At 45.2% G+C, this 142,221-nt stretch overlaps 7 protein-coding genes, 5 long non-coding RNA genes and 1 pseudogene across 19 annotated transcripts; 4 read left to right on the top strand and 9 right to left on the bottom strand.

The window, feature by feature from the left end:
- Positions 1–13,194: 13,194 nt before the first annotated feature.
- On the top strand, positions 13,195–16,219 carry LOC100841841 (rhodanese-like domain-containing protein 7). Its single transcript, XM_003569357.4, has 5 exons — positions 13,195–13,596; positions 14,171–14,422; positions 14,525–14,623; positions 14,739–15,029; positions 15,414–16,219. Exons 1-5 carry the CDS (start codon positions 13,195–13,197, stop codon positions 15,810–15,812), a joined length of 1,443 nt encoding a protein of 480 aa, XP_003569405.2. The 3' UTR covers positions 15,813–16,219.
- A 787-nt stretch (positions 16,220–17,006) lies between these two features.
- LOC112271119 lies at positions 17,007–17,996 on the bottom strand. Its single transcript, XR_002964009.1, has 2 exons — positions 17,809–17,996; positions 17,007–17,592 (listed from the first exon to the last, which is right to left on the bottom strand). It is a non-coding gene; the product is annotated as an uncharacterized LOC112271119 (long non-coding RNA).
- A 4,041-nt stretch (positions 17,997–22,037) lies between these two features.
- On the top strand, positions 22,038–26,603 carry LOC100841226. 2 transcript variants are annotated; one of them, XM_003569355.4, is made up of 5 exons: positions 22,043–22,298; positions 23,214–23,320; positions 24,918–25,760; positions 25,864–26,019; positions 26,129–26,603. In XM_003569355.4, exons 1-5 carry the CDS (start codon positions 22,226–22,228, stop codon positions 26,504–26,506), a joined length of 1,557 nt encoding a protein of 518 aa, XP_003569403.1. In that variant the 5' UTR covers positions 22,043–22,225; the 3' UTR covers positions 26,507–26,603. The 2 variants fall into 2 exon arrangements, with proteins under 2 accessions (XP_024315897.1, XP_003569403.1); XM_024460129.1 differs by lacking the exon at positions 25,864–26,019 and having other exon boundaries at positions 22,038–22,298; positions 24,918–25,030; positions 26,129–26,601.
- Positions 26,604–29,697: 3,094 nt separating this feature from the next.
- LOC112271118 lies at positions 29,698–38,807 on the bottom strand. Its single transcript, XR_002964008.1, has 2 exons — positions 38,297–38,807; positions 29,698–32,613 (listed from the first exon to the last, which is right to left on the bottom strand). It is a non-coding gene; the product is annotated as an uncharacterized LOC112271118 (long non-coding RNA).
- A 7,320-nt stretch (positions 38,808–46,127) lies between these two features.
- LOC104582819 lies at positions 46,128–48,430 on the bottom strand. 2 transcript variants are annotated; one of them, XR_002963924.1, is made up of 3 exons: positions 48,074–48,430; positions 47,512–47,616; positions 46,128–47,393 (listed from the first exon to the last, which is right to left on the bottom strand). It is a non-coding gene; the product is annotated as an uncharacterized LOC104582819 (long non-coding RNA). The 2 variants fall into 2 exon arrangements; XR_001405811.2 differs by having other exon boundaries at positions 47,512–48,428.
- A 5,155-nt stretch (positions 48,431–53,585) lies between these two features.
- On the bottom strand, positions 53,586–55,990 carry LOC104582818. The gene is made up of 2 exons (XR_730846.3): positions 54,382–55,990; positions 53,586–54,259 (listed from the first exon to the last, which is right to left on the bottom strand). It is a non-coding gene; the product is annotated as an uncharacterized LOC104582818 (long non-coding RNA).
- Positions 55,991–61,868: 5,878 nt separating this feature from the next.
- LOC104582817 lies at positions 61,869–67,821 on the bottom strand. 4 transcript variants are annotated; one of them, XR_001406514.2, is made up of 6 exons: positions 67,548–67,820; positions 66,906–67,366; positions 66,109–66,250; positions 62,796–64,065; positions 62,651–62,710; positions 61,869–62,456 (listed from the first exon to the last, which is right to left on the bottom strand). It is a non-coding gene; the product is annotated as an uncharacterized LOC104582817 (long non-coding RNA). The 4 variants fall into 4 exon arrangements; XR_002963528.1 differs by having other exon boundaries at positions 62,651–64,065; positions 67,548–67,821; XR_002963529.1 differs by lacking the exons at positions 61,869–62,456; positions 62,651–62,710; positions 62,796–64,065 and adding an exon at positions 65,815–65,989 and having other exon boundaries at positions 67,548–67,810.
- A 9,304-nt stretch (positions 67,822–77,125) lies between these two features.
- LOC100827267 (cytochrome P450 72A15) lies at positions 77,126–80,613 on the bottom strand. Of its 2 annotated transcripts, XM_014898335.2 has the most exons (5): positions 79,965–80,613; positions 79,602–79,846; positions 79,117–79,501; positions 78,654–78,988; positions 77,126–77,546 (listed from the first exon to the last, which is right to left on the bottom strand). In XM_014898335.2, exons 1-5 carry the CDS (start codon positions 80,496–80,498, stop codon positions 77,540–77,542), a joined length of 1,506 nt encoding a protein of 501 aa, XP_014753821.1. In that variant the 5' UTR covers positions 80,499–80,613; the 3' UTR covers positions 77,126–77,539. The 2 variants fall into 2 exon arrangements, with proteins under 2 accessions (XP_014753821.1, XP_003566910.1); XM_003566862.4 differs by lacking the exon at positions 77,126–77,546 and having other exon boundaries at positions 78,316–78,988.
- Positions 80,614–86,155: 5,542 nt separating this feature from the next.
- Positions 86,156–95,197, bottom strand: LOC100840923 (cytochrome P450 72A13). The gene is made up of 5 exons (XM_003569354.4): positions 94,776–95,197; positions 87,752–87,972; positions 87,428–87,675; positions 86,868–87,237; positions 86,156–86,763 (listed from the first exon to the last, which is right to left on the bottom strand). The coding sequence occupies exons 1-5, from the start codon at positions 95,095–95,097 to the stop codon at positions 86,335–86,337; spliced, it is 1,590 nt and encodes a 529-aa protein (XP_003569402.1). The 5' UTR covers positions 95,098–95,197; the 3' UTR covers positions 86,156–86,334.
- Positions 95,198–96,941: 1,744 nt separating this feature from the next.
- LOC100840622 (cytochrome P450 72A13) lies at positions 96,942–101,036 on the bottom strand. Its single transcript, XM_003569353.3, has 5 exons — positions 100,635–101,036; positions 100,010–100,230; positions 99,677–99,924; positions 97,875–98,244; positions 96,942–97,764 (listed from the first exon to the last, which is right to left on the bottom strand). Exons 1-5 carry the CDS (start codon positions 100,951–100,953, stop codon positions 97,336–97,338), a joined length of 1,587 nt encoding a protein of 528 aa, XP_003569401.1. The 5' UTR covers positions 100,954–101,036; the 3' UTR covers positions 96,942–97,335.
- A 5,382-nt stretch (positions 101,037–106,418) lies between these two features.
- Positions 106,419–120,466, bottom strand: LOC100826963 (annotated as a pseudogene).
- Positions 119,660–124,288, top strand: LOC100840313 (cytochrome P450 72A15). Of its 2 annotated transcripts, XM_014899266.2 has the most exons (5): positions 119,660–119,842; positions 121,508–121,971; positions 122,056–122,300; positions 123,275–123,659; positions 123,741–124,288. In XM_014899266.2, the coding sequence occupies exons 1-5, from the start codon at positions 119,761–119,763 to the stop codon at positions 124,164–124,166; spliced, it is 1,602 nt and encodes a 533-aa protein (XP_014754752.1). In that variant the 5' UTR covers positions 119,660–119,760; the 3' UTR covers positions 124,167–124,288. The 2 variants fall into 2 exon arrangements, with proteins under 2 accessions (XP_014754752.1, XP_010232048.1); XM_010233746.3 differs by lacking the exon at positions 119,660–119,842 and having other exon boundaries at positions 121,097–121,971.
- Positions 124,289–136,946: 12,658 nt separating this feature from the next.
- LOC100839700 (cytochrome P450 72A15) lies at positions 136,947–139,524 on the top strand. Its single transcript, XM_003569350.4, has 4 exons — positions 136,947–137,566; positions 137,654–137,898; positions 138,441–138,825; positions 138,902–139,524. The coding sequence occupies exons 1-4, from the start codon at positions 137,033–137,035 to the stop codon at positions 139,331–139,333; spliced, it is 1,596 nt and encodes a 531-aa protein (XP_003569398.1). The 5' UTR covers positions 136,947–137,032; the 3' UTR covers positions 139,334–139,524.
- The last annotated feature ends 2,697 nt before the right edge of the window (positions 139,525–142,221 follow it).

Below are 142,221 nucleotides of genomic sequence, written 5' to 3'. Positions count from 1 at the left end.
CAAAGCATGTCGGTGGCTCAAGAAGAATACTTGTCGGGAGATGATGAAGAAGGACAAGATGACGAGGTAGTGGGAGTGGCCCTTGTTGCCATTTCCACCACCTCCTCACCTTCAATCTCCCTATTCGACTCCCCCAATGAAAACAAGAGCTTCACCCACAAGTGCCTCATGGCCAAAGGTAACATCGTAACTCAATAAAATAATCATGCAACCAAGTGTATCTTTGATGAATTGTGTGGAAGAACAAGATGTGGCCAAGGTTGAGGTAAATGGCTTTGATAAGTTCATGGCTAGCATAAAGAAAGAGACCAAGCGGGATTTTGAATCCCTCTTGGGACAATTAGGTGAAGCCAATGTTCTTTCTGAGGAGAAAGAAGAGATCATCATTGAGAAGGAAGGTTTTGAACGTGAAGCCGCGAATGAGATCGCGGAGCTCTCTCAAGCTTTGGAAGAAGAGCAAGCAAATAGGAAAGCTATTGAGGAATCTCTTACTTTAGAACTTTCTAAGGTTAAAAGTTCTTATAAACATGCTATGTCGCTTGCGGATAAATATTTGGCTAATATTGGAAATATTGAGGATGGCCATGCTAGACTCCTAGGTGACTTTGAGCAACTTGAAAAGGATCACAAATCCTTGAAGAGTGAGCTTAAGACACTCAAAGAGTCTCGTGATCATCTTCAATGTTCTCTTGTGGAATAAATGGGTTCTAATAGTCCTCCTAGTGTTAATGTTGTTTCAACTAACCCTTGTTGTGAGCATGTATCTCTTGTGTGAGGACCGAAGGACCGCCTACGACGGTTCCGAGTGCTTGGGCTCCTTCGGGGACGGCCGGGAGCGGGGGTGCGGCCACGACCTCCATCGTGGCGCCCATGCTCGCGGCGTCGTCCGGATTGGGTAGAATATCTTCTTCCTCGGGAGCCCCCGAGGTGCTTGCTTTCTTTGTTTGTAACCGTATAGATTTTGCGGCAAGTTGGACACCTGATGAAGTAGGCTTCGTCGGTGCCATCAAATCTTTAATTGCGGCGAGGGTTCCCCATGGTTGCACCACTGTTGTTGTTCTAGAAAACAACAGAAGTACGGGGTGCCAATGCTCGATGGCACGAGTGCGAGAATAGTATGTAGGGGGTGTACGCCGGCCTTATAGCGAAGGTCGCCGTACACTTTGGACCAGTTGACACGTCAATATTTTTTGAATAGGTTCGGTCGACCCTGCGGGTACGACTTAGTCCTATGTTAGGAGAGGCTTCGAGGGGGTCGTTAGCCAAGCGCTTGGGCCGAACTCGTCTTCCCAAGTTGCCTATAGCGAGAGATCTCTAGGAGCCGCCTCGGACTTGGGCCGAACTCGTCTTCCCAAGTAGCGAGGTTAGGATACCCTCGAGATTCTAACCCGATCCCTCTACTTCAAGTCGAGGTCGTACTAGACGGCACAGAACCTCGAAACTAGGCTTCCCAAGTCGCGTCCCCGAGGTCAAGTCGAGACTAGGCTCGACCCAAGCGCTCGAGATCGGGCTCCTTGAGTTGCTCTAGCCCTCTCCCCTTTGATCTTATTCCAATGGAGAGTGAATGATACATGCCCTCATGGGGGGTATTTATAGCCTAGGGGTCCATGACTGTAACATCCCAAATTTTCAAAACACTTCATATGCATTGCATATCATAAGCATCATGCCACTCTTGCATTTAATCACTTTCAAAACCCTAAAATTTACCCAGAAAACCTTTTTCAAAAATGCCTTTATATTGGAATTGGGCATTGATCTTGTTTTTGGATAGTTGCATAAAAGGGGTTTAATGCATTTATAAAGCTACCCTGTATCTTTACCCATGAGGGTTTTGGCATAAAAGGGGTTTAATGCATTTATAAAGCTACCCCGTATCTTGGCATTTGAATTTGATTTGAAACACTAATTATTTTTAATAGCTAGAAAGCCCTAAAGGCTAGTTTATAGGCAAAAGTATTTTTAAATATTTTATTTTGAGGAAATTCGTCCCAAAAGTTAGATCATATAAAAAATATGATTTTACAATTTTTTTTGCAATTTATTCGGAGTTATTTGGAGCTTTGAATCAACTTTGGGGTTCAATAACAGAAAATAGAAAAGGAAAAAGGAAAAGAAGAAAAAAAAAGAGAAAAACCAAGGCCGGCCCGGCCTAATGGGCCGAACCGGCCGAACCGGACCGAACCGGGCCGAGCCGGCCCGGTCTAGCCGTGCACCCGAGCCGCCCAGTCACTGACCGGTGGGACCCGCTCCCCTTTCTTCCCCAACTGCTCGTCCGGATTCTCCGGCCACGCCCGCGAGTCCACGTCGAGCACGACTTCGCGAGTTCTCCGCGCTCGAGTCCCCATTCTCAAATCCCTGCGTGTCACCCCGAAGCCCTTTTCTTTCTCCTCCACTTCCCGCAAGCCGTTCGCCCAATTACGCGCCGGATGCTCCCCAATTTCTCACCGGAGTTGCCCTCTGCCGCCGCCGTCTCCACGCCTTCGCCGCCGCTCCGGTGAGCTTCTCGCACCGCCGACCTCCTCTCCTCACTCCTCTCTTCCGTGCGCACCTCATGACGCAGTTTTTTTATATTTTGGTTGCCGCAGCGAAGACGCCGCCGCCGCCGTCCGTCGCTCCTCACTCGTCCTTGGCGTCGCGTCCGAGGCCCCCGAGGGAAACCGCCACTGTCTCCGGGACTGCATCGCTGAGACGCTTTCGTTCCACCGTTTTCCGAGCCCCACCGCCGCCCGAAAACGTCACGCCGCCGCCGCCCGAACCGCGCCGCCGCCATCACCCCCGGCTCCGACGACCTAGCGCCGCCCGGTGAGCTGTTCTTCCCTCCACCGTAGATCTCTAATCTAACGGCCTAGATTAGAACCCTGGATTAACCGGTACCGGCCAGTGAGATGCTGCCACGTGTCCCATAAATTTTTAACCCTATTGTCGGCCGAATTAAAATTGTAAATTTTGCAGAAAAGCCCCTGATTATTCAAATCATCATAACTTTTAAACCGTTTGTCCAAAAATTATGATCTGCATCTTTCTGGAATCCTCACAACCTGCAGAATCTTTTGGCATAGTCCAATTTCAATTTTGAACAACTTTGTCAGAAGCAAATTACAGAATGCTTGAATATGTTTAATGTTCAAATGAATTATTTCAAAATAGTTTTGAGCATATTAGCTTGCTGGAAAATTATTTGGGTATGCTCTTGTCCATTAGGACTAGAGGAGAAAAATTATTTTATAAATGATATGACCCTACAAGTTTAATCTTGCTCTAGGTTTTGCAAAAATCACATAAGCTTTTAATTAAAGCCCATCTTTGTTTCATGCATAATAATTACCTCTTTGTTATTGTGTAATTTGTCCAAATCTTTTGTGAAGCTTTTCAAAACAGAAACTAAACATGTTATATTAAGAAATAATCCTAGGTGTGCATCATCATGACATACGCATCATAGCATGTTTTTGTATTGAATGTCGTGTTTATTGTGTGTATGTTTTCTTTTATTTTAGATTGTGTGGATTGTGAACCTTGTTGTTGCGAAGAGTGCGAGAACTGCCACAACCTTGGACAAGGCAAGTTCACTTTGATCATTTCCTAAATATTTTACTATGCACTAGTTGTTTTATTAGATGCATTAGGAATATTACTCGTACCTCTATGCTAGCTATAAATCCCAGGTAGTATAGTTTACCCTTGCCATTACCTAGCTACCAAATTGCCATCGATTGTAGTTGAATGCTAGGCTATGGTAGTGTCGTTGGGGAAATTACGACATTATGATATTGTTATGCCTTTGGCGATATGAAATGTTTTGGATAGTTTAAGGCAAAACGATTATTTCAATGAACCGTCCTGGGTGGGTTGCTTTGAGAATTTTGAGGATTAGCAGCGTCAGGTCCATTTCTATGGGTCCCTCTGAGTCGACTTCCCGTGGATTTGGGAAGGGATCATCCATGGACGTCTCTCCCGTGGATCCGGGGAGCGCCTACGTTGCAACTGTGGAATGCCACCTGGGGTAACCGAGACTGGACTAGTTTCCTATTTAGCAGCTTCCAGTACAACCACAATGCTATATGGGCTCTGGCGAGACAAGAGTAAGTTGTACGAACCTAGACCCGAGAAATTGTACTGAGGTAGAATGTGTAGGGGGAGCGTGATTCTCTCGTGGTTTAGAGAATTACCTCTGAAAATCTCGTAATCGATGCCGTTGCTACTCTACCCTGAGGACAGTAAGGGATTAACCTGTCAGTTTCTTGTGGAGAATGTGTACAAACTCTCGAGAGCGTCAAAACTAAGTACTTAGCCGTGTCCCCAGCAATGAACAATTTGAGCAACTAGATGTGGAGTTGTAAGGAAAGTCTCACTCATTCTAATTTCTTAATAAAATGAATGGTTTGAACTTGGGTTTAGGAGCATTGATGTGTCTACTCAATGTCCTTAGTTTAATAGGAGCATGGGTGTGTCTACCCCATGTCCATTAGTGATAAAACTCTATTTGATTAAAAGATAGGATTAAGCAACTAAGCTTTTAAGCAAATAGCCTTGAACTCCACTTTGCCACATTATGCATATACTTGGTAGGTTCTGATATAACTACTGGTGAATCTTGCCAATACATTCAATGTATTGACCCTAGTGGCTGCATCGTTTAATGATGCAGGAAGCTCCGACGAAGAGTAAGAGTATGTTCTGCTTGTTAGGGTTACGGGCCTATATGCCAAAACGCTCTCACCGTGGTGTTGATGTAGCCCTTGTATCTTTCGCTTTCCGTTGCTAAACAATTGTTTTATTTCCAGCTAACCCATGGGGTTATGCGAGTTTGTAAGTACTTTTAAATTCTGGATGATGCGTTGTAATATTGAGACCTTTGTTCTATGATATTACATCATGAAACTGTGTGTGCTAGTGAGTCGATCCAGGGACTAGCACTAAAGCACAGAGATCGAACCCGTATGAGGGGGCGGTCGCTTCAGATGGTATCAGAGCATTGTGTTGCCTGTAGGAACGTGATCCTAGCATGGATTAGACCGAAAAGAGACCATAGGATTGTTCTATGCATTTCATACCACTTTAAATTTGCATATTGAGTTACATTCATATTCATATACACTTGCAATCATACCATTGTTCAATGCATAATTACTACTTGTGTTTTATTCCATCCACACCTACAAAATTATTCATCCACTTGCATTTTCAGATTTTATGTGCATTTATATCCATCTCGTACTACACTGTCATGCTTTCCACCATTACAATTACTCGTCATGTTGCATAATATACACCTCATATTGTCATTGTTACATTTATACATTTACCCATTTGAGCATGTGACTGATTCTTTCCTTCCACCAAAAATCTTGTAGATGAACGTCCCACCAAACTTCGGAGACGAACCCCCCTTCACTCACGTCCACTACCGATAGTTGACGATGACATCCCGTTTGGAAGGCAGCTGGCATCTTTGTGCAAGACGTTGCACCTGACAGCACCCTGCTTCCGAGGACGTGCTGAGCCGGTGGGATCCCAGGGAGGAGCACGCCGTTGGGAAGTCGACACCGAGATCAAGGGACGGGCTGTTGTTCCACTGATGCCCGACATCACCTACTCCGTGCGCTACCCCGACTTCATGTTGGGACTCAAGTTCGCCATGCAACATGCGATAGCTCGTGTGTGCGAGGCGTACCACGATGACCTGCCACCGGACTCCGTCTTCCGTAGCTTCGGGAGGCGAGTGGTTGGCGGGAATGCCATGGGACCGAAAGTCCTAGGCGAGGACCCGCACATGGAGGATGTTTAGTTTCAAGCTCTGGAGCAGAACATGGTGGACATGGGGAAGAGTCTCTACAACAAGATGACCCGAGCGAACATAGCTGAAGACCAGGTGGGGATACTCCAAGGACAACTGGCACAGGAGACAACAGAGGTGAACCGCAGGGGAGACGTCATCCTGAACATGCATGAGATCATGGAGCAGATTATGTACGAGAAGGACCTCCTGCAGCTCAAGTATGATCAGCTCCAAGCTCAGGTCAACAACGCCAACCCTGCACCAGCAACCACACCGGCACCTGCCCCTACACCAGCACAAGCTCCACCAGCCCCTCAGGACGAGGAGATGGAGCCACAGGAGGAGGAGCCTCAGGAGGCGCAGGCGATGAACACACCTGCCACCAACACCCGTTCCAGGGCGAGGACCTCCGGAACCGCCAACTTCCTTTCACTTCCTTAGTTTCAGCTTGGAGGCCGTCAAACTATTTACCTTATTATTTTCGTTACCGTGTTAGTCATTGACCATGCCGTCGTTGTGGTATGGCAATGTAGATCCGTGTGTTTGCTCTCAACTCTTTACTTGCGTTTTAGGCTGGTATGCCTTGTGAACTATTCGTTTTGGATGTTAAAATCATAGAGAATGCTTTTGCTTGTTATATTTGACTGGTTCATGATTGAATTGCTATAGTTGTGATATGCCTGTTGCTTGTATTGTTGTATTGTCTGTGTTGTGGGGCTTAGTTTTCCCTTAGACCCTGTTTATCTTTCGTCCTCATCTATGTTGTCCCAAAACAGATGCCGCCGAGACGTGAATCCCGTCATGCTGCCGACAACCATGAGGAGGGACAGGACAACAATGCTGCCACCATGCAGCACCTGCTGGCCGCTCAGACCCAAATCCTGCAAGCTTTGACCCAACAGATGAACAACAACAACAACAACAACAACAACAACAACAACAACAACAACAACAACAACCAGCACCCCAACCCACCACCTCAAGTGGACATGCTAACCAGATTTCTGAGGTTGCGTAGGATCGCAGCCCAGCCCATGTAAGGATTTTGTTATATTACAACAGTAGCCCCCTTGAGCCGGAGGTGTTGGGAACGCCTTCGGGTCAACTCCAATGATGATGGCGTGCCGAAGTTCTTCGATGCGTTGACTATGGCTCTCCTCGGGGCTAGCCACCGGCAAGGTAACTTTCCTCGAGGAGGAAGATATACCTAGGTGGGCCTTGTTGCACAAAGTTTTGCGGCTTTGTGAATTTTGACGTATCCCAAGGGCTCCAAGGGATTTTTCCTGCAGGAAATTATGGCCTTGGAGTCTTTGGTGCGGTGAACCACCGGCTAGGCTAGTTTTCCGGTGAGAAACCAAGCCTAGGGGGGTCCTTTGCGAGGTTTCGCCGGTCGTGGGGTCTATTTGTGAAGAAAGAGACACTTCCGGGGTCTTCCTTGCAAAATTTCGAGCCTGGGGGACTCCTTTTGCAAGATAATGGAGCTGCAGTTTTTTTTTGTGAATTTCAGGCTTTCTGAGGGCTCCGGCGCGAAATTCCCGAGCGACCAGGGGGCAGCTTGAGATTTTCCACGTCCTGGGGGTCTCTTCTGTAAAAAAATCCTTCCCCAAGCTGCCTAACTGTGCACAGGGGCGCTCCTGGGCCGCGCTCGGCTTAATGGGCCTCCCGGGCGTGCGGGCTGCGCCTGACCGGGCTTGGGAGGCTTTCTTCGGGTTTCTTTTTCTATTTCGCGCGTTGTTGGGCTGTGGCCCACCTGGCCCAACTAGGCCGGCGTAACGGTTCGCGGGCCAATAGTCAGATCGGACGGCCGCGAATCACTTGGTGCCCTAGATCGGACGGTTGCTGGCCGTCTTCTTCCTTTCCTCTTTCGGTGGAGGAGCTCCGTCACCAGGGGTGACGCCGGCGATCGCAGGGCCCGGCGCGGACCGGTCCCGGGCATCCCAACAGCCATCTTTTGTCCCCTCCCCTTGCTTCTTTTCGCTTTTTCCTTTGGTCCTTGTCTTGGCGCTCGGACAGTGGCCGCCCCACAGCCGGCGACGTGTTGACTCGCGGGTGGCCGGACCTGGACGTCGAGCGGGACATTGGCCTATAAAAACGGACCCCAGGGGCGGAGGAAAGGCTCATGCCCACTCTTGCTTCCTTCCCTTCCGGCGCCGAAGACGAGTTCGCGGCGCTCGAAGGACGGGGCAAGACCGGTGGCTGTTGAGGACTCCTTTGGGGCAATTAGCCAGCTCTAGGTGTTCGTCCGTCTCCTGGGATACGTTGAAGATCATCGAGCCTTCGTGGGGGTTGAGCTTCCGGCGACGACGTGGCTTCGAGAGGTGCCGGCGTTGCCTACAATTCGAGCCGAGGAAGGGCGGCGCCCGGGAGCTTTGTTTTCCCTGCCGAGGTAGCATAGCACGGGCAATTGTCCCCGGCCTAGCTGGCGCGACATTGGGCACTTCGGGCTACATAGAACGGGGCGGCGGCGGCCGCGGTCATTTCCTCGAGCAGCTTGCGGACGAGGCTTGCTGCTTGGGGATGCTCGTCCGGTACGGCGTGGGCGCGGCCAGCGTTCATGCCGACGCGTGGCACCTTCGCGCATGAGACGTCAACGCTTGCTTGGTGGGGAGCGTCCTTGGTGCGCGCGCGTGGCGCGGCCACGTGCCGTCGGCGGGGGACGTCGGAGTTAGTCAGGGCGCAAGCTCGCGCGCCGCGCATCGCGGCTGTGCTCGGCACAATGCGTGGGCGAGCATTCCTTCGCAGGCGGGTTTAGGCATAGCGGGGCGCGGGCGCGCATGCGAGGGCTCGGCGAGGGCACGCCAGGGCGTCGGCCACTCGATCGAGCACCCTGCGTGCTTCCGCCTCGGCCTCCTGCACTCTTCCTCTTTTTTTTTGCTAGATTGTAGTCGGGCCGTGGGCCTTGGACGGGTTCCGGGGGAGCCGGACCCCCCTTTCTTCTTTATGCCCCTTGGGCCGGTCGGATGCGCGCGAGGCCTAGGGCCCATCCTCCGACACACCGGGGTGCTCCGAAGTCCGGCGGGCCGTGGGCTTTGCGGGAGGTGGGCTCCCTTTGTTCTCTTGTCGCCAGTCCGGACCGGGCCAAAGAGGCTATTGGGGGGAGCTGGCCGTGTCCGAGGGTTTCTTCCCTATTATTTTTATTTAGCCGTCGGTTGTGTACGGCCCCGCGACGTGGATTTTCCCTAGTTGCTTCCTTAGGAACTTTTTGCAACTTGTACTAATCCCTTGGCTCCTTCTTGTAGGTGAGATGACGGGGTCCGACATGGAGCGTCGCGATGGCGCCGGCAGGAGCGTCGAGAGAGAGGCCTCCCATGGGAGCGGGGGCGAGGCGCGGACGTCGGGAGGCAAGCCGCGGAGGTCGAAGAAGGTCACCCGCCCGGAGAGAGGACCTCGGCTTGAGCCGTTTCCGGCTGTGCCGGGACGGGTTCCCTACATCCTTTCGGCGTCAGTGACGACCGAGAAGGACCTGTCAGACCTCGTGGAGATGGGCTACTTCCGCAAGGGCCTTGCCTCGCTTCCCGATGAGGGTGAGCTTCGACTGGAGCTGCAGAGGCGTCGAGGGCACATCGTCGTGTTCACCAGCTGGTTCCACGCCAGACTATGCTTGCCTGTGCACCCGTTCTTGCTGGAGTTCCTGGATACCTATGGTATCGAGTTGGCGCAGTTGCTTCCTTCGGCGATCCTGCGCCTGAATGTGTTCAGGTGGCTTTGCGAGACCGCCTTGAGAGAGCCCCCGACCATGAGGTTGTTCTTGTTGCTGTTCACCGTCCACGTGGCGGAGCGTCACACCCCCAACGAGAGCACTTGGAGTTCGCCGTGAGGCTCCATCCTGGCTTCCACGACGAGTTCCCCCTGATGCTGGCGAAGAGCGCGGTGCGCCTGTTCGACGGGTGGGACTCGCAGTGGTTCTTCCTCGACGTTTCGGAGACGGGCTTGCGTCACTCTGACAGGCTCCCTCGACACTCTAGGCCTGGGGGGCTTCGGGGTGTCGTCCGTCCCATGGACACGTCCTTGGTCGAGGAGTGGGAGCTTGCCGGGATCAAGTCGGCCCAATCGAAGCGTAGCTTCTGCGACCTTCTCGAGGAGATGGTGATGGCGGGCCGCTTAATGATGGGGGCGCGGCCACAGGCGGAGCTGGTGATCCCTGTGGCTTTTCCTCACCCACGCCGCGCGGCTTAAGCGTGAGTTTTGTGATGCTTGAGTCGTTGCTTCAAGTATTCTTGTTTGCTTGACACTAACCCTGGCTAGTGCTTGTGCTTATTTTTCAGTGGCTTTTTATCGAGAGAAGGCGGCTGAGTGGGCTTCCCAGATGGTCGGGCCGTACAACTCGGTGGAGCATCGGGCTTACGTTGATACCATCAGCGAGGGAGGATGCCACCACGTCGCGGCGGCGTGCTTCGATGACTTGGTACCGGTGCGCCCGGATCCCAAGTTCGGGAAGCTCATCAAGGCCGGCAAGCGGTACTCTCGTCTTGCGACTTTGTCGATGATCGCTGTTGGTTCTCACCTCAGGGATGCTTGTGGGAAGGTGAAGCCTCAGGTCGTGCTTGGGTTGGGTGTGCCGGTGGCCCCAATGCCCAAGATCCCTCGTCCTTCGAGTTCACGCAAGAGGAAGGCTCCTTCTCCTGACCTAGCCGATGTGGCTGAGTCGAGGTCTCCCTTGAGAGAGTCCATGAACATGCACCTAGCCGGGAAGATCGACATTGGGAAGATCCTGCCTCCGTCGCCTCATGAGTGTGCGGTTTTCACCTAGAGGACCAGGCTGCAGCGGCGCGGGTGTTCCGGTGTTCTCTTTGACTCGTGGGCCTGTGGAGGAGGAGCTTCTCGTCACCGGTGAGTGCACGCGTGTTGAGCATTTTAATTCCCTTTCGGGAATGTTCTCACGAGGTTTTCTTGTCTTGTTTCAGGTACAGAGCCTGTGGCGCCCGCTCCCAGGGTCGAGCCCCCGATTCTGGAGGAGGGAGAGGCGCTTCCGAGGACCGAGGGAGGAGTGAGAGATCCGCTCGAGGCGTTGGAGCTTTTGAGTTTGCTTTCCTCGTCTCCCTTCTTGCTAGGTCCATTTTGCCGGCCCGCGCTCACGATTCTTCTTCCTTTGCCAGGTGAGAGGCTTGGTCGAGGCCGTGGGCACTCTTCCCGCTCTCAGAAGGAGGGCCAGAAGGATGCGATCGCGAAGACCCGTCGTGTAACATCCCAAATTTTCAATTTCGGATGTTCGCATCTTTTCATTTCTTATGCTTATCACCTTGATCATATCTTAAAATTTTGGTGTTCTGTTATGATGCTTTATGGAAAGTGTTTGACATGGTGTTTTGGAATGTGTTAGGTTGATAGAATTGGGTTTGAGAATTTTCTAGAATTTAAAAATGCATTCTAGGATTTTATTTGGATTTATTTAAAGCTTAAAAACATTAAAACTATTTTTAATATTTTATTTTTGAGTGGGAATAATTTTCCTGTACTCTAAATGAAATATATTATTTTACAGAATTTTTGGGAATTGTTCTGAAGCCATTTGATATTTTAAATGATTTAAATGGAATTTCGGGTGAATTATAGATCCTGAAAAGTATTTTATAATCCTTTTCTTTTATTCTTTTTCTTTTTCTCTGAAAGTACGCTTTCTCCGCGGGAAAGCGTATTCTCGGAGAAATACGATTTCACTTAAAACCCCGAAGGGGTATCTTCTAATCTCGGCCATTCATCTCAGATCCAATGGTCGCTTTCAATTTTTGTTTTCTCTTTCTCTCCCTCTCACCGACAGGTGGGGCCCACCTGTCATCCCCCACCTCCGCCGTCTCCAACCGCCGCCGGCGCCGTGCCAGCCAGCCGCTCGGCCGGAGAGGCTTCGAGGGGGTCGTTAGCCAAGCGCTTGGGCCAAACTCGTCTTCCCAAGTCGCCTATAGCGAGAGATCTCTAGGGGCCGCCTCGGACTTGGGTCGAACTCGTCTTCCCAAGTAGCGAGATTAGGATACGCTCGAGATTCTAACCCGATCCCTCTACTTCGAGTTGAGGTCATACTATACGGCCCGAAACCTCGAAACTAGGCTTCCCAAATCGCGTCCCCGAGGTCGATTCGAGACTAGGCTCGACCCAAGCGCTCGAGAGCGGGCTCCTTGAGCTGCTCTAGCCCTCTCCCTTTTGATCTTATTCCAATGGAGAGTGAATGATACATGCCCCCATGGCTACCCTTGAGGGAGGATGAAAGTGAGGGTAAAGTGGTAAATCCACTCCTAGAGCTTTCTTGGCCTCTACTCTAACTCCTTTGACCATGGCATGGGGGGCTTGACCCTTTGACTCCTTTAACCGATACTTAGTTGGCATGGCTATGACTTGTTGGCAATTTGATCGGTCTTTGGGATTTGTTGACTCGGTCGTTGCCACGTAGGATCGCGGCCCGGCCCATGTAAGAATTTTATTATATTACAACAAAGTTAAAATTTGTTAGTCGTCTATTCACCCCCCCCCCTCTAGTTTCTTTGAGTACATAAACCTAAAGTTCATAAGATCGGCCACAACGAACCTGCGGATGGAAAAACTATCTAGCTTCGTGGCATCAACTGGTAAAGTGCCACCACAGAAACGAAGAAACATAATACCTTTATTCTCAGTGACGACGCACTCTCCACCATAGTTTCGTCAGGAGAACACAATTTATAATACTAAAGCCTTCTTGAAACGTCTAGGAGGATTCGATGTTCCCTGCACCTCGCAATGGCGGGATAGCGGCCCGAGGCAAGGGGAACCGACAAATCTCAACGCTTGCTACAATGTTGCCGTCCATTGCAAGTCGTCTCGGCGGCTAGGTTTTATACTCACTCCATTCCAGAAAATAGTTCATATAATTTTTTCTCCTTTATTCTTAATACTCGCTCCATCCACAAATACTCTAGGTAAGTGTATTTCTAGGTTTTTTCCTAAGTTGAAAGATTGAAGTTTGACCGACTTTATTGAAAAAAATATCAACATTTATGACACCTAATTAATATCATTAGATCCGTTTTGAAATGTAGTTTCATAATATACCAATTTCATGTCATATACCTTTTCAATAGAATTGATCAAATCTAAAAAAGTTTGAATTAGGACAAAACCTAAAAGTACACTTATTTGTGGACGGAGAAAGTATAGCTCATTTTTGTTGCATCTCACATCCGGCCAATAAGTGCTCACATTTATTTAGTCTTAGTCCAATATGAATGGTTAAACACTATGAACGAGAGCTGTCTTGTTTCAATGTACAGATCTATATAACGTACTTTATAAAGAGTAGCACATTTATTTTTGCCGATGGTATTTTGATAGTCACTACTTAGCCCACCCAAATCTGGTCCAGCCACGTGCTAGCTAGTTCCAAACAACTAATATAGCCCAAAAGCCCACTACGGAAGATAAACATAGAAAATCCGCTAAGGCTGATGTCCGCTACTTCTTCCCGACCGGAAGCCCAGATGCTGCCCACACCACCACTCGCCGCACTCTCCAAAGCCGCCGCCGCCCGCCGCGCCGCCACGGCCGGTGCGAGTGTTGCCGCTCAGCACCTCCTCCTCCCCTTTATCAGCTCGCCAATCCTCGAGTCCGCTACCCCTAGCCCTTTCATCCCTCGACGTCGCATCCGCCTCATGCCGCAGGCGCAGGGCGACAGGGCCCCGCGCGCTCCCCTGCCGCCGCACGGCAGGTGTTTCGCCGTGGCCGCTGCGGGAACTGCAGGCGTAGAAGGCGAGGTTCCAGCGCTGCTAGTGGTGTCGTTCTACAGGTTCGCCGACTTGCCCGACCACGCCGACTTGCGGCGACCGCTCAGGGAGCTCTGCGAGGAGCTGGTGAGCGCACAGACATACGATCTTGCGATAATTACCTATGTTATCACTTTGAGAGATTGCCTTTTCTTGTGAGCTAATGGGATGTACGAATTGAAAAGAGTTGAGCAATGTTACAGAACTTGTAGCTAAGCTATTAAGGTAGACTTGAATAATAACACGGATAGGTGCTAAATAAGCATTTATGGACATTGTGGTATCAACATTATGCAGATAAACTGTACTGCATGAAGTTGGCAGGTGATGTAACCCCCACGGATTGCTATGCCAACTACTGAATTACCGGCTCAATATAGCTCTTTCGTAGTCCTTACTGTTATATTGCATTGAAATGTTAGGTTTTCGTAGCTGCCTTGTTAATCTGGATTCTTAGTTATGAAAAGCTTCAAACTAGGTGTGAAGGCATGGTTGTATTCAGTAATATTCACTTATTATTACAACTTTGAAATATCAAGTGGGTAATCAGACTACATTAAATTGGTTTTCTAATTGTGCTGAAATTACCTATCTATGCTGTTTGTGCATTAACATTTTTGTGAAACTTGGCTCACATGGTTGGTTGGCTGATGCTGTTCAGCGTATCTCAGGTGGCATTATTCTTGCACCAGAGGGGATCAATGGTAGTATATGTGGAACCCCAGAAGCTGTGGAGCAAGTCTTGAACTATATCCAAACAGACAATCGTCTTAAAGGATTGAGAATGATCCAATCACCTGTTACTCCAGAGGATGAGGCTATCCATCATGGTCATACCAGTCATTCTCCTGTCGGTGCTGGGGAAGATGCACCGTTCCGATGGGATCATGTCCGTGTGAAATTGAAAAAGGAGGTTTGTTGGTTCCTTGCTTAATAGTTACTACAAAGTAGTTCTTAATTAGAATGATTGAGTATTTAGTAACGCAGGTGCTCTGGTTTATTGACCATTTCTCAGATAGTGACCTTTGGAGACCCAGATGTGATGCCAACGAAAATTGTTGGAAAGTATGTCAAACCAAAAGACTGGAATTCATTGATAAGCGATCCAGATACTGTGAGTGCTCCATTTATCCCACACAATTGTCCTATACTTATGTGTGTATAACTTATATACGTGTAATTTCTTCTCTTTATGTCTGCGTGGTTTATTTATGCTATTCACTTGGCAGGTTGTCATTGATGTGCGTAACATGTATGAGATACGTATAGGAAAATTTAAGAAAGCTGTTGATCCATGTACTAAGTCATTCAGAGATTTTGCATCTTGGGTTGAAAATCAGTTCAAGTTGGCTGAACCTGACAGTCAGCAGTCAGTACATGGTGACAGTGGAACTAATTTATCGGCAGTAGGTCTGAATTCCAGCAAACCGAAAGAGCTACCACGAGTTGCCATGTATTGCACAGGCGGTATTAGATGTGAAAAGGCCTCAAGTTTTCTCCTCAGCAAGGGCTTCAAAGAGGTTAACCATAAAAACCTTTCTCTGTTTTTGTCATTCTTCTGAACCTACTGTCAATAATCTCCTCTTCATTTGTAAAAATTATTTACACAAATTGATTTTCTTTGACATCCCTATATCACCGAAAATGAATTCATCTTCACGTTGACCTGTATTTGCGTACAGTTGAACCTTTCATCTATGTCCGCCCTAAATAGCGTTATGTTATGTTATAAAAAGTGAAGAAAAAGTTCTGTAAAAAGGCCTACAATATATGAACCCTAGATGTTTGCTGCATTAACTGTTGTTTGCTACACACGTTCAATGATCTTTTAAGTTGTCCCCAAGATGGCGGTATTCCTTATAACTGCAACAATACCGGTTGGTTTCATAATCTGTACATGTCAGGTTTACCATTTGGAGGGTGGGATCTTAAAGTACCTAGAGGAAATCCCGAAGGCTGAAAGCTTGTGGGAGGGCGAATGCTTTGTATTTGACAAACGAGTCTCAGTGGAGCATGGATTAGCCCAAGGAACCCACAAACTTTGCTATGGATGTAAGCAACCAGTGAGCGACGAAGATATTAAATCTCCTGAATGGGAGTACGCTATCTCATGCCCATACTGTTTCGCGACAAAATCCGAGGACGAGAAGGAAAGGGCAAGGGCTCGGCAGCGGCAATTTGAGACCTGGGGAGTTATTGGTGGACCTGATAAAGGCAGGAGCCCCCAAAGGCCTGAAGCTAATCATGCAGTTGAGGAGGCTAAACAGTTGCCGAACTCAATACAACCTGAAACGGCTGGCTGATTTTTGTTTGATGTGGTGTCAACAAAGCGAGATTATTTGATTTGCTGTTTCTTATTTTCTATTGCTACTTTTTTCTGTTCTCGGATCTAGACAGAAGGCGCACCATGGGATGACATACTCGAGCTTGAAATATTGATGGCAAAGGCTGGTGTTTGTACCATGTAGTTGTATTTTTTTGGCAACTATGTAGTTGTAAATTGTACTCCCTCCGATACTTGATAAGTGTGTACAAAGTTGTACAACTTTTGTACTAAATCCAAGACACTAACAATATTAAGGATCGGAGGGGGTACTGATTTTACTATTATGAGCTACAACATCGTTTCCTCCAATACTGTGCGAAGAGGTTATGTGAAATCTACTCGTGTGTTTATGTACCATGGTTATGAAAAAGGGTTAATTGGTTATATGTCGCTCCAAATTTGATGAATTAGAAATACGCCATTACAATTCGAAATATGCTACTATTATTCTCCCATAGCTTCTTATATTCCTCTTTGGTTATATGCCCTAGGCCAAACTATAGCTTACCTTGCATAATATCTCTTATATTTGAACTAAATTCGAGCCTAGCGGAGCTTTACCGATGTTGGGCGAGGTATCTAGTGAAAACCTTCATTCAGTATAAATCATACGCCATCGGAATGAGAATGATGTTATTGTTTTTAATCTTACAAATGACGAGGCTGTACCATCACAAACTATTTAATTTTTTCTAGTATATGAAAAAGTAGCAGTCCAGTAGTGGAATCGCTGTCGAATTGAAAAGTTCAAAACTGAATTTAATCGGGAAATTTATTTGACAGTTTTGCCGAGGCATGCAAATTGTCCTGATACCGATAGCTAAGTTAATGTCATCCGACGTTAGCCGTGTTGCTTCTCGTAGAGTGGCAGATCTTCCAGAGATGCTTGAGCTTATTCTGGTGTGGCTTTTCAGTTAATTACAGCTTCACGCGACTGCGTACATGTCAACATGTCGATCAAGCACTTTAAGTAGGGTTTTGGTGATTCGTCTCTTCCGTTGCGTGACGCTCTCGCCAACTAAAACTCTGAACCTGCCAACTGCAGAAAGACGTGCATGCTTGTTTTTGTTGACCATGATGTTTTCATGAGCTAAAAGTTCGTCTAACCAAACTATCTGCAAGTTTAGATTCATCTCACCTACGATCTACGCAACCATGATCTGTGTATACGTATCAAATGTGTCACCATGTTATGAAAGAAGCAGCAAAATTAGTAGCAAGCTTGCAAGAGACAAATAGCTCTTTGGGATGCATATTTCTTCCCCTGCATTCTTCTAACAATTGCTGAGGTCAGGCACACAAGCCTTTCTTCTCTAGTGGAAATTGGAGCTAATTAAAAGATGCAAACCTAGCAAAGGCTCATAGCACCATATATTGATATGAACAATTCTTCCCGAGAAGATGACATGATTACTAAGAGCTATAATCCCACGGGTAGAGAGAAAAAACAGAGAGAGAAAAGAATTGATGGTTCAGGTGTTGTATACTTGGCCGATGGATGCATCATCTGAAGTGGCTTAGGTGTGTGTTGTGGTGGTGCCTGCATTCATCAAGGCCACAACACTGGATCACGGGATAGCAAGCCACAAATAGGCACCTCCCGATCCCTCTAATGAAAGAGCTGAACACATAGCAGGGGTAGCAAGAGTTGCCCTCTTCATCACCACCCTCACCTCTTCCTTTGTGGCGATTACTTCTCCTGTGACCCATTTTTGCTCTGTTCTTTCTTCTTTTTGATTTGCTCCAAGCCTCCAACCCTAAAGGGGAAAAGAGAAAGCCAAGAAGCACCTACTTGAGTCAGAAGGTATTTCATGTGTACGTATAGGCCGATTGTTGAATTATGCTATTCTGATGCTACTCCAATAATCGTGAGGAAGGGTTTCTTTCTTTAAACCAAGTCACCAAGATGTATCCAAATATATGAACTAGGGACATGAACAAGAGAGAGATAAGCCAGAATCTTTGATGCATACCTTTGTTACTTTGAGTGCTCAAATTGACAAAACCGATGCTTCCTTTCCCATGAGTCGTAATAGAGGTTTTTGAATATATGTTGGCAGGCAGTAGAGGGATGGATAGATTTTTTCCAAGGCTCCAATGGAGAGACAAAGAGATGCCTTGATATGACGCCCTGCTGTTTCTCTTTGTGAGCCTTTGGCCCTTTTTTATAGTGAAATAGGGAGCGAATATTTTTTCTTTGTGTTAGGCATCCCAACTCTCTAAAATAAGATGACAGGATGCATCTTCTGGTGAAACGCTTATGTTGGATTGTACACTATGTATGACACGGGCAGATAGACAAGGAAAACTGAAGGTGGTAGGTAGAACCACAAAGGCACAAACCACAACCGTTTTGTGGCATAGACGTTCAATCTTAGTTTCGTTTTACGACATGTACAATAGTCCATGGGAGTATGGGACTGTTTTTTCTTATGCGTACACGTCAATTTTTTTAAAGCATGACAAAACATGGTAACAATAGGTTATTTACTAGTGCCATATAGTATTATTAATACTTAGATTTTTAAATAAATAAGAAAATATGGAATCTAATGCGATGAGAGATTTGTCTTCTCTTTCTTGTTAAAAGAAGGTCCATGCCTTTTTTTATTTATCTCTCTTCCACATCAGCAATTATCCGACGTAAATCGCTAACAAAAGCGACGTTACCCTGTTGTACATGCTTCAGATTTCTAGCCGTGTTCAATTTCATTTTATTTTTTTACTAAAAAAACGAAAGTTTATTCATCGTGGAGCATTACATCTTCAACCATCAGATTGACAATCTCATCGCGTGGTTTATCAATCCAAACGGATTCCTCACTCCTCGCTAACATCGCCAACTCATCGGCCACTGTATCATGCTAAATTTGAACTAAATCAAGAATCAATCACTAGTACAATTTTTTCTCTCAACAAAAAGAAATAGAGTTTTTTTCCTTTTTTTAGGGGACTATAGAGTTTTTTTCCTGCATTTCTCCAATTGATCAAGAAAAGGCGGCCTTCCTATTAAATATAACGGAAAATCTATTTTCCTGCTCTTATGCGCGGACGCACTGCGCACCATCCGATCCTCACCGAAGCTATTCCACCTGTTCCTCACCGAAGTTATTCCACCCGTCTGCTTCCCCCACATCTTTCTTCCTCCTATCTCTTTCTTCCTTCCTGATGCAGTACGACCAGGTCCAAGGAAATCCTGCTTGTTGCCATTTCTTCCTCCCCCCGTGCCTTTCCTGCCTTCTGCGGCCTTCACTCACGTCTCCTCTCCCCTCAACCTCACTAGCCGCCATATCCCTTGGTGCAGCACTTGAGGACGAGTAACCAGAGGCCGAAGCGGAGGAGCTGGCGCACGGCGGCGTGACCCGCGAGGCCAGCGCCTCCAACAAGGATGGAGGTAGCGGAGTGCCGCGCTACGACATGTCGGTGGACCGGGGCTGGGAACACTACGGCTTCTCTTGCAGGAGAGGAAGCCGTGAATGCCCGCTGGTCGTAGCTAGCGGTGGCCGTCTTGAGCATGCGCGTAGGGGAGCGGCACCTACGGGCCGAGTCGCGCGCCAAGAGGCAAGGATGTGGTTGCGGAAGATGACCTCGACCAATGAAGGTGCTGATATGTGGTGCTCTTCTTCTAAAGTGCAGCATCAATACGCACATGGAGGTGTTGGGTGCATGCGTGGTGTTCGAGAAAATGCCTTGGGAAAATTCTTCACATGCGTCTTACCTCCCTTCAAGCAATGGGGGAGGAAAAGGTGCTGGGACTTCTCCCCGAGGTGTTGCAAGCTATGGTGTTGGATTTGCGTCATGTGCTAGCCATTCTTCCACTCCGGAGACAATTATGGTTTATATGATGCAGGACACCTTAGAAAGGGTCAAAAAGCTTGAAGATCAAATTAAGAAGTTGTTGTTGGTCGCGGGCAGATGAGGAGGTGGACCTTGACAACATGGTGGCGCTCCCGTACTCCTTCAGCATCACGTGGCTCCCCAAGGGCGTCTTGATCATGCATCGGAGCATCGTCACAAGAATCGAACAACAAGTGATAGCTTGTTGCGATGCTTCAATTGCATTCCAATAGCACCTTCCATCTTGCTTTGATTTGCTTGCTCAACACCATTTGGCATCAAACGAATAGAGTTTTACAATGTTCACTAGCTTTGTTACTTCTCATAGTTACCTAACTATTAGGTTACAGTTATCACCGTGCTAGCTATGTGTTTACCCATCAACTGAGGGTACAATTACCAACGTACGGTAACTCCGTTGGAGTTATTTTGTTGTTCAGGTTAAAGTTACCATCAAATCACTAGCATAGCTACCAAGCTTTCATGTTACAATAACCAACACTATCCTGATATAGTTACCTGGTGTCCATCATACAATTATCACCATGTCACCTTTGTAGTTACCAAGCTGTCGTGGTTATTGTCCGGCATAGTACTCGCCAAACATACACAAGGTTCATCTACTGTTGAAGCTACTACTTGTGAATGGTCTAGTCCGGTAACTCACATCTTATCGGTTGATAACTTCTAGCTTGTAAAAAGAGTTCCAGAATATGTCTAAGTGAGAAAAAGTAGGTTTGTAACCGGTAAGTATTATTTCAATAGTACGGTAACTCATGTACCAACGGTCTGGTAACTTGAAGGTTAAGCAAATATCATCAAAACATAACCAATTGAGATCTAATATTTTAGGTTGATAACTACTTGTGAATAGTCGGGTAACTCATATCATTAATGTCTGATACATTCTAGATTCGGAAAAAAAGTCTCGCAAACTTCCTAAGTGAAATTATAGTTTCCATGTTGATTACTATTTTTGAATAGTTTGGTAACTTACACGATACTGGCACGGTAACTTCTAAATTCAAAAAACGGAACTTAAACATCTCTAGCTAGATCTAGCGTCGAAACCAATCATAAATAGCCGGATAACTCACATAATACAGACCAATAACTCACTTATTACTTTCTGGTACTTTGGAGCTCTAAAACAACGTCGGAACACCCCTAGTGAGTATAGTTTTCAAGCCAGTAACTTTGGAGCTCTAAAACGCGTCGAAATAAGTGTGAATGGATAGATAACTCGATATTTATGGGCCAATAACTTTTGAACTTGAAGACTTTAGTGGCATGTAAAATATTTCCAAGTGATTTATAATGTTGAATCCGCTATCTAGTATTGAATTGTCCACTCGTTTAGGTTACTGTTACCATCCTCACACTCATGTAGTTATCCCATCAGTTTAGTTTATAGTTACCATCATGGTTTAGTTATGTAGCCGTTTCGGTTACAATTACCACCATGACACGCATGTGGTTATCTGGTCTTTTAGCTTACCGTTATCAATCTTGTGATTGCTGCAACACCATCAAAATATTTAGATTTCAATGACCATCATAGCACTAACAGAGTTATCCAAGATTTTGGTGAAAGTTACCACATGCATAATAGTAGGGATCCTAACTTTTGTGCTACAATTACTAATGTGATATTGACGTAGTTACTCATTGTTCATATTATAGTTATCACCATGACGTCGTTGTACTTACCAGCTTGTCTATGTTACTATTCACATTGATGGATCAATATTGTACTTACCAACCCATCCAAGTTATCTACATGTTCAAGGTATCATCTAGTTTTTTAAGCTGGTTACTACTTGTGATTAGGTCCGATAACTCTCGTATTAGTGGTTGGTAACTTTTGAGCTTGAAATTTTTTGCCAAAACATATCCAATGTGGATCTAATTTTGAAGCCGTCGTCAAGACAAATCCAAAAGTGAAAGCGGATCATCAATCAGATGTGCCATTAAAGAGTTATAAGACATTTTATATCTCCAAATTAGAAAGGTGCATCACCTCTTCTCTGCATGCACTAAGATAGCGTATTTTTTGTCTAGAGTGGCCACACCAACATGCATGCATGCATAGTATAGCAGTGTGAGTTTACTCATCGATGGAGATGTACTTGTTGCATAAAAAAGGCTGGCGGTGGAGACCACTCGCGGGACAGGATCACGGAAAGGACCACTCGGGCTCGCCTCGCACGCTGCCGCACGCTCAGACTCGTGGAGAAAGAATCGTGCGCAACTTGGCGAAAAAGGTGCGGTACGTATGTTATTTTCCATACGGCTGGCACGTAGCCCAGTCCTAAATATAAATAGAGAAGTAGCCCATATCACTGACGTAATAGGACCAACGAGCCCAGGGAAACGGCTCCTTGAGGCCTGGCCCATCCTAGGCTTCGAGGTCGGCGGCGGCTCCGACGCGATTTCCTAGGATTCGAACCCAAAATCGAAATTGGCTGCAAGGAGAAGGGGAGAAGAGGACAGCTTTTGGATTTTGTCATCCCGAATCTGGACCTCAACCTTCAGGCATCATCTTATCGAATCATGGGGCTGCCGGCGCTCCAGCGGCTCATGTCCATGCAGCGGGATCGGCGTCACCGGCAAATCCAACCCCGTAGTAAGCTTCTTCTCTTCTCTGGGTTCGGATACCCTAGTTTCCCGCGAGCCGCTCCTGCGACTCCCCCCCCTCATGCTCGCGCGCGGCGACGTGGTTCCGGCGGCACGGTGGCGAGATTTCGGTGGCAGCAGTCGGATAGATCCGCGGCGGCTCGCTCCGGCGCGAAGGACAAATCACTCGCGCTGCTCCGGGATTGCGGTTTCGCGGCGGGCACCGCGGTTGCTCGCGCTGCCTCTTGTCGGGAGCCAGCGGGAGGGCACTGCGGTTGAGTGACGGCGAGCGCCGCTGCTGCTGGTGCTGCGTCACAGTGCGCCCGGCGTGGGGCTTTCTCTTTTCAGACTAAATAGATCAAAGCCCGTTAATAACCACAATTCCACATAAGAAAAGATACAACCTAGGATGATACTGATTAATGCTCCGTACAATATTCTATATGTTAGTACAATAGCACAACTACCAACGGAAAAAAATTAGTTTATCATGAGTATGTTACAATGAATCACTACAATAGTTATGTTAATTTGAGCTGTCACTACAATAATTATGTTAAACAAAAATCAAGCTGATCTCGAATCCAGCTAACAAACGAGTTGATCTCGCCTTTTTGAGATACTGTATCTATGGCTTATATGCGCCAATCAAAATAGTGGTTCTGTCTGTGCAAAGAGTGACCAAAGATTAATTTGTTTTTTGTGCAATTTTCTTTAAAAATAATGCAAGGTTTTATGGCAATGGGAGGGAGAAGAGTGTCGGAGGTGGAGTACAGGCCACGTTTTGCAAATATACCTACGTCCTAAGATTATTTGAAGTTTTATTTTCTTGTTCACAAGTTGGATAATAAAAACAAATTGGGTGTGCCTATGCTTGTTGTTTTCTTTATTGACATCTCTTTCAACCACGCATGATGTGTTGCAGATGGATTGATTGCTTCATTGGACAAAAGGAAAGAGCTGACCTGCCTACAAGAAGATAAACCTCCGGGTGGGAAAAAATTGAGACGTCTTGGACCAAGCCTTCCAGAGGTTCGTTATAAATTGCTGATTTTTACAGTTTATTGCAAGTAAAATACCCTTATGATTGCTCTAGCTTCACATTGACGGATACATGCTAGGTAGATACAAATATTACTTGACAAGGAGCAGAATTCCTTGGGCTACCCATTTGGGCCCTATTTGGTTAGGTTTTACTTGACATTTGAGCACCTATTTATGTGTTTTTGCTTATAAGCCAAAAAAAGCACCTATTTATGTGCTTTTGGTTTTGAATTTTGGCTTTTGACTTGATATTGTAAAATGATGGTATAAGCAAAAAGCAAAGTAAAAATCATCTAAATATATGTGTTTTGTTTTATAAGGCAAAAGTCAAAAGCCACACATTAAAACCTAAAACGGGCTCATGCAATTGGCATGTACTACCTTTTTTTGACTCAAATTATAAGAGCTGCGTGATTGCAGTCTGACAATATATAGATATATTTTTTTTTTAAAAGCGAGACACCAAAGTGTAACATTCAAAGATCGAACTCTGATGGGCTGCTAGCAGACCTCGTTGGTTGACCACCCAAGCTATGCTTGGTTCTCAGCATGTCCTACCTTTGTTGTGATTATATCCACTATCCTTAGTATTTGTACTTAGCAGAGCCTTAAATTTGTAACTTCTCCATGGTATCTTTCTGATTTAGATCTGGCACATGCCATCCTCACCGGCTGATAATCTCATAGCAAGACACACTATTTTACTATGAAGAGTCTTGATATTTGATAGATCAATAACCGTTCCATCACTTCCGCTCAACATCTGGGTGCCTATATCGACCACTAGTTCGAATGTTGATGTTGTTTGGGTGTCAATTTCTACCCCTAGTTTCAACTTATCGTAACTTCGATACATATCTGCACTGTTGATGTGCATGATCTATAACCTGCTTGGTTTAATGCTTTAACATTAGGCATTGCCAAATTGTAGAGATAGACCAAGTGAGGGCTATTTCTTGCCCCAAGGTGCCTACGTCCACTAGGAAAAACAATAGTTACAAAAATGCATTTTCTAGTAACTGTAGAATGACATTTTATCTGGTCTGTCTAATTTGTTATCCCCCCACCTTAGTTACCAATGTTCATGTCATTTTATCTTCACTGTAGTTGCTAACGCTGTTGCATTCTATTACACAGGCTTCTAGATGTTTAAATATTGAGGTACAAATATAGTAATATTTGTAGTCTAGCTGAAGTTACATGTTCACTTCTGTCTTTTGTAGTTGCAAAACTCACTTGTTTATCCCATGCAATTGTGCAATAGAACACTCAGTGCATCACAAATGCACAGAAACTAATACTGTTGAATGTTGATTATTCGATGCACAATCTGGGGATGGATTGCATATTACAAAGTCTGCACAAATCACTAACAACACTTCTTAGGAAAGCCACTAACAAGAGTTACGGGAAGGATCTTCTCTGCACAATGCTCAGTTTAACTACCACAATGCACTGTACTTTGTGGAAGCTCCTAGTTCCTAATGTTATTCTATATGGCGCTATTTTGTCTTTTCCAAATTGAAGTAACTGGTCGCCTTTACAAGTCCAATGTTGAACTTTTCTAAAACGCATGTGCATGCAGGAAATCTGGGGTCATATACATTCTCTGCTGTCACTGCGAGATGCTGCACGTGCTGCCTGCGTGTCTCACACATTTCTACGGTCTTGGAGATGCCATCCCAATCTTACCTTCAGGTTGGAAACACTGGTTGATGAAAACCAGTACAGAGAGAATAAAATATCAGATGAAATATCGATTGATCTTATCACGAAAATTGACCACATTCTGAAAAACCACTCAGGCATTGGTGTCAAGGCACTCAAGCTTGAAATACATGATGTTGCTAATATCAGCACCTCTTATCTTAATAATTGGCTTGGTCTTGGTGTTAGGCCAGGGATTGAAGAACTTGCACTTTCACTTCATTATGACGTAGAGTACAACTTCCCGTGTTCAATTTTACTTGGTGGGAGTGCAAACTCAATTCGGAATCTCAATCTCAGCTGTTGTGTATTCCGTCCCATGGCTGGATTTAGTTGCTTAAGAAGCCTGACTAGTCTGGAATTGTATGAAGTGCATATTACAGGGGATGAGTTATCGTGCCTGCTTTCCAGTTCTTTTGCTTTGGAGGAATTGATAATCATGGATTGCGATGAGATAATTTCCCTGAATATACCTTACTTGCTGCAGAGGCTTAACCGTTTGGTCCTGTGTGAGTGTGAAAATCTGGAAGTTGTAAAGAGCAAAGCTCCAAATCTCTCCTATTTTCAATACACCGGTGGTGTAGTAGAACTTTCATTTGGAGATACAGTGCGAGACCTTAATATTCTAGGTTCGTGTTGGAATCTTGTTCATTATGCTCGTGCTACGCTTCCACAGATGGTCCCAAATCTTGAAGCTCTTGACATAACTTCATCGTTGGTGGTAATACTCTAATATCCACCATAATATACCAGCATTGTTCATGTGAATAATAGCAACTGGCAATTCCTTTCGTCTATCATTAATCTGAGGTGTTTTCGTGCAGGGAGATATACCGGTATTACCTGACAAATTCCTCCACCTCAAGCACTTGTGTATTTCTTTTATGGTATCATCAGGGTCTTTTTGCCCAGGCTATGATTATTTATCTCTAGTTTTTTTTCTTGATGCGTGTCCTTCCTTGGAGACTTTCACGTTGTGTGTAAGTCATGTTCATCTTGCCAAATGTATCTAGTATTTGGTGGAACAATTAATTCAAGTACATATCTTGTCATTCGTCTGTTATTGACATTGATATCTATCATGGGCAGGTAACGCAAGATAGGATGGAGCATGATTCAGTTTTGGGTGATTCCTCGCATCTAAGGCAGATGCCTGGACACTGCCATGGCAACATCAAGGAGGTGCAGATCATTGGTTTCTGCTCTGCCAAGAGCATGGTTGAGCTAACATGCCATATTCTTGGGAATGCGGTGTCACTACAGTACCTTACGTTGGACACTGTCTGTTATGATATGAGGTGTTCTGACAGCAAAACTAGTACATGCATCGGTGTGAATAAACATATGATCGTGGAAGCGCATAAAACGCTCTTGGCTGTGAAAAGATACATCTTAGAGAAAGTTCCCTCTACTGTTGAGTTGAAAATTGTGGAGCCTTGCCGTCGGTGTAAAGCTGTTAAAACTTAGATACCAAGTTATCATGATTTTTTTTATTTTTAATTATGTAGTATTACATGGTCGTTTCATTAATATATCCTAACTGTCTGTTGTGCAGTTCTTATTCTTTTTGGTGTGCGTATGTTTTGTGCTTCCTTTCACTACGGTTTTGAAACAAGCCTGAGCCGACCTATTAACCATGTGAAGTCAAGTCAATTTAAACTGGCTAACTTTTTTTTAAATAATACACTTTTTTTCATCAATAGTTTGGTCAGGCCGATTAGTACTTATCAGCTTCGCTCAAGCTGATTAGTACTTATCAGTTTGAGACGAGACGCAGTTGCATGCCTCTTTCAGGAATATTCATTCACGTACGCCCCAAGGTCAGCCATTACGCACTCAGAATACTTTAGCCGTTAATCAGTGACGACACCCGAGAAGCATGCATGCGTTACTAAACCACCCATAACTTTCGACCCAAAGCCTAGACATACTAGCAAAAGACCCGTGCGTTGCTACGGAACAATAAGAAATGTATTATGTATTAAGATATCAAATTTAAAGTTTGACGTTTCATGAACACATATGTCTAGAACGATTACGATGTGTTTACCTGTCGTGAGGCTATCCCTTGGTAACTGCCCACCCCATCTCTCTGACTCTCCCTCTCGCCCATCTCCTGGCCGAGCGTTGTGCAACCCAGTACGAGTCTTCTCTTCGTCTTCCTCCTGGCGTACGACCCCGAACAGAGAAGGCACACAGACGCAGGTGTAGCCATGGCGCCGCAGGTTTGAATCCCACCAAATCGGTTGTTTCTCTCCGAATTAAAACTGCAAAACTAATCCCCACTAATTGACGAACCGATTCGGCTCATAAATTCTTTGTTTGCCATCCTCTTGATCTTCCTTTGAAAACCGCTGCCATTAATACCTGACAAGACCCCTCTAGCCCCTTACCGTTTTGGGATGGAGGAGAGGAGGTTGGTTTGGTGATGGCTGCATTTTGGGAACACGTAGGGGAGGTTGGTTTGGAGATGGATGCGATCTGATACAGGAGCAGTGGAGGAGGCGCATCGCATGTGCGTAGGTGGGGCTGCTTTTTTTGATCTAGAGAAAAGAACGAGACTGGACGAGCAAGGGACGACATCGGGCAGCAAGCGGCATGAGTGTGGTGTGTCGGAGGAGAGGCGCCGGTCGGCGGGAGGAGGTGGTGCCAGAACAGGCCAGCGAGGGGCAATGCGGCGAGAGCTCGGTCTAGCGGCTGACGTGGGAGGTGAGGCATCGGTGGAGACAATGAGGAGGTGGCGTGCGAAGGAAGAGGGAGGGAGATGAGGCAGTGCGCGCGGGAGGCAAGTCGGGGAAGGGTGTCATGGGCACCGAAAGAAGGCTAGTGAGATCGATGTCGGTCGGGATTTTTGTTCGGGCTGCTTTTTGGTCGTGCACAGTGGCATATCCATAATTTTGGTGAAGTAACGTACCGCGATGACGCCCGTACCATCACCAACAACTACAATTTAATATATTGGTATGGATTTATGTAAGTAAACCAAGCAGTACGTACACAATTAGCAAAGGTTGGAGAGACAACGAGAGAGTAGTGACCCAAGCATGCATGCAATGCAAGCTATAGATAGGCCGGTTGGACTATTCGGTCTTGATGAGGCACAGAGGGTCCGTTTGGTTGCTACCCTGGCTATTTTGTGCCTGGCCTGCTGCATATCTGAAACTTGTGTGAGGGTTGTTTGGTTGGATACCTGAAAAAACACCCTGATGAATGCTGCCTGAGATTGTTGTCTGTACTCAGGCCTGGAAAATCGGAGGCCTGAGTCTCTCTCCAAGCTGCCTGAGGTTGTGATGGCTACACGTGTAAAGTAAAAGGAGCAGCACAGTCTAGGAAGCTATACAATAAACACTACATGCGTGCAAAGGCATGGTTCCAAGTCTCCTACCAAACACAGCCTGAGATCTTTTCAGGCCTGACCAAGCAATTATGCATGTGAGTTCAGGCCAACTGCAGGCAGCTAAATTTTTCAGCCAACATGCTCAGGGTGCTAACCAAAAGGCCTAAGAACGCATGGCATGCAGCATGCATCATTAATCAATTGGTGGAAGAGGCATGCAACTTATGGGCTTAGCCCATGGTAAGTACTAATTAATCAATTGGTGGAAGAGGCATGCAACTTATGGGCTTAGCCCATGGTAAGTACTAATCGGCTTGGGCGAACGTACGGCTTGGTTAAGCTGATTAGTGCCAGTGAGGGGCAGTGGGGAGGCCTGCTGGGTTGGGCCGGGCCGAATAGTGCATATTAGTTGAAATTTTTTCAAACTGATGTTACATGACCTTCCAGAGCAAATATGAATATTTTTGAAAAATTCTCAAACTGTATACTTCCTCCAATCCATATTAGTTGTCGAAATATTACATGTATATAAATGCTTTTTAGGCATAGATATATCCATATTTGAATAAATTTGAGACAATTAATATAGATCAGAAAGAGCATTATTTTTAATATTGATAAAAAAAGTATTATTTTTAAAAAAAATAGCATTTAAACTAATGTTACATGACATTCCAGAGCAAATATGAATATCCTTTTTTTAAACTAAAGTCAATTTTACCGTTCCAGTTTGGCCGTCCTAGAGTCATCTCCTCATTTGTACGTAAAGCAGCAGCATACCAACTTCTCTCCTAGTAGAGTATCCTATTGCCGCTGTATGTGTAAGTGTGCAACCTGTTATCATGTTTGGATGACATGTTTTTGTTTTTATCTTTGTTATAAGGTATCAGTTTTGTTTATACGACGCAAGCATAGTAAACACAACAAATAAATCAAATATACACAACACCAGTTATTTAGGAAAATGTACAGTATGTACCAAAAGATTACAAATTTAAACCTATCTTTAGATTCATGGAAACCAGTGAGTATCAAATGAACATGAAATCATTGATGAATTTGTGAACATTATAAAAGACACATATAATATTTTTTCATCTATTAGCTTAACACGTGGTAAGATCATTTTTTACAAATTTTCCCTGAAATGTGAAAAACCAAAGTTTTTCATTTATACATCTCCATGGTTGTTGCATCCAGATATAATCACACCTGTACATGTTTTTCTTCAAGGAGCACTTCCTATACATATATATGGATGGTTTGTTTGTCGACAATTAAATTACCAGCAGTAGATAGAATAAGTGGAAAAAACAAGACAATCACAAAATCGCATCTCAATTTTTAAAATTTAACCAGGTAGTGTCTTTAAGAAATTTTGCAGCAAATAGTTGGATAAATAGTAGCTGTACACAACTGGAACGAATTTGGATTCACCCGTAGTTGCAATATACAGTTGCAATATACAGGGCTGTACATGCACCTCACACTCTCACAGTATGGTTCACCAGGTCCTTTGGCAGAGGAAGACATATTCCAGACCTACATGTGACGACAAGATGAACTGATGGATTGTGAGCCAAGCAGTTAATGAGAATAGGTTTACCTCTGTTAAGAAAATAATTAAGTATGATGTTGTCTGCAGTTCATATACCTTTTTTTCTCCAACATTGACTGCAAACAAGATTAAACTAAACCGATGTAAAAAAACAGGTACAAAGAAAGAGAGTACAAAACCTTGGGCCATTCCAACACTCCTGCTGATGATGGAACAGTAGCCAGGTAAGTTCTTTCATTGTCTTAAAAGATCATAGTAGCCAACATACTCAACCAAGAAACAGTAACCTGGATATCCCAGCTTTAGAGTTCGGGATAGGAAAAGAACAATCTGAGATTGTGTTTATGTGCCACATGGCTTAATTAACTTTTGAAAATGGACCGAAGATTAGTTTTTAACTTCACTGGGAAAAGAGAAAGCATTAGTTTCAATCTAGCACCATAAACAACTTCAAGTCAGTCAGTCATAAAATCAAATACAATACCCTATCATTTGTAGTTATGTAACCTGAGATATTAAGAAACTATAGCCAATATTGGTTCATCGATCCACGATGGTTTTACAAATATGAGCAAAAGATGACTATATAGCCTAATCTGCAGACCTGCAGTCCAGGCTTTGAATATTTTGACTAGAAGTGAGAGACTTGCAGTTCAGGATTTGAATACTTGAATATTTGCAGACTGGTAGGACGGGCAGAGGTGGCTACTTGCATACTAGAACAACAAAAGGAGTTGGGAGAAGAAATCACCCGGTTTCTTGTAATTTCTCACTATATTCTTATGCCAATCTAATACTCCCTCTGTCCCTAATTGATTGGCGCTGCCTTTTTGCAAAGAAACCCCTGTAAATTTCCGAAATAAACCTGCAGCCCACATCTTCAATTAAACGTGGACTGCGCGTTAATTTCGAAAATTCACAGGGGGTTTTTCGCAAAAGGTCCAACAGAACGTGGACTGCAGGTTTATTTTGGAAATTTACAGGGGTTTCTTTGCAAAAAAGCCGGCATACAAGTCTTGAAATAGGAGAAATCTTTGTGTTTAGTCTAAATATTAGCACGCTTGTGCGAATTGGGAGAGATGTATGGATGGAACTGACTCCAAGAGGTATGCCATGATACAAAAGGACAGGTAAACATCAAACCACTTCAGGCCCAAACGCTCCAAATTCTTTGAAGCTAAGCAAGAAGCATTACATGAAGTCTAACATCAAGAGCAGCTATTGTATAAGCATAAAAAGCAATACTACAGGATATCTTGCAGTGTAGCAATAGAAAGCAGATATCAAACATGATACTATAAGGAGCAAGGGATAAAAGAACCCACCTTGGTTAATGTACATGCCGCATACCAGAAACATATATGGACAATACCATATTCAGAAGTGGTGACGGTAATCAAATGTTTAAGCATGAAAACAAACATAAGCTTCCATTCATGGATTTTTGTTGAGTACTGAGTTTGCTTCTCTGCTGAAGCATGCATGTTTGCTTTCATTGTTTCGAACTGAAAAGGTACACTATAAGCATTGATAAAAGGAAAGGAGCAGCTAATCTAATAAACACCATGAAAGTTAACTATGCTCTATTGAGTGACAATTTAGCTTGATGCATTCTGTAGTAATAGAGGAATAGTTTAGTTAACATTCAAGAAGCAGCAGTCCAGCCAGATGATTATAAATAAGATAGGAAGCAGGATGAGAAAGGAACAGAAAAAAAAATTCTCATAAGTGATGAAACGGCCATCGCTTACTCCCCAGATGCATCAGTGCCTGCACCAGCAAAGTGGCTACGGCCAATATACAAGCACCAAGGAAAATATGCATAGACCTAGAAAGAAAAATCTAAATCCAAACCAAGTTTTTGATACAGAGAACACATGTACTATTCCAGCTCCAGTTGTCAAACAACATATATATACTATTCCAGCAACACATTCATACAATATACAAAGAAAAATCAGAACAAAGCCATACTACAGTGTAGCCAATGGCCTAGTGCAATATCAGAAATAGAAAAATAGGGACATTGGTGAACAATATATATATGAGTTAGAGAACAATATCAGAAATAGAATAGTGTACAGAACCATTAGAAATCATATGGCACGAAACTCACGTAACTGAAACGCTCAAGTCCAGTCCAGAACCATCGCAATCCACCACCATGATTGTACCTAGCTGGCACCACCAGTCGCCAGAGGAAGAACCAGCCTCGAACTGGCCACCTGAAAATCAAACCCAGACGAGACCCAAGAACCTTGCATCCCCACACGAAGTAAGAAAAAAAAGGAACAAGCAACTAACACACAGCAAAGAGCATCCAACAATGGTACCAGAGCGCTTGAAGCCACGCGATCCACCAGAAGCAGAGGAACGCCCCATCGCAAACAAAGACGCCAGAACACGCCCACAGCAGAACGCAACCTGATCACCAATGCCTGACACACTCGCGGACAAACCAAGAATCACAGTGGGGCATACACACACATCAGACAACGAAAACAACAACAGACAAGCGGAACCAGCGAAACAGCAAACTCCAAGCACAACTCGCACGCACAGCCCAACAACACGCGACACTGAAGAACAGAGACAGCAGAACTGCACCAAGACCCTGCCCCGACAGTCACCTGAAGAACAACGACGCTAATCCCCGGACAACGTGGCCACACACAGGAGCTGCATACAGAGGCAAGCACTGTCAAGACAGAAAAAAAAGACCACGGCACTGAGGAGAACAGGCCACCACCGAATAAGCAGGCCGAACCCAACCCAATACACCCTATATAAAAAGAGAGTGCAAAAAGGCCATATCCAGGACATATGTCTAGACATGATCAACGTTGTGGCACAAAGAAACATTCATCTACACACACTGAAAGCTGGTAATGTTCAACACAGGTCATCACCAAACTTTCTTTTATGCATTGTGGAAGTTATACAAACAGGCCATGTTGACGCATCCCATTAACAACTAAGGACAACTAAAACCCTTGATCGGCCATGGTCAACAGATATAGAAAATGTGGAGAATGAAACAACATATCAAGAGTTAAAATTACAAATATATGAAAATACAAATTTTGATGGTGCACTCAATAGCATAGATCAAACATTAACATTGACATATTCTTGAAGTAACATAAGGCTAGCTACTCAATGTAGCAGCAGTATGGTCTTGACTCTCTTAACTACTCAAGTTGAAATTCAGTGAATCTACCCCACCAACTCTACACACTTGACACTTGGATAGTGGAATTTTTATACTAAGTCTGACAGGGGAGTGGTGATTCCATCAGATGAAAAGGTGTAGCCAATTTGGTCTAGAGGCAAACAATAACTTGTCGACCTTCGCCATAAATTCAACAATGAAAGGTTTCACTAAATTATTTTTTATACATCACCACAATCACCAAAGAACACAGAAGGAGGTTAAAATGCTGGAAATACAATCCTAGAACTTCAATCTGTCACCACAAGTTTTTTAAAAAAAATTTGGTTTCCAGTTGAAGAGCAGGTACTGCATCAAAAATTTGAAGCTCATATCTAAACTGCACCACATTAATACCAGTGCCACAGAATTAGAACTCAAAAGGCCCTGAGAAAATAAAAATAAAAGAGAGAGAATCACAAGGCCCTGAAAAATAGCTACAAGTTTGATGTCTTAAGAGCCTGAAAGAAGCTTATGGGGTTTATTACTTTGAGCTGCTACTATCAATCCCAATCTCCCATACACCCAACTCTAGTGGTTATATATATCAAGCCAAGCATCTTGCTGGATCTAGACAAACTAAGTCCAAAGCCCAATCCCACAGAATTCGACAAGTAGGCAGGAAGAACAGAGCAGCACGTTTTTTTTTTTTTGACCGGAAGTCAGCAGGAGAGTCTCCTACTGGATATATCAATCTCACCAAATGGTTACATATTTACAATAGAGCAGCACCTGATATGGTGAGAGAGAAGCGTAAGGGTGCAAAACACATCATACTTGTTGCTTAGGAGGGTGATGGTATCTTGAGTGTTCGATTGGAAGAAGCATATGGATAAGACCATGGTTAGTGGTTCGCTGATGTGTATCTTGAGCGTCCTTGGATCGGATGGAGCACAGAGTGATCACCCGGTAATACGTGTCCGTGCACAGGCACAAATTAGATTAGGGCATAGGTCTACACAGTGCGCGCGCATTGTGTAAGGGAGAAAGTACCCCCTGACAGATTCCATGGTCCGCTTTGGTCCCCGCACGTGACAGCGACAGCTTGGTCACCTGCATGCCCTTTTCCACCTCTACTAATACCATTACCACCACTTTCTTCCTCCTCTAGCGCTGTTTCAAAGTAAATATGGCACTAATCGGTGTCCTTTGGGATCCGTAGCTGCGCCGCCAAAGTTACTTCTCCATGAAACAGATCTACCCACGAAAAAAACCCTCATGCATTACATCCAAAAAAGGGACAACAAAAATACCGACTGATCAATGATCAAGACAAAGCAACTCACAAACTGCTGTTCAAAAAGAAACGATGGCATTATCAGGTACCTCCAGCTCTCCCTCTTTCTAATCATATGAATCTAATTGCTATAAATTCCATCCAAAAGTTTGCTAGGATCCCATGGAAATTCATTTCTTGAAGAAAAATAAAAAAGCCATGTGGTGGTGGCGGTACGTCACCACTTCTCTGTCTCTTACAGGTGGAGCCTGGTTTACTGTGCATTTCCCCTCCCAGGCTCCCACGACCTCTTTGCCCGATCCATGAGCCTTCCCCCACCCTCCGCCCCATCTCAACTGCAGCCCCTCCTGCGCTGCCGCTTGGGCGCAGTCCCTCTTTCGCCGACCGCCAACCATCGTGCGCAGCCGCCCCTCCTCCACTGCACCTCGCACAGCCCCGGCCATGCTCCGCTGACCCTCGGGCGCAGCCCATCCTCCGCCGGCCCTCGAGCGCAGCCCCTACTCCGCCAGCCCTCAGGTGCAGCCCGTCAGCCACCGACCTTCGCGCGCAGCCCCGCCACCATCAGCGCTCACCGATCATCTCATCAGCCGCCGACCCATGGAGGCGCTCGCCCATACAACCCGTGACCGTGCACCGTGAGCCGAGACATGGACGAGGTGCTCAGGAGAGCGGTATCTGCAAATCATTCTCCTGTTTGTATGTTTCCTCGTACAGTATTGTCGCTGGCTAAATGCAAAAAAAGGGAATCACGTGATGCATAGAATTTTGAAGTGATCTATTTGTCTTGTGCATATTGTAAATGTGGTCTCCATGCATAGATTAGGTGCTTTGGCCTAGATGGACTATCCTCTGTCTTTTGTTGCCTACACTTTGTGCTCACTTTCTGTTCCTCCTATGGTACAATTCCTTTTCTATTGAGCTAATTTTCTGTTTTGCGCTATGTTCACCGGAGTCGTTTTTTTATCTGTTGTACAAACCATAACACGATTGAATACAAGTCTCGGCATATTGATTTGTAATTGATGAAATGCAAAATTTAATATATGGATTTGTTACCTGCGCATGTGAAAGCAGGTTCTTTGTAGTAAGAGAAGCAGGAGGATTCATTGTGTGTCAATCTTTTTGCATAGAGTTTTGATACTGAAAAATCAGTGAAGTTAATCGGTGTTTTTAGGTTCGGACAATGCTGATTTTGTATTTGCTTTCCTTATATGCCACTTTAGTATTAATCTAGAATCTTGTTTTTGTGATTGAACTAAACAAAATCGTGTGCTTGTGTTAGTTCAGAAGCTGCTACAGTTCATACTCCCTCCATCCGGGTTTATAATTGCTCTATCTCAGGTTGTCTTTGCAGCCTGCATTTTCATCAGATATTAGGCATATTTTCTTTTATTTACCAATAACAGAATGTTCAATCTCCTCCCATTCAGGTGTCTTTTTTTTTCATTGGGCTCGATTCATGAAAAGTTTAGTTATATTGCTTATTATGCCATATCTCCCAGGTTGTGAACCTCTAAAAACTACCATGGAATATTGTATTGTTTGGACAAGCATTGCTGCCAATATAAAAAAATGAGAGTACATTTCGCATACAAGCATTGTCCATGCAGCCTGCATTTTCATCAGATATAAGGCATATTTTCTTTTATTTGCCAATATCAGAATGTTCAATCTCCTTCCATTCAGGTGTCTTTTTTTTTCATTGGGCTCGATTCATGAAAGGTTTAGTTTTATTACTTATTATGCCCTGTCTCCCAGGTTGTGAACCTCTAAAATGTAAAAACTACCGTGGATTATTGTATTGTTTGGACAAGCATTGCTGCCAATATAACAAAATGAGAGTACATTTCGCATATTAGCATTTATATACTGCTGCTGTCCAGTATCTTGCTCTAAAAATTTAGATTTGACTATTCCTACTCTCCTAGCTGCCTGAAATTATAAGTTTTGCTGTAGTGTCTGTGCCTACTGTCCAATAACTTGCCTTAACGTCTTGACCAACATCAGCTTTATCCGCAGGAAAAACTTCCCAGAATATATCCAATGTAGAAGGTTCTTTGCTTGGAGCACCTAAGATTATTATGCCGATAGATGCGCTATTCGATGCCAAATGTTGTGATGTTTATGTTTGTGCATTTTATTGTGTAGGAAGCAAGCACTGAGTCACATGTTATCTTTGTAGGTAACATGTCTTGGTTGTTACCAACTTCAATCTGTTAATTCTCCTTGAATATCAAATACATCAACTATGATCATCCTTTAAGTATGCAGGTCTTGCGATCATTTCTTTTGGTCTACTGTGTCTGTGTGTGTGGGTGGGGGGGGGGGGGGGAGAGATATGGGGATGGTGGAGCTACAGTTGTCATTTGTTATTGTTGTTTTACATCTGCTTAGCAATGAATTGTTCGTATTCAGTACTCCTATCTAGAAGTTCTGGATAGTATCATGCTATATTCTTGTACAGTGTTTATCTTGGAAGTTTTAATTGAAGAAATTTTTATCGTCAGCTATCATAGTATCATTCTGGGTGGGAGCTGGTCAAATTGGAGGTTTAACTTATATGTATGAACCAAGTTCCTGCTCTTGCGCTCTTGTATTGTTTGCGGTTGTTCTGCAATATTTTGTGTTTTTTTTACCTTTACTCTCCTTAGCTATTGGCCATGACAATAATATTAATCCGTTGCAGCGCACGGGCAGCTTACTAGTCTTGAAGAAAAACTGTAGGAGAGGCTCTGAGAGTAAAATTTATTAAAAGATATATACAAAGGGTACAAATATACGAAGAGTGGGACAGCTACAGGACACAAGGACACACCATAGAACAAGAGACCCAACAAGCCACAAACTAAAGCCTCACACTAAAAAGAATTGACAAGAGAGTCTGGCCGAACAGAAAATTCAACAAAGACACTTGTCTACTAGTAACCTAGACGTTATTTGCTGTTAGATAGAAAAGGATGCACATGCGGTAGTTTCAGGTTGTTTTTGTCATAGTACAGCCTAGCATCACTTCAATTTGTGAAACAAAAGACATTTCCAGCAAGCAAAAAACCTTGCTTGTAAGAAATAAGAAGCTTCAAACTGGCACCGGTTCCAACAAAAGATTACATCTAGTTAGCACTAAAAGTTCAGACAGATCACGCTGATAAGATACATCTAGAATTCAAAGAAAAGAAGAAAAGTTACACCAAAAAAGTGGTGAATGTAAGATTTAAGAAAATGTTACATCCAAAGAAGTGGTGAATGTAACTTTTAATAGAAAAAAAAGGTTACATACTAAATACTTGGATCGAAGAACTAACTTGACTCACCTAAAGAAAAATCTATAACAAGTAGAAGAACATTTGCATGTCAGCAGAACACACATGGTATGGCAAAATTAACAGAAATTACACAGCAGCAAAAAAAACACATGCTACGAAATTGAATTGGTGAGTTAAACAACATGCTAGGCAAATAAAGCTACAGAAATTACTTCGCCAATAAAAGACACATGCTAAGGCATAAACCTTACAAAAAATAAACACATGTTATGGCATAAATCTAAAGAAATTCCATCCCAATAAACACATGGTAGGGCAGAAAATGTAAACAAAAAATGCTAGGGCATAATCTACAGTGGCGTTACAATCTACGGTGGCATTACACATGCTAGGGCATAAAATTCTACAGAAACCCAATGTGCATTACACATGCTAGAGCTGTAGAAACTACAGAACAACTAAACACATACATGAGATCAGAAAAATGTCCATAAAAACTACACAAATCCGGCTAGGAAGGGACGCTAGAAACTATACTGGCGTACCACACGTACCCCTAGAAAACTCCACATTGTACAACATGATAATTAACTCCATGTTATGCCAATCAAATGATCCATAAAATATGAGACAGAAACTGAAGCTACTCACGTGGTGGATAGAAGGCGCCAACGGGGAGATGGGGAAGTTGGGCAGACACCGCCATGTACAGAAGTGGAGGGCACGGCGCAGAACCCCCTGCCGTCGAGGTGCTTCCTCTGCCTCGGGTCTGACCACCGCGCCGCCGAGTGCCAGGTTGGAACGGGTCGCCTCCCTCCTCCGCCGGCGAGCCGGCGCTAAAGCGCTCCCTCCACAGCTCGGCGCGGTCCTCGGCTCGCCCCTCGCCTGAACGCCCTGTACCCTCCGCCCTCTTCTTTGGCCTTCCCTCCTCCGCCGCCTCGGGTTGCGCCGCCCTAGGAGGATGCGTCTCGTAGACTCGTACAGGGCAGGGAGCAGGTCGTTGAGCGAGATGGAGAAAATTGGGGAACGAGGCGGAAAGAATTGAGGTGAGGATTTTTTTTTTTTAGATGGAAAAATATTCCATTACTTAACGTGCCGAGCTAGATCGCTGGCAACGAAGTCACGTACCAAGGTAGGAACACAGTCCGGCCATACGGCTGGGGAACCGTGAACCATCTCTGCACCGGCTGCCGCAAGGGCATCCACAACCTTATTGCATTCACGCTTACAGTGACTAAAATTACAAGAAGTGAATTGAGGTGAGGATTGATAAGGACGAAAGGTGAATCGCTGTCAAAAAAAAAGAGGACCAGAGGTGAATTGGTGAGCACTGTGAGTCGTTGATTGAGATCCAACGGTGGGGCGATGTGAGCACTCGGCAAGACAAATCGCTGCGCACGCACAAGTTAGATTTCTCGGAAGCTCGGCCTCTCCGGTCAAAGTCGTGTGTCGTGAGTCCTTAAAAAAAAAGTTGTGTGTCGTGAGAGTAGTTGACGCCCGCCCCTTCTTCTTTTCAGCTTCCAGGTCTCGGGAAACCACAAACCGAAAAGAAAGAAAGATTTTTGGAGGCATTTTTTTCAGCTTCTTGTAGTGCAAATCCAGAAACTGGTCTGGAACAGCTTTTCGGGCTTCTCAGCACCTCTAGTGAGACTGCCCTGAGGACGAACCGAAATTACACCTGAAATGCCACCGCCCAGAAATCACTCGAAAAAATAACCCAGACCTGTTCCCTGACCTCTGCCCCGCGACCGTCTCCTTTGCATCCCGCTAGGGTTGCGCAGGGCTCCCAGCTCTCCGGTGGCCACCGCCGCCACCCCTCTCTCCATCTTCTGCTGGCGGCCGGTGCTCCCACTCCATCTTCTCCATCCACCGCTGCCCGTCCCCATCTTACCGTCCGCCGCCGCGCCCATCGGACCGTCTGCTGTTGCCCCTCCCCACATCTCCCCGACAGCGGCCGCCATTGCCTGGTACTACGTCGACCGGCGCCTCCCTCACCCCTCCTCCGTTGACCTGCTGCCCCTTATATTTAGTTTATTTGTTCAGAGACCTTATATGTATTGACTCTCCTGTTATGGATTAATGAAGCATTGATCTAAAACAGAGAGAGCAAATGGTATACTTTCTCCATCTAAAAGATTGTATAGTCCCTACTCAAGGAGAAGGCTTAGTCCTCCATCAATTCATTTGATGGAACCACATCATCATTATTTTTAGCCCGAGACGTTCAATTTCTGTCGCTCGATTAGAAAAAAAAATGATCTTGTTTATGAGAAAAATTGAGCCTAAAAACATATAAGGCACAACTTATTCTAAAAAAAGATGTGTGACTACGAGCAAATAGAAGTCAAAACCGAAGAAATAAGTCATAGCCGTCAAAGCAACCCCCCTCCCCCCGCTCTAACGACATCGAAAAGCAAACAGATCCTTGCACCGGAAGAAGATAGACAGGTCTGGACTTCCTCGATGGTCGGAGCAAGAAAGAGGTTGCCCCCACAGAAACAGCTTGCACCTCAGCTAGCCAATGTTGCTCAAAGCCGTCATCCCTGGCCAAGTCCCCAGCAAGGCCCGTCGTTGCAAGCAAACTCCGCCGCCGAAATGAAATGAGGGCTCAGAGGTAACGCCTCAAACGAGGACACGACGTTCGAAGACGCCGCCGTTAAACGACTCGGACATCGGATCAAAGGTTTCGCTCCGAGGAACCTCGTTTACGAAGGATGGGATGTGACAGGGCAGCTCAATGACGCCTTCAAAAAGAAAACGATGTCTGATGACGCCATCGTTGCCGGCACCGACAACATTGGTGTGGGGTTTTCTCCCAGAGCTACCATATACCCACCACGGACAGGAGCGCACAGCTCCGCAGCGAGCCAGAGGGTCGGAGTCTATGTGCTGCTAGCTCAGCCATAATGTAACAACATTCTAAAAATCTCGACAATTTAATGTTCCACTTGTCATTGTTTTTTTTAGAAATTATGTAGCAACAAATGCTAGTACGAACATTATTCAAGTACAAACTCACAGGCCATTTCATTCCTAGATTTAGAGCATCTTCAGCAGGAGCTCCTAAAACAAGACCCCTAAACAGTCTTTAGGACTCTTCTCAAATTTTAGGGTAAAAAAAATACTAACATCTCCAACAGTGACCCCTAATTGACATCCCCTAAATTCTTTAGGACATATGGGACCCACTTGTCAAAGACTTGTCTTTTGTTTTTATTTTTTTCCCTTTCTTCCCCACGAGACGAACAAAGCAACGACCTACCTCTACTGTGGCCGTCAAGGGGACGCGCTCGGGGACAAGACTGCGTGGTGCACGGGACAACGGCGCATGGACGGGCTGGACGCCGGCGTGGGCAAAGGCTAGTGGAGGGGGGCGTCATGGCGGGGGAGGCCAGAGAGTCGAGGTGGAGGGGCGGCGCGGTCGTCGCGGCAGCGATGGGGCTGCGGAGGCCGAGCGCGCAGGCAGGAGGCAGCACGGTCGTGGGTGCGGAGCGCGCCGCGACGTGCGGGCCGCCGCCGGCGGCGACGTGCGGGGCGACGGAGGCAGTCGGCGCGGGGCGGCGGGGGCGGCCGGCGAGGCACGCGGTGCCGGTCGGCGTCTATCTGGACGGCGGCGGTGGCTGGATCTCCGGCGTGGGAAGCCGGAGCGCTGGATTATGGTACAAATTTTGTCGAATTTTAATATAACAACCCATTAACAGTAGAACAATTGCATAGAAATGGTACAGGCAGAAGACTCAAAATTGCATAGAAATCGCCACTAAACTCTAAATCAAAATTGCATCCCGGTGCGAAGGTCGGCCATCCTGCCCCTCCATCTTCTAGTGGAGGGTCTCCGGCGGTGCCGACTCAGGGTGTGCAAAACCAAACCTATACCGGAAAACCAAACCTGGCAGAACCGAACTGAAATTTCGGTTTTTCCGATTTTTCGATGCCTGTTCTAAGAATGCGAAACCGTTTGGCATACGGTTTTTTCTGTTAACCGGGTAACGAAAATAGAAAAACCGTTGGGCTAACCGAAAATAGGGGCGAACAACGGAGCAGAACAGGATTCTAGCCCCGAACTCTCGGAAGAGGGTAAGCGGCAGCCTGATAGCCAGTTGCGCTGAGAACATTTGGTGTTTGTTACTGGAAACAGTATAGTTAACCTATGTACAACATTAGGCCCGTGGGCTTGCCAACTTGGGCCTGCTCTCTGGCCTGGAACTTTGGAGCTGGGCACTGCGTTGGGTTTTGATTTTTCGAATGCCAGGTAACGGGAGATCATCGATCGGTCGAGTGTGGGTGTGTGTTGTGCTTGTGTTTGTGTGGCCTCGCATGGTATGAGAAACATTTCGTTTGGCAAGTCACTCCTGGGGCGTGAAGAAGAAAAGGAATATATTTTTAAGACGTGGTGTTTATTTTGTGTGTGTATTAAACAATCAAATGTTTGGTTATCTTTTTATAGACTAAATTGAACATTGAAACATGTGTACTCCGTAAAAAGAATTATGTGTTGCAAATTCGGGTCAACTTTGGTTAATTTGGTTATAACCGAAACCGAACCGAAACCAAATAGTTATAACCGAAACCGAACCGTAGTTTTATACGTATCCGTATTAACCGAAGTATACTAACCATATTAACCGGAAAACTGTATAAACCGAACCGAAAACCCGAACGCATACCTCTGAGTGCCGACGGCTGAGCAGCCCCGTTTTTACTGCGCGTGTCGATATGAGTGCACGGATGGGTGAACGGAGGTGGGGACAAGCCAGTGTCCGGATCTAACCACCAGCGGGTTTTCAGGTGCCGGGGAAAACCGAACCGGCCTCGATCATGGCGGACGTCTTTGGATCGGTACTTCTCTAATAGTTCATGTAACTGGACCAATGAGCGCTGGATTTATTTTGCCGAATATTTAGCTATTTTTCAAAAAGAAAAAGGAAATGCCAGTCAGGTGGCATTCCTTCAAGGCTTCAACAAAAAAGAAAAGGGTTTTATCAATTGAAGGAAGCGGTCTTGGCTGGTCCACCACGGGTCTGGCTGCCTCTCCCTCTCCCTCCCTCCCTTTTTCCACGGCTACTCGTTTGAACCCATAGCCCCTCAATCCAGCTGGCTGGCGGTTGCAAAATAGATTCGCCCCAAATCCCAATCCTTCCACCGCGCTCAAATCTCAATCATGGCGCGCCGTCCCCTCCGCCGCCGCAACTGGCCTCGCCTCGGTACCCTATCCGCCACCCGAGCGTTCGTTGCCGAGAACGCTGGCCAGCGAGGGCTCTGCGTGCGCGCCGCGGCTGCGGACGGGCTTGCCAGCGCGAGCGAGATGGCGATGCTGCTCGGTGGTTGCCGAGCGGGGTTGCAATGGACCATCGACAACTTGAAGCCGCTGAAGGCTGCGAGGGCACTCCACGGTCGGCTCATGGTGGCCGATGAGCTCCTCCGCTCCGTCCGCGACCGCCTCAACGACGGCCCTGTCCATGTCGTCCTCCTGGACAACGAGGACGCTGCGCGCCTGCACGACCTCAGGCACGCGATCCGCAAGACTACCTGCCGCCCCGCCAGGAAGGGCGCCAAGTCGGCTGCGAACCGGCTTCACAAGGTGTCCAAGGCGATCAGATCGTTCGAGACGTGGTTCGAGAATTGGAGGGGCGCGTTCCTGTGGTGGCGCAGCCGCTACTTTGCTGGTCTCCGACGCGGTATGATGGTGCGGAATCTACAGGCCGCATGGCTTCGTGTCCTAAGGAAGACGAAGGCCAAGGTACTGCGCAAGATCAGGCGCTTGCTCCGTTTCATCCGAGAGTTAGTCGCTCGTCCTTTAGTTTTCCCGCACTACTGATGCACGTAGTCAGATATCGATTTCGGTAGATGTGGGTGAGATCCACACGGATTAGTTCTATGGTAGTTGTCTTGCGCGATGGACAGTTATAGAGAAACATAACCGAGGCTCTGTTGGTTCGGAATCATGAAGTGAACACTAATTCTTACGATTGTTCAAAATACAGGGTGTAGGAGGTAGTTATATTCAAATTCTGCAGGATACTACTTTGGATCTGCATCCACTTTACCTCTTGTATATGAGAAAATTTTCGTCAATATCTGCTCATTAGTTCGGCACATTCCAAATTGTATCCCTGTTAGGGCTAGTGGTTCAGATTTCAGAAATTTTATGATCTTTGTGAGAATATTCTGGAAACTTTTCTGAAGAAGTCATGTGCATAGTTTGGAACTCGTTATCTTTGCAGATATTGCTATGCTCTGATCAGTTTGACTAGCTTTTGTTCTGTGTATAATTTACAGACTTTTGTTTGGTGCGACAAATATCAATTCCTGTTCATTTATTCAAATTTGATTAGTTTCGTCTTAGATTTCTAGTAGTGTGCAAAATTGATTAGCATACCAAAGACCATACGGGTGTGCTTGACAGAGAGGAGCAGGAGGGATGATTAAGTGTAAAAGGTGTCAATACTGGTGGACTTCGCTTGAGGGTTTTTTGTTTACCACAAGTTTTTTGCTGTCAATATAGAGATGATGCCTAGCTTTTGTTCTGTTTATAATTCACACACTTTTGCTGCTCATTTAGCTGTTGTGGACATAAATGATTGCAAGAAGAATGACCAAGTGGTGTGAGCTATGTCGAGTGGTCTGATCAGTAGAGGTGCAAGAGTTTGCAAGCTATTGCACCTTTCTTGGTCAATACATCTGGACTGTGTTCTTAATGATTGGGTCATGTGCGCTTTGTCGTGGTTTAGGATTGTTTCTTATTCATCCGGCCAATTATTAGGAGTTTTAGTGGATTTGTTTTTTCGGGAACTATGTTATTATGCTGCTAATAAGTATATGGAAGTTTTAAAACCTTTGTGTTGTCTTCTTTTCTTTTGTACACCGAGGCTTTTCATTTTATTTTCTTCGGCTGTGATGACTTGCTGGCCGAAGAGGCAAGCGAGGTGGAAAAAACTTTCTGCCATAACTTCATGGCGTTGTCGTCTGCATAGTGTGTTTCTCAGGGATGTTTCCTACGTTTGTATATATAATCGTGTGTTTCTTAATTTCAGTCAGGTTCGCTGTTCTGTATATTCTACAATTTTTGTTTTTATTCCTTAAGTGAGGCAGCATTGCTTATTGGTGTGCTGTCTGTTGTTGCTGTGGTCGTGTGTCAAAAAAAGTTCTCCTACGGTAGGATGTTCGGAGTGTAACAAAGCCAAATTGTGTGATATTCAAGATTAGGTCAGCATATATCGATAATAATAGTTCCGCATAATTGGCACAAACTAACAACCCGGCAGCAGGAAAGCATCTCCGATCATGAAGGTAGAGTGGTGCGAGAAGCTGGATCGAAAGAGTTTCTCGAAGCTGGACTGTTTCCGAACACGTCCTGAACCACAGCATAAAAGCAGTCATTGCTTTTCCTGTCACAGAAAACACAAAACAATTATTCTACATTGAAAATGTTCCTTTAGTGTCAACTATACCTAGAGATCTGGCACCCATGGAGCTTGGCTCATGCTGAGTTACAGACTCGCATAAAAAGACGCACACAAAAAGAGCAGCATAAGGATCCACACTGTCCAGGCAACAATAAAAGAAGTTTCTACATACACACTTTTACGGTAATAGCCAAGACAAATCCATGGACGATCCGGTGCCTTTGCAAAAAACCTCTTCTGAGCATCAGGGTTGGGCGCTTGGTGCCTACGGAAGATGGCCTACCCCCATGAGAACACAAGGTGTTGGAATATAATCTAAAAAACTGGAAGAAGCTAATACTATCGAAAAAGTCGGGAAACGTAACTTGCTGGCATCTGTTTCTAGCTGCTAAACTCAGAACACTCAAAACCCTTGATGCCTTTCTTGAAAGCCCAATGTCCCTGCCGTCTTGATCAAGACGGAAGAAGGTTCATATACGGATACCACTAACATTTTCTACACGTAAGCTGAATAAGCAAATATGTCATCTTGTAAAGGTACCAATGATAATAATCTAGTCCAAGGCTAAGACATTCAGTTTAATTAATCTAGGAGTTTAGCAATAAATCAACCATTATAAACAAGCATCCACACACATAGAAAAATCGAGCAATGCATAACTTTGTTCAGATTAGATCTGGAAATGCATAATCGGGTGAGTCACAGGAATAAGATTAACTCCAATATTCTATCGGCGATGAATATCAAACAATTTGCATAGGTCCCAAGACAAAGTCTTGGAAAGAGAAAAGCACCTAAATGATGACCCAAGAAATCTATGTTGCTAGAATCTATAGAAAGAATGTAACCGCTTGACGTTTCAGAAACATGCTTTTTTTTAGGCGTTTCAGAAACCTGCTTCACATGTACAGTAAGTACTGCTATCCTTTTTCTAGACTTCACATAATAACCCCATTATAGTGTTGCCTCCAGTGCCGAATCTATACAGACTCAGAACTAGCAGTTTGTACTTACTAGTTAAGTGCCTGTGCGTTGCAACGGAGTCATAAACATTCTATCACTTAATAAAAAGACATGAAAAGATTAACACGTACTCATTATATCAGATAACAAGACATTGCTCTTTGGGTGTACATATTCCAAGCCTTGTCAAAAGGTGGGAAGAGAACAAATAATATATCGACACGTGAAACATAGCAATAGCAATGGACTGTCCCGAAGCAATGCCGAGAAGGTAATATGAAACATATGCTACATATTTGATGACAATCCCCGAGTAACTCATGTATATGCTACATATTTTGCAAAATTCAGAACTTGCAGTGCAGCCTCAACATCAGTTCTGAGAACCTGCAACAAGATACAGGTAATGCCATTAGCTTTTCTCAAGGAAAAATGTTCTGCATCTGTTATCCTTCAAAACAATGAGTACAACTATTTCCAAAAAAAGACTTAATAGTAGCATGATTTCTTGGTCTTCTTTCACAAAAAAGGGGGCATGCTTAAGTAATTGAAACTTTAGCTCATCTAGATAGGTCTTGTTACAGGTAACTTGTTTTGGTAATTGGATTAAATAAAAAATGTAATATGGAGAAAAGTACCTCATACCTCATACCCTGTGGCTTGGAGTGAGAAATTGATTTTAATCTGTCCAGGATAAATGTTGCTTCTAAAACTAAATTAATTTTCGCCGCAAAAGAGCAATTCGTTTGGCGATATTCTGCCTCATTCTGCCGGTAGCTTTTGCTACTGCTGCGTCGGGGTGTACCTCATTGACAAGAACTATACGCAAAGAAAAGAATAGAAACTTCACCTGTGTGACACCCTAGGCAACACTTAACAACACATTGAAATGCTCATGCGTTGCAAAGGAAAAGGAAAAAAAGCTGCACAAAGAAAGACATTGATAAGAAATTCTACTTCATGATATCAATTCACTCATGGCTTCAAACCAAGTCTTTAGTAGAAATTTTTCAAAATTTTGAATCAAGTGGAACCTTAGAGATCTCATTAACCAACAATATACATTACTGAACTTAGCTCATAAACAAATACTGAAAATGAACTCAGATTGTACTATCTCACATCACACTGACCCAATTGAATTGTTAGGATGTACATTATATTTTTTCTTGATTGCAGATTGCACTTAAAGAGAAAGTTATGCCATCTCCCATGTTGGTGGTGCCTTTATTTAAGCAGAGTTCGGATAGATTATCAGAAATAGTTAGATTTGTACACATAATGAAATGATCATTCTTTCGACCACGGGAAGAAAAAAGGTGCATACCTAGTTACTCCACTGTAAATGGACACACCTCTTGAAAAACCTCTGCTCTTCCTGCAAACCCATTCATGGATTGATAGGAGCAATTAGCATTGGTCGAATAACATTAACGTTAATTTAGTTGGTACAGATTGATCGATTGTCTAAAGAATGCAAAAGATTGGGGACTGACCTTCTGAGGGATCCAAAAACTCTGTCATGTGCTTCATCTCCTCTAGCTCCTTCTTGCAGTTATTTACCTGATTATTTGGGTCAGAGTATTGCTTACGTAGATAAACTGCATAGAGTAAATCAACACCAATCAATCAATCCGGAAGTAATGAATGAATGAAAAGAACAATGTCAATAAGAGAGTAAGCAACATTGAGGTGAAAAGATCAATATATAGCAAACAAATTTGAAGATGAGTATAAACTTAATAACAACCCCAGCAACGTGAGTCTCAATAAACCAACAATTCAGAATCCATGCCAGGTAGAGAACAAAACCAACTGTGACATACACAAATTGAATGACAATTGACGTTGGCAATTTTCTAATAATAAAGTATTGGTGAGCTGCCGCATCAGTCTGTGCAGCGGGCCACTGTAGAACTCCCCGCCGGCGGTGGCCCTGCCGGTCGGGGCGGCGAGCGCCATGGCGGTTGGATCCAGCAGAGGAAGCGCTCCGCGCCAACACAGATCGGGAAGACAGGAGGAAGGGATCGAGAGGGAGAGGGAGAGGAAGACCCAGACCGTGGTGGCGATGCCGGTCGGGGGCAGCGAGCTCTGTGGCATTGCAGGCGAATCCGGCAGGCGACCGAGGTAATAGTCTTCCCTGGCCATGTAGATTGGAGAGCCGGGGAACCCTAGCGGGTGGTCGGGTCGCCGGAGCACGCGAGGACAAAGGGCGGTCGGGTCGCCGGAGCACACGAGGACAGAGGGCGGGCGGCGGCTGAGATGGGGAACGATGGCGGAGGCGAGGAAGGGTGGCGGTGGCGGAGGCGGGCGCGGGTGGCTATCGAGGGGATCCGGATTTTTCTCCTTTTGGTTTCGTGGGGGGGCGGAGCAGAATCTGCTTCTTCTTTTTTGTTGCGTGGTTTCCTCGTCGCGGGTTGCGTGGGATTGGTTTTTTTACGCGGGCAGGGGTGAGGTGACGTACGAGGCACGGACACAGGAAAGCATCAATTAGGATTGAAAGGCTTTAGTAGCCATTATATTCGAAAAACTAGAGCTTTAAACTCCATGCGAAAAATCTGCATGGTGTCCAACCTCAAGGTGCCATTTGTTTGAGAATCAAAACAGAAAGGGCAAGGGACCGTCACACTCCCTGGTCTTATGCGGTGCTCACTTCCGACAGCCCAAAATAGGAAAGCTTTCTGTTCCACGTCTGACACGTCCACGTGAGGAGGCCACGGTCCGTTCGTCCGTTCCCTCCGCGGCTCCGAGTAAAAGAGCTCACGCAGTCACCCCTCATCTCCCATCTCGTTCCCTGTACGTGACCCTACGGCAGCAATCACCATTGTAATAAAAAATGTGAAAAACAGGAGTACGAAGTATAACAGGCGGACCCAGGTGGAGACCTGTGGGGGCCCCCACTCGATTTTTTTTGGCCCATTTATATTTGGCGCATATACAGGAAGCATGCCCCCACTCAGCCCACAGAACTGATCCCACTTGGCTCATTTTGCACCATTTGCCCCCTCTCAATTTATTTTCTGGGTCCGCCCTATAACTCATATGATATTTACAATATATATCAGATTTAAATTGAGAAGAGAACTAAACAATATGTGTGTTAGAAAATTTGTTGTTGGCTTCAAAATAATTCTGTAAATCCAAGAAAGTACTGAGAACAAAATTGCATCCACTGGTCTATATAGACAAAGAAAAATCTTCCACTTGGAAGGGAAAAAGGCTTGTCCTGCCAACTCTTTGACCAATGAGGAACATATTCCACTAACCCAAGAAGAACAGAAATTTGTTCTCTTCATTGAAGTAACCTCAATGGATGCAAACCCCCCTCCCATCCACCCTGTTAACAAAATAAGAACAATAGAAAATTAGAGCAGCAACTGGCAGGATGTAGAATATTGGGAAAAAATTGCAACCATTCGAAAGCAACACTAGTAGGGAAGAAACTTGTTGTCTAACTTCAAGGTAAAGTGCCTAAGATGGATGGAATTTGTTTTGTCATGTACAGACATGTGTCTGAGTTTCGGCCAGATTGGTTCTACCTTAACTATTTTTTGTGCAAACTGAGGGTATACAAGATGAAGGTTACTCCTATCCAGTGGAAATTACTGAATAATGTACTAAAAAAACTCACAACTATGGCAGAGAATTACTTTGCAGGGAGAGCAATGGTACATGCTACGTGTATCATCATACCTAATTAGGAACCACAAACTAAAGCCTATAGAAATTCTGTACACACAAATAACCTATGAATAGGTTTAGCTTTAATGAATGACATGACCGAATGCATACTACCCAGAAACTTGCTTTGTGGTAAAGGAAAACTACATCGTTGGAGTAACATATCAACGTCCTCCAAAACTTGATCAACCCACTTCACATTGGCATCTAGATACAGACATGACCCAAGCTTGAGCTGAACCAAAAACGTAGCATTAAAAAACTTCAGGAACAAGGGAAAATTCGTACACAACAACCTAATATAGTTCACAGCAGCATAAACAGAGAACCTAGTTACACCTAGTACCTTTTAACATTGCATCTCACCTCACATAATATGGGAGAGATGAGATCTGACGGTAGACAGATCCATGCTATATAGGACCATGAAGAAGTTCATTTAGGATGAGAAGGGCAGCACCATGGATTTGACGGTTCCTTTGTCATTTCTAAAAAAATGTTGATGGTGTTTGAGCATGCAATATATACTTGGTGCTGAAGTACTGATAATACCTGTCAGCATCATCATAATTCATAGTTAAATCTAAAACTGTTAGAAGTACTTAAGTTAGTTTCTTACATCCTGTGATAATATAGTCCATCATAACGCTAATATAATTTATAGTTACATCTAGTGCAATACATCCAGTAGTGATGACCAAACCCATTTGCTAAACCTAACCACTTGGCAAAGTATAATTTTCATCTAAGACCATTGCACTAACTCTCTAGTAGATGCAGAGTTATTCATAATTGTGCTTGCAAAAGTAACTTCTATTGGACAAGACGACTAAAGGAGTAGTTAGTTCCCGACAAGCACATAATTACATCTAGATCTAGCAGCCGAAAGTAACTATGTGTAAGGAAGTAACTAAATCAATTGGCTTAAAATTTTGTCACAAGTACAAATCATACTTGTAAGTCAAAACCTCACAGGAGTTACAACCAAGTAAGTTAAGCATGCCATTTCAGATCCAACAAAAATAGTACTCCCTCCGATCCTAAATTGTTGTCATAATATTACATGTATCTAGACGTTTTTTAAGAATAGATACATTCGTATTTGAGCAAATTTGAGTTAAGAATTTAGGATCAGAGGGAGTAGCTCATATCCAAAACAAAAGAAACAATTCAGACCTTATGACCATGCTGCTCCATATATAGCAACCCCAGTTAGACCCCATTTCATTGGTACTTACATAACTACATCTAAAAAATCATGAAAGTAACTCTTAAGATTAAAACAACATCTAGTGAACTCATGAAAGTAACTCTTAAGATAAAAACTACATCTAGAAAACTCATAAAAGTAATCGGCATGTGTTGAAACTACATCCAGTGAAACCTAAAAGTAACTCTTAACCTGGAATTTACATCCGAGGAAATAAGATGATCTCTTTATGGAAGAAATTCTTAACTCAAAGTTGTCACTACGGGTAGAGGACCAGAGCACGGCGTCGATGCTGCCGGAGGCATCAAGCAGCGTCTGGCTTGGCTCGGGAACGAAGGGTGCTAGCCGGTGAACCCGTTGGGCCGTTGGGGGGAGACGTCCAGCACCTCGATCGTCGGGAAGAAAGACTCGTCAGTGCCGGAGCTCGCGGGGACGGACTCGCCAGAGAGCGAGCTGGCACTCAAGTCGAGCACCCAAAGCGCCGGGCACAGGACAAGAATCGTCCTGGGGGCTTGGCCACCTTGCAGAGATGCAGCAGCTCGTCGCCGCTGTCGCAGGGTCGACGACGATGGTGGATCTCACAGAGGAGAGCGGCGGCCTAGGTTCACGAAGGGAGGCGGCCGCGGCTCACCCAGAGGAGTGAGGCGGCCTCAGTTCGCGGTGGGGGCTCTCACGGAGGAGGGTGCGGCCTTGGTTCGCGGAGGAGGTAGGTGGCGGCGACGGCTCACGAGGAGGAGGGAGTTGGCTGCGGAGGCAGAGGTCCATGTAGGAGAAAATCCAGAACGGAAGAGATAAGGAGGTGGGAGAGAGAAGGACGGAAGGAAAAATCAGAACGGACAAAAATTGGGAAGAGTAAATGCTCAGGGAGAGCAACAACCCCACGATTTGATCGGACGGAGCTCACGGTGCGCACCGCGCGTGACAAGCGAGTGCGCGGTCACAAATAAGATTCGTGGTCAAAATCATCCAACAAAACTGCAGATTTGGCGAGCCTCTGGAATAACTAGTGAATTACAACTTTATTGTACTGCAATTGGTGCATTGATTTTTGCATCTAATTAGATATAGTTAATCAAATTTTGTCTGAATGATTTCTTACCTTCCTTTCCTCCCTTTCTTCATATGAGTTGCCTGTTGCCGATTTAGGCTTGAGAGCAATCTGAAGCAAAAAAACTGGAAGAGGAAAGGCTGCCAGGTTCGTCGAGAAAAAGAAAAAAAAGAAGAAGATGAAAGTCTCAAATTCCACATAGGGGGGATAGATTTATTTCTTTCGAAACTCTTGTTTCGAAGGGTACAAGAGGGAAGTAGCAAGCGAATGTAAGTTTGATGCACAATTTTTTTTGAGCGAAGTCGGAAGGGGAGGGCCCTACCTAATTTTTATAAAAATGGAACGAAGGAGTTCCAAGCAGTACAAGTCCCAGGAGGGATTACAGGAGGGCTGTGAACAACCAAATCTTATAAGTACCACAAGCTTGTAGGAAAAGAAAAGAAGAACAAGAAGAAAAGAACTATGCAGGCCAATCTTCTATCCACTGACGAGCAGCCAACCTCTCTTTGCCTTTTAAACGATGAGACCATAGCTTCAATGTCTCTGAACATTGCCTCACAACGATAGACACAGGAATGTTGCTGTTGTGGAAGGGGGTCCACGCCCACCCTAAATCGACGCAAATTATTATGACTATAATAAATAAGCCCTAATGACCAGTGCTACACCTCGGCGCGCCACGTCTGTCCTCGTCATGCCCCGGCGTCCGGCTTCGTACAACACCACGTCTCGCATTGTCTCATTGCACCGCTACATATCGCATCATAGTAGTTAGTTCCCAGAGTGGCAGAGTTGTAATTAGATATAAGGCAAAAATGTACTTCTCCCCATCCCTAGGATTTCTTGGAATATTCTTGGATATATAAAGGAAAAGACACAATTGCCCTCAGCCAAGCATAAGGACTGAAGGCATGACCGTAAATTGCCTAGGGGCAATCTTGTAATTTTTCAACTTCCAAACTCTATAAATCGAAGGGCACCCCTCATATTTCAGGTGGGTGGCATTTGCTTGAGGTTGTGCATGCCTCTCCCCTTGTCATCCCAGGTCACAAGACTCCGACTCCATAAGTCGTTGAGTGGAGAAGCCTCCTGACCCACGTAGTCGTTCCGACTCTCGAAGTCGCTCGACATAAGACTCTGACTCCTGAAGTCGTCGAGTGGAGAAGCCTCCCAACCCACATAGTCGTTCCGACTCTCGAATCGCTCGACATAAGACTCTGACTCCTGAAGTCATCGAGTGGAGAAGTCTCGCGACCCACGTGGTCATTCCGACTCTCGAAGTCGCTCGACATAAGACTCCGACTCCTGAAGTCGTCGAGTGGAGAAGCCTCCCGACCCACCTAATCGTTCTGACTATCGAAGTCACGACGTAATACTAAAGGTTGTCAGAGTAGCCAAACTCAATGGAAGGTTGGGATCTTAATTATTAGAGAAACTCTCTTGTTGGGATCCTCTTCTCCTCTTGCATCTTCTTGTTGTGCAGGAGGCGACATGAAGGCCTTGGGGCGGTGGCGACGTCAAGACAACGCGGAGGCGATGACCGGGAGCACAAGACCGTGAGGGAGCAAAGGAGCCATGGACGCCAAAACCGTGAGGGAGCAAAGGAGCCATGGACGCGACAGGGGCCAAGATATTGGAGTGAAACTCGTTTCCCCGTATGCACACCTCGTTGAGCCAAGTGTCCAAACCAGTGTGCTACAAGTTTACTGTTCGGGTTTAACCCGCCAACAGTTGGCGCCGTCCGTAGGTATCAGCACAATAAGCTATGTCATGAAATAGTAACACTTCATATAAGTGGCTATGTCATGAAATAGTAACACTCCATATAAGTCTACCTTCAATGATACCTCACGAAAATAGCATGCGAGCAGGGCATCCTCGTCGACGATCGACGAGCAAGAAAATCCTTTGAAGAGGACTTCTACCACACTTCACCGAATTAGTAACGAAGACATCACGCGGTGACAACCAAGTCCTCTATGCACGTCGAAGATGCCACGTCTCCACGTCCCACATGTCGAGAAGCCATCCGGAAAGCGCCATATCGTGTCAACTCGGCTCGTCTTCGCGGTGGTTGTAGAAACTCCATGGTGACCTCCCGTGTCGAGAAGCAACCAGGCCGCGTGCGCCGAGCCGCCAAGGGAACTCCACGAAGGTATCCCATGTCGTGAAGTATCACACCGACGCGCTTGTCGAAGATACTCGACGGCGAGGTCGAGAAACAACCCATCCGATGCGGAGAAACTTCAACGTGTCCGCGAACACCAAAGCCATCTCGCAGCAGGGTCGACGCAAGGGGCTCGTGCTGAAAGGGAAGCAGTACCGGCAGCAACACCGTCAAAATTAATAGACAATGCTGCCATGGTTAAACGCGCACAAAATATGGAAGGGTTCACGGTGTAAATAAATATACAAGTATACACCCACTTTGTACGTACAAACAAGCCAGACGTGATATCTTCTTGCAGCACACAAACAAGATCAGCCCACCACGTGATAGCATCGATCAGTGGCTGCCTAATGCACAGTAAAGACCATCCATACGTCAGGATCCCCTGCCACGGCAGTCCGCAGTGCCACATCGGTGGCAGCTAGCTCCAACTGTTGGAGCGACCCACACACGAAGGCGCGTCTACAGCTTCTCCACAAATGGACGTCCTCGACGCTGTATAACTTGCAGCCTGTCTTGGTGGCGGCCTTCACGAGCTGAGCTCTCCTCAACCAGAGCGGAAGGTCCTGCGTCTCCGTGCTACCATCCGCATGCACAGTCCAATGTCGCACATCGCCATCCCAACGCTCAAGAGTCCGTCTAGCCTGCGCTCCTTGCCAGGCAACCGCGCGCCCGAGCCCCTCCGAGCCTCCCCGCGCCGCCGCGCCTGGACCGGCGCCGTTCCACGCCGGGGCGTCGCTAGAGTTCGTCTCGCCGCGCGTCCGAGCATCTCCGAGTCTCCCCCGCGCCGCCGCGCCTGGCCCATCAGCATCCCGTGCCGAGGCGTCTTCTAAGCCGGAGCTCGTCCCGCCGCGCACCACTGTGCCTCTTCAAGCTTCTACGCCGACCCGAACTACCTCCAGCGCTGCACCCGCCCTCGGGGGCTCCGCCTTGCAGGTTGTCGCGCCCTGGCCCGTCTCTCCCTGCTACTGCACCTTTGTCATTCTCCTTCCCCATCTCAGGCACCACCTCGCTTGCTCGCGGAGCCTCAACTCCCGGCCGCTGCAGCCCCACGCGGCTGCTCCCCGGCCGTCGCGACGCATGCCTCCACCACCAATTTGTCCGCTCCCACCTTGCCTCACAGACCGCCTGCTGATTTCCTGCACCCCGCGTTGCCGCACGGCCAAGCCCGACCTCCAGTACAGGAGGAGAGAGCTTGGGGGCCAGAAACGGGGGAGGAAGCAGAGTAGGGAGTGAAGAGAGGATAAAGCTCAGGGGCAGAAGATCAGAAGGAAGCAGAGTAGGAAGGAGCAGGTGGGTGGATAGGATCAGCAGCTGGCCGGATCAATCAGTTGAGGCAGGTAAAAAAAAAAGATGATAATGCTACAGATTTGGTCAATGGGTTGGCACTAGATGCGTTTTTCTCCATAGGGTCCCGCGTCGACTTCCACACTTCAATGACAATGAAGCAACTGTCGTAACCCTCGCTAGGGGTTCAATACCCTTGGGACGAACAACAAGCTCAAGACGGCACACCTGACGAGCCGCCATTCGACTGCGGCGAGGAAGCGTTTGGCATCAAATCGCAAGGGGTTCAACACCCCGTTAGCCTTAAGCTCGCAACATCCGTCAACGTCATGCGTGAAGCTCAACAACAAAAAGCAATTGGTGCAAGCGCGCTAAGAGTTCAACACCCGTGGCCGCACTCTGAGCTAACGGTGTCACTTATGCGCACCATCGATCGGCTGCAATGACGAGTCAATCAACAAAACTCACAGAGGGTTCAACACCCCACATAATTTCTCCCGAGCCTCAGGAAGTAATGGGTTTAAGCTCGCAAGGGGTTCAACACCCCGAGCAACATTTTGAGCTTCTAATATTTATCTAGCCGCATTTTACTTTCTCATTATTTTAATATTTTTTGACATTACATTCACCTTTTTTGTCAACTTTGGTTTCGCACAAGGAACTACTTGAATCCTTTATGTTACGCCTTTTGCAGGATGCAATCTACTCAAAACACTTATTTATCGTGACAATGCTAAGTCAATAAAGTTCCGCCATGAACGGACCGGGCCTAGTTCACCGGGGCAACATGAGAAAGTAAGATAGGCATGAGAGGGCTCGGATTAGCTCCCCGAGACATCATGAGTCAGACATACCCCCGCCATGGACGGACCCGGTTTAGCTCACCGGGACGACATGAGCAGATAAGATAGCCATGAGAGGGCTCGGGTTAACTCCTGAGACATCATGTGCCAGACATACTCCTGCCATGGACGGACCCGGCCTAGCTCACTGGGATGACATGAGCAAATAAGATAGCCATGAGAGAGCTCGGGTTAACTCCCCGAGACATCATGTGCCAGACATACCCCGCTATGGACGGACCCGACCTCGCTCACCGGGACGACATGAGCAAATAAGATAGCCATGAGAGGGCTCGGGTTAACTCCTGAGACATCATGTGCCAGACATACTCCTGCCATGGACGGACTCGGTTTAGTTCACCGGGACGACATGAGCAAATAAGATAGCCATGAGAGGGCTCGGTTAACTCCCCGAGACATCATGTGCCAGATATACCCCACCATGGATGGACTCGGTCTAGCTCATCGGGACAGCATGAGCACATAAGATAGCCATGAGAGGGCTTGGGCTAACTACCCGAGACATCATGCGCCAGACAAAGCGCCGCCGTGGACGGACCCGGACTAGCTCCGCGGGACGACACGAGCCGAACGACATCCATGCATATATCTGATCTTGCTCCTCGAAACATCAAGAAGAAGAGAACAACACGTCACACAAAGCTGACAATGCGAACTCATGTTCTTTGATAAAAATAATAATAAAGGAGGGTACAAAACTTTCACATGCAAGATGAACACCTACCGATCTTGAATATCACTCGATGGCTAACTTTTTTTTGTTGGGAAGCAAGGTACTACATACCACTGCACCATGAGAACGTCACCATCACCCGAACGGTGAAGTAATATTGAAGCAAATGCCACGAAGGGCAAAGCTCCATAATACACCCCCAGGACTCATGACGGCATCAATGAGACAAAGAAGAATCTTCACCATCACGAGAGAGCCATGATTCCAAGGCATTGTCTAGGAGAAGCAAATAAGTTTCCATCACTGCACGTGAGCAGTGACTACATGATGATGTAAAGAAAAAGAAGAACCTCCATAACCACGTGGGGACAACGACTCCACAGTCATGTCAAAGAAGGAGGCAGCGGTCCTCCATAACCGCATAAGAGCCGGCCACGACTCTGCGATCATCAAAGAAGGAGGCAAAGGACCTCCATAACCGCGTGGGAGTCACCACACTCTGCGGTCATGTCGAGAAGGAGGCAAAGGACCTCCATAATCGCGTGGGAGCTACGACTCCGCAGTCACGTCATAGACGCCTAACTACGACCATAGTTGCTTGCGAGCTAGGACTCCACGACTATGTCTAGATGACGTTGAATAAAATCCATATCCAAAAACAGCCACAACCCCATGGCAACATCGACGAAACAATACAATGAAAAGCTTAGTCATTACAAGCAAGCTGAAATCCCGTGGCCGCATGAAAAAGAAGGAACAAAAACTCTCTTTCATGGTGTGTGTGACAACGCTCAACTCCAAGGTTGGGAGGACAATGGAGATCGAACCCACATGGAAACACGCAAGTAAAAATAGTTGGGTCATCCAGACATGGAAGCTGGGTTACCACCGCCATGTGTAGTTCACGACTTCACCACCAATTCAAGATGAAAAACTCATCAACAATGCTTTGACCCATGTAGCTGTGGAGGACAAATTTCCACCACCGTATCATATTCGAAACACCATATACGCATAAAAAAATCTACAACACACGTGAAGAACCATCAAGGAACATTCTAGATGAAACACGCAGTCCAAAAGTACACAACAGAATCAAGAAAAACAACAAATCTCCATGATGATGAGAGAAAGAAGTAACGTAGCATCGATCCGGGTAACGTATCAACCCCCTCAGATAGATGCGTCGATCCGGACGGGCGCTCCTCGACCACCCGGACGATGAGGGGCTACTGTTATGGAAGGGGGTCTACGCCCACCATAAATCGACACACATTATTATGACTATAATAAATAAGCCCTAATGACCAGTGCTACACCTCGGTGTGCCACGATCTGGCCTCATCATGCCCCGCCGCTCAGCTTCGTACGACACCACGTCTTGCATTGTCTCATTGCACCGCTACATACCACATCATAGTAGTTAGTTCCCAGAGTGGTAGAGTTGTAATTAGATATAAGGCAAAAATGTACTTCTCCCCATCCCTAGGATTTCTTGGAATATTCCTAGATATATAAAGGAAAAGACACAATTGCCCTCAGCCAATCATAAGGACTGAGGGCATGACCGTAAATTGCCTAGGGGCAATCTTGTAATTTCTCAACTTCCAAACTCTATAAATAGAAGGGAACCCCCTCATATTTGAGGTGGGTGGCATTTGTTTGAGATTGTGCATGCCTCTCCCCTTGTCATCCCAGGTCACAAGAGTCCGACTCCAGAAGTCGTTGAGTGGAGAAGCCTCCTGACCCACGTAGTCGTTCCGACTCTCGAAGTCGCTCGACATAAGACTCTGACTCCTGAAGTCCTCGAGTGGAGAAGCCTCGCGACCCACGTGGTCATTCCGACTCTCGAAGTCGCCCGACATAAGACTCTGACTCCTGAAGTCGTCGAGTGGAGAAACCTCCCGACCCACGTCGTTGTTCCGACTACCGAAGTCGCTCGACATAAAACTCCGACTCCTGAAGTCATCGAGTGGAGAAGCCTCCCGACCCACCTAATCGTTCCGACTATCGAAGTCACGACGTAATACTAAAGGTTGTCAGAGTAGCCAAACTCAATAGAAGGTTGGGATCTTAATTATTAGAGAAACTCTCTTGTTGGGAGCTCTTCTCCTCTTGCATCTTCTTGTTGTGCAGGAGGCGACATGAAGGCCTCGGGACGGTGGCGACGTCAAGACAACGCGGAGGCGATGACCGGGAGCACAAGACCGTGAGGGAGCAAAGGAGCCATGGACGCGAAGGGGGCCAAGATATTGGAGTGAAGCTCGTTTCCCCGTATGCACACCTCGTTGAGCCAAGTGTCCAAACCAGGGTGCTACAAGTTTACTGTTCGGGCTTAACCCGTCAACAGTTGTGATCATCAAAAACTTTGTGATTCCGCGCAAGCCAAATATTCCAAAGAATAGTAGCAACAACAGTCTCCCAAGCAGCCATCTTGTCAGGAGAGCAAGTGTTTTGTTGAGAGTAAAAAGATCATCGATCTGCTCCGCACCCACGGTGATAGGGTAAAGGTGGCCCGATCTTTCGATGAGAAGATAGCTATCGATTTGGGTGGAGGTCGACGTTGACGATCCGACTACAAACGTGCAAGACGTTGCGCCTTAGCGATTGCTACACCAACTTCCAAGGTTATTGACCACGCCGGAGCTAGATCAACCTGATCTCGAAGGATCAATTCCTGCAAGCAATCGAAAGAACCAGCAAGAATGATAGATGCAATCAAGATATTGCGAATATGGACGAAGCTTTATAGATGGGATTCTGCAAGCGCGTAGTACAGAAGGTCGATTTGACACTTGTGCCTATGGCAAAGATTAGCAATGGCTAAGTCTTAAACTAAACAAAATCCGAGTCTAAACGATGACCTAGAAGGGGTATATATAGAGGGGTATGCGTCCAGCCTTGGAGAGAAGGCCGAACCCTCTATGGGTCGGTGTACATGGGCCTGGCCCAACTTAAGGTGGCGCAGCACCATAGCTACATGTGGACGAAAACATGAAGTGGGAAACTCTATATTTCGCCCACGTCTTCATCTCTCCTTATGGTGGCTTCAAAGTTCTGAAATCTTCCGTTGCGGCATCATCTTCAATCCTCACACACTTGCTGCCATCATCTCCATGCGTGATCATGCTCCATTGTTTGTCCCTCTCAGCCATGCTAGGTCCATCATTCCTAAGTGTAACAAACACATCTGATTTAGGCAACATCATATTCTCATGTATGTGAGGAATCGTTCCAAGAAACGAAAGTATCTGATAATTAAGTTGGCGTGCACGAGCTCTTGTGAGAGGTTCTTCTATTGTGGCTGTAGGTGCAGCGGTTGTATCAACATGTGGGATGTCCTCATATCACAGTATTAATCCCCAACAATTGAAAGATTAAGATAGAACGTGGACAGACCAAGCCCAGATGAGTCGGAGATTCACTTGCCTTGCAGCCAAAAGGACATTAATTCATCAGTGGCAATAATCTGCTGTCTCCTAAGCACCGTTCTCACTTTAATCCTCCCTTTTATCCATAGCCAGGCAAAAACCTTTTGTTTGTTAGGCGCCGAACAGCCCCACAGAGCAGCAGAGGTAAGGTCACTAACTCCCCCGAAGTTTTCAAGTTGATATAGAGATCTAACAGAAAAGGGTTTTGAGCGTTCCATCCTCCACAGCCTGACATCTTCCTTTTCTCCAATTGGTTCCCAATCTGCGATCTGAATAAGGATGGCATCTAATTCAGAAGAAGCTCGATCAGAGGTGAGGTGTCTTAGATGGAGATCCCAAGCCCCACCATTGTAACGATCAGCCACAGAGATGTTTGGTCGAGTAGTATGTGAAAAAAGAGCAGGGAAAAGTTCATACAAAGTAGAGATTCGAATCCAATTATCATGCCAGAACGAAGTGGAATCCCCATTACCGATATCTACGGCAAAGAGTTGTCGGTAGGAGTCTACAAACTCATTAATTCCAGAACTTGCAACATCCCCCAGGTCTCTCATGGGATAGTGAGCTTTTTTAATCCAAATCGCCCATGAAGACTTCGGATTGGTGTGAAGTCTATGAAGAAACTTCACCAAAAGACATTTGTTTTGTATCTCAAGGTTCTTAATTCCCAGACCGCCTTCATCAATCGGCCGGCACACCCGATCCCAAGACACTAGGCAGTCACTACCATTGGAAATATTTTTTCCTTTCCAAAAGAAGGACCTTCTCAGTTTTTATCAATTTTCTCAATGACCCATTTGGGCAGATCAAGGGAAGACATGAAATATGTTGGAAGAGCCGAGAGCACTGACTTAGTAAGAATTAATGTCCCTCCTCTAGAAATAAAATTCATGGAGAAATTGGCCAACCTTCTATCAACCGAAGAGATTAAAGGGAGGTAAGCTGTTTTGGGAAGTTTAGAATCTGAAAGGGGGAGACCCAGACAGGTTTGAGGTAAGGAAGCATCTGGACAGTTGAGAACCGATGAAATTTCAAAATCTTCTTCTGTGGACAGCTTGATCGGAACGAAGGTAGATTTTGTGAAATTAATATATATGCAGCCCCGAAAAGCTAGCAAAAGCATCCGTAATTTCTTTGAGTAAGAGAGCCTGCAAGATATCCCCCTCCATAACAATTGAAGTGTCATCCGCTTATTGCAACACATGACAAGGTTGATTCGTAAAAATGGGATGATTCAAAGCACCAACACCAGCAAACTTCCTGATTGTTTGTTGGAAGACACCTACGACCAGAATGAACAAAAGGGGAGAGAGGGGGTCGCCTTGCCTTAAACCTCTCTTTAATTCAATCCATTTCCCTGGGATACCATTGAGAAGGATAGCAGTTTTAGAGGTATATAACAAATTATGCATCCACATACGCCAAGTCTCATCAGACCCCCTAACTGACAGAATTTTAAAAAGAGCTTGCCAGGAGACAGTGTCAAACGCTTTGCGAAAATCTAGCTTGAGAACCATAGCTTTTTTCTTTCTTTTTCTGCAAGCTTGAACTAAATCCATTGCATTGCATATAAAAAGTTGTCAGCTATGCACCGAGATTTAACAATACCAGATTGGTCGTCATCCACTAACTTGGTAATTTCTTTTTGTAACCTTCCTGCAAGCAATTTAGTGATCCACTTGACCAGACAATTCAGCAGAAAAATGGGGCGAAAGGCACCCGGGAACTGTCATTTTCCTTTTTCCGCAGCAAAATCATGAATGATCTATTAATTCTTTCGAGCTGCAGGTTCCCATGGAAAAACTGGGAAAAGAACAGGAAGATATCCTCCTTAATGTTTATTGTATTTCGATGACCACCTGAAATGCTTCCCACAGACACCTTAAGTGCAGCACTTGTAATGAACTCCCGAAGCAAAGCACAAACAAACAGAGTGACCTGCAGGTTGTGGCCCTCTTTGCATGGAAGACACCCTCAGTCCTAGGTTCAGGGTGCTTGCCGGAGCTACTGAGGTGAAGCCTGGCCTCAGAAAACTGATGGTATGTTGTAGCAATAATTGGGGAAAATATGGCCCTGATCTGCATAGTAAACGGGGATGTGAGGAAGCAGATCCGTGTAGAATGGGGATGGCAGAATACCTAATGTTGGTTGTAAACCATGAGGGAAATATAAGGTTTAAGTAAATTTAGTATGCGAAGGAGATGAACAATATCCATAAACAAATAAAGAACAAACTGTACATCAGGAGCATATTTATAACAGAAAATCTCACCTGAAGGCAGAAAAGTTCCAAGAAATTATCAAAATTGGCATGCGCTCAAGTTCACCGGCCCTGGGAAGGGGAAGAAATGGTAAGCGTAACTAAATAGACCATCACTACAGAAGAAAAAGGGGCAACCACAGTCTTATACTCTTACTAGACAGAAAGGCGCGCTTCGCCGCGCCGTCAACACTTCTGCATAACTGGATTCATAGTGATTTCTTTCTCAGGTTTTGCTTAGTGTATGCATAGTATAAACTGCAACTTCACGCGTGTTGCAGCACTGCTGATCACATCTTTTTTGCATTGCCCGCCTTGTTATCATCATATCTATACATAATTTTCCGTAACTTTTCGAGAATTTTTTGGCGTTAAATACACATGCCCATGGAACTTCCACCACTGTGTTTCATTATCCTGCACCTCGAATCTTTTCGTCTTCTTCTCATTTGTGGCAGTTCTATCACATCGCAGCCAAAAATAATATGCTTTGCCTCGTTCTCAGCCATGCTCATGTTATTCCCAGGTTTGAAAAGGTAGAGTGAAGACGTTAAAAGTGTGGAATGCAAGTACTGCTCTAGCTAAACAAACTTTTTTCTTTCGCAAAGGAGCTAAACAAACTGAGCAGCAAGAAGCTTGATGACATTTATGCATGATTGACAACAAACAGAAACACAAACAATATATTTGGTAATTACATGGTCATCTGCATGGCCGCAAATTAAATACAAAAATAAAGTTCCACGCACAAAATCTCTAAACATTAGCACTCTAGATATGGTTAGTTCTAGAATTCTAGATCAAAAGTCAGAACCAACTATTGCTTTTACAATCAAGTAATCCTAGCAACTGTCCCAAAAATAAATCATATCGGAATGTCAAACAATATGCATAGCGAGCAAGAGAAATAATACACCTCCAATACTTAAAATACTTCTCTGCATTGGTTTGAAAAACTAAATCATACACAGTAAAAGAACCAAGCTAACAATGAATCTTTGGAGGGAAAGTAAATTGTATGCTCTAGATTATCCCAGCAATGTTCCTTACATGAAGTTGGGTTCCTTCATAATCCTGGTAAAGCTTATGTCTCCAAGTTTTTGTTACAGTTTTCAACAGATTTAAGAACGGGAGAGGGCAGATGACCAAGAGTTGGATGCCAACTGGCCCTTTCGAGTGCACTCTCTCAAACATGGAGATAGATTCAGTAACAATTCTAAGATAAATACCTAATTTTCAATAGAGAGAGATATATAATACCCATTAGGGAGATCTAAATACATGTTTTCCCTATGAACTGGCAGCTAAGATCCTGATCCTTCTGTAATTAAATGTTGGTGCATAATCTTTGTGTAGTCTGCGCCTTTGGTTTTGCTTTCTTGAATATTTAGTACAGGAGAACTCCAAGCAAAGAAAACCAGTTCATGCTGGCAAGGAAAGAACAAAAATCCAGACAAGAAAACTGTTAGAAATTGTTGATAAGATAGGAGTTACCAAAGGCATTTATAGGTAAAATTGGAATTCTGAAGAGGTGAACAGACGACACAATGACCACCACTCAGTTGGAGTTCGCAACTGAATGGCTAATGGGTCACATGTAATATTCTAGCCAATAACTATATGAAACCTTCCGCAGAAACGAATGTAAACTTTATCACGGGTAATTAAAAAAGATCTTAAGTACTCCCTTCGTTCCTTAAAGAATGACGTATTAGCTTTCATTAAGACAAGGCTTTGATCACAAAGATGTGTTTTATATGACATAAAATTAGTATCATTAGATTTGTTATCAAAAGTAGTTCATGATATTTCTGGTTTCATGACATATAAACCACACTTTAATATAGTAATTTGTGGTCAAAGCCTTATCTTAATGAAACCTAATATGCCATTCTTTAAAGAACGGAGGGAGTAGAATGCATAGTAAATGTAGAAGAGAGTAATAAAGCAGAGAAGTGGTGAAAGCTGAACTGCAAATTATTTTGCAGGACCACTCAGGGACTCATACAACATCACTGAAGATAAGATAACATGTAAAACTTGTATCATCGTCTAGTGAGAAGAGAACTCACAAACTACCAATTGGGTACACAGAGAAGAGAACAAGTCATTTTATACATACGAAATTCATACATATAAACAAGGAGAATTATGTACATTAATACTTGTTTCAATACGGAATGGTTGGGTGTTTCCGGTCTAGTGAGCACTAACAAAGCTGACATAAGAAAGAAGGTTAAACCAGTCTAAAGGTTAAACAAAAAGTAGCAGCCAGGTGCCCGTCATAGAGGATGGCTGAAGGTGAAGCGCAAATCCTATAGTTCAATGTACATGATGGTTTGTCGTCGCTCGGTGCTCCGACACCGGGGGTGTGCAGCCTCGTCCCCCTTTTAGGTTCGGTAGGGGCGTCTGGGGAGGAGACCCGGTTATCGCCGGCACGGCCGATGAGGCCCCACGGAGCCGGTGAGACCAAGTGCCAGGTGGTGCGCTAATACAAGAACAAATGCGCACCCATTTTTTACCCAGGTTCGGGCCACCCGGAGGTGTAAAACCCTATGTCCTGCCTGTCTGAACTGATATTGATTGCGGATCAAGCGTATACAAGTTTTTTGCTGGGCCAGTTCCCGGGCTTCCTCTCAATGTCTAAGCACTCCTTACTATTCTCTGCTTGCTGTCCATTGGAACCAACGGACCAACTCACTATCCTACCAACTGGCTAACCTCCTTGACCGTTGACATGAGTCCTCCTTTTATACACAAGGGGATGCCACATGTGCCACGGTGCATGGGCTACAAGTGTCCAACGGGGAGGCACGCAACTCTCCCCGGTGAGCTGGTGGCATGCATGGGTGCCACCTCCGCTGCTAGGGGCCTAAGACCTTAGGGTAGGATTAGACAACCACTGTTCCTTGGATCGGATGGGTAACTACCCGTCGGTCGGCTCGTTTACTGGGCCGCGCGCCTTACTCCTTGCCTTGGTGGGACCGCCCGTTCCGTGCCCGACACGTGCCCGCGCGGCGCTGTCCACTGGGCCCCATGACCCGAGGCGGGGGCACGCGTCCGGGAGCCCCCAGTCCCCGCAAGTCGACCCGGGAAGCACCCAGGCCCAGCGCACCCGGGAACCTCCTCCCGGGAGGTGCCCAAGCGGGAATATTCCCCGAAGCCTCGCTAGCCCCTTTCGGGCTGGTAGCTTGCCGGGAAGCACGTCGGCGCTCCCATGGATGAGACCTTCCCGGAAACCCGGGGGAGGGGCCCACGCGTCGCGCAGCGGTGGTATCCTGGGTGCCACTGGTGCGACATGGTTGATAGGTAGCTTGCAGTCTAATATACAATAGGTAGCTTGCAATCTTGCTGCCCATTTCAATCAGAATAAACAACTCTTAAACAGAAATTTGAACATAACTTTCTGGTATTATATTTCTTGTGTAACTTATTGTTTAAGGTACCAATATTTGTCTTCAACTATTTACCTGGGACCTGCTGCTAGAGTGACTTATCACCCTTTCAGTCTATTTCATCCTCAACTTAATTCCTAGACTACAGGTGCGTTGTGGTGTGAAAAAGCAAACGGCAAGTATCATCAGCAGCTATTTCATCAGCCTGCCCTTCTATCTGCAGAAAACATAAATTTCTCTTAAGCACATCGATTGAACAAATAAGTCTAACTTGAACCTGATAATGTACAACTGTGCATATTATTAATTTTTCAGAAACATATATGAAAGAAGAATTATCTCATAGAAAGGATCGAGTAAAGAAACAAGATATCTATTTCGTGGGCCAGGAAATGCATCAAACATGAACACCCGAAGAAAGCAAGCTATCAAAAAGTCAGAAAAACAAGTGTTCCCCCCAAATTTCACTTTGCCTGGCAAAAGCCTAGGTATTTCTTAGCAGTTCTACCCTTGTACTCCATCTCTTATATTATTCTAAATCGCAGCATGAAAATTCGGCACTGAACCTACTCAGCCTCATCATGAACTAAAATGAACAGCTAATAATACATAAGATTCCCAACCTACAACCACATCTGCCCTAACTATTTGGGCATTAAAAAAATGGTTATTACATACACCGCTGCAACTAATTAGGGAAAGCATGTATGATAAAATTTCCCACTTCGGGATGGACGTTTAGCTGCAGAACCTTTCTAAGCTGGACCTTCTGCAAACACCACAACTAATTTCAATTTTTGCGCGAAACAAGAAACAAAGACAAACGAAAATGGGGGAAACAATGGGGTGGGTGGAGGAAGAAGAATACATACCGTGTAATTATAGATGGAAGTGAACTGCGTTAACTGCGCCTGCTTCGCCCTCAAATATGGTGAATCCACCACAGCCAGCGGCGCCCTCGGCGGCCTGGAACACCCACCGGCGACATCACGCGAGAGAGCACCTGCTGACGCTAGTGGCGGGGTCACGCGGTAGGAAGGGGGAACAGCAGAAGCCAGCGGTTAGGGGCGGCGTGACTTGGCTCCCAGAGCCGCCCGCTCTCACGGCGGGGTGCGGGGGCTCCACCTCGTCGGAACATCACATCTGGCTCTTGGCTTCACGAGGCCCCCTCGGCGACGTCCACGGCGGCAGCTTCCTGCCCTACTCCTCATAGCAGAATTCCGTCAAACACCTCCTCCCGCTCCGCATAGCAAAAGTAAGTAATTCTTTCATAGATCCTGTAACCACCCCAAGCAAAAACGAACGCAGATGGAAAGTTGGAAACGACCAGAACCTGCAACACCAAGAACAGACTGCAGAAGTGAAGAACCCAACAAGCCCCAAATCACATCAGACAGCACACGCACAACAAGAGCAACGTCAACAAACAACAAGATGGGATCCCAGGTGCGTACGAAGGCGGCGAAACGGAATAATCTAAGAAAATGCGAAGGGAAAAAGGAGAAGAAACACACCAGCGATTGGAGCAGATGAAGACTCGACGGCAGCGTAGGACCGAACGAAGGGATCTGCCGAAGAACACGCCAGACGCGCGCCCAACGCTGGCCAAATCACCGGGGAAACGGCGGAGCAAGCAGCAGGCCACGGCAAGACGGGTGTCGAGAACAGGGTAGCAGTCGCGAGCAGCGGCAGATCGGCAGAGAGCCAGAGACGCTCCTTTCCAAAGGAAGGAAGTGAAAAAAGAAAAGAAAAACAAGACGAAAGCCCACCAAGTGCCCCCAGCCCCCCACCCCAGACCGACCCGAAGGCACGACGAGCCGGCGCCACGTACGCAAGACGAACAATCATAGCGTCAGCCTCACTGATAGATCGACCCCATAGCGCGAGGAACGCACGCGCAGAAAGCCTCAGAGCGCGGAGAAGGGGAGGAATGTTCCCGGACGTAGAGATTGTAATAATGTACATCCATGCTAGTATCAACTTATATATCTAAAATCATAACATGCATGCAAGATCGATGCACACATAGGGCCAATCTATATAAACCGCAGGCAAGCTTAGTCGAAAGGACCAAGATCTTCTCTAATTATAAACAAACATAAACTTGAATTACGATTTAAGAATGCGAATAATGTATTGAAGAAAATAACCTCCTAAATTAAGGGGACCACGGTTCAGCGAAATTAAAAATGAATCCTGCGAGTCAAAAGACGCACAAAACACTAACCCTGGGAATTGTTGGATACATTCATCCCAATGATGAGTTCTGAGGGCCGAACCAAAAATGATGTATAAGAGTGCACAAAGATGCTGTGTTAAAAATAAAAGGGATACATACATCCTCCCAATCTGTAATATGTGTCATTGTGTATCACATCCTGCTTCCTGTTAGTCAAACTTTACTGAAGGAAATCATAATCTAGAATGACAATTACCTTGTAAGAAATCTTGTAAAAATGAGGTAAGAAATAAAAGGAGTGCACAGAGATAACTCAGCAGTAAAGGAAAAAAATATTCATCTCGATTCATTCATTAGTTTATAGGAATCAAAGAATTCACAGATTCATACATCTCTACAGTAACAGTGTGTTCACTAAAAAATCAATGAGAAACACAAATAGTCTTGAAAATGGGAAAGGAACAGTTGTAAGCGGATATGATCTTAACAGAAGGCTCGCTATTGATTTCATGGCATCTTCTACCTTTTCTCATCAAAATAACAGTTTGTAGGAAAATATATAACAAGCTTATCCTTACTGGAACGTTTCCTAAGAGCACTTACACCACAGAATAGGCAACTTGAAGGCAAGTTTTTATGGCTGAGATGAAGGAGTGAACTTTTTTTTCTTAGAACTGTAATCCCTAATCTTCTATATCTAAGTAAGAGAACCCCACTACTTGATTTTTCTCAACATGCAAGCATGCCACATCATTATGTCATTAATATGTTCACACCAATTTAGTGGAAACTCATATTTTTTGCATATGAATGCTATCCTCACTAAGCAAAGAATTTATCATACAATTTCATTTATATTTGAATTTTGAATACTCTTTCGTTGCTACTCAATTTCACTCACGTATGCTAACTAAAAATTTCCGCAACAACGTGTGGAGCACCGTCTAGTTCTACAAACATGACATCCATCCTAGGAATGCTATGCTGATCGAACCTTGAATCAGCACAAAGATCGACATCTTATATGTCCAAATTACCAGTCAATTACCTCTGGGTCCCTGTCAGGACCTAATTCCACAACCACTAAACCCTAAGCCCCGCTTGGCAATGCTGTCAATGTTACCCGTAACCCATACAGAGGTCCCCCCCCCCCCCCAGGGTCTCAAGGGCTCTCTGAGGTTGTAAAATGCTGTTTGGAAGGTAAGGTATATCACCTCGAAGGAAAACGAGCTGGCGTCGCAGGATAACCTAGTGCACACCAGCTTATTCTAGAAACATGACTTCCATCTTAGGCCGCCGCCGCCTCGATGCTGAGATTTTCGCCATCGCCGCCGCGGCCGCCTCAATGCTGTGATTTCCGTCGTCGTCACCGCCGCCGCCTCGATGTGCGGCTCCCGTCGACATGCCGGTTCCTCGCCGCCTCAGCGTGCCGGCGTCGCTGCCTGCTCGTTAGGTTCCGTCGATCGATTGGAGGGTGTTATTATCAGGGCCTGGCATTGGTTCGTGAGATTTTCCGGCGGTGTGGGCTCAAAGTCAAATGGAGGGGAAAGAAAAACCTGAAACGACAAACAAACAAACAAACAGGCTCTGGAAATTACGCTTGTAATTGGGCCGAAAACTGGCTAGGGGGTGCATACAGCCCATGCAAGTCCAATTCCCGGTTGGCATTCGTGTGTCTCACTGTTTCAGTTGTATTTTCAGTTATAGGTCTGCATTGCGTACTAGGTATCGGATGTGTGAGTGTTTCGTGTGAGATGCTACAGCTATACTGCAGTTGAGAAGGCCTAAAAAAACAAGCCATTTAGCGTGTGTGTGAGAGAGAGAGTGAGAGAGAGAGGGAGAGAGAACCTTTCTTACCGTGCATCTTGCACTGCTACGAAAGAGGTCAACAGTAACGGGCGAAAAACTACATCAATGATGGGCAAGCCACCCGCCACTAACTGGATGCCAGTGACGTGGGTATCATCACTGGCGGGCGGCCTGCCCGTTAGTGAAGTCTGCCCCATCACTGGCAGGCAACACCACGACCGACACTAATACCCTTTTCACGATTTAAAAAAAAAGCCCGCAAATTCGCAGGCACCCCAGTACCCCACCGTTCACGTCGCCAAAATGAGAATTGACACGAATCACAAAAGCCACGAATCACAGAAGCATTACACTATTACAGATCCAAAGATTGAATCACAGAAGCATTACAAATGCAAAAATGAACCTAAAACTACAACAATTCTCGCTCGATCCAAACCGACCCATCAACAACCCTAACCCGCGAGTTCACCGACGACGAGCTCCTCCTCTCCACCAGCGAGCTGTGAGAGAAAACCAAGAGAAAGCGAGTCAGCGAGAGAAATCTGAGAGAGGGAGTGAGAAATTGAGAGAGGGAGAGACTAACCATGAGAGGGGATACGGCGGCGCGCGGGACCGTGAGGGGCCGGATCCGACGGTGGCCGGTGTTGAGGTCGTCGGATCCGGGGCCGGGGGCGGCGGCGGCAAGGAGGGCGGCGCCTGGCTCCTCCTCGCAGTCCTCGTCGCCGGCGGATGGGGTGGGCGGCTGGGGCGGCCGGGGTCGGGGGCGGCAGCAAGGAGGGCGGTGTCTGGCTCCTCCTCGCAGTCCTCGTCGCCGGCTAGGGCTGGCTAATGAGCAAGCTTGGTTTGTTAAGAGCTCGGTTCGTTAAGAGCTCGGATCGTTAAGATCGTTATCGTTAACGATCTGAAACCATTGTTCGGCTCGGTTCGTTAAGAGCTCGCGAGCGCTCGTTAAGCTCGTTAAAAACTCGTTAAGATAATAGATGGTATGTTGTTCTAAATAATTGGACATTACCTGTTTGCTTGGGATAAATTTTGGTAGCAAACAAAATATATCAAAAGTTAAACAACGCTATAAAGATTGGAAATAACACAACAAAAGAGAAATAACAACACAATTCCAACAGCAAAATAAGTTTCACAAGTGATGTACGAGACGAGCTCGCTAACGAGCTTAACGAGCGCTCGCCGAGCTCGCTCGTTAAGATCGTTAAGGTTAATGATCTGAAAAGGAAGTCATGTTTGGTTCTTTAGTTAACGAACCGAGTTAGCGAGCGTTCAATAAGATTATCGAACTTTGATCTTTTTGTCCAGGCCTATCGCCGGCGGATGGGGTGGGGTGCGCCCGCCATTGATGAGGGGTCATCAGTAAAGGGTGTTGTGCGACCGTGACTGATGAGGTTCATTAGTTGCGGGCAGGGAAGGCCTGTCACTTATGTTGTGTTTTGTAGTAGTGTTGTCGAGTGGCGAGGAGCGGCGAAGGCTCCTTCGTGTGTGGTGGAGGCAAACGGGATGAGGAGCGCGACAATGGTGGTTGGGAGAGCGGATCTCGGCATTGATCCCCTTGAGATCCTTCCGTCGGCGCACCTGGATCTCAACAACGCTGCCATCCCCCCTTTATCCGCAAACGCCACCTAGATGCCGCCACTGTTCTTCTCTTCAGAACATGCGTGCCACCGCTTTCGGATTGGATCGGAACTTGAAGATGCAACGGGCAGTTGGAGAGGCAGCTGTGGCGGGAGAGAGAATCGCAAAACAATGGGAGCGAGAGTAGAGAAGGAGTCGGGAAGGTTTGAGAGGTGAGGGAAACGCCGCCGGAGTCGCCACCGGCACCTCTCCTTCTCCTCAAACATCATCTCCATGATGGTGGCGGAGTAATCCCCGCTGAACCATTGGTTTGTGGAAGTAGCGCTCTCTCTCTCTCTCTCTCTCTCTCGTGCTATCATGTATTAGAATGACATGAGATGGTAACACACGATTATGATCACATTTTTATTGGTGGATCTGTAGTTATGATATGATGAACTTCCTCTTTTGGGAGATCTTTGTTAAATGCATGTTATACTTTGGATTCATATACATGATCTTCTGATGCAATGGTGAGGTATTTAATTCCTAAAGCCTTGTTTGCCCATATCATGTGAGTTTTTTTGAGGACACAAATGGTCAATCCCCGCGATTCGATTAGAAGAAAGAATTGGCCTTGTTTATAAGAAAAACCGGGCCTGAAAACCGATACAGTGATCACCTTATTCTAGGAAAGCCGTCCGAAAAACCATGACAAAGAGCAAACACAGGACGAAACTGAAAAAACAAGCCGCTACCGCGAAGATGAGCCCCCTCCACTCCAGCGACGCCAAACAGGGAGCAGCACCTTGCACCAGATGAGGTAGGCAGGACTGGGCTTCTTCGACGACCTGAGCCAGAAGAGGTTGCCTTGACAGTAACATCTCGAGCAACGGCAAGCCCGCGTCGCACGAAGCCGCCCTCCTTGGTCAGGCCCCCTGCCGCAAGCATACTCAGCCGCCAAACGAGGGCTCCAGAGGGAACACACCCAAGGAGGGAACGACATCCGAGGACGCCACCGTTACCCGACCCGAACACCGAATCAGAGCTTTCGCTCGGAGGCACCTCATTTGCAAAGGGTGAGAAGTAGCGGAGCTACGCAACGACACCTTCAAGAAGGAAACAACATCCAAGGACGCCCCCGTCGCTGGCACCGACAACGTCGATGCAAGGTTTTCACCCGCAGCCACCAAACCCACCACGGACAGGAGCAGACAGCACCGCGAGCCGAGGTCCCGACCAGAGGCCACCGCACCACCACGAGCGTCGGCGAAGCCTGCCGAACGCCACACGCCAAACCACAAACGAGCACCGGCCAGGGCGCCGCAACCGCCCCACACACTGGACCGAGCCCCGCCATCCTGGCTACAAAGAAGTGGAAAAGGGCAGGATTGCCATGGCCCGTCGGCCCAAAATCAAGCATGCAACTCCGCAGAAGGCGGCCGCACGCGCCCCCTCCACGGATCCCAGCAGCTCGGCTACGGGACCTACCGGATCTGACACCACCAACCCCGGATCCGGCGCTTCCACCTCCAGATCTGGCCACACCCCACGGCAATGAAGTCGCCGCCCCTAAAGCACCCGACGATGGGCCACGACCAGCCTCGCTGCGCAGCGCGGCACCCACGCCAGCCTGAGCTCCGTCCCGTCCGCAGCCTTGAGAAGCCACACCAGCAATACGCCGCCGCGCGTCGTGCCGACCGCCACAGCGCCCCGCACCAAGCTTCGAGTGGGCCGCGAGAAGAGGAGAAACCGCCCCGCCGCCCCCTTCCTTGGGCGTGCGCGGCTTTGCCAGCGCCCCTCCGGCGGCGGCGTTGCGGGGGGAGATAGGAGGGGAGGCCCTTGTGACATACCATATGTAGGTAGATGTGAGAGTAGCATAGTATGCCAATTAGATAAACCTTGTATGAGAATCTGATGTGAGTCTTTATATAAAGATGTACGGTATGTGTTAGGTGTGCCAACATTAAAGGGTGTAGCCCCTCTATGTGACCGATAGCACCGCAGCGATCCTTTGATTCAACGCAACCCTCACGCATCGCCATCACCGCTGCCGTACGGTGCCCTCGATGACGACCTCGCCCGCCGCTTCTACGCGCTCAAGTCCTGCCCCCGCCCCAGGCGAAGCAACCTTCCGCTGGCATGGACGAAACGGAGTCACGGTTCGGCGGCGCTGAAGGGTGCGCTGGTGGTGGTTGGCCCAGAGAAGATGTGGCTGGAGAATATGTGAGATGGGGAATCGGAGGAGGAAGAAGAAGTGGAGAAGGTGATGAGGTGGGCGATGGACATCGCGCATGCGGCTCGACGTCGCCGCCACTGCCGGTGCCGGCGGCTGCGCCACCACCGCCACGGGCGTGGAGAAGGATGAGCAAGAGGACGACAAGAGGCTGGATTTTTTTTAGGAACACAATACAAACGCGGACGCTCACAATACGCGCGTACACTCAACCCTATGAACGCACACACACGCACACCCTATCCCTATGAGCACCTCCGAAAGACTGAGCTCTGAAATGTGACACCCATATGTCAAGTTTAGGACTTGAACCCGAGTGAGCTGGTTCCACCACAAGAAACGAAGCCACCTAAGTTAGGGTCAGTTCACCACAAGAGGCTGGAATTGGAGATGGAGAATAAGAGAAAAGAGACATGGGCAAGAAGAACTTCTTTTGATTCATCATCACATCACGCACAGGCAAAGAATCCCAGCCAGGTTTGAGCTTTTACATTCTTATTATGCTATAGAACTTCGTGACTTGCAAGAGCGTATATCTTGATTTGATTTTGTCTCCAGGGAATTTCGCTAAATTTCACGATTGGCGGCCGATTTGGGATTAAATTCTCTGTGCAATGTGGATATTATCCTTAGGCTGCTCGTTGTGTATTCTGGGAAACGACACGTCTTAGTTCTGTAATTTGGGACCTTGGATTTATTGATTGGTTAAAGTTTGTGGTCTCATAGTAAAATTTATGCTAACAGCAGGTTACGTTCTACTTTATGCATAAACAACAAGAAAACACACTATTATTCCAATATTTTTCTTTATGCATAAACAACAAGAAAGTACACTATTATTCCAACAAGAAAACAGTATGTTATGGTATTTATCCCCTTTGCTCATCATTCAACAATGTCCTGATTCTCCTTACTGTGGCTGGACGTGTTATGAAGGCAAGTGTAACAAAGTGTTACATGTCTTTTATTATTCTGCTCTTGACTTGAAGAAAAATGGTTGTTGCAAAATACTCCATCCGATCCTAAATTCTCAACAAGGGGAAGGAGAAAGGCAACCCTAATTTCCGGTTGGCCATATGATGTGAGGCACTACAAGATTGCAAATAGCATAAGCGGAAGGTTCCGTTGCAGAATTGTAAATTTGAATTAATCCATTTTATGATCATTTGTTTTCCATTGCAACGCACCGACACCTTACTAGTTCTTCATAATACTTGTGTATGATTTATTCCAATGACTATGCCATCATTATTGAGAGAGATATTGAGTGAAACCATGAAACCCGATCCATTATTTCTATAAAGGTAAAACTCCGGATACTTGTCCTCTTGCACTTTAGAGGATTGGGCATTTGTTACTTTACTTTTCTGTACATATTTTCAAGTATTAAATATATTCCATGCTACTTTAATTTTTTTAGTGCATATATAACTAAAATTGGGACACTCTAGTTTGAAAGAACAAATTGCTTTACCTTCTTGCTCCTGTGGTTCGATACCCAATACTTTCACATTGAGAGGTGCTACAACTGGGAAGGGAAACTAGTTGCCATGTCCATAGATGAGGATTATGATTAATTTCTGAAATTCTAGATGACAATGATATGATGACTAGATTTCGAGAATCACGAGAAAGGAAACAATTGGGAAGTTTCTCATGAGTTTTAGGTTCTATTGCTAATAAGTTACCTCAATATCATGATGAAACTTGTTGCTCGAAACAAAAGGGTAGATACTTTGAATTTCAATGTTGGAATCATAATGAAAACGTGTAATTTCAGCATACTACCGTAGTTATGCACACTTAAAGATAAAAGAAGCAGAGGGATTATGGTGTTTATGGTGGCTTATGAATTAGAAACTTTCATTAATAAACACTATGAAGATAGTACAGAAGCTAATCAATTTAGAAGTGTTATTACATTCTCATGTGAAGATGAAGAATATAATGCAATACTTGCTAGTCGTGATAATACTCTCATTCATGAGAGTGCTATATACTATTCTTGAAATCTCCTAGTTTAACCATTGAAGCGAAATATGCATTTGCTAGAAAGTATATAAGTGGTTTGATTTTACCTTTAGTTAGTTCAAAACTCTTGCTGCAACCATGAATTTAATATTCTAATAGTACTAGCAATTATCTTGAAAGAGGAAAGCATGCTTGTGGTAATTTTATCGATCCTCTCTATGTGCAAGTATTTCCAAAGTTGAGTCCTACCATGGGTTATATTGTTGAATTCTCTTCTAGTGCTTGTAACTATTATGAAAGAGAAGGTGATAAGTGCCCTCTTTATTTCCAAGAAACTAAAAAATTGCAAGAAAATGCTTGTATGCATTGGTCTTTAGCAATTTTCCGTGATTTATTCATATATAAAATACCAATGCATGGGAAGATAACGAGACTTCTTTGTAATTGGTTTTATGCTTCGTTTTGCTCCCACCATGCACCGTCTTGTTTATTGTTTTGAGCCCACCTTGGGACCATGGTATTTTGTGATAAAATACTTCCTGAGGAAGAAGTAGGGTTCAATCAAAGAAATAAATTGCCCTCATGTCACATGCCCCTCGAAGTAAAAGGTATCAAGCCTAGCTATATGGCTACAAAGAAAGCGCTTTACGGGAGGCAACCCGATGTTTTTATTTATGATTTTTGTTTTATGTGCTTGCTGCATAATTAGAGTTTTAAATAAATCATGCTAGCGTAGTTTTAAAATAAATTGCTAGGTTCAACCCATTTGAATATGTTATGATGATTACAATATGAGAATTAATTCCACCACTACTACTGTTCACCATAAAAATTCTTGTTCTATGTTGGATGGTCGAAATATTCCGAAACATTCAAGTTACGATCATCATTAAGTCCTCCACATTTACAAAAAATTTCACAAATTATTAATGTGTTTAAGTGGCTCAAATCTACAATTTACCGAGCTGCTGTTTTTTTGGACAGATTTTGTCCAAACTAGTTTAATTGGTTCTCTTGAATTATGAATATATTATTTTTGAGTTAGTTTATATATTGCCAAATTAAACATGCCTTCTGGACATTTGGAACCCGATTTAATTGGAGTCAAGATTATAGCATCTACTATTATCTCTATGCCAGTAACATCACCCAGCAGAAAAAAATAATGAGAAATATTTTTGTAGTGAAGTCTTTACACATGGAGAAACGTATAACAAATTGAAGTTGAATGGTTCAAACCATAAGCTTGGGGATGTCCAAGGCCAACCCTCCCCCCCCCCCCCCCCCCCCCCACCCACACCCCCCACACACACCAACATAACTTCACTTTGCAACTCTTCATCCTTGTTTTTTTATCAGTACGTTTATTTTTGCATGAACTTGGAGCATCGACGTGTGTGTTTACTTCACATATATCAAAGCATGCCCCATAACCAGCACACGCACGGCACGGGGCAGGGAAGGAAACGGGGTCTCTGCCACGCGGACGAACGGGGTTGAAATGACGGAGGAGCTTCGCCGGCCGCCGCTGCTGCATGCAAGGGTGCTGACCACCGCGTCAACTGGGAGGCCGGCTCCCTCCGCTCCCCCCTCTGCTCTGACGCCATAGGCGGCCGGCTTCCTCATCCATCCTGCGGCGCTGCCGGCTCCTTCAGCTCTGCCCGCGACCACCTCGCGCCGCGGGCTTCCTTCTCTCCCCCTGCGACCAGCACTGGCTGCTCACAAAGCAACCATCCGACGGCAGGCTACAGGCTTGAAGACAGAAGACCAGAACAGAGACACTTAGCCGTGTGCATTACACTGAAGAATGAGCATTGAACAATTGAAAGCAAGGGTTGAAAACTGAAATGCTACAGGCTACAAGCTGAGCATGTTATTTTGCGGGTACAAGCTGAGCATTTCGTAATTGAACAACTGAAAGCAAGAGTTGAAAATTAGCTGAAGCATTGAAAACTGAGATGCTATAGATTTCAATGCTTTATGTAACACTGGATTAAACTGAGTTTTGCAAGTAGTTTCAGTTAAGAGTTGCCAGCAAAACTGAGACTGATTTAACAGTTTCACAAACAAAAGCTGAACACTTCAATTATGAAGCACTGAAATCTGGACAATTTTTTTTGGTGTGTGTATGTTTTGTGCTTTGTTTCACTACAGTTTTGAAACAAGCCTGAACCTTGACTTATAACCATGTGAAGTAAATTTAAACTAATGTTACATGACCTTCCAGAGCCAATATGAATATCAATTTTTAACTAAAGTCAATTTTGCTGTTCCAGTTTGGCCGTCCTACAGTCATCTCCTCATTTTTATGTAAAGCAGCATATCAACTCCTCTTACTTGAAAAATATTGTTTCACTAGATATACAGCGGGCAATAGGATACTCTGACAACTGCAATATGGTTCTTCGTTTCTCTTAACACAACTATAACGTGTAACATTAGCTTTCTGCTATTTGGCATAAGTTTGCTAACTTTGTAAACTCTATGAGTATCAATTCGACACTGATGCTGAGAAGCAATATGGTTCTTCGTTTCTCTTAAAAAAGTGTCAAGTGTAGCATAATTACGTTGCACATAGCAGTATATCTATAAAAATTTGCGATCATACTATCACACTAGTACTTTATTCATACCTGGCCTAAAACCTACCGCATAAGAATTCAGAACTTCAAAGATGACAAAACATTCTGTAAAAGAAGCATTCACAAGGAAAAAACATAAATATCAAAGCAGACATGACGGCCACAATACAACAGCTAGAAGGATCAAATTGCCCTAAGAATAATCTGCGCCCCGTGCATCGGATGCAGTGTTATCACAGTATGCGGAGCATGAGTATAAGATGGTGCGAGCACGAACTCAAAGTGTTGAATGATCATGCACATCGCCATCTTGGCCTCAAGCAGCGCAAAGTTCTGACCAATGCAGATCCGTGGTCCCCAACCGAAAGGGAGAAATGCGCCTGGATTGTTTGGTGATGCCTTGGAGACCCCATCAACGAACCTTTTGGGATTGAACTCATGGACGTCGCCACCCCAGATGTCTGGGTCATGATGGATGAACATCACGGGGAGCTCAACCATCACTCCCGCAGGGTATGTGATGCCTCCAATCTCCATTTCCTTGTAAGTTTTCCGGTTGAATGTAATGGCTGGTGGATACAGACGGAGAACCTCATAAAGAATCATAGTCACCTGCAGATGCAAAGACAATGCAAAAAGTTAAATCCTCAATAAAAGAAGTTGATGTGTTCGGCACTTCGCAGCATGGTAATGAAACAAAATCGATCGATTATACTAAGTTTCAATATTTAAGCCCTTACCGTTTTGAGTCGGCTTAGACCTTCATATTCAGGTTTGTTTTTTCCAAATAGGTCCATGATCTCCTCCCTTGCACGGTCCTGCCATTCCGGGTGCATGCTTAGTAGGATCATGGTCCACGTGAGTAGCACTGATGTTGTCTCCATTCCTGCAAAATAGAATAACTTGCACTCCTCGACGACGTCTTCAATTGACATCCCCAGTTTGGCTTGGCCATTCTCATCCACGTGTCTTATGTTTGACTCTAGCAATAAGCCAAGCAAGTCGTCTTTGGTGCTCTCACCATCTTTCATCGCTTGAATTCTTTTTCCAACAAGACTGTGCAGGATCGATTCGATCTCCTTGGTGATTTGACGCATCCTTCTGTTGTTTTCAGTTGGCAAGCACCTGAAAAAATTGGCAAGTCCCGTTACATGTTGCAAAAAGAAAGTCTCTCGATCCAATTAGTAATTGCTAGTAAGTGAAGAGATCAATTAGTAGTACTAACAAGTAGCCAGGAATGAGAATCTTCGTAATGTTCGTCATGAGACGCTCAGCTTGCTCCGCCTGCAGCTGGAAAATCTTCCTTCCCTCGAGGTAGCTGCTGCTGAATGCGGTGCGAGAAATGACGTCCCCAGTCAGGGTTTGGAGCTCCGGCCAGACATCCAGCTCGCATGAACCGTCGGAGCCGAGGGACTCCATCCATTTGCTAACTAGGTCTTGGCAGGACGCAGAAAACGCCGGCAGCATGCGCTACATAGCCACACATTCAAATGATTAGTTCTGCACTCCATGACACTTCAAAAAATCAGGAAAAATAACATACTTCCAGGAGTATGATACGAGACGTATCTAAATTTATCTTGTGTACCTTGACCTTCTCGAGCTGGAATGCAGGGTTGAGGATGCGGCGATGCTTGGCCCACTTCTCGCCTTCGATGCTGGCGAGGCCCTCGGCGAGGAGCTTGGACAGCGCCGGGAACTTGGTCTTCTCGAAGTGCCCGAACTTGTTGGACATGACGTCCTTGGCGAGTTCGGGGTCGCTGAGAGTGACTTTGGGGACAGGGCCGAACCAAGAGAAGCACGCCTTCTTGCCGTGTTCCCGGACGGTGTTGTGGAGGAAAGGCGCGACGTGGTGGGCGATGTCGTGGCACCCCAGAGGCAAGGGCTTCGACCAGGCCTCCTTGCTCAGGCGGCCGTATTCCTTGAGGTCGCCGATGACGAAGCGGTAGGACGTGCCGCGGAGGCCCTGCGCGCGGAGCTCACGCTCGAGCCGCCGTGGCCGCCACCACACCTGGTCCAGCGTCTTGCCGACCTGCCGAAGGAACGCTATGCACAAGAGGCTGCGCAGCAGGAAGCCCCATGGCACTGAGACCAACGTCTCGAAAGAGAATCCGAGAACCATTATTTCTGTCTACTGTTACTATCGAAGTACCAGTAGAAATGGGATAACGATCTGTGCTAGTATTAGAAGCTGATCGATTGTAGTGGACTTTTACTGGAGATGGGTAAAGCTACGGTATTTGGCCTCACGTTATATAGAGCCATGTACGTACAGAGTGTCCCCTGAGTGTAGTCTATTTCTGCTGATTTGTTTAAGGTTTCTTCAAGTGTAAGACGAGTGGGGTTCGGTACGCCGGCCATGTTGCCTTGCTCCCAAGGAACTTGGTGGAGAAGAAATTCCGATGGGGATTGGCTAGGTCAACCTGGGGCATGGTGACGCCCAGGATGGGCACCCTGCAGTGGAAGCATCCCATTGATTGCTTCCTTGCTTGAGCTCAGAACTCAGATTGCTTGGTCTTCTTTGGAATTCGGGCACCGGCCGGCACATGCTGCAGTCACGTGATGTTTATTTCCAACTTTCTGCACTTCCGTTACAGCATATCCTCCTCTCTAATGCTACTCATAGTGGGAATACTTAGCTAGTAACATACTTGATGTTTATAATGTTTTTTGTAATTTTTCGCCGAACTAGTTCGTATATGTGAGGCGGAAACTCAACCTATGCTTGTTGGAGGCGATTTTAATATTATTCGTCGTCGGGAAGAAAAAAACAATGACCGTTTTAATGCTAAGTGGCCTTTTGTTTTTAAAAGGCCATTATTGAAAGTCTTGACTTGCGGGAGATTGCTCTTTCGGGTAGACAATTTACTTGGGCTAGCAGAAGTGAGGTTCCAACCTTCGAGAAGTTAGATTGTATTCTCTCAAGTATTGGCTGGGAACAAAAGTTTCCTTTGGTGTCTGTCCATGCGTTGACCCGCTCAGGGTCCGACCATACACCTTTGTATATTGATTCCGGCAGCCAGCCTCACTTAGGAAACCGTGCCCAATTCTCTTTTGAGCTTTCCTGGTTACGCGAGGAAGGCTTCTATGACTTAATTGCAGCTGAATGGGTTTCGGTGACTTCGGGTCGCAAGCCCATGGAGAGATGGCAAAATAAGATTAGGCACTTACGCCGTTTTCTTCGTGGATGGGCTAAGAACCTAAGTGGAAAATATAAAAAGGAGCGTGACCGTCTTCTTAAAATTATTGATGATCTTGATATTAAAGCCGAATCCGTCGATCTCACCATGGCCGAACGGGCCACGTCGAGGGAAGTTAGTGATTTCGTATCTAAGCTACGACGGGACGAGAATTCGAAATGGGCCCAACGGGCAAAGGTTAAATACATTCAGGAGGGTGAGAGTAACACGAAATTTTTTCACCTTATTGATAATGGGAAACACAGAAAGAAGAAGATTTTCCAGCTTGAGCAAGAGGAGGGGACTATCACCGGGTAGGCTAATCTTCAACTCTATATCTCTAAATATTATAAGAAATTATTTGGAGCTTTGGAACCAAATAATTTCTCCTTGGTGGAATCACAAGTTGATGATATACCTCAACTTTCTGCGGTGGAGAATGCCATTCTCGTGGCGGCATTTTCCGAGCAGGAAGTGCATGATGCCATTTTCCAGATAGAACATAACAAAGCGCATGGTCCTGATGGTTTCCCCGCGGAGTTCTATTAGTTTTGCTGGAATTTTATTAAACTCGATTTGTTGGCACTTTTTTCCCAGCTCCAAATAGGCCAGCTGCCTCTGTTTAATCTTAATTTTGGAATCATCACGTTGATTCCTAAAAAAGAAGATGCGGTTCAAATCCAGCAATACAGGCCTATTTGTATCCTTAATGTGAGCTTCAATTTTTTTACAAAAGTCGCTACTAATCGCATTGCGGGGATCGCTAGCCAGATGGTTACCCTAACTCAAACGGCTTTTATGCCAGGACGACACATCTTAGAAGGTGTTGTTGTTCTTCGTGAGACCATCCATGAGCATCATTGGAAGAAAATGGATGGGGTGTTTTTTAAAATTGATTTTGAAAAGGCCTACGATAAAGTCAAATGGCTTTTCCTGCAACAAGCACTCCGTATGAAGGGATTCGACCCAATCTGGTGCAACTGGATTTCACAATTTGTTCAGGGTGGGAGTGTGGGGGTCAAAGTTAATGACGATGTGGGCCATTTTTTTCAAACTCGTAAAGGTTTGAGATAGGGTGATCCTCTGTCCCTGATCCTGTTTAATATTATTGCGGATATGCTGGCCATCCTAATTGCTCGTGCCAAGGAAGATGGCCAAGTTGGAGGACTGGTTCCTCATCTCGTTGAGGGTGGTGTCTCTATTTTTCAATATGCGGATGACATGATTATTTTCATAGAACACGACTTAGCGAAAGCCGTTAATATGAAATTAATCCTTTGTATCTTTGAACAGTTCTCTGGCCTTAAAATCAATTTCCATAAAAGTAAGATTTCTTGTTTCGGTAACGCCAAAGACGAGGAACTTAGCTACAAGCGTATGTTTGGATGTGAATCTGGATCTCTCCCGTTTCGGTATCTGGGAATTCCAATTCATTTTCGCCCTCTCCTTAATAAGGAATGGAAATCGGTGGAGGATCGCTTTGAGAAAAAATTGGGTTGTTGGAAAGGTAAGTTGCTGTCCTACGGTGACCGCCTTACTCTCATTAATTCGGTGTTGACTTCCATGCTCATGTTTATGTTATCTTTTCTTGAAATTCCCGTTGGAGTTCGTAAAAGTTTACATTTTTACCGATTTCGTTTCTTTTGGCAATCGGACAAGCATAAACGCAAGTACAGATTGACCAAATGGAATATTAGTTGCCGCCCCAAAGATCAAGGCGGCCTGGGCATCGAGCTCGTGGAAGTTAAAAATAGATGCCTCCTTAGCAAATGGATGTTTAAGCTTCTTAACGAGGATGGGATGTGGCAAGAGATGCTATGGAACAAATACCTCCACAAGAGTACCCTCTCTCAAACAGCAGCCAAATCGACTTACTCGCAGTTTTGGAAAGGCCTTATGCATGTTAAAGATGATTTTTTTAGTCGCGGGTGCTTCATCCTTGGGGATGGTACCGGAATTCTTTTCTTGGGAAAACACCTGGCTCGGCACTTCGCCACTCTCCGACCAATATCCATCCCTGTACCGCATAGTACATCATAAAAACGTTTCTGTTGTCGCGGTCTTCCAGACAATTCCTCTAAATATTTGTTTTAGATGGAACCTCACTGGGAATAAATGGATAAGATGGCTTCACTTGGTTTAGCGGCTGATGGAGGTTAATTTCACGACCGAGCCCGACAGATTTGTTTGGAGTCTGACTTCCTCGGGTGTCTTCTCTGTAAAGTCTATGTACGCGGACTTTATGGATGGGCAAACGGTATTTCAACGGAAATATATTTGGAAGCTAAAGATTCCCTCTAAAGTAAAAAAATTTATGTGGTTTCTGGACCGACGGGTTATTTTAACTAAGGACAATCTTGCAAAACGGAATTGGGGTGGGAGCTGAAAATGTTGTTTCTGTGATGCTGATGAGAGCGTTCAACATCGTTTTCTCTCCTGCCCTCTTGCCCGTATTATTTGGCGCATCATTTTTGTTACATTTAATCTTCCCCCCCCCCCCCCCCCGTCAATTACTAATTTGTTTGGCAACTGGCTTAGTGGGGTAGAGAAAAAAGTTAAAGCTCATATACGGATGGGAGTTTCAGTTTTCTGTTGGGCTATCTGGAATTGCAGAAACGATGCGATTTTTAATCGATCCAGAGTTCCCCATTTTTTGCAGGTTATCTTCAAAGCTACGCACTGGATCCTTTTTTGGGCTTTCCTGCTTCCTACGCACCTGCGGGGGCTTATGGATTTTGGATGCAACCGGCTGGAGACGGTCTCTCGGGATGTCTTCAACTGGGCTGGCTGGCGGTGTACTAGACACCTCCAATTTTAGTCACCATGTTTGATGTTTTTTGCTGGCTTATTTTTTTTCCATGATCGCTTGTCGGTGACTTATAAGACCCATTTTTTTTATCTTTGCAATAAAAATGGCATCGTTTAGATGCAGTGGCCTGGGTTTCCACCCCTTTTCGAAAAAAAATATTTGATCAACAATTATTCAAAATATTAAATTATATTTAATATATGTATATAAAATCTATACCATTAGAAAGAGTTTTTCAAAAGGAAACCAACAATATATCTTTTGTGCCGCAATAATCTCATATTAACAATGTAATTTTTGGTCAAAGTTTGGCATAAAATTCCGCATGGGCCTTATAAACCTAAACGGAGGTAGTAAGTGCCAACTAGGCAATTTTGTGATGTGGCATGATAATAAATGAAAAAATTAGTGATGTGATAACTAGATATGTTACCATAACATCACACAAATCAAGACAAGATGAGTCTACAACATAATAAATGACACAATGTTTTACACAACATATAAGTTACTACCCAGCATGAAGGTAGTAACTTAGACTAATAACATAATCATGATACCACTCTAAGTTACTCCCCACTATGACCAGCCTAAAGCTGTACAAACATTGGATGCCAGGCAACAAGAGCGGATCAACCGTGTCATAATTAATGGCAGAGATCCAAAAAACGAGGCCAAGGGTGGAGTGATGATGCAGGTGTTGGATCCAGAACAGGGTGAATAATACACATGAGACTTAAATTAAATTTGGTCAGCTGTAAGAAAAGGTTAAATTTGATCAAAGTCATATAAAAAAACACTAATATTGGCAATATCAATATCGAGGAAAGATTTATCCAAACTAGGACCAAATCTTGGTTAATCACAAAAACTTTGGCAGGGTAAAGTTTGGTCACCATCCAAACATATCTATAAGGTAGTGTTCGGTCGATTGCAGGCCATATCAGCGCAACACTCAATATCTTATAGGTGATCCAGCTGTCTTGGTGCCAGCTAGCTAGCCTCGGTCATGCCTTCCCTGCCAGCCGCTCCTTCGCTCATGTTGGACCTCAAGCATGAGGCTCAACCGGTGTGGTGATCTGTGGGCTTGATGATGTGAAGACGAAGAGGATCTCTGGCAGGAGCAGCTCGCCTACATGCTCGAGGTGATCATGCGTGCAAGTGGAGCTAGACCATGGTTGTGTGCATCGACCGATGCAGAGGCCTGGAGGATGCCCTCCTTTTCCGAAAAAAAGTGGAGCTAGACCAACGGCCAGACAGGCACGCCTTCATGACGAGACTCCTGCGATACACACTAAGTGGAAGAGAGGGGGCGTGGTTCGAGACGAGATCCATTTGCTGCTGAGGAAGGGGACCGGTTGGGGGAATTCAGGAGGGAGAGAGCGTATATATATATGACACAGCGAGTTCCTCAGGTGGAAGATAGAGCATGCAGTTGCACGTTTGAGTTGATCGGGAATCGAACAAAGATGAAGCCACATGCATAAGGGCATCTCCAAGGGCGAGTCTTCATTTGTCCTACCCATTTGTTAAACAAAATATCGTGATGTCCAATGAGATCCCTTTTGTCTTCCTCATTGACTGGGCTCCGATGTGTGGGCCAGGCGGATAAGTTGGTACTCCCTAATCTCTCTCTCTCTCTCCCCCTCCAATTTGGGGAAGAAATGAGTAGACAAGTTTTGAACAAATGGAGTTTCTCATTGGGTTATATTTTTATTCAAAGGTTCAAACTTTGATCCGCCGTTAATATTTTCAGCATGCTAACCGCTTCGAGTTAATCCTTGGTGTCCGTAGAACCAATAACCAAACCCTAATTTAATTTCCAATGATAAATTTATACAAGTCAATACAAGCACTCTCGCTTGATCTAGAAATTTATATCGCCCTTCTGTAATTTATTCACCTATCAATTTGAAAAAAAAAATACTACATACCCCATGAGAGGTCCACAGAGATTCCAGATGGTGTAATCATCCGAGAGTCTTGATTATAATTTGTGCACCATACTGAGGATTTAGTGCCATAACGTTGAATGGTGCATGGGCATAGGATGGTGAGAGTTGAAACTCGAAACGCCGAAGGACCATGCAAAGAACCATCTTAGCCTCAAGCAGAGCGAAGTTCTGACCAATGCAAATCCTTGGCCCCGAACCGAATGGAAAGAACACTGGTCTATCATTGGTTGCCTTGGAAATCCCCTGGGCAAACCTTTGAGGCTTGAACTCCAACGCATCTTTTCCCCATATGTTGGGGTTGTGGTGTACCAATATTACAGGCAACTCAAAGACTACCCCTTTAGGATATGTGATGCCTCCTATCTGCATTTCTTTGGATGTCTTTCGGTTCAACGTAACTGCTGGTGGATACAACCTGAGCACCTCATACAGTATCATCGTCACCTAGATGAAAAATTGGATCCACAACATAGTAAGCAATGGCTCTCAAGCAAATTTTAAATTAGAAGTTTTGATGTAGCTCTGAGAAAACCGTGACAAACACTTGCCGTTTTCAATCGATTAAGACCATTGAAGCTGGGCTTGCCCTTGCCAAACACACTTAGGACCTCCTCCCTCGCTTCATCCTGCCACTCAGGGTGCATGCCAAGCACAATGAATGTCCATGTGAGCAACACTGATGTAGTCTCCATCCCTGCAAAGTAGAAGAGCTTGCACTCCTCAATCACTTCCTCTGTGCTCATCCTCGAGCTAGATGTTCCAATAGCCATGTTCGACTCCAGCATTAAACCAAGCAAATCGTGTCCGTGCCCATCGCTCTCGATTGCGCGCTCCCTCTTCTTGATGATTCCTCTCAATAGTCCTTCAATTTCCTGGTTGATTTCCTTCATCCTCCTGTTGTTTTCCGTAGGAAAGAGCCTGCACAAAGCAGTTGCACTGAGTGTAGGCATATGTAGATTCAAAGAACCGACCATCCTGTATACTTATTTCTCGAAGTTAAAGTATTAAACCTTAAAAATATAAATGCAATATACATAATAAACCTAGTAATATGAATGTGTTGGTCATCCTGCTAGATTATTTAGTTCAAACAAAAGAGGGTACTTACAAATAGCCTGGGATGTAAATACATTGGAAGGCTTTCATTACTCGCACGGCTTGCTCTGCCTGAAGCTGGAAGATCCTTCGTCCTTCCATGAAGCTGCTTCCGAACGCTGTGCGTGAGATCACGTCTCCGCTGAGGTTTTGGAACTCCTGCCAGATGTCTATTTCTTGTGATCCATTTGAAATAGCTAGTTTACTCTCCCAGCTGCCAATTAGCTCGGTGCAGCACGTCACGAAAGCCGGCAACATGCCCTAAAATAGCATCGGTTAGCACACACATATGGTGTTGTTGTGCGTACAGGAGCTAGGAGCTTGTAAAAAATAGTACCTTGAGCTTTTCCAGATGGAAAGCAGGGTTCAGAATCCTCCGATGCTTCGCCCATTTATCCCCGTCATAGCTTGCAATCCCAAGGGCTATCAGCTTCATCAGACGTTTGTTCGTGAACTTCTCGATGTGGCCAGACTTGTTTGATAGGATTTCTCTCACTAGCTCCGGCTCTGTGATGATCACCTTCGGAATTGGGCCAAACCATGTAATGCAAATGTTACCTGTAATGCATATTCTATGCCATTAGAGAAACAAAGACAACAAAATCTTAGATATGCATGAGCAAACCCATATATTATAGTATAGAAAATAAATGAGATTTGGTTCAATATATACCCCCACTACTACAAAACGGTCTATATGCAACGACATCAGTAACGGGTCCGGCGCGACCGTTACTGATGAAGAACATCAGTGTCGGTCGCGACCACGACCGTTACTGATGAACCGAGCAGGCACCGCCTGTCTCTGGCCAGCGACACATCAGTGGCGGTCGCGAGAAACGACCGCCACTGATGTACACCCATAGCTCGCGAGTAACATCAATGGCGGTCGGTTATGGGGCGACCGCCACTGACTAACCATGCATCAGTAACGGTCGGCCCAGCTCGACCGTCACTGATGTGTACACGATTATCAATAACAGTCGCGGAAACCTCGACCGACACTGATGCTCGTCGCGTTCTAAATACGCTGAGCGGAGCCGCAGCTGGTCGCGCCGCGCGTTGTAACAGACCAGCTGCGGCCCCTTCCTCTCCGGCAATAGCGAGGTGCTGCCTGACCGCGCCATGGTCGCCGGCGAGCCCCCCAGGTAGCCCCTCCTCCCTCCCCCCCGCGCCGGCGGCGCCGCCTCCATGGCCGGCGAGCGACCATGGCCGCCGAGCTCCGATCTACGAGCCCTAAGCTTCCCTCTCCCTCCCGATGTCTCTCTCCCCCCCCCCCCCCCCCCGATCTCTCTCGCCGGCCTCCAATTTCTCTCCGAATTTCCCCAATTTCAAATTTTTGAGCTCCGCGGCCGCCGGCCAAAATGCGGCCTTCTCGTCGTCGCCCGGAGCTTCCCTCTCGCTTGCGAGCTCTCTCTCCCTCCCGATCTTTCTCGCCGGCCTCCAATTTCTCTCCGAATGTCTCTAATTTCAAAATTTTAGTTAGCTCCGGTTAATTAGCACCTTAATCTCCTTGTCAATGATTAGGCTAACTATTTTGCTTTTTTGTTTTCTTGTGTATTGTGTTGTAGATCGAAGGACCGTTCTTAGATGTACGCCAAGGAAAGAATCAAGGCTCGATGGATAACCGAATGGATGGTCTTTTTTGGAGTCGCGAAAGGTGATATGGAACGAAAAGGACTTTTGATGATGCGTTGCCCATGTCGCAAATGTGGAAAAACATGCATGATGAAGCCGGAAGATGTTCAGATGCACGTGCTGGCATCGGGTTTTGTGGATGGTTATTCTCGCTGGACCTGTCACGGGGAGGATGCGGTTGATGTCGGTAGCGGTAGCGAAAATGATGATGTCCTGCGGTATGATCTGGCGAATGATTCCGAGGAAGAAAGAGAGTCGATGAGGAGGCTAATGTGGAAGGTGAAGGAGCTCCACGGGCAGGATTGCCGAAATGCTAGATGACCCGTACCTACGGGAGCAGCTGGAGGACCCCGAAGATGAGGCAGAGTCTGCTCAGTTCAAAAAATTGTTAGAGGACGCAAACACACCCTTGTATGATGGAGTTGGCGAAGAAAACAACGTGCTCGAAGTGACGCTCAAACTTTTGAGGCTAAAGGCAGCATCATGCTGGTCAGACAAGGGCTTCACGGGCTTGTTGAGTTACCTTGCTTCAGTTTTTCCACAGCCAAACAAGTTGCCCAAGAGCACATACGAGGCGAAGAAAATTACATGCCCGCTTGGATTGGATTGCGTGAAACATCATTCATGTCCAAACGACTGCATGGTATACATTGGAGAGCACGAGAACCATGAGAGTTGCCACATATGCGGTGCATCGAGATACAAGAAGAAAAACGTCAGAGCTGGCGAAGACGATGGGGAAGAAGTGATGAAGGGCAGGCCGGCAAAGACTGTCTGGTATCTTACGGCAATTGGCCGAGTTGAACGTTGGATGCAGAACGTTAAGGATGTGAGGTATCTCGTCCATCACGATCCGGCGCAGGCTGCATTCGATCCTGAGGGGCACTACCATGTGGAGGAACCTGGGGTCCTAAGACATCCTGCCGATGGGACTCAGTGGAGGAACTTCGACATGGCATTTCCGGATTTCGGGGCAGAGCCCAGAAACATGAGGCTCGGTCTCAGCACTGACGGGATAAATCTTTTCGGAAATATGAACAACAAGCACATCACATGGCTAGTGATCTTGTTTGTCTACAAACTTCCTCCATGGTTAATCATGAAGAGAAAGTACATCCACATGTGCATGCTCATACAGGGTCCAAAGCAGCCGGGAGCTGACCTAAATGTGTATCTGTAGCTAGTGAAGGAGCTGACCTAAATGTGCCTTCTGAAACTCCCGCTAAGAAACCAAGGAAGAAGACGCCGAGGGGGAGCCACAACTTGAAGAAGTTCTGTTACGTGGTCACCCGGCACTCTGAGAGAGGCCGCCCGGAGTCGCCAGAGAGGGCACAGAAGGCCTTCGCAACGACCTATGTAGCCGTTGCACGCAAGTATTGCAAGATCACCGACGAGTGGAGTGACATCTCCCAAGTCGTTAGAGACACGTGCATCACGGACGTTGCAAGGAGGTTCCAAGTCACCAACGAGTGGCGCGAGCGATTCCTAGCTGCCATCAACATAGCATTCCGCAATGGACTTGCTAATTGGAAAACCAGCGCTAGAAGGTGGATGGACAAACCGTACAAGATCATCAAGAAGAAATGGCCGTCGGTAACTGATGAGGCCGAATGGAAAAAGTTCAAGAAGGAATCGTCTGACCCTACCTTCATTGCGAAGAGTGAACGCATGAGGGCGCTGCGCTTAAGGAAGCCCTTGAACGACAGGCTAGGGAGTGCAGGGAAAGAGGGGAAGAAGAAGGTCTGGCGCAAGCAGGACCAAATTCTCGAGGCGGCAGGCAGGGTGCCTCCAGTGCATGACATGCTAGAGGACTAACATGCTAGAGAATATGCACGTCAGCACATGACACTCGAGCAGTGGGCGGGCATTGAGCCAATGCAGCCGCCTGTTAAAAAATTTACGGTAAGGGTTCACGTGCATTTAGTTGTTTTCGGCGTTAATTATGACACTCCCGATCCATATAGACTCACATCCTGTCTTATATGATAATAGGAAAATGCCCACAAATGGGAGGAGAGCAAGAGGTCAGAAACCTCCGACAACTCCGTGCAGAGCAAGAGGTGGGAGTCGGCTGTGACCGTCGGCTTGCAAAAGGCGGAGCACACGGGCCGTGTTCTAGGAGAAGGCGAAGGGGCCTGCTGGGATGATTATTTCCCGCCTGTTCCGAAGCAAAGCAGGGTCCAGAAAAAGCTCCCCGCTTCTTCTAAGATAATAGAACAAGCTAAGGCGGAGGCGCAAGAGCAGGCATCTATCGTGTCTCAAGAGGTGTCGCGGGAATATGCAGTGCAAGCTGTCCATCATTTAGTGTCGGCATTAGCCAAAGATCACCCCGCCCTTGGCACCATACTCGGGGGAGGAGTGGAAGGTTTGAGGAACCTCCTTCCTCCTCTTCCTCCTCTTCCCCCGCGATAGAGCACCCCGCTGAAGAGCAGCGCCGCCTTCGACACACGTATGGAGGACGAAGACATCTACACCCCAGGTTACAGCCCGGCTCCTAGCATGGACAACCCCCCCACTAGCCAACCTTCCCCAAGCGAGGGCAGCCGGGATAACGATCTGGGTCCGAGCGACAACATCCTTGTAAGCAAGCTTTTCAAACTCTTTTTCACTCCTTACCTTCATGAATAAAGATCTTATACACATATGCCTTTTTCTTGTTACGCGCAGGCACCGGTGAAGTGTCGTATCCATGTTGACAAGCCTGGGAAGCCTGTAGGCGCCATTGACCGCCTGATGCCCAGACAATCACCACCACTGGTGCACGGCATTCTCATGAACGACGCACAAGTGAGTGTGATGGTGGACTCCGTCGTCGACGACCATCGGGATTATGGTATCCCGCTACCTCCGGAGGAAGGCGTGGATATCCTAGGCAGTTGTCCAAACTACCAAATTATGTGGCCTAGGAGCTTGGTATCTCTCTACAACCAGCGCCGGCTCTCTATGACTCCATCTCCCTCCGTCCAGAAAGGTAATTCTCATTCACCGCTCGGCCTTTCCCCTAGGATACTTCCTCCTGTCGATGCCGGCGGAGATGAAGAGCGGGCAATGTCGATGTCTGCACAGCTCAAAGATAGCCAGACCACAGGGTCGGCACAGGCTGGAAGCGTCCCTCCCACCTTCTCTCTCTTGGGTGCCGCTGAGTCCATGGGTGGCCGCAAGATCGATGACAAGTACAAGGCAGAGGAGCAGAAGGCATGAGACAGTAAGAGAAGGCATAAAAAGAAGGGGCGCGGCGGCAAGACCATCAAGGAGTCCTCCACTGTCACTCAAGATGAGATGCACCATGTGCCTGACATAACTAGGGTCTGGGAGGACAATAGGTCTGACATTCTCATCAAGAACCCATATCAAGGCTAGAGATTCCAAGGCTATTTCGTGGCTAGGGAATTCGACCGGGTGCTTCTTTACTATCCTGGAAGACCGATGGTCACCGAAAATTCCCTGCGTGCCGTGTCTAGAGAGATGCAACAGATTCATCAGTTCTACATGCAAGCATCAGCTAGTTCTCAACAGCATGCCCAACAGATCAATGTTAGAATCCCAAAAGACTATGGCTTCTATGACCAAGAAACCGGGAACATTCAGGAACGTTTAATCACCATTGGTGTGGAGTTCAACGAACTATTCCACCTCTGTGACCGCCAAAAGCTTGATATCAACCTCTTAAGGCTATGGTTTGCCTACCAAATAAGAGAACTGCGGCGATTGAAGGTAAAAAAAGTAGCCATTCTAGACCCCGCGCTGTTCAAGTACGGTGACATCGGTCTTGTGCCAGAAAAGGATGCCTCAAGAACCATGGCATCTAAATACTTGGTGGCATGTCTCGAGAAATACGCGGATGACGACTTCATCCTCTTCTTTCTTAATTTGGAGTAAGTTCAATTTTATATATGAAACCGTTTGTTTTTTCTAATTCAGTCTTTCTTATACACCCTTAGATACTAAAGTTTGTTTCTTTTGAAAACAAAGACCATTGGGTGACAATACTCATTTGTTTGCCTTGGTCCGCGGTGTACTACTTCGATTCACTACTTCCGAAGAAGGGTGTTCGAGGTAGCTTCTGGAAACCCATTAAATCACTCATTAACACTGCCTGGACAGTGGCGACCAAGGGAAAACTAGCTGGTAAAGGCTATAAAGACGAGCCTCACCACAACCACAGGTTCCCTTGCCAGCAACAGCCGCCCGGCAGTGTGTTCTGTGGCTACTACTGCTGTCACATCCTTATAGAGAATGCCAGCATGTTCAAGCCTGAGTGGAAGGGGTCAGTCGCGGCGATGGAAGAGTACTAGCGGCCCCGAATGACAATGGGACACCGACCTAAATGGGTCATCTATAACATTCAAAGGGAGTTCACCCTCATAAACAATGAAGTTATCAAGCCTAGTGGGGACTTCTTCGAACGCGTGGAACAAGTCGTGCCTAGGGTTCACCCACGACAATAGATTCATTTGTATTCTTTATATGCTTTCATGAAATTTTGACACTTTGTAATTATGCTTTTATGGAATTTTGACACTTTGTAATCAATGTCGTGAAGTGAGATACATTTGTATTCTTTATATGCTTTATATGATGCGGCTTATATACATTTGTATGCTTTAAATGATGTGATGTGATGTGATGCGGCTTTATATGTATTTTTCTGCGATGAGATACATTTTTCTGTGATGAGATACATTATGTATATAATTTGCTGTGCTGTATATAATTTGATGTGCATTTCCTGTGTATTTACTGTGTTTTTAATTATTTTTTTAAATACCGAAAATGTATCAGTGTCGGTCGCTCGACCGACACTGATGCGGCGACGCGACCGTTACTGATGATATATACATCAGTAACGGTCCGGGAGGAGCGACCGCCACTGATGTATATATACATCAGTAACGGTCAGTGCGACCGTTACCAGACCGTTACTGATGATGGGTATCATCAGTAACACGAAGTTAGTAACGGCGGCCCCGACCGGTACTGATATGATTTTTCGACCGTTACTGATAATCATTTCTGTAGTAGTGCCCTTTACAAAGTTTAGATTAAACTGTACCCTTTTGATTGGAAGGGTATTATGGTCCATTTTTGTTGTTAGAAGGGAATTACTCAGCCATGCTATGAACACGTCAATGTCCATACTTCAATCACGACGTATGTCGCATAAGCCTACAAAGAGGAAGATCAAGGAGAAAAGTTTGACAACAATGGTTAGGCGGACTGCGATCAGCGTATTTTAGCTAAGAATGGGATGGTATACAGGTATAGGATGATTAGGCCCGCCAAACGGTAAAAAGCAGCAGCCGGCGGCAGTGCAAGGAAAAACCTACATACGCCAAGCCATCTTTTGAAAGTTACAACGAGCTAAGATTCCATTATAGAATCCAAGCCATCTTTGATGCTTCAAGTGCAGGTGCTGGGCCAAACTGTTCTCAATATAGTTGCTCTCCTGCTCCATCTATTACCGATTTGATAGAATCTGAATTGTTTCGTTCATCAGGGGAAAAATTAATTTTGGACAAAATTACCCTTTTATTTTTTTGTAAGCGGAGTTTACCGAAGCAAGCCTCAAAATATAATCTTTTAATTACATCCAATAGCTGGCAACACTTTCAAACGCGTCGAGCTCAATGTTCACACGCCGGAAACAAACATATTGGACTCAGAAGGGGAAGAAAAAAAAAATCCAGCCACTGAAACAACATAATCCACATGTTATCACGTACCGTGCTCCCTGACAGCGTGGTGGAGGTGTGGTACCACGCGGGGCGCTATGTCGTGGCACCACGGCATGGGCCTGGACCGCGCCTCCTCGTGGAGCCTGCCGTTCTCCGTGAGATCACCGGTCGGGAAAAGGTACGCGGTGCCGCGGAGCCCCTGCGCTTGTAGCGCCCGGCCGAGCCGCCGCGGCCTCAGCCAGCATCGCTCCGCGGCCAGGGAGGCTGCCCACAGGACGAGCAGGGCAGCGAGACCGGAGAGCAGCAGGCTCCACGGTGATGGAGAAGCCACACCACCTACGAGTGCCGTTGCTGCTACGTCGACCTCCATTAGTTTCTTACTGACTCGTGTGATCTTCAGACTAATTCTGAGGCTTTTAAACCAGCAAGCTGTGTACTGTGGAGTGACTGCTGTGCTGTACCAAGAGTAGCCGTGGTTTCGTGGAAACTGATCGAATGATTTTTAGGCGCGTAGAAAATGTAGCCAGCGATAGGTGTTTTGCTTGGCATCACATGTTTTTCTCCTCTTCCTTTTTTCCCTTTCTTTTACCGTGAGAATTTCTAGATGGCCACGAACGACGTTTCTGTCGAAAAAGACGTGCCAAACAAAGGGACAAGCAAAATCAGATTTGTTCTGCGGAAAATCTAGACTAAAGATCATGAATACCAGCCTCAAGCCGGGTAGCTATCCGTTAGGGACATTTTCAGCCATTGGATGACGATCTAGTCGATGAATTTCGTCTGCTTAGTGTTGCTATTTTTCTTTTCGGTGTGTGTGTGCGTGGTACCTTTAACTGTGTGCGTTTCGACACAGAAGCCGGGAGGGTGATTAGGGGCGGACCTAGGGGGTGCCAGAATTTTTCAAAAATTCTCGTACTATGTGATATTTGTTCACTAATATATCAAATCAGCTAATCATAGCCTCCTAGTCTTTTAGCCAATGTTTTTTAGGTGTGACTATACCTCATACGTCTGATTTTTAAGAAAAACACTTAAATCTCAGTTGACACATCAGGTCCGTTGGATTAAGATCTAGATGTCATCCTCACCTTTTCTTTTTCCACATTTTTCATGGATTAAAATCCAACGGTCAAGCACGTCAACTAATTTTTAACTAAAATACTAGCGACTTCTCAAAGCACAACATGTTCTTCATTCCTCAAAAAAATAAAAATAAAAATGTAATGTTGTTAAGTTTTGACAATAAAATTATACACTCATGTAGTATTTGTGATATTACTACCAATTGATCTATACGTATCAAACGTGGCACCCCTGATGATAACATCCTAGATCCGCTACTGGGTGTGATACTCTGTAATTCTATATAAATTGTGAGATCAATAAAAGCATCCATTTTAGAAAGAAAACGTACACTAGATATTACTACTGTAAAAGAAATTCAGAAATTTGCTCCATGGTAGAATCATATATTCCAAAATTCTAAACATAATATTAAAATATTTGCATGAACAGACTTCAAGTTCCTCGAGCATGAGGGAGGAGGATTTTCTTTTCTATGTTTTGTTTTTGAATAGTCATATATTGTAATCCTAGCTAGTTGTTAAGTTGGAATTCTTAATTAGGGATATTTCTCATCTAATTAACAACGTTTTTATGTAAATGTAAGAATTCTGAGAGAAATGAACATTCAATACTTGATTCTATTTTCTCATTTACAGTGATGCGCATCTTTAAATTGCGTTGAATTTCACTGAGTCCCAATTTCCCATCGTCATTGTTCTTTTTAATTATAAATTGGACAAGTGTGGGTAACTACTAGCTCCGTCCGTAACATAGTAGTCCCTCCGTCCGGAAATAAGTGACTTGATTATATATAAATTCAAGTCACTTATTTCCGGACGGAGGAAGTAGTTCTTTTAACGTGGACTGTTAGGTAACTACATTATCATCGTGGTGGTACTGTAACTGTAAGCTGGAGCTGATATGTTGGTAACAAAATTTTACCTTAATTTATGGGTTACTGCATGAAACTCTACCAATTACCACGCCTCATAAGGTCACGCACACCTTAAAATCACGGGGAAAAGCATAATAGCATGAGGTCTGCTTTTTCTAAACGAACTGAACCGAGAAGAAAGCTGTTGTCTCTCACCAAACAAAAATAAGATGGACATAGTTCACACTAACAATTAATGGCTAGATCCCACAAGGTTCAATAGTATCATACTACTCCCTCCAATATATAATAAGTGTCGCTGATAATACAATTTTATACTAATGTATATGCACCAAATTCACATCATAGTGGTATATTTAGCATGTGACACAACATCAAACATGTCATGTCATGGCTAGGGACCACCAGACTAGTACATATGTGGCTCCAGTATAAGCGTGTAACGCTTTCTGTCTTTACAACCAATAACCACATCATAATTAATTTATAGCACTCACTCTACAACTTATCTCGTCATCTTAAAATTTATTACTCGTGATAAATTTATATGCCTATTGTTACAAGTTGTCACTGTTTTCCACCGCACGCCCATTCGGAAAAAAGACTACCCCGCGACAGATATGTCCACGGAGATTCCAGATATGATAATCATCTGAGGCTCTTGATTATAATTTGTGCACCATGTTGAGGATGCAGTGTGACGACAGTGTATGGTGCATGGGCATATGACAATGAGAGTTCAAACTCAAAACGCTGAAGGATCATGCTTAGTGCCATCTTAGCCTCGAGCATTGCAAAGTTCTGACCGATGCAGATCCTCGGCCCCGAACCGAATGGGAAGAAAGCTGGTCGGTCCTTGGTCGCTTTGGAAATCCCCTCCGCAAACCTCTGGGGCTTGAACTCCAACACGTCTTTTCCCCATATGTTTGGATTGTGGTGGACCAAGATTACAGGCAACTCAACGACTATCCCTGCAGGGTATGAGATGTCTCCTATACGCATTTCTTTGAATGTCTTTCGATTCAGCGTGACTACTGGTGGGTACAACCTGAGCACCTCGTACAATATCATTGTCACCTGGATGAAAAATTTGGAGCCAAAGGTTAGTTAGCAATGAGCAAACATTCATGCAAATTGTAAACTAGAATTACTTATGTAGCGCTAAGAAAACCGTGCGAAACACTTGCCGTTTTCAGTCGATTCATACAGTCGAAGCTGGGCTTGTCCTTGCCAAACACGCTTAGAACCTCCTCCCTCGCTTTATCCTGCCACTCGGGGTGCATGCTGAGCACGACAAGTGTCCATGTGAGCAACACTGATGTAGTCTCCATCCCCGCAAAGTAGAAGAGCTTGCACTCCTCAATCACATCCTCTATGCTCATCCTCAGGCTAGATGTCCCACTGGCCTTATTCGATTGCAGCAGCAAACCAAGCAAATCGTCTCCATGCTCATTGCTCTCTTTTGTGCTCTCTCTCTTCTCAATGATGCCTCTCAGGAGCCCTTCGATCTCCCGATTGATTTCCCTCATCCTCTTGTTGTTTTCAGTAGGAAAGAATCTGGAAAACGCAAAGCAATTATATGTATATTGAAAGACTGGTTTAATTCTACACAACAATGAAAAGAATCTTCTTAAAACAGTAAGTATTATTAATACAAGTGGCAAACAAGCTGCCACGTTCTTCCACGTAATCTAAATATGTGTCACACGTGCATACGACGCTAACAGCTTTGTTCGCACACATCATGTTCATGTACATGAAGGGTTCATTCAGGATCCACTGGCAAGTTAATTTGTAAGCCCACACAGGGATATACATAACTCTACATGGACCCTTTTCTCTGGGAGATGTGTTTTTCTGGACATACGACCAGCAGAACCAAGACTATCGTTGGATTTCACTTGGTTTACACTTTGGCATAACTTTTATTTAAATTTAGCAATTTGATGCATGATAAAAAATTGTACTCCCTCCGTCCAACAAAAGATGTCTCAAGTTTGTTAAAATTTGGATATATCTAGACATGACTTAGTGTATAGATGTATTTAAATTTGGTCAAAGTCGAGACATCCTTTGTTGGACGGAGGGAGTAATAATTGACAATTGATTTCTGTTTGATGAAAAATGAAGCGGTTGTATGAACAGTTCAACCGAAACAGAGTGTTGGAACAGAAACTAGAACAAAGTAACAATTTTATTTTATTTTACAAAATACAAGCCCAAGCAAAAGAAAGATGAAAATAATCAACCTAAATCTCAGGTCTATACAACAATTAATATATAATTAATATATATTTTCCAATCATGAAAAATGCAAGTCGATCCAAACCAGTATCAAAAGGATAGAAAAATGTAAAAAAAGAAACAAGATATGATGAAAGTGTGTGAGAAAATATGTTTGAAAGATAGATAGGCAATTAGATTTAGATGGAGATGCCTAACAGGTAACATCAATATCCGAAGGCATGATACTACATTAATCGGAATAAAAAAAGCAATGGCAAATCTCCTGTGATGAACGAAAGAGCGAATACAAGGTTCACGTACTAGGCCGGCCGGCCTGAAGTTTTAGACTTAATCCTGGATGTTAAATTTCTCAAAAACAAATCATAAAGATTGACAATGAGGGATCGGGATTGTGGAGTGGAGGAGAGGAAAATTTGGAGATTAGCACGAGTTATATGGTTTTGCATCAAGGATCCCAAATCTTAGTGCCATTGTTCTTCCATTGTCACACACCAGGTCCTTAGCAACAATCCAATACACTTATAATGTTTTTAAATAAAATTTTAGTGGCAACTTACTAATAGAGATGACAATACAAATTTTGACAAGTCATGGAATTTGGGCTACAAGATTTGTATAATTTGAAATAGTATATTGATGTCTCAAAATCAATATACTAAACACTTAAAAACTTAGTGCAATATACGTAATAAATCATTGGGTCATCCTGCAAATCTTAGTTAAAATAAAGGAGGATACTTACAAGTAACCTGGGATGTAAATATACTGAAACGCTTTGATTACTCGCTCGGCTTGTTCTGCTTGAAGTTGGAAGATCCTTCGTCCTTCCATGAAGCTGCTTCCGAAAGCCGTGCGTGAGATCACGTCTCCACTGAGGTTCTGGAACTCTTTCCAAATGTCTATTTCTTGTGATCCATCTGAATTAGCTAGTTTACTTTCCCAACTATCAATCAGCTCAGTGCAGCACGTCGAGAAAGCCGGTGACATGCCCTAAAATAGCGTCGGTCAGTACGCACATACAGTGTTCTGTGTACGTACACTTCGTTCGAGCTAGGAGTATATAAGAATAATATACCTTGAGCTTTTCGAGATGGAAAGCTGGGTTCAGAATCCTCCGGTGCCTCGCCCATTTCTCGCCATCGTAGCTCGCAAGCCCAAGGGCTATGAGCTTTCCCAGACGTTTGAATGTGAACTTCTCGAAATGGCCAGATTTGTTGGATAGGATATCTCTCACTAGCTCTGGCTCTGCGATGATCACCCTCGGGACCGGGCCAAACCATGTTATGCAAAGGTTACCTGCAGTGCAGTTCAATGTTCTGTGCCGTCAATCTTAGAAAACATAATTTTTTTTAATTACATCATGTGCGCAATTGAGATGTAGACTAAGAACACGATGATGTCAAAAAAAAATTGCCAGTAAGAAAGATCATTAAGAAACAGGGGAACCTTCAGACCACTGTAACACGATCCAATAGTTGAGAACACTTTTCACCGTCGAGCTCAGTATTCACTCCGAAACAAACATTTTTTGAGCTATTAGAGAGAGAAGGGAAAGAAATCCAACTCCTGCAACAACATAATTTATTCCCTCTGATCCTAAACTATTGACTTAAATTTGCCTTACATGGATGTATCTATTCAAAAATGTCTAGATACATGTAATATTTTGACAACAATTTAGGATAGGAGGCAGTAATTACCGTGCTCCTTGACAGTGTTGTAGAGCTGTGGGACGACGCGGGACACAATATCGTGGCACCGTGGCATGGGCTTGGACCGCGCCTCTTTGTTGAGCTGGTCGTTCTCCATGAGATCCCCGGCCGGGAAGCGATACGCCGTGCCCCCGAGCCCCTGCGATCGGAGCGCCCGGCCAAGCCGCCGGGGCCTCAGCCAGCATCCCTCGGCTGCCTGGGAGGCTGCCCACAGGACGAGCAGGGCAGCGAGACCGCAGAGCAGGCTCCACGGCCATGGAAAAGCCACATCACCGACGAGTGCCGTTGCTGCTACGTCGACCTCCATTAGTATCTGACTTCTGAGGCTTTTAAACCAAACTGTGTACTATTGTGGAGTGACCCCTGTACTGCCTGTACAACAGAGGAGGCTTGGTGCAAACTGAATGTTTTATAGGCCCATGGAAAGCGTCGCCGGCGCTAGGGGCTTTGCCTGGCATCACATGTTTTTCTCCTCTTCTTTTCTCCTTTCTTTATCGTGGGAATTTCTAGGCAGCTTGTGTGGAAAACGATGTGCCACACGAAGGACAAGCAAAAGCAGATTTATTGTTTGCATCGACCAACCGTGGCACAGACCCGCGCAGATACGTCATCATAATTGTAAATCAGGATATTGCTTTCGTCGTTGTAAAGTCCAGGATATTGCTTTCATTTCTGTGGGGTCGTCATTTCGTCAATGAGCCAGTGAGTAGGGCTAGAATTGCTCTATCTTGTGGTCGGACGATCCCCCGCTGACGTCCTTGTGCCGCTCATCTGTTGTCGCTTCTAAATGGCCGCTTTTCTGTTAAAGATAAAGAAAGAGTCAATGACATATCCAGTACATAAACTTTAAATGCCCGAACAATTACATACTCACTCCGTTCAAAAAAACATGTCTCAAGTTTGTCAAATTTTGGATGTATCTAGACATGACTTATTGTATAGATGCATTTAAATTTGATCAAACTCGAGACATCTTTCGTTGGACGGAGGTAGTACAAGAAATTGAAAAATGGGACCAAAAGGTCCAAAACTTGTTTAGGCGAGAGATTAGTGCCCATGTTAGTTTGAATTAGCTACATTGGCTGTTTAGTCGGTTTCATTTTTTTCATTTTAGTCCCTGTGATCGAAATACAATTTCTTTCTCGTCCTAGGGAAACTCATAAAGGAAAGGAAGAAGGATATCGTCACTATTGTACATACGCATCGCTGGGCTCATTTTGGACCGAAAATTCTTTTGAGTGCTCGTTTGCCAGGAGTTTCGGTATCCTCCCTCGCCCTCCCTCGGCTGATTGGAAGGCTGCAATGGGCTCACCGATTTGAGCATGCGCGGCGGCCTATTCATATATGGCCCCGTATGGGGCAGGCCATTTATTGCGCTCATTTGGCCCATTTCAGGAATACAGGACGCATAGGCACTTTAGATGGGCCATATCTTTAGTTCACAAACCTTGTTTTATCAAATTTAATCAAATATTCTCAAATTTAATCAAATTTGATAATCAAATAGCACATGTCTATAACCTGTGTCATTTTTAGCCTTCGCCACATGCAAAGTTTAATCAAATTTATTTTTTAGAGTAAAAGGAGCCGGCCCCCAATTTCATTAATGAAATAAGCAGTAGAGGTTCATACATGCAGAGGTAAGAGTAAAAAACATCGGAGGTCTTAATTCTTTCGCAAATGTCCCAAGTTAGTCCTAATTCTTTGAAACTGCACGTTTTAGTCCTAATAGTTTCGTAAGTGGTTCTCAGGTCCTATACTGGCTCTGGCGCATGCCGCCTGCCTACGTGGCTCTTCGGGTCCGCTTGTCAAGTGCCAACACGGACCGGTTTTTGCAACTAACCCCTTGGCTCCTTCCGTCTTCTCCCCCGAACACCTGAAGCTCTCTGCCTCTAGTTCCCCCTTTCTCCCTGCCTCCGGTGAGCTCGCCTCCCCCATCTTGGCTCTCCCCGCGCCCGCCACTCCTTCCTCCAGCACTGCATCGACGCCAAGGAGCCCCCACGCTACCCCCTGGATGCTGAGCGCTCGTGAGCCACCTCGCCCACTGGCCTTCTTCTCCACTTCCGGCCAAGTGCCGCCAGTCCCAATCTGCTTCTCCGTGCCTCCCCACCGCGTGCGGGAGCTGCGCATCGACGGCCCGAGCGCACCCCTTCTTCTCCCGAGCCCACGGTTGCTTGAGTCGCCCCCGCATCGGAGCTCTCCTGCCGCCACCTCTCATCACCGTCGCTAGACGTCTCCAGCGCGGGATCCACCTCGCTGCCACCTTCGTCTATCTCCCCGTGCCGGCGCCCCCGAGGAGAAGTCTCTGTCAGGCCTCTTCGCGCCCCGACGAACCGGATCCGCCGTCATCTTCTTCGACTCCGCGAGACATGCTGCTGCCACCGTCACGCTCTCCACCACTGTTGAGCGCCGTCACGGGGAGCTCCCTCCCGGGGCCGCTAGACGACGACTTCGACGACATCGTCTCCAGGTAGTCCACCAAGGAGCGTGCGTCGCCACGCACAGCCGCCGCGCGCCGAAGCCGAGCGGGCTGCCCAGGAGGTCGCCCCTCTTGGCTATCACCGACGTGCCCGCGCTGGCGTTGCCCAGGAACGCATTGGGCAGCAGGGACGAGAGGCGCGCGCAGCTCATGCGCGAGGCAGGTGCAGGACCAGATGTAAGATGTGTGTGAGAGAGAGAATTAGCTGGGGCTCACGGGGGAGAAGACGGAAGGAGCCAGGGGTTATTTGCAAAAGCCCGTCCGTGTTGGCACCTAACATGTGGGCCCGAAGAGCCACGTAGGCAGGCGGCACGCGCCAGAGACAGTATAGGACCTGAGATGAACCACTTACGAAACTATTAGGACTAAAACGCGTAGTTTCAAAGTTAGGACTAACTTGGGACATTTGCGAAAGAATTAGGACCTCTGATGCATTTTACTCTAAAGGTAAAGTGCAGGGAGATAAAATCTTCATCTAGCCCAGGCTACTGGACGAACATAGGAACTACACTTTGGTGTTGTCGATCCTCTTCCTCAGCGGTCTCCAGCATGTCTTGCATGAAAAAGTCTGGTTTAATCAAATTTATGTCAACAAATTTTTATGTCAATGTGTAATGAAGCCTCGTTTTTTCCCTTCGAGTTAACTAGATTTTTCAACCCATCCATAATTCCGTTCACAAAGAAACGTAGCAGAAAGAATCCATGTACACAAAATACCAACAAAGGACTGGATTAATGTCGCACCAGTGGCACCCGGGGTGCCACCGCTGCCTGACGCGTGGGCCACCTCGCTCTCTCCTCGGGAGGATCGCACCCTGGGCAGTGCTGAACAAGCTGCCCGGCAAGTCACCAGCACGGCAAGATTAGCGGGGCTGCGGGGGATGCCTTGGGAGGCAACAAGAGGAATCCCGCTCGGGCGCTTCCCGGGAGGCTACTTGCCGAGAAGAGCGTTCCCGGGCAAGAGTATCCGTTACAGGGGCAGGGTCGAGCGGGCAGGACAGCGGCTCCACGTGGGCGCTCGGCAGGCTCCCTATGCGCAGGGTTCGTCAGGACAAGGAGTGAAGCACACGCCGCATTAAATGCCCCGACAGAAAGGAGATTCCTCGTCCAGTCAAGTGCACAGTGACTGCCCAAGTGTAGTTTTTAGGTGTCTAGACCCCTACTTACAGAGCTACATTTCATGCATGCAAGCCAACGCAGCGGGGCCAAGCTGCCCTAACTCTTTGTTTGCCATTTGTCACCCATGCACCGTGATACCTGTGGTATCCCCTTCGGTATAAAAGAGGACCACCACCAACGGTCAAAGGGTTGGACCAGTTCACAGTTCACTACTAGCAATAGCCCAAAGTAGCAAGCGGTACTTAACCGAAAAGAGAGAGCACTCGGGGACTCCCCCCGACAACCTGTAAACCCCAGTTCTTTGGCTAATAACAAACTCAGAAGTAGGACGTTGGGTTTTACACCTCAGGGTGGCCCGAACCTGGGTAAAAAGTGTTCTCGTGTTCATCGTGCTCATACGCTTTGCATTGGTCCCGCCGGCGATGGCCGGAGCGATCCCCGTAGCCCACTGCCGAACCTAAAAGGGGTGCTCACGCATCCCCGGTGTCAAAGCCCCGTGCTGCGACAATTAAAATATCCATTACTCTTGAAAATTTGTGTGCAATGAAATCAAGATTTTGCCTTCAATTGGGACACTGAAATTAGAAAAATCCGAACTAATACGAGCAAGCATCGAATCGAGGTCGCCCGATTCACATTTGTACCCACAAATCCAAGCTGCGCTTCGAACGTTCGAACAGGAAGTTGTAAGTTGGCGAAGAAACACAAGAGAGAGCAACAAATCAAATTGAGATGCTTAAGGAGAGGGGCACGTCGGAGGCAGCCGGGGAAGACCGGGAAGGACGTCCCGCGTAGGATCCCGGCAAGGTTTTGAGGAAGCATCATCACCTGGACGAGCTTCTCCAGGAGGCAGCGCGGCTGGATGCGATGGTGAGGCCGAAGCCTTTGCTGATGGCTCGCCTGCCTGCCGCATTAGACCCGCCCCTCCACCGAGCGCCTCCGCCACATCGGATCCGTGCCCCGACGCCGAGCGCCTCCACCGCACCTGATCCGTCGATGAAGGACAGCATTCAGGTCTTTAGGATGGCAACAGGGTGGGTCTGAACGGGTCGACCACATCCATATCCATATCCATATCCAGCCCCGAACCAACTCCATCCAAGAAAATATCCGTGGATGCAAAACAATATCTACATCCATATCCATGCAATATACAACATAAACGAGGGTGGATGAGATCTGAGGAAGATTGAGGGGAAGGGGGTCGGGGGGGTGAGCGGCCGACTGGCGCTGGCGGCGGGTGGGAGTGGGACGAGGGTCAAATTAAGGTTATGGTTGTGTGAGAAGGGAACTATTTATATGAGTATATGGTTGAAAAATAGACCCACATGTCAGTAATTCATTTATTATTTAAATATCGGGTATTCATGGATAATCCATAGATCGAATGAGCTATCCGTGCCCGCTCCATGACCTGACGGGTATCCATGACTGGATATCCATGGAGCAAAATGCCGCTTCATATCCGTGATCCATGGGCTGAAAATCCATTTTTTTAACTATCCATTGGCATCTCATACACCGTCGGATCGTGTCGTCGATGGGCGTGGCAGCGCCGCCGGCCAAGAGTTCTGAACGGAGCCGATGGGAGATTGATCGTTGGGTGGGTTTGTCGGAATAGATGAGCGGTGAGGTGGGTGGAGCCAAGTAGTATCCAGCTGTTCCGTCCAACATGTGGCAGCCCAAATTTGTTTGGAACAGCGCCGCGTAAGGTACTGTTCTATACGCAGTACTGGACCAGAATCGCTCACTTGGCACAAGAAACCGGCATCTCGCGGGGCTGATCGAAAGACCACCATAAGGTTCGAGGTCTTGGGTGCCAAAAAATCTGTGTCCTGATGAGGCCTCCCTTTCTCAACAAACTGACCCCAGAAGGTAGTCGTCTCTTGGTCCCCACAAAAATCTGTGTCCTGCTGAGCACATGTTTGCCACGAACAATGGCTAAATGCCACAAGGTTGCTTTGTTAGTTGCGTTGTCAAGATGGATAGCTAACCTGCCAAAGTTTTCTCCCTTGCTGTAGGAGTCTAACACAGGTTTGGTTCCTTTTCACTGTGTGTACAGTTGTAAATACTTTGTAACCCCTGTCTGTTAATAATATATTCATTGTCTGATCCTCCTCTACAGTTTCCGGCCAAACAAAAAAGTTCAATAATATCCTAGGGTATACAGAAAATTCACAAAACGGTGGTATATGTAGCATGCGACATAACATCAAACATATCATGCGCATGGTCAGAGACCACCAGACTAGTATATATACCTGCTTTGGTTTGATGCTTCGTGTCCATACAACCAATAATTACATCCTAAATTTAGATCTCGCTCTACAACTTTATATCATCCTCTTGTAATGTATTTTCCCATGATAAATTTACACACCAACACTTCCAAGTTATCGCTGCTGTCCACCACTTGTCCATTTCAAAGGAAAAAAGACTACCCCAATACCCCATGACAGCCGTGTGCACAAAGATTCTACATAACGCAATCATTCAAGACTCTTGATTATAATTTGTGCGCCATGTTGAGGATGCAGTGTGATGACGGTGTACGGTGCATGGGCATAAGAAGGTGAGAGCCGGAACTCGAAATGTTGAAGGACCATGCTCAGAGCTATCTTACCCTCCAGCAACGCGAAGTTCTGACCAATGCAGATCCTTGGCCCCGAACCAAATGGGAAGAATGCCAGACGATCGTTGGTCGCCTTGAAAATGCCCTCCGCGAACCTCTGGGGCTTGAACTCCAACACGTCTTTTCCCCATATGTTTGGGTTGTGGTGGAGCAAGATCACGGGCAGCTCAACAACTGTCCCTGCAGGGTATAAGATGCCACCAATCTGCATTTCTTTGGATGTCTTTCGAGTCAATGTGACTACTGGCGGGTACAATCTGAGCGCCTCATACAGTATCATGGTAACCTGGATATGAAAATTAGAGGCAATGTAGAGTGAGCAACAAGCAACCAATGACTTTCAACCTTTTAGGTGTATTGTAAATTAGAACTTCGATGCAGCAGTGCGAAAACGGTGAGGAACACTTGCCGTTTTCAGTCGATTCAGACCATCGAAGCTAGGCTTGTCCTTGCCAAACACACTTAGGACCTCCTTCCTTGCTTGATCCTGCCACTCAGGGTGCATGCCGAGCACGACAAGTGTCCATGTGAGCAACACCGATGTTGTCTCCATCCCCGCAAAGTAGAACAACTTGCACTCCTCGATCACATCCTCTATGCTCATCCTCAAGCTAGATGTCCCACTAGCCTTGATTGTTTGCAGCATCAAACCAAGCAAATCGTGTTCATCTCCATCACTCTCGATAGCGCGTCCCTCTTCTCGATGATGCCTCTCAGGAGCCCTTCAATTTCCTGGTTGATTTCCCTCATCCTCCTGTTGTTTCCGGTAGGAAAGAACCTGCCAAACACAAAGAAATTGCATTGTGTAGGCATATGTAAATGCAAGGAACTGGTTTGATTTCTCCAAACAGTAATTTTTTATTAGAACTTGTAATCTTCTAACTATTATGTTATTAAAATAAAAGGCAAAACAAACCACCATGTTCTTCCATATAAGCTAAAAAAATACTTTCTCTGATCCAAAATAAGTGTCTCAGGTTTGAACTAAGCCGAGTATATAGTTTGATGATCTTAATACAAAGGTTGAGTTACACTGCTATGAACACTACAAGAGAAATAGCCTGTAGAGAGACTATTTTTGGTTCGTAGAGACACTATAATTGTCTCTACATAACTTTAGACACACTTGGTACAATGGCACAAAACTGCTACTACGGACAGTGTCGCTATGTGTGATGAGACATTAATAAAAGAGTAAAATACACCACTAGTCCATGAACTCGGCAAAAATGAACACTTTAGTCCACGAACTCAAAAAACGCACACTTAAACCCCTAAACTAGAACTGTTGTGTCACTTTACTCCAAAAACGGTTCGGCGAGGCTTAAACACGCCACGTCGGCTTCGGCTACCCCTTCACCGGCGTCCTCTCGTCAAAATTGAGCACCGTGGACTTGATAGCAACCAACGACGTGGTTCTCAGGGCCCCATGATCCATGTCGGGGCGTGGCCGCCTTGCCCCTCGCGGGCGGCTCGGGCATGGTGATTTTGCAAAAAAAACTCCTAAGAAAATCCAGTAGCAGCCTGCGGTCCTGGCCGAAACCGACGTGGCAGCCACAAAGCGTGTTTAAGCCTCGCCGAACTGTTTTTGGACTAAAGTGACACAGTAGCCCCAGTTTAGGGGTTTAAGTGTGCGTTTTTCGAGTTCGTGGACTAAAGTGTTCATTTTTGCCGAGTTCATGGACTAGTGGTGTATTTTACTCTTAATAAAACGTCTCTATTGTTTTAGACATTGCATAGAGACACTATACCGTCTCTATGTTCGATATGACATTTCGCAAAGACATTGCATTGTGTCTTTATACTTTTTAGACATTTCATAAAAACACTATATTGTCTCTACATTCAATGCGACATTTTGTAAAGACATTAAATTGTGTCTCTATACTCATGTGCTAGAAAATATACGTTGAAAAAATCATGTTGAAACCAATCCTCGAACTCAAGACCTTAAGGAAAACTACACACTTACCTAACCATCTCAACCTAATACCAATTCTTGCTTATACTTCTAATGAAATTATTATGAGTAGTCTGCTACATGTCTCAAACTTGCTAAGAATGTCTCTACACAACATAAAATGTGTCTCAAATAGTCTCTAACCATACCGTAAGGTCATTTCATCAAGTATCTCAAAACCATGTCTCTACATGAGTTTTGTGGCAATCTATTAAAGGTCTCAAAAAATGTCTCTACACCATAATGTCTCAACTAGTGTCTCTATATTTAAGGCATTATCCATAGCGCCTCATAAACTGCCTCTACATGAAACTCTGTCTCAAAATTGTCTCTAGGTAGAGACAAAGAGTATATTTGCCTCAAGGAAAATGTCTCTACAAGACATTTGTGTTGTAGTGAACAAGTACGTGCATTGAATATGATTTTCTATTATTGGACACATGCATGTAATGATGATTATATATGAGCCCCTCTGAATCGCCAGGAGACCATCGCGGTTCTGCATGCGGCTTGCAGCTGTGGGAGGCACCGCTGCCCCCTTCCACCGCCAGGAGGGCACTACGGATCTCGCAGATATCGTCGCCTGTAGGCTGTCATCCATTTCATTTTTGAATCTTTTCTGAAAGTTTCCCAAAATTGTTGAAAGTTCAATCTCAGAAAATTATAAGTTTCTGGAAATGTAAGTTCTTTCTGTGAATTTCGAAAGTTCTTTTTAGAGAAATTGGTTCAAAATTTGAAAGTTGAGAAAACCGAAATTAAAGTTGACAAAACCAAAAGTCAAGAAAACCAAAAGTGGGGAGGTTGAAAAAGATAAATAAGAAATGAGAGAAGGAAGATAGGCTGGTCTAAAATTGACCGTTGGATATGCTTACCCTGCAGGTGACCGCCAACTAGTTACCACCTATGTTAAGGAAATATGCAGCTATATCGGCACATATAACGTTCATGTCGATGAAGGATTCTGAAACCATTGCAAGTTGTAAGCATCTAACTCACGGGATATGTCTACATGGGCCCTTTGTTTCTCTACAAGACCAACCAATAAAAATGCAGGGGCACCCTCAAACCACAGGCACAAACCAATTACGAAGAATCAAATCGTCCAATACATGTCCATCAGCGACACCACACAATAAAAACAAGAAAGAAAGTAAGCGATCTAGTTAAAGGAAAGGTATCAGGTGAAAACATTTATTCAGTCAAAACCTGAAAGCTTTCAATCCTAACTGTTATATCTGAATTTAAGTGGTTTTCCATAAAAGTTGGAACAAGCTATGATAAGAGTGTGAGAAAATATGTTTTCAAGATAGATAGACAATTGGATTAAGATGAGGATGTTTGACAGCATCAAACTTCTGAAGGCATGATAAAAAGCAATCACAACATCTCCAGTGATCAGGCTAACAAAGGAACATTATACAAGGTTCATGTATGCATGCAGGGGCGGAGGTATGCAGGAAAAAATTGTAAGAGGGGCTAGAGAAGAAAATATGATTATTAGGGGGGCCAAATGGCAAAAACACAATCATAAGAAAGCATGGACCTGACATGAATTTTGGAATTTTGGCCTCCGACAATGCATGTACCAGGCTGATCTTAATTGGCTTTGCATCATGGATCGCTAATCTTAAATTAGTACTCCCTCTGTCGAGGTTTTGAAGGCCATTCTCTAAAAACGCTATAACCAAGACCGAGGGAATGGCCGGCAAAGAAAATTGTGGCTTAATCGTGCCTAAATTACTCCCTTCCTTAACCACCACCCCTCCCCGCCCCCCCACCCCACCCCCCCAATCAATTTCAAAGCAACCGAATGGTCAGGCGAGATGGAGAGTGGAAGCGAGAGAGAGAGAGAGTCTTAGAGAAAATTACTGGAGAGGGAGGAATTAACTCCCAAGAGTTAATGCGCGGGACTAGAGAACTTCCAATCGTTTTTTTATAGGGAATTAGGCCTTAGATTTGTGAATCGGGTTTTGAGGGAAATAGACCTGCAAAACCTAGACGGAGGGAGTACCGTCGTTCTTCAATTGCCACACACCAAGACCTTAGCAACAACCTAATACACTTGCTGTTTTGTTTTGTGTACCAAATTCGATTCCTGTAGAGGCGAATTAAATTAGAATAGAATTTTAGTGGCAACTAGGAGAGATGACATTACCAGATTTTCACATCTGTCATGAAATGTCGGCTATAAATTCCATATAATAACTTGAAACAACATACTGATGTCTCGAAATCAATATGTTAAGCACGTAACACCATAAATGCAATATACATAATAAATCTAGCCGTAAGAATGCACGGGTCATACTGCTAGTTTTAATCAAAACAAAGGAGGGTACTTACAAGTAGCCTGGGATGTAAATATACTGGAAGGCTTTGATTTTTCGCTCGGCTTGCTCTGCTTGAAGTTGGAAGATCCTTCGGCCTTCCATGAAGCTGCTGCCAAACGCTGTGCGGGAGATCACGTCTCCGCTGAGGTTCTGGAACTCTTGCCAGATGTCTATTTCTACTGATCCACCTGAATTAGCTAGTTTATTCTCCCAGCTGCCAATCAGGTCGGAGCAACACGCTGAGAATGCTGGCAACATGCCCTAAAAATTGCTTCAGTTAGTATGCACATACGTGTTGTGGTCGTACACTTCGATCGAGCCTGGAGCTTGTAAGAATAGTACCTTCAGCTTTTCAAGATGGAAAGCAGGGTTCGGCATCCTCCGGTGCTTCGCCCATTTCTCGCCGTCGTAGTTCGCAAGCCCTAGGGCCATCAGTTTTGCTAGACGTTTGTTTGTGAACTTCTCGAAGTGGCCAGACTTGTTGGATAGGATATCTCTCACTAGCTCTGGCTCTGCAATGATCACCCTCATGATTGGCCCAAACCATGTTATGCAAACGTTACCTGCAATGCAGTTCAATATGTTCTGGCGGTAAGAGAAATGGAGACAACAAAATCTTTGATATGCATGAGAAACACATACATTGTTGTACAGAAAAATAACATTTTTAATTACATGCGTTTGAGAGAGACAATCATTTTGTGTTTTTCGGTTACACTCTAGTCAAGCCATTGCCATAGTGGTGAATGCTGAACTCCTGAATTTTGATCCGACAGTTGCTCAGTTAACATGTTTTCAAATAATGTTGAATTCGAACATCCTGGAGACAGCAATAGCCAATAAGACGTAGATAAAGACTGGGAGCGGGATGAAGTCAATTTTTTTTTTGCCAATAAGATCAAATAGTCGACAACACTTTTCAAACGCATCAAACTCAATGTTCACGTCGGAAACAAACATATTAGACAGAGAAGGGAAAGAAAGGAGGCTGCAGCAAGAGTTTAATCTCTCCTTCTTTCTTCTTTTCTACTCTGTTTAATTATTAATTGACATATATATAGTCTTGCAGCTTCTCCTACAATATATTATACATTAAAAGTACATGACGGAGCAACCAGAAAAAACATATACCCTCTAGAAAATCCCACAAAAAAAGCAAAAATTCTGACCGTTGATTTGATAGGGCAAAGCAACACAACCGTTGATCTCACCGATAACCTTTCCTTTTATACCCAAGTTAAAGAAAATTACCCACCATGCCATCTTCCTATCTAATCTTTCTCCCGATCCATCTAAATCTTCGTAGCCTCCTAAAGCTGGTCGCTACAATTTTCTTCCCGTCTCAACGTGCGACGCGTCGTTGCAGGGTCTGGCGGCGGCCAGTGCACGACAGGTACCTCTGGCCTTGATCACCCCTCTGTGCTTTCCCTGTAGGCCGGCAGCCTCACCCCTCTGTATCAACATACGTGGATGGACATGCACTCAGGGGGAAGGGGCCAGATTGGTTCGTTGCACAGATGTGGCTCCCTTTGAACATTGCAAGATAAGGAATCAGCGCATGCATAGCTAGGATGGTACATGCGGATGCGGGTATTCCTAGCTAATCCCTCTATATACTAATTTATCATGCTTCAGGTTTATAACAATAATTTTATTATTGGTCCACAAATGTTTTAAAAATTGGAAATCAGATTTATAAAAAAATTCAAAAATATGAAAAAAAAAATCAAGTATATATATACTACACATGCGTAAATTTTCGTCAAGAGATATATTGATTTCTGATTTGTACTAAAACACAAATCTACGGATGGAAAATAGTAAGGGTCCGTCTACGGCTCAATCGACTGAGAAATACAAATTCTCAGTCGACCGATCCTATACGTTCAAAGTAATGATGGTATGGTCAAGAAGGCGTCGAGTGAGAAAAACATAATCTCAAAGATGATCGTACGGTCGGGAAGGCGTCGACCGAGAAAAACACAATCTCGGGCAACTGAGCCCAAGCAAAATAAAAATAGTAATATGTAAATCTATTCGAAATCTATGCATTTATTTTTTTTAGCTCAAAATGAATAAATTTCGTAATTAAAAATTACAGACATGTGACATACATTCATTGTGCATGTATATTTCTTTTCATGATTTTTTCTAAACCCAAATAATGTGATTTTTGAAGAATTTCTAAAAAGGCTACCTGGTGATCGGGAGCCAAAAGGGATTTTTGATCCTGTAGGTGGGCTATCAACAACTTATTGAGGTACGCTTAAAAACAGTTTGCTCATATTTTTGTCAGTGATGGACCAATATCGTATAATCATGCGGTTCTGCTAAACTAATATTAGCACAATTTGCAATTACTAATAATTGCAAATTTAATACCTTCATGTTAGCGAAGCTAATAATATTCATATAAATTGTAGATGATTTATCAAACGGTGATCATAGGGTTAGACAATACAGTATTTTTTTTTCAGATTTTGGAGGTTGTACAATCTTGAAAGGCTCTCTGTAAAATGTATATATTTTTTACTGGATCTTCATTTGCTTCCATAGCAAGGACTACCTCATGCTCTGAGCCTGGAGGGTCTATGGCGTGGGGAAAGAGCAAAAGATGCATGATATCATCAAGGTATATTCAACTATATTTGGCCTTTGTAATTCATCAGTTGTCCAGGAAAATCTATTAAGCCATTAGGGAACAAGTTGGTTTGGGAGCACCATGCTTGACTCTTATATGCCATGCCATTCAAGGATAGTAAAGTGATGCTTTGTTGATCTCACAAAACTAAATGTCAGTTAGCATTTGTTGTTTTGAAAACACAAAAAGGTAGGTTCCTGTAAACTTACATGTTTCGGTCATGTTGATGTGAAGTGAGTCAAACTCCAAACCAAATTAGTCTTTCGGATTAGAAGTCACTTTTTTTTCGAAAAGGGGCCAGAGCCCCGGCCTCTCCATCAATCGATGCACAGAGCCATGAACCATCTCTTTGGTGGTTAATAAAACAAGTGAGAGAGAACATCAAATAAACCACATATAGAAAAGTATTAGACATTATAATACATACATATATATACATATATATATATATATTAAGGATATGTTTAAACCTGCTCTTTTTATACTTGGCCAAAAAACATTAATTCTCTTTGGTGGTCGACAAAACTGTCCTTCTATTTGGATATAGGTAACAAAGTTTTTATTTTCCCAAATATTTTATAATACAAATCTATGTGTCTTACAAGTGACCTATTCTCCCGTGAATAGATAAAGATCAAATCAGTCTAACATCAATTATTTCAAACATGTTAACTGATTGGACAAATAGGTTCACATTGTCCCAGCATTGATAGGTACGTAAGGTCACCTAGAGGAAAACAATTCTTGGTGGATTGGTCGCATGTGAACCAGTGAAGGGAAATCAAGACCAGTAGAAGTCCAAATGAAAGAAAATACCAAAAAAAATCATGAATCCTTTCCGGGATCAGTTTAGCATCTGACTATCGAGACAATTCCTCAGGACAAACATGAATACAACTTCAATACATCTCTAGTATATTATAAAAGTTGGTTGCCAAGTGCTTACTCAGAAATTTTAGGAATAAAATCAATCATGGGAAAATTATCTTACGAATGATTCAATGTTTCTCAAATCCTACTTACATAGGCTTCTGAAAACAAAAATGAACTATCAAAGCAAAGATAATTTTTCAATATGAAAGTCAAATACAAAACAAGTCCACAGTTACACATGATAGGATAAAAAAGCCGCGCAGATTGAGCGGGCACCTTGCTAGTTTTTCTTAAAAACAGAAACATAATTCACATACCGTGTTCCTTGACAGTGTTGTAGAGGTGTGGCGCTACGCGTGGCACAATATCGTGGCACGGCGGCATGGGGCTGGACCGCGCCTCCTTGTTGAGCCTGCTGTTCTCCGTGAGATCCCCGGTCGGGAAGCGGTATGCTGTGCCGCCGAGTCCCTGCGCTCGGAGCGCCCGACCGAGCCGCCGCGGCCTCAGCCAGCATCTCTCTGCGCCGTGGGAGGATGCCCACAGGACAAGCAGCGCAGCAAGAACGCAGAGCAGGCTCCACGGTGATGGAGAAGCCACGTCACCTACGAGTGCCCTTGCTGCTGCGTCGACCTCCATTTAGTTTCTTACTGACTCGTGTAATAACCAAACTTTGAAGTGTGGAGTGACCGTTGTACATTGAAGTAGCAGTAGTTCCATGCGCACTGAATGTTTCATAGGCGCATTGAAAGGATAGCCTGCGATATATAGGTGCTTTGCTTGGCATCACATGTTTTCCTCCTCTTCTTGTTTCCCTTTCTTTTATCGTAAAAGTTTATCTACGGCCATGAACGAGTCTTGTGTGGAAAAAGATGTATACCACACAAAAGACAAGCAATTTCCCTTTCTTCTATCTAACGGACAGGCGTCTGGTTTTGGGCTTCAAATCAGGCGCCTGTTATTTATGCAAAATCCAGTCGTCTGGTTTGAGATTAAAAAACAGTCACTTTTTTGTAAGCCTCATATCTCCTATCTAATAGACAGAAACAACAGAAGACTATTGTGTGTTTGCTGGTCCCCCAAACCCCACCTACTGCAACCAATTGTGTAAAGGAGAAAAAAATGCATAGCAGTAATTGCAATCATGAATACAAAAAGCAAAAAAGTGTACTGATTAAATCCTTCTAACATTCAACTGATTTTGATAGAAATGGATTGCAGTTATACACTATTACTTTGTCTAAGAATTATGGACTATACAGAAAAAAATGCATAACTGTTCTGGACTGGACTTGGCTTATTCTGGAATAGTCTCAGCCTAATCTACTGTAGGCACAAGAATTCCTTGGATCGTTGGAACGGTATTCAAGACTAAGGCTAAGACTAAAGGAAAGAAAAACATAATACAAATTTCTAACAAAGATGCTTTGGAACAGATTTTTAAGATCTAGCAGACATCAAAAACTGAAAAAAAAATACAGAATATCCAGGGAAGCAGATTATGGGATCATCTAAAACACACAAGATAAAATCTGGCTTGGAACAGAATTCAAAATTACCTTAAGAAAATACATAGTAGTAGATAGCTGGGATGCAATTCCAATTAAATCAGCTGCAATTGTATTTTTATAGAACTAGGATTGCAAATAGTAAACATGATGCAATTAAATTTTAAAAGAAGTGCAAATTTGAATTAAAAACAGGGGATGCCTTCTCCTGTGAAAAACATACAAATTTCAGTCGCTTCTCCCTCAGCCTTCAGATTTGAATCTTGTGTCTACCCTTCGGTTTCTTTTTTATTCGCCTGCTCTTCCCGCTTGTTGTATGCTTTGTGGGCTTCACAAAGAAGTGACTCAAAAACAAAACAACATTCAGCCAAGCCACTTTGAAAACCCCTCTCAAAAATCCACTTCAAAAACATGGCCTGCGACAATGCTCGAAAACTCAAAAACTGCTCATCTGGAATATGCTTGAGATGCACAAGAAACAAAAAATGAAGAAAGATTAGTAACATGCCTGGAGTTTTCCTGCGGGAAAAACAGGGAAAATAGAAAATAGAGGCTGTGAGAAGATGCATACTCGCATATAAGGATAGGTTAGGCAACAAAGACATAATTTTTTTTATCCAAACAAAATCATCTTACCGATGAAGTGAAACAACATATGCTATTCATTGGTACCCCCTGTATGCAGACAGCTCGCAAAATTTCCCTTTCAATTTCACACAAGAGCTCAATGGAGCATAGGTAACTACCAAACACAATTATTGAATACTCGTGCTTGCTGAACACCGATCCATGTATGCATTTTCCCAAAATAGAATCTGCCAAGGCATGTAGATAGTACAAATCATCTTTATTTTTCCCAGAAACAAATACTGAATCTACTTGTGCTTGCAGAACAGTGGAACACTAATCCATGTATGCATTTTCCCAAATAGAATTTGCCATGTTTATAGATCAAGAAAAGGATACAACTCGACAAAGTGATAATAAAATTCAAAGCTAGGCTTCCAATTCATAGGTAAAACATACAGTGGAGATACATTAATGAGCAGCTAGCAGCAAGACCTAAAAAGAAAGGGGACACAAAATTCAGAAATGCACACCTCAGACCCCCATGGGGATTTTCATGTGTCAAAGCAGCACAAATTCAGAGAAACGTATCTATACATCTGTAATTACAAATTTGCCGTGCTAACCTGGATATGTCCCATCTTTTCAGCCAAAAAGCATCATCTATTTTTTCAGTCATCGAACATACAAAAAACCGTCTCCAATTGTCAAGGACATATGCCTAGGCCAAGTCCTCTATTTTTCAGATACGTTAGGTGACAAAATTAGATGATTGAAAAAACTGATAATTAGATGACTAAAACCATGCAGGCAGGCAGGCCTAAATCAGTGAGAAACATCTACCATTCAAATATGAGCTCTTAGATTTCCTGTGCCACACTCCAGCCTCCACAGAAATTTGAGGCATATGAAAATAACCAACTGAAATACCAAAAAATGGCCTTCTCTGACTCATTTCTGCATCTGAAAGAAAAAGATTCGACAAATAAATCATCAGTGTACGTCTGTGCAGAAATTTCAGCGCAATGAAAAAACAGTCGAAGGAGTGCAATTAAGTTTAAGAGTCAGTGCAATTTAGTTTAACTTGCAATTTGACAAAAGCTAGGTTGCAACAGTAGAAGGACTAAAATAAAAAAATGCAGTGTAATTTGAATGAAATCCATATTGGGAAAACATGCAAAAATATGCAGAATCTAAAACTGCAATTGCAATTTGAAAACGCTGGAATTGCAATAGTAGCAGCAGTGTGACGAAGGGGTCACAGTGCAATTAAAATTTAAAAGGTACTGCAATTTGAATAAAAGAACTACTGCACATATACCCAAGAAAACACAAAACCTAAAAATGGCAATTGCAATAAGTTGGCTTGCTTAATATTGCAATTTACAAAAAAAGGCCCTGAAAAGGGAAGCAAAATCAGCTACAAACACATAGATCAAGTTAGTGAATTGAATTAGTACAGCCATGACGGAGGATCCATAAACCAAAGTGACTGCCTTTTTTTTTTATCTCAAACCAGGTGCGACTTAAAATTTAAAACACTGCAATTGCATCATACTACACCATGCAATTGCGTCGATCTGCGCAGATTTAATCGATTAGCTCAAGAACAGATAATTAGTTACCTATTAAAAAATCAAAAATAAATTTCTACATTGAGATACATAAATTGCATATTATGTGATCGTGCAAAAATTGTATGTCCTATGCAATTTGAACGACTGCCTCTAAATAAAACAATTGCACTAAAGTGTATATTGCATCTTATTTAATCGTGAAAAATGGACTGGTCTATGCAATTTTATTGGCAGCCTCTAAACAACCAATTACATACCAAAAGACCATTAAAGCTAGAAAAAAATGAACTAAATTGCACAAAAGTGATGCATAGGAATGTCTACATAGTTAATTGACCCTGCTAGGATGCCCTAGATTTAAAACTTTGCGGTTTCTAGATAAATTACACATGTTTATATGGGTGCAATCATTGTTGGGTGACAGTGCAAATTGCAATATCGTGATACATAAATTGCACCATACTTAAACATGCAATCGGACTGGTCTATGCCATTTGATCGAGTGCCTCTGTAAAGTGAAACACTAAAGTGTTAGATGAAGTAATACATTAATTGCGTCTTATCTAACATACAATTCCATTGGTGTATGCAATATTATTGAGCCGACATTGTGAATATAGGTATTACAAAGAAAAAAGCAGGCACACACAACTAACCTTGGGTCTATGCCTCATTAAAACTAGTAACAAAAAAAAAGCACAGAAAGCATTCCCCAAGACAAAAATATAACCTGCAATTGCAATTAGGGGATATTGGAACTGTAGCATTGAAAATGAGTGCAATGAAAATAAAGAGCCAACTCAAAATGATCTGGCCCAAAAATTACTGATCAGACTGACAAAAAGAAGAACTCATCAAGCTTTGCCCTTGGGGTAAAAAGCACAACACTTCAATTAGAGCACATGAGATTGTCAAACCATGTTTCAGACAATACAAGTCCAGGTAATAGGAACACATAACCATATTAAACTGAACTGATTATCAAACCCTACCTACACTCTACTACTACATCTAGGCAACAATGACATTCACAAACGACACTACCAACGCAATATTGCTGTCATCAAAACCATGGGGATGAAAATCACCAAAGGCGCTTTGTCACCAGATAAATGGAGAAGTAAGATGCCCATTAAATAACAAGTCAATCTAATAAGGAACGACAATTAATTACAAGATTTGAATTGTAACTACTGGGACATATACAGAGAGAGACAAAAGAGAGAGACATAGATAACAGTTGGCTACATATCGATAGACCATTTATGTACACTCAATCGACACACACTCACGCACAAGGAGAGGCTACCTTGAAGGATCTGCAGCCAACAAAGATCAGTGAATCAATCGGAGGAGGAAATCATCGGAAACGGGACGGCACAGGCAGGCGACAGTAGGAGCTCGAGGGGAAGAGGCATCTGAAGAAGGGGGATGGAGGGGGAGGGGGCGGAGATGGTGGTTCGTCACCTGCAGCTGCAGCAAGAAGGGTCGCCGGTGGCGGGGAAAGCGAGCACAATTCTGGGTCTAATTGATGGATAGGGAAATCTAGACCACAACCACGCACCTCTCACCGCGCACAACTAAAAAAAAATTGAGCACCAAAACAGCTGCGGAACGTAGCAGCACAACTACACTCCACACAGGGCTCAACAAAACTCTTGATTTGTCAGATCCCATCCAGACCAACCCATCAACCAACACAGCCAGCACCACCCTGCCCTAGGCACTCATACCAGAACCCACAAATCAACCTCAATTGACACAACAGGGGCTCAAAATCGCACAGCTGCAAACATCAACAACCACATAAACACTGCTAAAAGATGAGGGAACAATCTCAAACACGGCCACCACCCCGCACGCAAAAATCGAGCGTTCCCTATGCATCAAACCAACAAACCGATGGAGATAAAGGATGGGACAAGGATACCTGAAACAAAATAATCCGGCCGGACAACAAATTGGGCACAGACCAGCAGATCTAACCCTCGCAGAGGGAGACGGGAGGAAGGGATCACCGGAGACAGGAGGAAGGGATCGCCGGAGTACTCATTTCCCCTTTCTCCCCAAGCTCCGAGGCAACCTAGAAATGGAATACAAAATCGCTGGCTAGAATTTTGGAAAGAGACAGAGCACAGCCCCACTAGGAGAGGACAGGACACATAAAACAAAACGCTTGACCTCAGCGCCGGCATAACGAATCTCCAAGCACACAGATCAGACGGCCTCCCGCATCGCCTGGTTTGAAGAAAAAAAGCAGGCGCCTGTGCGCTAGCAAAACCGCTCTCAGTCCGATTTCTGGCCAGTTGATCCCCATAATTTCTTGTGCCTCTCCTCTAATGTCGCTTACTAAATGTTTGATTTCTCTGTAAAAACAAGAACAGAAGGATGTCATCACTTTGATTTTTGCAGATACGCATAGCTGGGTTCATCGGTGCCTGCCGCCATGCCGTGCCGCTCATACGACGAAGCCTAACACACCCCCTCCAGCGAGAAACCGCAGCGAATTAGCCACCACAACACGCCGCATGTGGGACCCGATCCACCTGTATGCTTTCTATAGAAACTTCCATCTCTATTTTCTCGTATACATTGGCCACAGTGAGATCTTGAATTTCGATATGAAAGCTCTACGTACATTTTTACTGGTCGTATAATGTTGCTAGCTGGATTATTATGCATGTGGCCATATCATTTAGTTTTTTGCGGGTAGTGGGCATATCATTATTGTCCTCGGAGACCGTTGACTAGTCGCCCTGGCGCCCCATGAGGCCATGAGTGCCTATGCTGCGCCGATGACCACTCTTAATTTAACAAATCAGACCATCCTTCCCCAAAGCAAGACAGAAAAAGGTCAGATCATCCTGGGTCAACTAAGCAATCAGATCTCCCTTCAGGTTTCTTCTCTACCAAGTTCCTTAAGAGCAAGGCATGGACTGATCCTAGTGCACGAGAAACTTAAACAAATGGCCACAGGCACTACCCACCTCCCAGTGGCATCTCTATATATTGCGACACATCACGACCCAACAATCCAATCAAATTAGCCCCCCTTGCACTGTCTTCTAGCGCCTTTTTCCCCCTCCCAGTACTCCACTTCTCAAGAGAGCAATGGTTCTTGGAGCGTTGATAAGTCCAGCCTCATTGCGATGGAGCTTCCTGATATGCGGTACCCTGGGCTTTGTGCTTCTCTGGCAGGCTGCCGCCCGGCTGCTAGACCGGCTGTGGTGGCACCCCCGGCGGCATGAGCGTGCCTTGCGTGCCCAGGGTCTTCGCGGCACTCCGTACCGTTTCCTCGTCGGCGACGTCAATGCCTATGAGCGGCAGAACAAGGAGGCGCGATCAAGGCCGATGCCGCTGCGCTGCCACGACATTGCCCCCCACGTCGCGCCGTTCCTCCACAACGCCGTCCGGGAGCACGGCAAGACGTGCATATCTTGGTTTGGTCCCTTCCCCAAGGTGACCATCAGCGACCCTGACGTGACCAAGGAAGTAATGTCCAACAAGTTCGGCCACTTCGAGAAGCTCAAGTTCCCGGCATTGTCCAGGCTGCTTGCCGAAGGCGTGGCGACATACGAGGGTGAGAAATGGGTCAAGCATAGGAGGATCCTCAACCCCGCGTTCCATCTCGAGAAGCTCAAGGTACTTGGAATCGTTCCATATGCGTGCTAGATTACTACTTCCAATGTTTACTGGATTGTTTACTGGAATTTATGTGCTTTGCAGCTCATGCTGCCAGCGGTTTCCACGAGCTGCGAAGAGCTTGTGAGTAGATGGACGCAGTCCCTTGGTTCAGACGGTACGTATGAGGTGGATGTGTGCCCGGAGTTCCAGAACCTCACTGGAGATGTCATTTCTCGCACAGCATTCGGAAGTAGCTACCTTGAAGGTAGCAGGATTTTCCAGCTGCAATCCGAGCAAGCTGAGCGCCTTCTAGCCAGCGTTAAGAAGATTATCATCCCCGGTTACATGTGAGTCACACCTAGCACTAGTTAACTTCATTAATTAGCACGTGCATATGCAACTTTCCCCCAAACAGAATTTTGCCACTATGTATTCTAGATTCGTACTCTGTTCTTCCAGTATGCTCTTATGATAGATTAACGATCATATTGAATTTCTCAAAGCTTGTACCAAATTATACCAGAGTAAATACACCACTAATCCATGAATTCGGAAAAAATGAACACTTTAGTCCACGAACTCGAAAAACGCACACTTAAACCCTTAAACTGGAACAACTGTGTCAGTTTAGTCCAAAAACGGTTGGGCAAGGCTTAAACACGTCACGTGGGCGCCACGTCGGCTTCGGCGACCCCTTCACCGGCGTCCTCTCGTCAAAATTGAGCGTTATGGGCTTGATAGTGACCTTAGACGAGGCAGCGGCATCAACGACGTGGTTCTCAGGGCCTCAGAATCCCCGTCTGGGCGCGGCCGCCTTGCCCCTCACGGGCGGCTCGAGCATGGTGATTTTGCAAAAAAAAATCTGAAAAAATCGAGTAGCAGCCCACGGTCCTAGCCGAAGCCGACGTGACGCCCACGTGGCGTGTTTAAACCTCGCCCAACCATTTTTGGACTAAAGTGACACAGTTGTCCCAGTTTAGGGGTTTAAGTGTGCGTTTTTCGAGTTCGTGGACTAAAGTGTTCATTTTTGCCAAGTTCATGGACTAGTGGTTTATTTTACTCATTATACCATTCTCCATAAATGTCCTAACTTTGTTGATAAATGTAGACTGTACATGTAATTTACTAATGTGGCGATCTTTCCCCAATACAACTAGTTTATCTCTAGCTATCAGATGCATTTATAAGAGTTACTTGGGTTATTTGGGCACTAACTTCATCGGTTTATTAAGTTTCTTAAATTTTTTTGTTAAGCTAGCATACATTCAGCGTTAATCAAATTAGTTTGGCCGTGCTAACATAATGTGGCATTAATTTTCAGGTCCTTGCCTACCAGAAACAACAGAAGGATGCATCAAATTAATAACGAGATCGAATCCATTCTACATGATCTAGTTGGAAAAAGGATGCAAGCTATGCAAGAAGGAGAAAGTACCAAATATGACTTACTTGGCTTGATGCTTGAGTCGAACATGAGGGACACAGACGAGAATGGCCAATCCATCTCAGGAATGACTATTAAAGAAGTCGTGGAGGAGTGCAAGCTGTTCTATTTTGCAGGAACAGAAACGACATCAATATTACTCACATGGACAATGATCGTACTAAGTATGCACCCGGAGTGGCAGGACCGTGCAAGGGAGGAGGTCCTCAGCATATTTGGAAAGAGCAAACTTGAGTACGAGGGTATTAGCCGACTCAAAACCGTAAGTAGCATTTGCTTTACTTGATTCTGTTGTGATAATTATCCAATTAGATGTATAAAGTCTTGCCAATCGATGGTGCAGATGACCATGATTCTTTACGAGGTTCTCCGTTTGTATCCACCGGCTGTCGCGTTCGTGCGAAAAACATACAAGGAGATCGAGATTGGAGGCATCACGTACCCTGCTGGGGTTCTCATCGAGCTTCCGGTGTTGCTTATCCACCATGACTCGGACATATGGGGAAGCGACGTGCATGAGTTCAAGCCAGATAGGTTCGCCCAGGGGATCTCCAAGGCGTCCAAGAATCCAGGTGCATTCCTTCCTTTCGGATGGGGGCCAAGGATCTGCATCGGCCAACAATTCGCGTTGCTTGAGGCCAAGATGGCGTTGTGCATGATACTTCAACATTTTGAGTTTGAACTTTCGCCATCATACACACATGCACCACATAATGGGAAATTGCTGCGTCCATGGCACGGTGCGCAAATTAAGCTCAGGGCAATGTGATAATTTTATCATCAACACGGATGCACTTCAGGGCCACTATTGTCATTTATACCTGACTATCTAATAAGGCAATAAAAGTCCGATGGGTTTGGTCTTTCATGATGATCAACCGTTTTACTCTACTCTCTCCGTTCCTTCTCGAAAAATGAAACTCTCTCCCGTTCCTGAATATAAGATATGTTCTAACTTTGTGCTAAGTCAAATTTGTTAAATTTTGACAAAAAACATTTATAACTCTAAATAAGTTTTATTAAATCCTTCAGGATATATATTTTTATAGTATATTTATTTGATATTGGAGATATTAGTATTTTTTTTAATAAATTTGGTCAAACTTGTAGACTTAGGATAAAAGTAGAACATTTTATATTTAAAAGCGGATGTAGTATTAGACTATGCGCCCTTTACATTTAAATATGTTGAGAGAGGGGCCGTATTTTTTTTCCAATATCCATTATCTAGAAGACCTAGAAAAGAAAATTAGTTGTGGCAGAACAAATGAATACTATTCAAAATTGATTAATCCATACACAAATACACATATACACTATGGAAAATGTATAAGTTTAGGTGTTGCACTAGCCATGGCTTGCCATATTGGTGGATCCGCCACTGAGAAAACTAGATGGGGACTACCAATGAAACCTCATGTGTTGTTCACCGGAAAAAAAAACTTATATGTCATTTAAGACGCCAATCTTTACAACCGGTGGGCTCCAAGAGTTCAAGGACAACAAGTACTATTGGACCACACCCTCCTTCAGGTGCCTCATTCTCCTACCTGTTGGTTACTTTGCCACCATATCCGAGTAGGATACCGAGTCCAGATCTAGATCCAAGCGGTGGACTAAACTTAGATGGATGCACATGTGCCATGGGCAATATCCTCCGAAGTTGGACCAAATCCAATATATTTCCATTATTTATCGAAATTATACTATACTTTTAAATGAGTATGAAATCTTAGGCCTCTACATCAAAATGTTTTTTAGGGGGCATCAAAATGATGTACAGAATTTTTTTATTAAATTATTTAACAAACCTGACAAAACGAACACATCGATGAAACAAAGAAACCTTTCGTGATAAAAGAGGGTACAGTTGATTCCGTTGTTGTATGCTTAACCTTTTAATACTCCCTCTGTCTCATATTAAGCGACATTGAGGGAGTACTTTATTGCATGGAAAAGTTTATGAAGGTTTCCTGGGAAAACAATTCAACTTGCAGCAATAAGTTTTTTAAACAGTAAACATGCGGAACTGTCTTTGTTATGTTACTACAGTTCCACAGCCCGGAACTTAGCCATGAAGGCAGGGGTCAGGTGGATTAATCCACACGATTGGTGCCATGGTCACTTCTTTTCTTTTCTTTTGAAAAAGCAGCCGAGCTGCAACCTTAATTAACCACAAACGGGGGATTACAGAAGTTCATGCCCGCATGCCAAATATCAGGCGACAAGGCATTTAACAGCGAGCCATTAGTCTTAACAATCCTACCAAACTTTGCGAGTTCGTGGGCAATTAAGTTTTGAGCTCTGCCCACCTTCCTAACCTCTAGCCTCAGATTAGAGGACATCTTCCTAATTTCTTCAATGATATCAAAGTGCCCGGACCTGGACATCGCCGCTTCGTTGAGTGTGTTGACCACCTTGAGAGAGTCGGTCTCGAGTACAAAGTTGCACCGAGGAAGCTCATTAGCGATCCTCACACCTTCCTTGCAGGCGAAAGCCTCAGCTTCCTCAACATTGCTCACACAACTTAACCAGCCCCAAGCGGACTTGATTATCCTATGCTCACCATCCAGGACAAATGCACCCCAGGCCCTAGTGTTATCAGCTGAGAAGAAGCTGGCATCTGTCTAAATCAGCACTGAACCGGGATTGCGGGGCATCCGATCCTGGAGGCCAGTAAGCCTGTCTCTTTTGGGTCGTTTGCACTCCAACTTTTCCTTCCCCTTGAGCCCCTCCGAGTAAATGTTCACAGGGTATAGGCTCTCATCAGCCAAGGTCAGCAAGAAATTCTCCGAGGCCCGAATCGATTTGTCACCTTTCGCAAATATCATATCATTCCGGAGGTCCCAGCACCTCCACCAAAGCAACAGCAGGTATGATCTAGTTTTGGCATCTATTTGGTTCAGGAGCAGCAGGACCCAATCACTATCATTTGCTTCCAGAAGGAGTTCGGAAGGGAGACTCCAGTGTGCCCTCATCATCTCACGCAATGCTTTCGATTTAGGGCATGTCACAACCGCGTGGTGTCTGTCCTCTTCCTCCATCCCACAAATAGAGCACTGGGGAAGCTCCTTCTTGAAGCGCTTGCTCCTGTTCTGCTGCACGGCAAGAGCTTCATTTCCAAGTTTCTAGGTGAACACCCGAACTTTGGGGGGAATGTTACATTTCCGTATAAGGTTCCAGAGACTTCTGTCGCCCGAGGGATTAATACTAGAACCGATAGGGTAGTTGTTATATTTTCTCTCATCAGCAAAGTTATAAGCACTCTTTACTGTGAACATGCCTGAACTCTCCGGCATCCATGCGACAAAATCCTCACCATCAAAGTTAGGAATCCTAATTTTTAGTATATCATCAGCATCAATCGGGTGCATAATTTCACAGATCAGATTTTCATTCCAAGTTCTCGTCTTTTGCTGTATCAACTGAGACACCCACCTGAGTCTTGACCGGCCCCTAATAAGAGGCATTTTCAGATTGCTTCTCGGGATCCAATTGTCGCGCCAATTTCTAATTTTTTCTCCAGAGTTGACACGCCACACAATCCCCTCTTTAAGGAGTTCCAAGCCATGGACGATTCCTTGCCAGCATTGTGAGGAATTTTTTATGAAGGCAGTGTCTGTCAAGTTGCCATTAATTAGGATAGTACTTCGCCTTCAACACCCTTGCACATAAACTTTCAGGTTAACCAAGAGCCTCCATGCCTCTCGGGCCAGGAGGGCCTGATTAAACAGTTGCAGATCTCTGAATCCCGCACCACCTCGACATTTTGGTTTGATCAGTTTGTCCCAAGCCGTCCAGTGCACCTTGCGAGTATTCTTTTCATCTCCCCACCAGAAATTTCTTATTTGCTGCATGATGCTTTCGCAAAGGTTTGCCAGAAATTTAAACACACTCATGGTATACGTGGGTATCGCTTGTAGCACCGCCTTGATCATCACCTCTTTGCCGGCGGCGGAGAGGTGTTTCTCATTCCAGTCACCGACTCTCTTGTTAATTTTCTCAGAAATAGATTGAAATTTTCCATTCTTTCTTCTTCCTTCAGGAATTGGGAGCCCCAGATACGTCTCATCAAAAGCCTGGTTCGAGACGTTCAGGATGCTCGAGATAATTGCCCTGTCTCCGTCCGTGCAGTTCCGGCCCATTAGCAACGAGCACTTGGCAGGGCTAAGGCTTTGGCCAGTTCCGGCCTCATACCTTGCCAGGGCATTCTTGATTTTTGTTGCTTGGTCTCGCTCGGCCTTAAAGAATAAAAGGCTATCGTCAGCAAACAAAAGGTTGGAGATACCAGGTGCCCCTCTACAAACTTTGAGCTCTTCGATGTTCCCAGCCAGCACCTGATTGTTTAAAATTGTGGACAGACCATCCGCGACGAACAGGAACAAAAAGGGGGACAGCGGGTCTCCTTGCCGGAGACCTCTGCTTGGCACAAATTGGTCTAGAGTATTACCATTAAATCTCACAGAGTACCTAACAGAGGTGGCGCAACACATAATCCACGAAATCCACCTTTCATCGAAACCTTTCCTCCTAAGTGCAAGCTCCAGGAATCCCCCATCCACCCTGTCATATGCTTTGGCCAGATCGAGTTTATACGCACAAAACTTGTTGTTTTTTGAGGCCCCGTTTTTTATGGCATGTATACACTCGAAAGCCACGATGGCATTATCCGTGGTCAATCTCCCAGGCACGAAAGCACTTTGTGTGGGGCCAATGATCTCGTTAAGGAAAGGACAAATCCTATTCACCAAGCATTTAGCCACGATTTTATACACAACGTTGCACAGGCTGATTGGTCTAAAATCCTTAGAATTTTCAGGGTTGGTCTTCTTGGGTATCAGCACAATTGTAGTGTCATTTACCCCTGGCGGCATCAGCCCAATCCGAAAGAAGGTGCTCACCGACTTAACTATGTCTTCCTTACAGACGCCATGGTCACTTCCAGGGGTGGAGGAGGAACATAAAGAGTAAATTTCACTAAACCGTACTTTTTGGACAGCTTTGTCGCGGAGCCACAATTAACGCAATACAGTCCACAGAACCACACTTGTTGTGTCAAAACGTCTCACTTAACCCAAAAACCGTTTATGTTGGTGGTTTTGCTTGAATCCTGGAAGGTGGGGCCCACATGTTGGGTGACACATCAACGCCGACTCGAACCCAACCCGTTCGCCCCATCTTCCTCCTCCCGCTGCCACCATCCGCGCCGGCCATCCCAATCATCAGCCCGCTCCTCTTGCTCTGGCGTGCGCGGTCCGACCTCAAGCCCGCGAGGCCGGACCTCCCTCGCCGCCACAGGCCGATCCTCACTCTCTCCTTCCTCTCCTCGCGGCCCGCCATATTCGTCTCCGACAGGGCCATCACCCGCAGCGCGCTCATCTAGCTAGGCCCGGCCTTTGCGACCCCCCCCCCCCACTCCCCGGCCATCGCGCCCTTCCGCGTGCTCTCCTCGTCCCAGCGCACCATCAAATCCGTGCTCTACGGCCCGCTCTGGCACTCCCTCTGTCGTCCTCCTCCCTTCCTACCAAGCCCTCTTTGCCCCTTCCCGCTGCTAGGCTCTCGAGGCAGCAGTTTCCAAAAGCTCACGGCAGCACCGGACGTGCGCTGGCGTCTTCCCATAATTCTTCTTACCATAAACGCTGACTGCTTGTGCCTATTTAAACGATGGAAACACACAGGTACAGAGAAGGAGGCTCCCCGAGGCAGCGGCGATGCACAGCAGCCTCGTGCATGAGGTAAGGGCGGCCGCGTGTGTCCCAGGCAAGAGGGCAGCTACGCCGCGCCGCAGGCGGCCGCAGACGAAGAACGCCCTGGACCTGCCTAAGGCCACGTATATTCATACATGAGTCACATGAAACTATCGTCGACCCAGGCTTGGACGCGAGATTGCCGGTCACCGGCATGCTCAATGCCAAGCAGTACGGCGACATGTACTCACCGCAGGCTGTGACTTGCAGCCTGCGGGTATTTTCCTCTTCACGTTCCGCCATGCGTGGAACCCGGGTTGGGGAACTCTTCACCGACTATCGTGACACCGCCATACACGTTGCTAGCTTGGCGCGTTCTTCACCAACATGGCATCATACTAAATGCCATCGCCCCACGCGGGGCATCCTACATCATCAACACATCACCGTCCACACCATCATCGACACTCTTCCCCAACATCATCCAAGCATCGACGAGGCGAGGCTTTAATCCATCGACTAGTCCTTCTCCGATGAAGTAAGTATGTTACTTGCGTGCACCGAAGAGGTGCTGGCAAGTCATCCCGTCCGACATTGGTAAGGCTGTCATCCCTAGGCCTGGCATCGACAAGGCGAAGGCCACCCATCCTGTCTAAGCCGACGAGGCTTAGACATCTCCTTCATCGGACAACGACAAGCCGGTGGTCTACGGGTAAGCATTGCTGGAGCGATGGAGTACCGCCCCGCCCCTCAACTTCGCCTCCATGTCCGGCTACACCAAGCACACGAGGAAGACGAGACTCGAAGACAACGACCATTGCAGCAGCTTAATCGGAGGTGTCTCGCGGCACGAGCCGCGGGAGTAATTAAGCGGGAACTTTACGAGGCCCCGTGAATCAAGACACTACAATCGCCCATGTTATATTGGCCGCGCTAGCAAGCCACGGAGCGCACTCTATTATAAGGGAAATTGTAATTTTGTTTCTCTAAGTGAGATTACTAAAATGCATATTTTCCTATATTCGATTGTGTCTTTAGGTACACTGGCGCGCCCGCATTTTATTTGCCCCGGCGCACGAGAGATACTTTTTTAAGTATTTTTCGTGTCAAACAAGCTTTGCGCCTATTTATTTCGTGACATCATTCTGGCCTTTCCATCTAGCCTTCTTCCCTGATACCAAAGATCCATCGACATGGCACGGTGGTCTGGGGTCTCCTTCCAGTGCTCCTCCATTGAAGCGGAGAATAGGGAGCTCGACGGAGAGAGTCCGTACAGACGGACGGCGTTCTTGACTTCATCGGACGAAGATGAAATACGTAGTAGGCGGCGCTGCACTGGCCGCCGTGGTCGTGGACGCCGCCGGTCTCCACCACGGCGTCGAACTCCGACGCCGCCTCCGCCTCCGCCAACGTCTGGCATCAAGCGAGGCGGCCGTAAAAGGAAGGTCGTGTCTCCGTCGCGGGGCCAACCTGCTCCTACGCCGGTGGTACGTCAACCGTTCCCGCAACCTGCACCACCGACACCGCCTCCTCCACCGTCGGCGCCTCCAGCAGCTCCTACGGCCCTGTCGTCGCGCCGTGCGTTGCCGCCAGCGCTGTCGCCCACACCACTGCCACCCTCGCCGACGATGATGGTACAAGTCTCCGTGGAAGTGCTACAATCGTTGATCGGTACACAGGAGACATGTACCAAGGCCTTGGAGAGGATCACCGGGAGCGTGGAATAAAATTCCATATGTATTTTTCCTTTTTTATATATTTCTATATGTAATGCTGGAGAGATGAAATATATATATATGTGTGTGTGTGTGTGTGTGTGTGTGTATTTTCAAGATCCATTCAAATTTCTATATGACCCGCAAGAATCGTTGATAATGCAAAAACACTGAAAATAATAATGCAACAAACACTGAAAATAATAATGCAACAAACACAGAAAATAATAATGCAACAAACACTGAAAAAAGTGAGTTTGATTACAAGAACCGGAAGGAGATCCTCTGACGTAGCCTCCCCTGACATAGAGTCACTGACATGTGGGGTTGTCAGGCATGAGGACCACCAGTCAGTGACAAAACTGCAGGGTAACGTACGTCAGGGGATCCATGTTCGAACCGGCCATAACTATCAGTGTTGGGTGGCGGGCTTACATCAGTGGCGGGCTTTTCTTGACCTGCCACTGATAGAGTTTCATCCAATTTTCAAGTGTTGGGTCCAAAACATTTGTAAATAAAGGTTTAGAACATATAATAATTTTTGTTTGGTACCCTTACATGTTACTTGTTCTTCTCAATGAATTTCAGAATTTCTGGAGCAATTTTACTATATTTTGTACATATTTTAGATTTTCAGAAAATTTCGGCATTAAATGAAAAAATCACTTTTTTCAACACAGTTACGATAGGAAATTAATTTAAGAAAGGTCCATTGGACCCATTGTAACCTATTAGAACCCAAACACATAGGTTTCAATGAAAAATTAAATATTTTATACCTTGATTACTGTGATTTACACTTAACTCAATAGTATAATAATGTTAACAATATGAAATATTTGTCCGAAAATTATGATTTTCTGCAAGTGTCAATATTTAGTGACACATTCATCACGTAAAAAAAATCAGAGCATTATCTAAATTTCACAATGTACTTCATGTACACTACACCACATCTCCCTGAGGTGGTGTATGCAAAAGCACCTCAGGGAGATACCACCTCAGGGAGATGTTGGAGAAATGTATGCAAAAACATTTTCAATTTGGACGTGTTTTCATATTTTTGAATTTCAAATTCAGTTAAATTTGTTGTGTTTAGGCAAAAATGATACGACATACATGATTTGAAGTTGTGAAACAGCTATTGGAAGTATACAAACATCGTTAGTACTTGACTCCTCGAAGAAAACTTCAAAAAAACTCTTATTTTTGCAGATTTGAATGGATTTGAGTGGATTTAAATCCTGATAAACGCGAAGTCAACTTTCTCAAATGGGATTGAAATTTCACCTGTATTCTTAATTTTTCATGTACTTTCTATTGGTGCAATCAGAGAATAATTTACAGAATGTCGAATCTTGGGGGTTCTTCCAACTGCAGCCATTTTGGTGTGCTGAATCCCTATTTTCATGCACAAATAGGTTTCAAATTGGACCGAACCGGATGGAATCCAATTTTGCTCGACTTGTATGGTCCAGACACAACTTTTCTTCATCGATTTTCTCATCATTCTGTTCAGTTCCATGGGTTTATCTATTTTTCATGAATAAACTCAGAAATTCAAAGAATGTACGAAGATATAGTATCCGAAGTCCAGAAAATCTCATATTTGGTGGAAACACTTGTGATGCACTCACAAAGCTGTCTAAATCTTCTGGGATTAGTATTGCGCACGTTTGACATCAAAAATGTGAAAAACAAGCAAATTTTAGTGAATTTGATATTCAAAAATTAGCAAACCATTTCAGAAATGAAAATTAAATGTTCTATACCTTCATTACTTCATTACTGTGATTTACACTTAACTCAAAAGTATATAAATGTTAATAATATGAAATAGTTGTCCGAAAATTATGATTTTATGCAAGTGTCAATTTTTAGTCATCCTTCATCACATAAAAAATATCAGAGCATTATCTAAATTTCACAATGTACTTCATGTACATTGCACCACATACGGAGTTGTTGGAGAAATGAACTCATTTTGACATTTGGATTTAAAACTTGGTCCAAATCTTATAAAATTTGGCACACTAAGCACATTTGGTATGTATTGCATCTATGCAAAAGCATTTTCAATTTGGACGTGTTTTCATATTTTTTAAATTTCAAATTCAATTAAATTTGTTGTGTTTGGGCCAAAATGATATGACATACATGATTTGAAGTTGTGAAACAGTTATTGGAAGTATGCAAACATTGTTAGTACTTGACTCCTCGAAGAAAAGTTCAAACAAACTCTTTACTTTTGCAGATTTGAATGGATTTGAGTGGATTTAGATCCCGGTCAACGCGAATGGATTTGATTTGAGTGCAGCCATTTTGGTGTGCTGGAACAGCCAAATGTAGCTATTTTTTCCCTGGTCAACTAAAGTCAACCTTCACAAAACAAGTTGAAATTTGGTGATCTTGCATAAATTTCCATTCGGATTCCATTTGTGCAATCTGAAATCAATTTGGAGCAAGTTCACTTTTTAAGTTTCATCCAAAATTGTCCACTTGGGTGGGCTGGGACAGCCAAATGTCGCTATAAATTTCCTGATCAACAAAAGTCAACCTTCTCATAACATATTAAAATTTGGTAATCTTGCATAACTTTCCATTCGCTATTCATTTGTGCAGTCAGAAATCAATTTGGAGGAAGTTAAATTGCAAAAGAAATTCATAGGAAATGATAAGTGCCGATAACAGTACATGCCCAGGTTCAGATAAAGAGCAACAACATGCTCTTGATCAGTACAAATAGGTAGTTTTCGAACAACATACGTCAAAATCAACATGAATTAAACAGAACACAACATCAACACCTTTTGGAGGACCTAAGCCATCTACAGCGCCAGCAAAACAGGGGAACTCATGGAGGCGAGTGAGATTTCCTCGCGGTATTCCAGAACCACCATAGTCCAGATAAGCTTCATCATCTAAAGAAGAATCAGAGTAGTCCCAGTTGTTGTGGTCCGAACCATCAGTAAGAAGATGAAACCTATCGACCTTTTCATGGACGTGGACGATGACCCCAAACGACACAGCACGTCTGGTTTCTGGTTCTGCCCCCGCTGCAATTGAATCATCAATGAGCTTATCAGCATATTCAGGAGCTGGTTGTGTGGCCGAACTAGGCACTCTCATCAGCAACCGCTTCGGTGGCACAAGGATCACGCATCCATGCCCTGAGCTTCACGCAGTTCGGATTAGTCCTACGCAGAATTGCCATGAACTCGCCTCCTAGCTGATTAATCAAATTCTTCACAAATTCCAGCTCTTGCACATCCTCCATCAGTCTATCCAAGCTAAGAACACAGTTAAAAGGCAGTTTTGATTCCTCTCCACGGAAGATGAAGGTCCAGGGGCGAAACGAGATGTTGCCGGCAGGGCACCTGATGCGCATCGATTGCATCACCGCTGCCGTGCAATCATCACTCGAATCAAAACGAATCAGAAAGTTGCGGGGCGCAAGACATACCGTGATGCGCACTCCCCTTTTGAAGTTGCAGCGCTGCTTCAGAGTTGCCATGACCTCTTCAGCCGAAGTGGCTGGCGGATTGAGCGCTGATCCTATATGGATGGTAGCAACGATGGCTTTACCTCGCAGCCTCGCCGCCTTCTCTTCCATTCCGGAGGTGCGGGAAATCACTATCTCGGCCACATCGGGCCGGATATCAGGCTCCCTGCGGCAAAATATCTCCTCCTCGAATCGGCAGCAGCTACCGATGTTGTGTTACGGAGGTGGGTTAGTGCTCGCCATCATCGCTTCTCGTTCGTTTCTACACACCTACTAGCCGCAGCGCCACCGCCGTCCTCCGCCGATTTAAGGTTCTGGTCGGGATTTGGGTGAGAGTAAATGAGAGCAAGAGTAAAGGAGAGCAAGTAGGCTACACATGTAAGGAAAGATGACCCTGGCCCCGCCTGTCATCTGAAGCCTCGTCCCACCTGTCATGCTTTGGCTCGACCCACCTGTCATCCTGTGGTTCGGCCCCAGCTGTCATTAACGATGACCGCCCCACCTGTCAGGACGCACGGACGTGGTCCACATGTAAGGTAAACAGACCCGTTAAGACCTGCCCGCTTGCACTGTCTCCTCGCAGCCCCACACGCCAGAAACACGGCTCCGGCCCCACCTGTCAGCACTCCCCGCGGCCCACCCGTCGGAAGCAAACGGTCAAAGGGGCTTGACCGTTAGCAGGTTCTCCGTGAGGGCATTTGCGAGGAAGCAGAAAGCAAACAAGTTTAGAAGCGAGCACACTTATGAGGTCTGGGTATTCCTGAGTACAGCTAAGGGATGAGGGGCACAGAATAAAAAACCCTTTTTTTTTGTGCCAAACAAGCCCAAGGTCAAGATTAACCGAGAGTTCAAACTTTGAAGGTTCAAGGTCGAGAAATCATTAAAATCACGGAGGTTGTAATCTGGTCAGGACCACAAAACATAAGACCAGTTTAGGATTGGACTTTTCATTCCCTACACGAATTGAAGAAGTTTCTTTTTGCAGTAAGTGTACTATAATTGTTACCTCTAGTTGTTAAATCCAGTCGTATACTTGTTACTTCATGTTACGCATACGATGAATTGGTTGTGTGAATTCTGCATTAGTCGGGAAGAACGTCTTCCTTTTTAGAAAAATAATATGTATGTCAAATATTAGTACAGAGTTGTTAGAGCCAGATATAACAAGTCAGTGTACCGGCTATAGTAATAAGGTTGGCGGGTGAACACAAGAACACTTACTCCCTCCGACCCGTATTTGCCCAAATACGGGTGTATCTATGTGTAAAAAACATCTAGATATATGTAATATTTCGACAAGTAATTCCAGATGGAGGGAGTATTAGAATTGTACATGCATCGACCGTCTTACGCAATGTTGCTTTCTGATGTCATGTCCATGCCGCCTAACCGCAGATCCGTCAACACCAAGGTTTTTGCTACTAGAGTCGTTTTTTTGTTCCCGTGGGAGACGGGAGGGGGCGGTTTGCGGTAACCAGGATAACTAGAAACTTCCAGCCGTTTTTACTGGGATGAGATTTTTAATCAACTTTTGAATGCAAAAGTTTTTCTTCCCAAAATGATTATGTGTTGCACAATATGTAACCATGTGAATACAACTATAGTATAATGGATGGAGCAATCTACCCTAATATAAGGGTGTTCATTCGTTGCTTAAATGAAAAAAGAAAGATTTTTTTATCGGTAAACCTATTTCTGAGAGGGAGGGCGAGGAGGGAAATGTGGTGACCGAGCGGTAAGGGAAAATACCACAGAGTAACCAAAACCTTGGTCAACACTGCCTTGGTCCCTCATTGGCCAGCATCCCTTATAGTCTTACGCAGCACGTCACGTTTTTGCTTCCATGGCCCATTCATGGACCATTACACCAACGCTTTGGCTTGTGCTCTACTAAGATATACAGTTTGTTTTGTTTTGCCTTATTGGAACGCACTTAGGCAAAGGAGGAGACGAGTGGCTGAATTCAGATAGATTGCAGTGATGAGAGAGTGATGTACTCTCACGTGGTGACATCACTAGCGATTCCATGGTGGCAAGATGGGCCTGCTATCGAAGGTAGTGGAGTCTTAAAGCTTTCACTGTTTCAGGATTCTTTTGCACTGAACGGGAATTAACTCTGCTCGGTTTTCTTTTCTTTCGGAAAGATTAACTCTGCTCGGTGGAAGCAGATACAATGTCTCGGCTCCGGCAAACAACACGAAGGATCAAGAAAGTACGAAACGGCCGCCACATGGTGGGTGGACATCCAGCGCGCGTCACTACCGTATCAGATCCCAATAGGTGTTTCTTGCCTGCCAAGTTCCTTGGGGCCGAGGCATGGACCGTTTGGCATGGTTGACCGACACGTCCACATGCCACTGCAAGAACGAGCATCACCAGCTCCGTTTTTGTCTTTTTTTTTTGGTTCGTTGTCCGTTTTGGATCTGTCACTGCTCCAGCGGAGGTCATCCATTTGGTCCATTTTATTACTCATACACATGACCGTCCGGCCCGACCCATTCCTGGAGCAAATTTGGATCAGAAAGAGGTCGCGTCCGGACAAAAAGCGAACTGAAGTGTCCATTTGATCCAAAACGGCCCCGCGGTGGATGACCTTAAACAAATGATTACAGTAGACTTCAATACACTTCTATATATATCAAGAAGTTCCCACTCCGAACATCACATCCAGTCAAACTACAATTTCACTGTCTTCTAGCCTTTCTTCTCGAGCCCCCTTGACATAGTTGCAATGTTTCCTGAATCGTTGCCGAGTCTAGCTCCAGCCTCAGCGCCATGGGGCTTCCTGGTCTGCGGCCTATTGGGCTTCGTGTTTCTGTGGCAGACCGCCCGGCTGCTAGAGCAGCTGTGGTGGCAGCCAAGGCGGCTGGAGCGGGCGCTTCGCGCGCAGGGCCTCCATGGCACGTCATACCGTTTCCTCACCGGCGATGTGAACGACTTCGCCCGGCTAAACAGGGAGGCGTGGTCGAAGCCCATGCCTCTGGGTAGCCACGACATCGGCCCACGCATCTTGCCTTTCCTCTACAAAACCGTCCAGGAGCACGGCAAGCCGTGCATCTCTTGGTTCGGGCCGTTGCCTAAGGTGACCATCACGGATCCTGCCCTCGTCAGGGAAGTGATGTCCAGCAAGTTTGGCCACATAGAGAAGATGAAGTTCCCGGCGCTGTCCAGGCTCCTCGCTGATGGCGTGGGGAGCTACGAGGGCGAGAAATGGGTCACGCACAGGAGGATACTCAACCCTGCATTCCATCTCGAGAAGCTCAAGGTACTCATATTATGTCCAACAAGTTTGTGAATGCATTATATGTTGCCATGGGTGTGTGACTGACGCCGACCTTTGCTTAATCTGCAGCTCATGATGCCCGCATTTTCTGCGTGTTGCGAAGAGCTTGTCAGCAGATGGACAGAGTCCCTTGGTTCTGACGGCTCGTGGGAGGTGGATGTCTGCTCAGAACTCCAGAGCCTCACCGGAGATGTCATCTCACACACCGCATTCGGCAGCAGCTACCGGGAAGGAAGAAGGATTTTCCAACTGCAGAACGAGCAAATTGGGCGCTTCATGGCAGCCGTTCACAAGTTTTTCATTCCCGGTTACATGTGAGTTACTGCTTATTAGTACTACTGCCCTCCAATCCATAAAAATTGTCATCTATTTTTACTAAGTTAATACAAATTTTATATTAAGTTGGCAACATTTTTTATGTATCGGCGGGAGTACCAATCAAATTTCAGTAGCACTAAGCATGACTCTGTTTTACTACTACCAATTAAACTTCATTAACAATCTCATTTGGTTGAACCGCCCTCTGAAATATTGGCTATTTGACGAGCAGCTTTTATTAATCAATATATTATTCTCTCTACCAAAAGATATTATACGTTGCTAAAAAACGGTGCAAGGATGTGAGGTGAAACTTGACTGTGATCATTGGAGAACAGAACTTACATACTCCGTAACTTTCATTTGCATTAAGGGTGCAAGCTCCCCATTTCATTTATTTGAAAGAATTTACATAACTCTGATCTTGTTTACTGAACAGAGTACTTAGTGTACCTTTCCTCAACCATGTTTCTTGCAGCAGCAGCGATAGCTTGTATGCACTGACAATGTAATGGACTAATGGGTATGTCATTTCCAGGTCCTTTCCTACCAAAAATAACCGAAGGATGCAGCAAATTAATAACGAGATTGAGTCCATTCTACGTGGTCTAATTGGGAAAAGGCTGCAAACTATGCAGGAAGGAGAAAGCACGAAAGACGACTTACTCGGCTTATTACTGGAGTCGAGCATGACAGACACGGATGCCAACGGCAAATCCAGCTTAGCAATGTCAATAGAAGAGGTGGTTGAGGAGTGCAAGCTATTCTATTTCGCCGGTATGGAGACGACATCTGTGCTGCTCACATGGACAATGATCGTACTCAGCATGCACCCAGAGTGGCAGGACCGGGCAAGGGAAGAAGTTGTTACCCTGTTTGGGAAACAGAAACCCGAGTACGAGGGTCTTAATCGACTCAAATTCGTGAGTACCAGTACTTGCTGAAATCAATTGATTCATTGCAACAACAATCTCTTAACAGTACCAATATGACTTGCAGGTGACAATGATTCTTTATGAAGTTCTCCGACTGTACCCGCCGGCCAGTGCACTGACCCGGAGAACATACAAAGAGATTGAGATCGGAGGCATCAGGTACCCCGCCGGCGTGGTCTTCGAGATGCCCGTATTGTTCATCCACCATGACCCGGAAATCTGGGGAACCGACGTGCATCAGTTCAGGCCGGATAGGTTCGCGGAAGGGGTCTCCAAGGCGTCCAAGAATCCGGGCGCATTCCTTCCGTTCGGTTGGGGGCCGCGGATCTGTATCGGACAGAACTTTGCGTTGCTAGAGGCCAAGATGGCATTGTGCATGATCCTTCAGCGCTTTGAGTTCGAGCTCGCACCGTCGTATGCCCATGCGCCGCACACCGTGATGATGTTGCGTCCCATGCATGGTGCCCAGATTAAGCTCCGGGGAATCAGTTCATAATACTGCGATCTCCTCCTAATATAGATGTTGTTCATTTGCGTGCCTATATGATAAATTCTAGCTATGTAATAAAGCTCTAGTTACCTTTTGTTCGTGCTAATAAAACTCCGGGCTTTCGCATGGTCCCAACTCCCAACTGTCTTTTACTGATCGAAGAATCTATAAAGTATTACTAGCTTCTGTGGTGCTCATGCCAGGGTGCTGTTTTACCGTTACGACCATCCAGTTTTATCTCGTATTACTTCATGGTGGCGTCTGATGTTGTGTCTGCTAATTTAAACAGTTCTGCTATTTTGACGACTGAGAAATGACTATTTCAAAAAAAATCAGATATTTCTAAGTCAATACTAACAACCGTCTTTCCCTTTTACCCACAAAAAAAAACATCCGATAACTGAGATTCGTGAAAGATTGATGCGAGTATAAAGGACGAGAAACTCTTCATCAGACTAAGAAATAGACACTCCCTAATTTAAATGATAGAAAAATATAAATTGACATAAATGCACGTAGACATGAGATGTGAAAGTTAAAATTGCATATATTTTTTTCAAAAAGGAGGATAACCCTCTGCCTCTGAAGTTAAAATTACATGAAGTAAGATAATTTGTTAGTAACGTAAGAGATGAATATTTGTTAATAGTAAAAAAAATAAAAAAAGAACTTTAATTATTTTGAAGATATTTAGCCCGTTGCTTGAGCTAGTGATAAGTTTGTAACGTTTCTTTATTGGAATGGTTGTGGGCCCTTTTTGTGGTCACCAAGCATGATGCAGGAGTAAGAGAATCTCCAATGACATCTCCTAAAGTTATCACAAATGTCTTATTTAGAAAATATGAGAATTTTGCCTCTAAAATCATCTCCCAATGGCATTCCCGAAATGGACAAAATGACATGTTTGTCTAGACACATTCCCCAAACTTGCCCCAAATTTGGGAGAGGTTTGAGATGTCCGGACATTGTTCGGTGCGCTCTTTTGTCCGTCCCGGCCCCAAAACAAGAGATGGAAAAATGAGAAGAAAACGTGAAAAGGAAAGGGGAAAGGATAAAGAGAAGGAAAAACTAATTTGGGAGAGAAATTTGAGGGGTGTGGTTGGGTGATGAGGGTGGACATGGGTGGACACATGTCCACTTACTCCCCCAAATGAACAAAAAAGCATTTGGAGGCGAAATTTCGGAGATCACATTGGAGTTGCTCTAAACAAATGGGTTGGGATGCGTATTTGGGTGATCTTTGCTTCGGAAGAAAAATATAATTAGGTGTAAATAATTAATTTGGATCGAAATACACGGTACATGCATGAACCTTTTCTGCTTAGGCCACGTCAAACGGGGCGCTTCGTACATGCCCCAGGGAAAAGAATCCCGGCTGTTAGGCCTGAATCCCGACCGATGATCTCGTTCATTTTTTGCTCAATCCCCTTGAATTGGGAGGGATTAGGAGGGATCGATGGGAAAATGAACTAAAATCCCTCCCAATCCCTGCCATTCCCCTTGGATTGACGAGGTTAGGGAAGAAATGAACATGGCCGAATTCTGTTAGCGTCCCTGGGGTGCTTCTCTTTTTCTCCGCTGAGATCAACATGGACCAAGCCTTTGTTAGCGTCTCAAATAAGCACTTTGCATTGGAGATCTGGACTCTTATCTTTTTATATAAGATATTAAAAAAAAATCTCTGCTTCTCAAACGCCTACGAAAGAGTCCAGCATTGTACATGGCCTTAGCCAAACTAGAGGTTGGCGCTAAACAGGTTTCCGGTGGGAGAACTGTCTAATCAATGAGTAGCTCATGTGATGTTGATCTTCAAATGACAAGCTCATCACCAAGCACACCAACAAATCAAGATACTTCAAGGGTGGTACCTCAAGTAACTAGTGGCCAGGGAGTCTGTGGAATCTGGGTGCAGCCATATGAAAATGGTAGCACGGGTGTTTCAGCCAGTTTGGGTGGCGTGCCAAACTGTGCAATATGTGTGTTTCATTGCGAGGAAGAGTGGTAACTCTTGTGCAATATGTGTGTTTCATTGCTAACATGCCACTTGTGCAATATGTGTGTTTCATTGCGAGGAAGAGTGGTAACTCTTGTGCAATATGTGTGTTTCATTGCTAACATGCCACTTGTGCAATATGTGTGTTTCATTGCGAGGAAGAGTGGTAACTCTTGTGCAATATGTGTGTTTCATTGCTAACATGCCACTTGTGCAATATGTGTGTTTCATTGCAAGGAAGAGTGGTAGCTCTTGTGCAATATGTGTGTTTCATTGCGAGGAAGAGTTTTTTTTTCTTCTTCTTTTCGAAAAGGGGAATGCCCCGGCCTCTACATCAATTGATACACACAGCCAATTTATTACGTGGTTTGCAGTCACAGTACAGTTCAAGCATCACACAAAATGAAAGTAAAAATCAATCAGCAGAATAGTGGAAGTTTTCTATCACAGTACATTGCGAGAAAGAGTGGATGCTAACATGCCACTTGTGCAATATGCATGTTTCATTCATAAGCCTCAATAGAGAGTGGTAGCTGAAGAAGAGTGATTTTGCTAGCACAGTGCACGACATCTACCACAGTAGCGCGGAAGGCCAATCTCGACGGTGAAGACGGGTGACGAAGGAAAAAATGCAGCTATCAAGCTTGACGACGGAGTTGGGGTGGCGCTTGAGCTTGAAATGGGGGCAGCGAGATGGATAGGGTGGCCGAAGGGATAGGAGCACGAGAAGAAGATGAGATGATAGGGGATTGTTCGCGTGAGCCTGTATGAGTAGAAAGGTCCGATTTTGACGTTTTATTCACTTAGCCTGTTTGGGGAGGGGATTTATTTGCATCTTTTGGCGTAGACTGAGGAAACAGTGTATTGTGTACACGGCACACGCTGCCAAACATGGAGGTAA

The sequence above is a fragment of the Brachypodium distachyon genome, chromosome 2 (assembly GCF_000005505.3).
Source record: "Brachypodium distachyon strain Bd21 chromosome 2, Brachypodium_distachyon_v3.0, whole genome shotgun sequence".
Lineage (NCBI taxonomy): Eukaryota > Viridiplantae > Streptophyta > Magnoliopsida > Poales > Poaceae > Brachypodium > Brachypodium distachyon.
The sequence above is the reverse complement of the archived record's forward strand: the minus strand, read 5'-3'. Positions and strand labels throughout refer to the sequence as shown.

Bases quoted from the DNA above. Each gene is read 5' to 3' on its own strand.
- LOC100841841 (XM_003569357.4), top strand. From the start codon at position 13,195: ATGTCCGCTACTTCTTCCCGACCGGAAGCCCAGATGCTGCCCACACCA. The intron at 13,597-14,170 runs GTGAGCGCACAG...GATGCTGTTCAG, and splicing joins GGGAGCTCTGCGAGGAGCTG to CGTATCTCAGGTGGCATTAT. The intron at 14,624-14,738 runs GTGAGTGCTCCA...TTCACTTGGCAG, and splicing joins TGATAAGCGATCCAGATACT to GTTGTCATTGATGTGCGTAA.
- LOC100841226 (XM_003569355.4), top strand. From the start codon at position 22,226: ATGGGGCTGCCGGCGCTCCAGCGGCTCATGTCCATGCAGCGGGATCGG. The intron at 22,299-23,213 runs GTAAGCTTCTTC...GATGTGTTGCAG, and splicing joins CCGGCAAATCCAACCCCGTA to ATGGATTGATTGCTTCATTG. The intron at 25,761-25,863 runs GTAATACTCTAA...GTTTTCGTGCAG, and splicing joins ACATAACTTCATCGTTGGTG to GGAGATATACCGGTATTACC.
- LOC100827267 (XM_003566862.4), bottom strand. From the start codon at position 80,498: ATGGTTCTCGGATTCTCTTTCGAGACGTTGGTCTCAGTGCCATGGGGC. The intron at 79,502-79,601 runs GTTAGTACTACT...CAATTTTTTCAG, and splicing joins ATTCTCATTCCTGGCTACTT to GTGCTTGCCAACTGAAAACA. The intron at 78,989-79,116 runs GTAAGGGCTTAA...TTGCATCTGCAG, and splicing joins GTCTAAGCCGACTCAAAACG to GTGACTATGATTCTTTATGA.
- LOC100840923 (XM_003569354.4), bottom strand. From the start codon at position 95,097: ATGGAGGTCGACGTAGCAGCAACGGCACTCGTAGGTGGTGTGGCTTCT. The intron at 87,973-94,775 runs GTACGTGATAAC...TATGCATTACAG, and splicing joins CCACGCTGTCAGGGAGCACG to GTAACATTTGCATTACATGG. The intron at 87,676-87,751 runs GTACTATTTTTT...ATGCTATTTTAG, and splicing joins TCCATCTGGAAAAGCTCAAG to GGCATGTTGCCGGCTTTCGT.
- LOC100840622 (XM_003569353.3), bottom strand. From the start codon at position 100,953: ATGGAGGTCGACGTAGCAGCAACGGCACTCGTCGGTGATGTGGCTTTT. The intron at 98,245-99,676 runs GTAAGTATCCTC...TGCGTTTTCCAG, and splicing joins ATTTACATCCCAGGTTACTT to ATTCTTTCCTACTGAAAACA. The intron at 97,765-97,874 runs GCAAGTGTTTCG...TTTTTCATCCAG, and splicing joins GTATGAATCGACTGAAAACG to GTGACAATGATATTGTACGA.
- LOC100840313 (XM_014899266.2), top strand. From the start codon at position 119,761: ATGGAGGGGGAGGGGGCGGAGATGGTGGTTCGTCACCTGCAGCTGCAG. The intron at 121,972-122,055 runs GTACTTGGAATC...TGTGCTTTGCAG, and splicing joins TCCATCTCGAGAAGCTCAAG to CTCATGCTGCCAGCGGTTTC. The intron at 122,301-123,274 runs GTGAGTCACACC...ATTAATTTTCAG, and splicing joins ATTATCATCCCCGGTTACAT to GTCCTTGCCTACCAGAAACA.
- LOC100839700 (XM_003569350.4), top strand. From the start codon at position 137,033: ATGTTTCCTGAATCGTTGCCGAGTCTAGCTCCAGCCTCAGCGCCATGG. The intron at 137,567-137,653 runs GTACTCATATTA...CTTAATCTGCAG, and splicing joins TCCATCTCGAGAAGCTCAAG to CTCATGATGCCCGCATTTTC. The intron at 138,826-138,901 runs GTGAGTACCAGT...TATGACTTGCAG, and splicing joins GTCTTAATCGACTCAAATTC to GTGACAATGATTCTTTATGA.